This window comes from Canis lupus, chromosome 7 (genome assembly GCF_003254725.2).
Source record: "Canis lupus dingo isolate Sandy chromosome 7, ASM325472v2, whole genome shotgun sequence".
NCBI classification, from domain to species: Eukaryota; Metazoa; Chordata; class Mammalia; order Carnivora; family Canidae; genus Canis; species Canis lupus.
Window position 1 is genome coordinate 57,194,554 of NC_064249.1, and position 144,179 is coordinate 57,338,732.

The 144,179-nt window shown below is 38.5% G+C and overlaps 2 protein-coding genes and 1 non-coding gene across 8 annotated transcripts; 1 reads left to right on the forward strand and 2 right to left on the reverse strand.

Moving 5' to 3' along the window:
- Positions 1–19,601: 19,601 nt before the first annotated feature.
- Positions 19,602–54,581, reverse strand: RNF138 (ring finger protein 138). 5 transcript variants are annotated; one of them, XM_025429218.3, is made up of 9 exons: positions 54,415–54,581; positions 53,800–54,001; positions 38,171–38,336; positions 36,875–36,990; positions 33,563–33,625; positions 26,325–26,381; positions 25,419–25,527; positions 23,802–23,909; positions 19,602–21,966 (listed from the first exon to the last, which is right to left on the reverse strand). In XM_025429218.3, the coding sequence occupies exons 2-9, from the start codon at positions 53,907–53,909 to the stop codon at positions 21,898–21,900; spliced, it is 798 nt and encodes a 265-aa protein (XP_025285003.1). In that variant the 5' UTR covers positions 53,910–54,001; positions 54,415–54,581; the 3' UTR covers positions 19,602–21,897. The 5 variants fall into 5 exon arrangements, with proteins under 5 accessions (XP_025285003.1, XP_025285005.1, XP_025285007.1 ...); XM_025429220.3 differs by lacking the exon at positions 33,563–33,625 and having other exon boundaries at positions 54,415–54,573; XM_025429222.3 differs by lacking the exons at positions 53,800–54,001; positions 54,415–54,581 and adding an exon at positions 53,070–53,206.
- A 7,128-nt stretch (positions 54,582–61,709) lies between these two features.
- Positions 61,710–61,816, forward strand: LOC112649031 (U6 spliceosomal RNA). Its single transcript, XR_003129450.1, has one exon. It is a non-coding gene; the product is annotated as a U6 spliceosomal RNA (small nuclear RNA).
- Positions 61,817–69,177: 7,361 nt separating this feature from the next.
- RNF125 (ring finger protein 125) lies at positions 69,178–105,935 on the reverse strand. Of its 2 annotated transcripts, XM_025429224.3 has the most exons (6): positions 105,627–105,927; positions 89,096–89,249; positions 86,578–86,672; positions 84,327–84,417; positions 76,389–76,496; positions 69,178–73,219 (listed from the first exon to the last, which is right to left on the reverse strand). In XM_025429224.3, exons 1-6 carry the CDS (start codon positions 105,788–105,790, stop codon positions 73,133–73,135), a joined length of 699 nt encoding a protein of 232 aa, XP_025285009.1. In that variant the 5' UTR covers positions 105,791–105,927; the 3' UTR covers positions 69,178–73,132. The 2 variants fall into 2 exon arrangements, with proteins under 2 accessions (XP_025285009.1, XP_025285010.1); XM_025429225.3 differs by lacking the exon at positions 76,389–76,496 and having other exon boundaries at positions 105,627–105,935.
- Between the last annotated feature and the right edge of the window lie 38,244 nt (positions 105,936–144,179).

Consider the following 144,179-nt stretch of genomic DNA (forward strand, 5'->3'; position numbering starts at 1 on the left):
CCATGAACTTCTGTTCTGTCCACCCTGCTTTTTTTACCATCTTCCGAGCACACCTTCCTGAGCCTGTTTCTTGGTCCTCTGCTCCAAGAATGCCCCTTCCCCCACCCCCCTCCATCCTAGAATTATCTAGATGTGATTCATGTACCAAAGTCGAGGACAGTGGCAGTCTCCTCCATGAATGCTTCAACGTCAGAAAAGGGATCTCTCCCTCCTCTGGGCTTCTACAGCATTTATTTTGCCTTCATTATTCAATATGTTTGTATAGACATGTCACTTTTTCCCACCATTACAAGTTCCTCGAAGGCAGAATGAAATAGTGACCTTTGCCCTACCTATAGGCATTGTTTTGAGCCTAGTGTGTGTGTCTGGGGAAAGATGATTTTACTAAAATGTAATTTCGATTTGGTAGATACTTAACAAGAGTTATGTTTTAAGTAATACACAAATGGTTTAGTAGAAATAGCATTTCCTTTTAATGACTCCAGTCATTCCCTATATTCATGTGTTTCGGTGCTTACCTTTTGAACTTCTTTTTGGGCAGGTTGGGTTTGTAATCGAGCTTTATCCAGTACTTACTCTGAGCACAGTACTGGGAATAGTTCAGACTGCATGTGCCCTCAAAACTTTGCCCTCTAGTAATCAGGTTTGTTTGTTTTTTTTTTACTAAAGTCTTATTTTTACTAAAGTTTCATTCTCATCTTAGAAAAACTGGTGTTCAAATCACTAGAAGGAACATGTGAACATGGTGTCAGCTTGGATCAAAACTGAGGAAGATATCGTGGGTCTCAAGGACCCCTGGAAGTGGTAGGTTTGCTCAGAGAAGAGGCAGAGAAGTGGGCATTCTCTTTTTCACTTGTTTTCTTATCCCTCTACACTATGTTGAATAGTGTATGACCCTCTACGCTATGACCCTCGACACTATGACCCTCTATGACCCTCTACACTGTGACTCTTTACGACCTCTACACCGTGTTGAATTTTTGCTCTGCTGCCAAGTCTGCACCTTCCTTTTCTGGACACTTTATCTCTGTTTCCCTTCAGTAAACATACATTGAGTACCTACTGCATGCAAGGAATGATGGAAAGCACTGGTTCCCTGATGTATCAGCATATGTCATATATTTTTATAACACATACAGTGTGTTTATGTATAATCTATACACACATTTATAAAAGTATATTTTCATAAGCAGGGTAGAGGAACATATTGTATGAGGATGAAGTTCAAAAGTAAGCATGTTAGGTGAAAATCAAATAAAAGCACAATTACCCTCAGGAAGTCCTTAAAGAGTCTATGAAAGCATGCAGTAAGTGGTACAGAGGAAGTGAGGGCCACCTGAGGACAGCCAGGTCAGGCATGGAACATCTCAGACTCACGGTGGGGCTTCTTGAGAGTGAGGCAGGTTCGGGGTGCATTCGATGAGACTTTCTGGGGTCTGGGTGTGGACATGTGTGCTGGACTTTTATTCTAGGGGAAACAAAAGTATGAAGATGTATGCAGCAAGCACTACCATCTCTTTCTCCATTTATTTATTTATTTATTTATTTATTTATTTATTTATTTATTTATTTATTTATTTATTTATTTATTCTCCTTTTAAATTGTCCCACTGTACCTGTCGTCCCTTCTCCACTCTGGAGAGTGTTGCAAGGTACTCCGGCTGCGGACATTTGATCCAGAATGTCCTAGTTCTAAGCTGCCACCTTGTGGCTGTTCCATGTACCTGCGTCAGCCGGCCCTCACCAGCACTCGTAATTTGATGCCAGGCCTCCTCAACCTTCTGCATTTTCATCACTACAGCGAACTCCACTGGCATGTAAGAGCAATGCATTACCTACATGACAGATTTAAAAAAAAAAAAAAAAAAAGTCAAAATACGTGCTTCCTTCCTCTGGAGCTGCCAGTTTTCCTACCACAGAATCATGAAAATGGATTAACACTATATCCTTCAGGATAACAACTGGCCCAAGAGCTTAAAATCATGGCAGGGTTGAGCATCACTTTGCAGTCTACGCATAATTATAGTTTACTCCTGTCCCCAATTGCCATGTAATCTTTATTTTAAAATAGCGGTATCCCACAAGCAATGGCAAATTTCCTTCGTGGGCGTTTACTGAGCTCCTGGGAGCCGCAGCCTTGAGAAGAGACATGAGGGTCTGCGGGACAATCGCTGGAGGCAATCTGCTTGCTCTGGGGATCCCCCTACACTGAGGGCTGGGGCTGGGGAAGAGCACTGGAATCTCTCCAAAGGGGTCAGTGATGTCTTCACAGAAGAACCTAGACTGAGGGAAAAGCCAGGAGGTCAAGGGGCCAAGGTTGGGAGGGGTCCAGGCCAAGAGAAGGAAAAGCTGGTGTTTTGCTGAAGGAGCTCACACAGCACCACTCTGGGACTTCATTTCCAGAGTTCTGGCAGCCCAAGTAGCACTCCAGAATCTTGCTTTTTTAACAGGCTGGTTTAAATATTCTTAGGAGAACTCTTTCCCTTCTGACACCTTTTTTTTCTAACAAAATCTTACACTGACCCATGGTGGATTCCTGATACATGTACAATTTGACCAACCACTGTGTTACCCAATGTGTATTTTCTCTTTCCTTAATATAATTTCCCCATTTCAAAATTATTGAGTCTAAAGCAAAAACCATCCATCCCCTAAAACTGGATTGGAAACTGGCTGAGATCGGTGTCTGCAAGAAGCCACTGGAAAATACACTTCTGGTATGTGGTAGTGGAGGGTAAAAGAGAGAAGAAAAAGGTCTTGCTCTCTTTTTTTCCAGTAGCAGATGCCCACAGATTTGCTCAGGGAAGGACAACCCACGGGTACCAATCCTGAAAGCCTTGGAGAAGATAAGGAGGCCACAGGTTGTAGCAAGTGTTGTCTATATGGTCAGTAGTTAATGTTCCACAAAAATAAGAAATGTGGTTCAAACTTATGTAAATGTTTGAATCATAAATTCATTTAGTGTCCTGGCTGCATTAATCACACTGAATATTTTGTCAACCATAAAAATCAGCCACTCATCATGTGGGGAGGTCTGAGAAACTTTTTGAAGTTTGAAAGGAGTTTGTAATGCTGGAAGAGACTGGAAGAACTAGTTTAGTTCTCGACCCTGTTTTTATCTAGTTCACACCTACTTCTTCAGAACTGGTTTTCAGTAGGGATCTTTCCTAGGACCTCTCAGACATAATAAAATCCTGTGAGTCTGAGCCCTCATAGCATCATGTGCTTCTTCTCTGTAGAACTTATCACAGTTGCAGTTGGGGACTTGTGTGTACAAATATTTAATGTTTGTGTCTCACCCACTGCTATAAAATGTCATAAGGGCAGGGACTGTGTCTTTCTGTTCCATATTGTCTGCTAGCGTGCAGCACAGTTCCTGGCATACACTAATCACTCATGAAATAAAAATCATTCACTAAACAAGTAAGTAGAACAAGTTTTAAAGTCCTGAGTCTCGGTTCTGGGAAATAATTATAGGGAAAGCATGTAAAAATATATCATTTGGGGCCTTAGTGACTATAAATAACTCCAGAGACCTAGGTCCAGAAGAAGATCTCCTTGGAGGGGAGACCCAGACATGTAGAAGAAAGGGAATGTGGATTCATGAATGTCTTCTGCTAGACAATCAAACTCAAGGACGATTCATCCTTGGTGGGTAGCCAGTGTGTGGAAAGAGCATTGGATTAAAACCAGGGACTAGGTTCTTGTCCTAGCTCTACCTACTATCAAGCTGGAATATAACCCTGGACCATCACCTAACCTCATCTACCACGACTCGGAGTCCCCATCTGTAAAATGGGAATGATATTTGCCCTGTACACCATCATAGTGAAACTCAAGCAAAACAAGGGGCCCCAAAGTACATTAAAATTATAGAGTATTTAATAAACAGAGGGATGCCAAGATTGCTAGAACTCATACAGCAATTTGGCAGTGTGGCAGGATACAAAATCAATACCCAGAAATCAGTGGTATTTCTACACCCTAACAATGAGACTGAAGAAAGAGAAATTAAGGAGTCAATCCCATTTACAATTGCACCGAAAAGCATAAGATACCTAGGAATAAACCTAAAAGAGGTAAAGGATCTATACCCAAAAAACTACAGAACACTTCTGAAAGAAACTGAGGAAGACACAAAGAGATGGAAAAATATTCCATGCTCATGGATTGGAAGAATTAATACTGTGAAAATGTCAATGTTACCCAGGGCAATTTACACATTCAATGCAATCGCTAACAAAATATCATGGACTTTCTTCAGAGAGTTGGAACAAATCATCTTAAGATTTGTGTGGAATCAGAAAAGACCCCAAATAGCCAGGGGAATATTAAAAAAGAAAACCATATCTGGGGGCATCAAAATGCCAGATTTCAGGTTGTACTACAAAGCTGTGGTCATCAAGACAGTGTGGTACTGGCACAAAAACAGACACATAGATCAATGGAACAGAACAGAGAACCCAGAAATGGGCCCTCAACTCTATGGTCAACTAATATTCGACAAAGCAGTAAAGACTATCCACTGGAAAAAGGACAGTCTCTTCAATAAATGGTGCTGGGAAAATTGGACAGCCACATGCAGAAGAATGAAACTAGACCATTCTCTTACACCAGACACAAAGATAAACTCAAAATGGATGAAAGATCTAAATGTGAGACAAGATTCCATCAAAATCCTAGAGGAGAACACAGGCAACACCTTTTTAGAACTTGGCCACTGAAACTTCTCGCAAGAAACATCCATGAAGGCAAGGGAAACAAACACAAAAATGAATTATTGGGACTTAAGATAAAAAGCTTCTGCACAGCAAAAGAAACAGTCAACAAAACTAAAAGACAACCTACAGAATGGGAGAAGATATTTGCAAATGACATATCAGATAAAGGGCTAGTTTCCAAGACCTATAAAGAACTTATTAAACTCAGCAGCAAAGAAACAATCCAATCATGAAATGGGCAAAAGACATGAAGAGAAATCTCACAGAGGAAGACATAGACATGGCCAACACGCACATGAGAAAATGCTCTGCATCACTTGCCATCAGGGAAATACAAATCAAAACCACAATGAGATACCACCTCACACCAGTGAGAATGGGGAAAATTAACAAGGCAGGAAACCACAAATGTTGGAGAGGATGCGGAGAAAAGGGAACCCTCTTACACTGTTGGTGGGAATGTGAACTGGTGCAGCCACTCTGGAAAACTGTGTGGAGGTTCCTCAAAGTGTTAAAAATAGACCTGCCCTACGACCCAGCAATTGCACTGTTGGGGATTTACCCCAAAGATACAGATGCAATGAAACGCCGGGACACCTGCACCCCAATGTTCATAGCAGCAATGTCCACAATAGCCAAACTGTGGAAGGAGCCTCGGTGCCCATCGAAAGATGAATGGATAAAGAAGATGTGGTCTATGTATACAATGGAATATTACTCAGCCATTAGAAACGACAAATACCCACCATTTGCTTCGACGTGGATGGAACTGGAGGGTATTATGCTGAGTGAAGTAAGTCAATCGGAAAAGGTCAAACAGTGTATGGTCTCATTCATTTGGGGAATATAAAAAATAGTGAAAGGGAATAAAGAGGAAAGGAGAGAAAATGAGTGGGAAATATCAGAGAGGGTGACAGCGTATGAGAGACTCCTAACTCTGGGAAACAAACAAGGGGTAGTGGAAGGGGAGGTGGGTGGGGAGCTGGGGTGACTCGGTGACGGGCACTTGAGGGGGGCACTTGATGGGATGAGCACTGGGTGATATGCTATATGTTGGCAAATTGAACTCCAATAAAAAAAATTAAAAAAAAAAAAAGTCTGGGGATGCCTGGCTAGCTCAGTGGTTGAGTGTCTGCCTTCAGCCCCGGGGGTGATCCCGGGGTCCTAGGATCGAGTCCCACATTGGACTCCCTGCGGGGAGCCTACTTCTCCCTCTGCCTATCACTCTGCCTCTTACTCTGTGTCTCTCATGAATAAATATATAATCTTAAAAAAATCAAAAAGTAAAAAAGTAAACAGAGGGATGGTATTTTCAAACTATTTTTCTTTCATGATTCTCCTCCTTAGTGTCTCCTAATACATAATTTATTCCTTATCTTTCCTTTTTTAAACCCTCAGGGTCTTTCTCAAGTTTCTCTATGAAATGCTTTCTATTGTTTTTCTGGATATTATCTGGTTTTTAAAAAAAATTTATTTGCATTTATTTTATGCAAAATTTACTTCCAGGTCGTAAATTTTTGTTTCTTCCGTTTCTTCTGGATATCTTTTTCTTCTGTGCAACCTCCTCCTCTGGTTTAGGAACAATCTGCCCTTTTTCATTCAGTAAGGATCATGTCAATGTGGCAGGGAGAGCTCACGTAGGGGTTAATCTACAAGCCCTGTAAATTCAATACTGCATTTGGGGGGCTTTGTTTACCTGGATGTGCTCAATAACCAGAGAATCTACATCTAAACCCTTCGGTTCAGCATTACTCTCTGCATTTTTAACCATGTACTGTCAAAATTCTGCACTCTTTTTGGGCCACCAGCCCTGTGTCCAGCCCCAATGTTTGGCCCTGGGCACACCTACGAGCTCTACCACAGTAGCAAACCATGGCACACATTGTTTCTGCAAAGTGACAGCTGTCAGATACTTGGTGGCTTTTCAGATATGCATATTCTTGATGGCCTGAGCAGCTTAACGTGGGTTCTTACAGCTCACATGAAAATTTGAACCTCTTGTTTGCAAGATTTCATAGGATTTTCTGGGGCAAATGAAAAGCAAACCATTTTCGGAGATCACCTCAGGCCACTTATGGGAAAAGCTGGTTATTGTCTGTTAATTTTTATTGATTATGCATCTTAATAATTATTTAAATTAATCCAATTTCTTAAAGTGCCCATCCATCTCAACATCTTAGTCCGGCAGTAAAAGGAGAACCCAAACCATTTTTCCTTACTGCCAAAACAGTTCAACAAACACGTATTGATTGCTCACTCAGTGCTAGGTGTTGGGTAGTACCAAATGAGCGCCATAATCACACCCTCAAAAATTTCATAGTCTGGTCTGTTTTGTTTTTAAGATTTATTTATTTATTTGAAAGATAGAGAGAGAGAGAGCACATATACACATGCAAGAGTTGAGCAGGGGGTGGAGGGGAGCAAAGAGTTTTAAGCCACCTCACTCAGAGCCTGGGGCTGGGCTCAGTCTTACTACCTGAGATCAGGGCCTGAGCCAAAACCAAGAGCCAGGTGCTTAGCTGACTGCCCCACCCAGGTGCCCCTGGTGCAGTGATTCTTAACCCTTGGCTGTACACTAGAATCATGTGGGCCTTCCCCCAAACCAAAAAAAAAGTCAAAATCCCTAGAGATGGAACCTGAATATGAGTGCTTTTCCAAAGTTTCCCAAGTGATCCTATGGAGCAGGCACTGTTGAAAACTGGTCTAGTTAGGAAAAAGACTTAAAACAAATTAATTGTAATGTTCTGTTAGGGGTATAAACAAATTGCTATCAAAGTTCTAAATTCTGCCTGAAGATCAAGGAGAATATAAGCTTCAGGAAGACAGAGATCTTTGTTTTGTTTACTGATGTATCTTAAGTACTAAAACATATCTAAGCTAGCCATTTATATTGTCGAGCTGTAGCTTTGAGAGTGAATAAATCAAATTTCAGCAAGATGAGGTATGGGAAAAGCATTCAAAGCAGAGATACTATAAAGAAAAAAATGAAATGAGAGTAAGTGAAGAGTGTTTGAGAAGAATTTCAAATAGTTAACTAAAACCAGATTATAGATTGTGTAATGGAAACTAGTGGAAAACTACACTGATTTTCATGCTAGAGGATTTGTTCTATAGTGTGCAGAAATTAGTAAAGATCAAAGAACAAAACAGTACACAACTGATAGTTTTCAAAAATAACACTCAAGTGCTAAGGTCATCAAATATTTCTCTTTCTGGATATGTGTTCGTATGAACAAGACCACTGACTGCCTCCACTTTTAGAATGGAAAAAAGTTGATGAAGTTAATCTTCCTGTGTTCAAAACTCCAGTAATAGTTGGACCAAAGAAGCTAAACTGGCAAGCGCCTGGCTTCATTACAGAAGCACAAGACAGGAACAGAGATTCAGTTAAAGATTCAATACTGGAAGACAGTGAAAATCTATAATATTGTTGGGACTAAATATCACCTAAAATAAAGCAGATTATCAAAGTACAACCGAAAATAATTCTGAATGGAATATTTTAGTAGGGGATCCCTGGGTGGTGCAGCGGTTTGGCGCCTGCCTTTGGCCCAGGGCGCGATCCTGGAGACCCGGGATCGAATCCCACGTCAGGCTCCCGGTGCATGGAGCCTGCTTCTCCCTCTGCCTGTGTCTCTGCCTCTCTCTCTCTCTCTCTCTCTCTCTCTCTCTCTCTGTGACTATCCTAAATAAATAAAATATTAAAAAAATGGAATATTTTAGTAGATTGTAAAAAAAATTCTTTAAGGGAAAATTTTCTGGAGGAAGACTCATGAATCAGTGGAGGGAAAAAAACCTCAGATTTCAATGGTTTAGACAAAGGTACCTTGATCCCCAGAGACATTCATTAAAAAAGACTTTTTTAAAAAGAAAAAAGTATTAGAAAAAGTATTCTAATAATGTTATGATAAATTGATGTCAGTGAGGAAGTAAAGGGAGAAATAGTTAAGGAAATCAAAGTAACAGCATGTCTGATTAACATCAATTTTTTTAATGGGATCAGTCTGGTAAATGGGTATATACAGGAATAAGTATATACAAGAATAAGTAGCTGTGATGGTCTAAAACTCTTAAATTGTTTTAAGAAGCTTAGTCCCCAAATAGCTAAGATTTTTTTTTTAAGATTTTATTTATTTAGTCATGAGAGGCAGAGAGGCAGAGACACAGGCAGAGGAAGAAGCAGGCTGCATGCAAGGAGCCTGATGTGGGACTCGAACCCGGAATCCAGGATCACTCCCTGAGCCAAAGGCAGACGCTCAACCACTGAGCCACTCAGGCATCCCAATAGCTAAGATTCTTATAAAATTTTGAAGATTGAAAAAAAATTCTGAAGATTTTATTTTTTAACTTTTTAGAGATATATTTGGAACAAGGGGGAAAAGAGCTAGGTTTTCTGTTTGAGGAAGCAGGTATGACTTATTCCAATGCTTCTCACATTTTGGGATGCATAGGAATCATCTCAAGACCTTGTTTTTGGTTTTCTTTTGAAAATTTTATTTAGTTGAGAGAGAGAGCACAAGCCAGGGAGGGGGGCAGCGAGAGGGGCAGAGGGAAGAGAGAGAAGCAGACTTTCCCCTGAGCAGGGAGCCCGAGATCATGACCTGAGCTGAAGGCAGATGCTTCACTGATTGAGCCACCCAGGCGCCCTGTGAGGCCTTGTGAAAACACAGATTGCTGACTCCCAACTTCAAAGTTACTGTATGAGAGGTCTGGATTAAGACTTTGCATTTTGGTAGTTCCTGGGTGGTTTAGTCAATTAAGCATCTGACTCTCGATCTCAGCTCAGGTCTTGATCTCAAGGTAATCCATTCAAGTGCCACGTTGGGCTCCACACTGGGCATAGAGCCTACTTTAAAAAAAACAACAAAAAACAACAAAAAAAAACTTTTGTTCCAGAAACCAATTTCTGAGTAATGTTGATGCTGCTCTAGTCCAGGTACCATACTCAGATTTATGGCATAGCTTGGTTTGGGTTCCACAAGAAGTAGACACTAAGACAAGGATTCAAGTGTAAGTGGTTTATTTGGGGAGCTCAGTAAACACCCGTAGTGGAGGTGGGAAGCAAGTGCTCTGGAAGCCTATGGCCAGTATATGGCCATCACATGAGGTAAGAAGTGTTTTCAGATGAATAGATCATATACAGCTAGCTAGATGAGGAAGGGCATACGGGTGGAGGTATCCTCCGCTGAGGAAACAGCACGTGTGAAGTCTGTGGGAGGAATGCATTTGACCACGCTGGGGGGATGGGAACCTGGCCAACCTGCTCTGGTCTCTAGTCGGGAGAGCAGTGATAGATGTGACTGTGAAGGTGTAACAAGAAGCAAACCAGGGAGGTTTGTAGCTGCCCTATGAACTTCTGTTTTGTTTCTTTTTCTCATGAGAACATTGGATGATTTCATCTAGAAAATGAGAAAATTGAGGATGATATCTACTAAAGGGAGCAAAGTAGATTCAGGAAGACTGGTAGCAATCTACGAGTAGGAATGATCTCTCTGAGTGATGGAATGTTAGTCAATAGGAAGAAAAGCAGAGATATTTAAGAGATAGGAGATAAACTAAACAGGATTTGAATTTGATATGTGAGGTAAGGGAAAATACAAGTTCCAAGGATGACTCTCAGGTTTTTTTGACTTAAGTAAGTGCTGGGAGGTACCATGATTCTGAGTTCTGGAATACAGAGGCCTGGGCATGAGAAGATAGCTAGCATGAGCTTGAGGTACTTGCAAAAAAAAACCAGAGATACTGAGCAGATATCGGATGTACCTATCTAGTGCTCAGAGGACGGGTGTGGAAGAAAATTTGAGATTGGTTAACATAGATGGTACCTGAAACCTGTACAAATATGATCACTGATGTGCAAAAATGAGATGCTTGAAGAGGGATTAAGTGTGCAGTGAGAAAAAGAGGGATAGGACTGAGCCTTGAAGAACTCTTAACTTTTTTTTAAAGATTTATTTATTTGAGAGAGAGCAAGGAGGCAGAGGGAGAAGCAGACTCCCCACTGAGCAAGGAGCCCCATGCGGGGCTTGATCCCAGGACCGTGGGATCACGACTTGAGCAGAAAGCAGATGCTCAACCAACTGAGCCAACAGATGCCCCAGAATTCTAGCATTTAAGGTGAGCCAGCAGAGAGGGAGCAAGAGAGGGATCTAAGGAGAACCAAGGAGAGTAGAGTGCTACCTATGCCAAGAGAAAGCAGTATTTCAGCACAGTAAAATAAAACCAGTACTAACTAGCCCTGAGACTGCCATCCAGGAAATAAGGGACTTTTCAATATTAAGGTTCTCAGAATACAAACCCTGCCTCCCATCTTTTCTACTAAGGAAAATAATATATACCATAAACATAGTTAACAGAGAATCGAAGCTGGAGATACCTGAATACAAGTAAATAGCTACCTCGTGTGAGTTCATATCTCTAGTTCCAGATAAACTGTGTCTCACTGTAAGAGTGACAATCTCATGATAATGGTGACAATGATAGCTGTTTGCTGAGAGCCTCCCACATGAAAGCTTCACATCCAATCTCCAGAGAGCATGTAAAGAGTGGAAGGAGTGCCTCTGTTCAGAGGATCTCCTTCTGCTAAGGTTCACCTGAATCTAACCCACACCACAGCATACTCATGCTTCATTCCTTCTTTCCTTGCTCTGGGTCTGCTTCTGTGACTAGAAGCATCTCCTTTCCCCAACCAGTTCATTGTAGTTTACCTCTTCCTTCTTGACTCAGTGCTTTTCATCTGGACATGCATGAATAGACCTCTGGCTTCATCTCAAGATTTTGATTTTTGGACCTGGGTCCACAGATAACCTAAGACATACAGCCCAGGGCAGGCAGTCCTGTCATATTCTCAAGGTGGGTTGAATACCAATCTATAGTGGTTATGATGTTAATTGCTTTTAAACTTGTGATATCATAGAACTATCACAAATAATCCTTGAGCAATGATAAAGGCAAGACAAAAGACAAGTAAACTCATAATCCCTAGCCTTATTTTATTTTTCATAGTAATCTCTATGCCCAACATGGGGTTCGAACTCACAACCCCAAGATCAAGAGCAGCATGCTCCACTGACTGAGCCAACCAGGTGCCCCCAGTAAATCCCAGGTTAACAAAGACACAGACTTCATTGATTTCATGTGTACATTTCTACCCCTGTATTAAATGACCTGATGTCATAAACCCAACTCAAAGTGCTATAAAGTAAATATAACCTTTGCTGTATTATAGCTTTCACAAACTTCAAATCAACTTGCCTCCTTAACATCATATTTGGCCACATCACATAATAAGCAGTAGGGTCATTTATCAGGAATATGAAGGGAATATGCCTGCACATAGAACCTTCTCTTCTATTTAGACGTGTTTGCATGGAAAAGTGTTATACTCATGATATTGTAGGCCTTTAATAAGCACCACTCAGTACCTAAGAAACTCTATCAGAAAAAAAGAAAAAGAAAGAAAGAAAGAAAGAAAGAAAGAAAGAAAGAAAGAAAGAAAGAAAGAAAGAAAGAAAGAAAGAAAGAAAGAAAGACTATCTGGATCAAACTGCTCCCAAACTTTGTGCAAGAAATAATTCTTCAGAATCATAATGTCCTCCCTAATATTCAAGACCTAAATAACAAATTGAAGAAACGTAGATTTCCAGCTCTATTGAAATAATACACCCATCACTACTGAAGACCATACAATGGCCTACATATAGTCTCCTTTAAGCATTCCTGAAAGAGCTAATTTTCCAAAGAGAAATTACCAGTGAGAATTATGTTGCTTGGCAAAATTCTAGAGTAGTTGGCTTGTAAGCAATTAGAAAAGAAAATAGTAATTAAATAACCCACTGTATATTCACTAAGTCAAACTGAACTAAATATATTTTATATTTTAACACATTTAATGGACGACTAGATGAAGAATTGTTAGTCTTGTGAACATTATTAAAGAGCTGGAGACTAGAATATTTAAGCATATTCATAAGTGGGGCTTGATAACTATACTCAAATATTAATAGATGAAACCTGACTAAAGCAGGCTTTAAAGATTTGCTCCTGGGCTGGTTTGGTCATGTGCAACAAGGTCAAGGCCTCATTTACCCAATGTGCAAATGAATCTTGGAGTGATAGCTAATGTGTTGAATGCCAAAATTAAAAATCAAAATATGTATGTAGGGCAGCCCCGGTGGCTCAGTGGTTTAGCACCTCCTTCAGCCCGGGGTGTGATCCTGGAGACCTGGGATCGAGTCCCACATCGGGCTCCCTGCATGGAGCCTGCTTCTCATTCTGCCTGTGTCTCTGCCTCTCTCTTTTTGTGTCTCTCATGAATAAATAAATAAAAATTTAAAAAATATGTATGTAGCAACAATGAGCCAAAACTAAAAAAGAAAATTCACTAGTCACAAATGGAAGGTCCTAAATTATGAAAAACATTTTAGAGGCTGTAACTGATATAAATTGCTATTAATGCCCATATATTCTTGAACAATTTTGATGAAAATATGGTTTCTAATACAATGCACAAAATGGGGGTGCCCCTGGGTGGCTCAGTCAGTTAAGTGTCTGCCTTTGGCTCAGGTCACGATCTCAGGATCAAGGAATAGAGCCTGCGTTGGGCTCCCTGCTCAGTGGGGAATCTGCCTCTCCCTCCCCCGACCACTCATGCTCTCTCTCAAATTAAAAAAAAAAAAAATCTTAAAAAAAATTTTAATGCACGTAATAGTACCAAAGCATTCTACATCAATCAGAAAAAAAAAAAAAAAAAAAAAAGTAAAGCACTGTATTGCAGTCAAGGAGCCAACAATTCAGACCATTAAAAACTGAACTGGGACCAGCTAATGAAGATCAAAAAGGTAAGTGATACTAAAACCAGGCCATGAGGAATGACTGAAGAAAATGAAAAAGTCTAGTCTGAAATGGAGTAAATATATTCCTGATATTGCAAGAGTTTCTTACTTTATGCATTCAAAAGAAGAAGCACCTACAGATTCAATACAATCCTTATTAAAATTCCAACGGTATTCTTTCACAAAAACAGAAATAATGCTAAAGTCCATATGGAATCACAAAAGACCCTGAACAGCCAAAACGATCTTGAGAAAGAACAAAGCTGGAGTCATCACACTCCAATTTCAAACTATATTACAAAGCAACAATAATCAAAATAATATAGTATTGGCATAAAAATAGACACATTGAACAATGAAACAGAATAGAACCAGAAATAAACCCAGACATATGGTCAATTAATTTACAACAAAGGAGCCAAGAATATACAGTGGGGAAAGGACAGCCTTTTCAATAGGTGTTGGGGGAACTGGACACCACTATCCTACACCATACACAAACATTAACTCAAAACTTAAAGCACTTGAACATAAGACCTGAAACCATAAAACTCCTAGAAAAAATAATAAATGGAAAGCTCTTTGGTGATAATTTTTTGACTTGACACCAAAGCAAAGGCAAAAATAAGTGGGATTGCAAGAAACAAAAAGCTTTCATACAGCAAATCAAATGATCAATAAAATGAAAAGCTAACCTACTAGGAAAAAGTATTTGCAAACCATTTATCTGATAAGAGTTTAATATCCAAAATATATGAAGAACTCTGACAGCTCAATAGCAAAAAAAAAAATCCAGTTAAAGAATTGGCAGATCTGAATGGATGTTTTTTTCAAAGAAGACATAAAAATGGCCAATGGTACATGAAAAGATGCTCAACATCTCCAATCACCAGGAAGATGCAAACCACAGCCACAATGAGATGTCACCTCTTATCTGTTAGGATGGCTATTATCAAAAAGACAAATAACAAGTGTATGGTGACTGATGGTAACTAAACTTACAGTGAGCATTTCATAATGTATATAATTATCAAATCCTTATGTTGTATACCTGAAACTAATATTGTATGCCAACTATATTTCAATTAAAAAAAATCAAAGACAAGAAAGTGTTGGCAAGGATGTGGAGAAAAGGGAACCCTTGTGCACTGTTGGTGGGAATGCAGGTTGGTAAAGCCACTATGAAAAACATCATGGAGTTTTCTCAAAAAATTAAAAATAGAACTGTCATATGATCCAGCAATTCCACCTGAGTATATATCCAAAGGAAACAAAATCAAGCTCGCAAAGATATATTTGCACTCTCATGTTTATTGCATTTATAATAGCCAAGACACAGAAAAACCTGTCTACACACACACACATACACATTCAGCCACAAATAAGGAAATTTTGCCATTTGTAATATGATAGAATTTGAGGGCATTAAGCTAAGTGAAATAGGTCAGAGAAAGACAAATTATGCATGATCTCATTTCTTTGTGGAATCTACAAAACAAAAACCACACACTCATAAATTGAGAACAGAGTGGTGGTTGCCAGGAGAGGAGGCAGATGGGAAAAATGGGTGAAGGTGATCAAACAGTACAAACTTCCAGTTATAAAATGAGTTAAGACATGGGGATATAATGTACAGCATGGTGACTATTGTTAATGACACTGTATTGTGTATTTGAAAGTTGCTAAGACAGTAAACCTTAAAAGTTCTCATCAAAAGAAAAAAATTTGCAGCTCTGTGTGATGGATGTTAACCAGACTTATTGTGGTGATCTGCTGCACACCAGAAACTTAAGTCAATCTTATCTCAATTAAAAACAAACACAAAATCAGAGGTGGTAATACTGTTAATCAGACTAAAATATAGAATGATGATGGTGCATCTGCATGGCTCAGTGGTTGAGCGTCTGCCTTCAGCTCAGGTCATGATCCCAGGGTCCCAAGATTGAGTCCTGCATCGGCCTCCCCACAGGAAGCCTGCTTCTCCCTCTGCCTATGCCTCTGCCTCTCTGTTTCTCATGAATAAATAAATAAAATCTTTAAAATGGATAAAATATAGAATTATGAAGTTGTTTTGTGGAGATTGCTTAGATGGGATGTCATCAGGCTACAGCCTGAAAATATTCTGGAAAATCTCAGTAGCTCAGCAAGTGCTCCTCTCAGCAATACAGCACTAACTTCACAGACTTGATTACTATTTTTGTTTGCTAGGCCATCACCTCTGTTCAACTCAGTCTTCCCCATAAACTGCCGGAGTTCTGCAGCTTACCAACTAAAGACATAGCTTAAATTTCAAAAGGCAGAATGCAAAAAAAGCCAAAAACAAAAAAAAAAAAAAAATGTTTTTTTCTTGGTAATTAACATCTGCCTAATCTGGTATAAAATACTTGTTTTTCTGTGGAATCCCTAAAATACCTTCTTAAAGTACCCAAATTACAAAAAGCATCAGCTAGTACACAAAAATGAAGTTTCCCACAACACATAGGTAGAGTATGGAAGCATGCTTGGATTGGTAATTAAAAAACTTCTACTTGAACTGCAAAGTTTTAAAAAGAAACTGCATACAATGTTAAGGATGTTGCCATAATAAGATGTTTGTTAGGACATTTTCTTGGTTCTTTTTTGTTTTTAAGGAATAAATTTATGTTAGGAAACATCTTGCTTGATTAAATCCTAAGTGGAGGAACAGACAACCATCAGTTGGGAGTGTGTCAATTCTAAAAGAGCATTTTCTAGGAACTTTTTGTTAATACACCCCAACTAAAAAATAATAATAATAATACACCCCAACTATGTAAATGTTTAGAAAATTACCTTTTTTTTACACTTAGATCATATGCTACAGCAGAATTTTTTTTACATCAATCATTTGAGTGTCATGGTGTCTTGAGACCAAGACGGTTAAGAATTGTTGGTCTAATGAGCCTAAAATGACTTTTTAACCATGAAATAAAATGCTTTTAAGATGCAATGCATCAATTCTATCTAGAAATGGAAAAACAAAGTTAACATAAAGCAATATTCTCAACACTCAGGAATATTTCAAAAAGTTCAGAAAAACTATGTAAACCCTTTAAGAGGGACACATGGGTGGCTCAGTGGTTGAGTGGTTTGCCTTTGGCTCAGCGTGTGATCCTGGAGTCCCAGGATCGAGTCCCACATCAGGCTCCTTGCATGGAGCCTGCTTCTCCTGCCTCTGCCTGTGTCTCTGCCTCTCTTTCTGTGTCTCTCATGAATAAATAAAATCTTTTAAAAAATAAACCCTTTAAGACTACTGAATAACCTAGATAAACCTATCTATATAAGCTATTCAAGTGATGATATATAAACTATTCAAGTGATTTGTTAATATTGCAAAGTAAGTTTTTTCCTAGACAGCAAGTTTCTTCATGTTAGTTATTGGCTAAGAACTAGGCATGTTTAAAATAAAGTCGGTCATAATGCACAACATGAGGACTATAGTTAACATTGCTGTATGGTCTTTGAAAGAGTAAATCACAAGAGTTTTCATTACAAGGAAAAAAACCCTCTTTTTTTTTTTTTGTATGTATAGATAGGTGTTAACTAAACTTACTGTGGTAATCATTTCACAATTGGCCAATCAGCCATTATGTTATACACTTTAAACTTCTACAGTGCTGTATATCAATTAAATCTCAATAAAACCGGGCCAGGGAGAGAACAGGCTAAATAAATTTCTCATCAATAAATCCTGGGCCTACATTTGATTACTTAGTATGAGTATCAACTGATTATTCTTTATAAGGATTATTCTAAAAGATATATTATTTTATTTAGAATTCCTCCTTATCTGGAGCATTTGTACTTCTTGGAGACAAAAAAAAAATGTATCAGATTTTCGTGCAAAAGTTTAGGATAATAAAAACTAATAACCCATTAGGATCTATATTCTGAAAGGAAAAATACATTACCCCAGGCTTTCCTGGCAGGACTTATCGAGAGACTTGCCAGATATAAACAACTGGTATATATGGACTGAACACATGGGAAGAGTAAAGGTAACAAGCACTTTGTATGTTAGCTTACTCAATCTTCACAACTCATAGAGGTGAGAGGCTGAGTAATTTGTCTAAAACTATGTTAAGTATCAACCCACAGAATCATCAAAACCATTCTAACCCAAGAAACTAGGCTTGGTTGTTTTAAACATTTTCGGTTTCCCTTCTTTTGTATTCAGTGTAACTCCTCTTTAAGTTTCTACTGGTGACATTAGACTCAATTTCCAGGAAATAGAGTCCTTACTTTTAGTAAAATCTGCTGCCTGCAAAATGTCCTGGAAAGAACCTCCTCCATGCAGCTGAGGAGAAAGGTCAGGGGCTACTCTCTTCATCCATCTTTCCCAGTTACTGAGGAGGGAAGGCCAGCCAGTTCTTAGTTTTCACCTATATCTGGTACCTGTGAGTGCCAACAACATACATCAGTCACTTGGAATAGATCTAACATTCATAAAGGCTTTTTATTTTAGCTTTTCTGTTCTGCACAAAAGACAAGTCACATATTAAAACCTATATATTAAATTAAACCTACATATAAATTAAAACCTGCATATAAATACCTTAAAATAATGTTGAGCAGGGGGATCCCTGAGTGCCTCAGTGGTTTAACGCCTGCCTTCGGCCCAGGGTGTGATCCTGGAGTCTCGGGATCGAGTCCCACATCGAGTTCCCTGCATGGAGCCTGCTTCTCCCTCTGCCTGTGTCTCTGCCTCTTTCTCTGTGTCTCTCATGAATAGATAAAATCTTAAAAAATAATAATGTTGAGCAAAAACAGCCAGATAGAATTTTTATTGTGTGCTTCCTTTTCTATCAAGTATAAAAGTAGGCAAAACTACCTGTGGTATTAAAAATTAGTGGTGGTGACGAGTTTGACTGCAAGCCAAAATAAGGGTATTTATGGGATTCTAGTAATGTTTTGTCTTGATCTAAGGGCTATCATTCACTTTGTGCACATGATCATGCATTATTTTGCCACATTGACAAGTATGAAATTTCTTCATTCACATTTTATGTGTTCCTTCTCTCTCTATATATAGAATGGCTGTAATTCAGATGACTAGTCTCCTCCACATTCAGTTTCGTGCCCTGCTCATTTTGAATTCTGTAATGGTATATCCTTCACCATTACACTCTCAAGAACTTCTATTAAATACAGTAAACTAAAAATAAATAAATAAACACAATAAACTGTGGTCTAGTTTAATGCAAGTTTGTCAGTTAAGTACATAATGGAATACACACATTATCTTTCTTATTTTGGGATGTGTGTATGTGTGTGTGGTGACTGTCACCTCAATCCCAGATTTGGACAATTGCTGTCATATTTGGGGGGAATGGAAGTGGTAATACTCATTTTCTTGAGGCTCCTATATTCTTTTAATTTCTTAATGTAACTCCTTTCTATTCCAGAATTTTTTTTCAAAATTGTATTGCATAATCAGAAAATTATATTGACACTAAGTCGAATCATGGAATGATTACTTTATTCATATTTCTATCATGAATTTTATTCTACATGTATTTACATGTTTTCTGGGTCACAAAGGCTAAAATGTCATCACCTCCTCAAAAGGTTTATTCTTTTGAGTAGCAGCCTTAATGGATTTCTATAAAAGTTAGGATTCAATGAAGGTCATAATTAGTACTTATTAAGTAGCCCAAAAGGTATATGACATTGTATTTAGCAATATGTTCTTACAACTCTGATATCTTACTTAAGGGTAACTTCTCCATATAAAAGTGTTTATTAACCACTTAACTACTTTTCTGCCTCGTTGCTAATAGGACTTGAAAATCTTGTTGCATAAACACTTGACAAAATAGCCTTATGAGTTGATTAACACTTAAAATAAAGATAAAATAGGTTTATAAAGTTAAATCCAACATATAGCATCAGCATGTGGTAGCTTTCCCCTATCTACTTTTTGAAGTGCAAAATAACGGGTTATCTCCTACATGTCTTCCAGGGTGAGTTATGAGAATTAAATGTTATCATGTTTGCCTCTAGACAAAATTTTAATTAGACACACAAGTAGGAGAAAACCACTTTTAATTGAAAAATAAAGCAATACATCTCAAATAAGACTCTGTTTAACAACATAAACTGTAATTTGCTGAGGGAAATAGCTTTCCTATAAGTGGTACTGTGAAATTTAGGTTATCAGAAATCAATAGTTTCCCTCCTTTATTCTGACTCAGCTATAAGCATATTAAAAATAAGAATAAATTCACTTTTCATGAATTTAAACTGTAAATCTGTAAAGCCTGTCCCTATTCCTAATCCACTGACAAAAGGTGAGATTTTAAACAAACATTTCCATACTGAGTAATTCCCAGATAATAGCAAATAGTCAATATTTTCCTTATGAAAACGTTTATAGGAAAGACACACAAGACTATTATTGATATTTAACTAATCCACAAACTTCAAAACACAATTTCATCAAGATGATCTCTACTACAATTTTGCTTTAAAGAAACTCTCAAATCTCAGAATGGTTTAAAACTTGATATACTCGAAGTATTAACTTTGAAAGAAAGTAGTAAAGTTATTGCTTTAAACTGGAAAAACCTATGGTCAAAAATCTTTTAAAAAAGAGTTCATTAAACAGCTATTCTTACAATTACACTCATGTAACTGCAGAGAAAATGTTCAAGCACATAGTAAACATCACTCTTTCGAATGACAGAACAAAGGCATATGTTCATCAAGATGTATGGCTTTTTTGGTGATTGTTATTTCTACCCATAGTTATTACTGTTTGACTGAAAAACATTTTTACAAAACTCCACTTCCAAAATTAACATTTTTATTAAATCAAGTTAAAAAAAATGTTCACTGTAGAAAAGTCAACAAGGGCTTTAACAAAACCAAAATATACCCTTTCGTACAATATATGTATATATTAGCAGCAAACTACTTTTGAGATTTTCTTTTATGTTCTTTTAGTTATTTTAAAGAAAGCGTAAACAATGAATATTAGTATGGAATGTCAGCTAATATACTCTTCCTCTTTTCTGTGATTTAAGCCTTCTAGTACAAGTTATTTTGTGATTTTCATTAATAAATACTAAGAACAAACCCAGTTTTGACTAAGGAGTAGTGAAAAAGAGTGGCTGATAGCACCCATTCTCATTACTTCATAGTCATGCATTACCTTTGAGAGTAACAAATGAGCACCATATAAACAAGGTAATTATGTGTGTGTGTAAATTCAACTTTTAAGGTGTAATAGTAGCCAACTAGACCACTTAGCATTTTATTATTACTTTCTAAAAATTTGGTGATATATAAAATTTTAATCAAATCAGATAAATACTTCAATTCCATATTGCTTGTCCATTTTTAAAATTTTAATAGAAATTCTGTATATATATAACCTGACAAATTGCATGCATACATGTGTGTGTATATACACATACAAAAGTGTATGCATATATACATATACATCTTTAGCTTTGGATGAATTTCTAAACTGAGATGAAGCCAAACCTCTCATTTAAATATACATGTAGACTATGATATCACCAACTGAAAGTTTCTAATAAAAGTTTCATCTTAGCTAAAGAGAAATACTGGCTATTGAAAATTCTGAGGCCAAAGAGCTGTAATTCAGCTTAATATACTTTAGGCTTACAAATTAGCCAAACAGAATTTGAAATTACCAACAGTCCACTTAAGAAATAAATTTTTTTCTTAGTATTTCCTTCTAAAGCAAAAAGGGAGTGTCTTTACAATGAACTTTCATTTTTTTAAAGTTATAATTATTAAAGAAATCTCACAAGTCTTCAAAAATACTAAACATTATATAAATACAATTTTCTTATAGTTGAATTCTTCAGCTAGAATCTGTATTAAAAAATTTCCTTTGGATTGTTTCATTTAGCACTTCAAGTCTCCATTCTGCAACTCTGATAACTGGCTCAGATTTGGTAGGTTTGTATCAATCACATCTACTGTGTGTTACCTGTGTACAAGAACATCAATGGGAAGAACTGCACCAAATTTCAAAAGCAACATAAGGAAAAATTCAAGAATGTGTAATATAAAAAAGCTAAGTACAACAGGGAATCCCTTTTTTTCATTACATTAATGAAATATAATCCTTTCGGTATTTTTAAAGATATGTCCTAACTTTCAATTTTTAACTTATCAATAAGATGAAGCTTTTAGACAGCCCATCTTTATTTTTTAATTAAAAACCTAAACCAATAGACTGAATTACTTTTATTAATATACACATCAAGTTACTGAAACGGTGACTTCATGTAGTTTTCCCCTTAAAGATGGCACTTGCAGGTACAAAGATGCAGAGATGTCTATAGCCTTCAGATGTTTACTTGAAAAGATTCTTCAACAGCAGTTTGATACTGGGTTTCCTCATCTAGCTGAAGATTCTAAAAACAACAACGTCAACATGTCAATATGAAAAAAACATACTCAACTACTCAATACTTTGCCCAATACATTACACACACTTGAAATGGTTTATATTTACGTTACAATATATACACTATCCTTTAAAATATGACTTAAATACTTGAACTTTAGTAATTAAGTTCAGTTGTAATTAATCAAGAATAATTTTTATTAATTATTCTCAAATGGGATCAGCAGAGAATGAAATTTGAGAGTTACAGTACCTTATGATGAGGTTATTAATTAAAAGTATAGGTAAAGGTAACCTACAATTATAAATGATAATAAATTCTGTCATCGCTAGAAAAGAGTGTCAAGTGTCTAAAAACAAATTCATTTTATTTTTTTTAAAGATTTTATTTATTTATTCATGAGAGACACACACACAGAGAGAGAGAGAGAGAGAGAGAGAGAGAGAGAGGCAGAGACACAGGGAGAAGCTTCCCTCTGGAGAAGCAGGCTCCATGCAGGGAGCCCGATGCAGGACTCGATCCTGGGTCTCCAGGATCATGCCCTGGGCTGAAGGCGGCGCTAAGCCACTGGGCCACCCAGGGATCCCAACAAATTCATTTTAAAGAAAATAAGCATTTGTTGAATGAAGAGAACTGAATAGCAGCTTATTCATAACATGAAGCTAAAAACTATAGCTCATCAATCTTAGTTATACTCCCATTCTTCACTTAATTCTACTTGCTATCAGTTATGTCCTATGGGTTTGCTTTAAAATAGGCTTCCACTTGACAATCTCAAATAATTAAAATTACAAACTCTTTTGTGGCATAATATAACTGGACAATTAGGTCAAAAGTGGTTCATAAAATATATTTTTGTTTTTCCAAATCATAGTTCTCCACAGTAAACTTTCTTAAAGTGAGAGTTTAAGAATCTACAAGTATTTCATAAAAATGCTAAAATTATAAAAGTACACTTGAATTTTACGTTTGTTATTTTAAAACAGTATGACTAATAAACATGTAAATTCCACAAAATAGAAAAGCATTTATCAAGCCTGATATAATTTTAACAATGGAAAATTAGAAAAGAGAAAAATGTAAATTCTGTCCATGCCACTGTCAGAATTGCACATTGCCCGTGCTTACTTAAACTGGAAAACAAGTGTCAGCCATTCTTTGTCAGGATTAATACTGAATTGGTATGGTTTTAATTCATTCAAGTTGAATAAAATGTAATTTCAAAAAAAAAAAAGTCATCTAATTTTTTTTAAAAAATCATGACACATTTGGGAGGTATAAAGTAACCCCATGTTTTGATTTAGGGATTTGTTTTTATATTATATAACTTCCCTCATGCCCTGTGTTAAAGCCATCATCTAAGACCAGACTCTACTCAACTTGGCTTTATTTAATAATTAAGTTTCCTCATTTTTAAAAAGAATGTGTCTCACATGTAGATATGAGAACTCTGTTATAATAAGCAACTTATACTACATGAGAAATACACTCTCCTTCATCTGTTGTACCAATTTTACTTCTATAAGCACTTGGTACAACTATCCCTTAAATCTAGACAGTTTTCATATAAATCATCATTTTGTCAATCTAGGGGTTTGCTCTTCTTATGTTAATTATCCCTCTAGTATAGGAGGTGAACAGTAAATTCAATTTTCACCACTTCTCACAAGCCAAATTATTATTATAAAAACACCTATATTATTGTAAAAACAACAGAACTTGCTCTATAACCATCCAGTATGATACAGCAACTTGTCTCAAAACTCAAGTCTAGATCAAAAAAGTTAATTTAACTTGAATATTTATAGGGTACTTTCTTAAGCTTAAAGAATTTCACTTACCACAAATTCTCCATAATCAAACTGATGTCTTTGATTTAGATGACTAACGAAATTTCTAGTAATCTGGCTAGGATCTCCCCAAGGAAGAGACACACAAATAGGACATGTCTATGAGAAACAGAATGTTTAAGTAAAAAATAATGAAAAATAATCAAACATACTAATTATTTAAAGTATTAAAACAACACAGGCTTATGTTACTGAAAATATTTACATGAAAACCATTTCTGAGATCCAAATTTCAGGATAAAATCATTTCCTAATCAAATTACCTCAGATAAATTATATTAACACAACACAATAAAAATACAGATCTTATATATTGTTACTTAAATTGCCAACTACACAACTGTTTGAACAGAAACATCACACCCAAGCTTAATAATACCAATCATAGCTGCTATCATTAACCAGTATGTAATCTCATCTGAGCTACAAAACTATAATTATTAGCTTAATTTTATTTATAAGTAAAATGAAAGTGAAGTAAACTTTAAATTATATCCTTAAGGTTTCCAACGAAGGACACACTAAAAAGTAAATGGATGGTACGTTCAAATGAAATTAGAAGAAACTTTTGGGAACTTTTACAACTTTCTAGCCAAAGTTCATGCTGTGCTGAAAATAATGCAGAAACAAAAATTTGCCAATGTAATATAAAACAAATGAAATATCTTAAACGTGAGATTTTTTTCCTGGAGACATCTTTGGCAATTGTATTTGTTTACTGAACAGTAACTGACCCTCCCCTAATGAGCAAAGTAGGTGGTGTGTTTCCCTTAGTGCTATGTAAGAGTTTAAGGCAGCCTCAATAGATACTGAAGCATATTCTTTCAAAACTTTTTCTAGTATAAGCAAATAAAACCACTTAGAAATACCTATAATCCTTTTTATTTATAAAATTTTCCTACTACTCATGTCTGAAGAAAATACTTATATATCAAAATGTACAGCTAAAAAGAAATCTCTCTTCCAGCTCAGTTTCTCCTGTTCCATTCACAGTTGAAATCACTTACCTGTGTGACTCATGTTCCAAAAGAGGACTTGTAGGACCATTAACACAATGCTGGAATCCTGCACTCCACTCTGTCTCCCTCATTCATCAAAAAGATCTCACCCCTTTCTTACACAGCCTCAAAATGGCATCAAAAAGATATGTATGCATCAAAAAGTATGTTTCTTTTCCTTCCGTGCTTTATGCATTCATATACTAGATTCTGTAAGTGTATTTGTAAGTGTATTTACCTGCAGCAGAGCCATCAGACCAGATCCAGTTGCCTGCATCCTATAGACTAAGAAATCAAGAAGCTCCAACAGAGTCTGGTTCTGCCACTCCTCAAATGAAAATCCCCAGTTCACCTTTCACGATTTTACTTTCCTCCAGGCTGTTCTCCTATATTACCCATACAGTAAGCATCTCCCTTTTTATAAGTGAGTTACTGGAATTTTAAATATCTCATTCTGCTTCACAGGCATTAATGTTTTTGTTGACAAAAACCTACCTTAATGATAATGCCCCATTGAAATTTAAATCAACTACTTTCCCTTGTACACATGAAGTGAAATAAATGCAACAACATATTTAAGCAGAAGACTGTCTTAAATATGGGTACTTACCACAGGAACTATTTGAAATAGGTGATTACTGTTACAGTGATCCAGTAAACGTTGTCTGGTAAAATTTGATTCTTGACACAAGGGACACTTAAAGGTAGGATGCCCAGAACTATAAAATAATTTTAAATGAAATGTACTTACTTTGAAATCAAAACATAAAAATGATGCTTTCCCATTCTTTGGACAATTATTGTCTTTTTTTTAAGTTATACTTATTAGATTATTCAAAGATTCCCTCATTTTGAAAAAACTATTTTCAGTAAATGATCTACAACAGATGTTTCCAAACAATCTCAGTTTACAGTACCCTTAAAATATCTCAGTACATTTTTTTTGTGCTGAGGTGCTTTTGGCCTAAACAAAAACAAACCTAGCTGTTACGTCCTAAAAAAGTTTAGTCATTCAGATAAGGCCAACAGATGTCACTGTAACTCCCTTGAAAGTTGTAAATATCCTGTGGTGTCCCAGTTTGGAAAACCCATATCTAAGAACTCAAAACTTTTAAAAAGACTCCCATCAAAGTCAGATCTTTAGTCTATCCCAGTGTCTAGGAATCTAACGTACAAAATTCATAGGAAAAGTGAAAAACAAAAGCATCAATCATCAGAATGATCAACATTTCAAAACATTTTGAGGATCATGCATCACTGAAGTTTAATACCTCAGAATTTCAGCAAACGACAACTCTACCTAAATTATTCATGGAAGAAACCAGACCACAGTGAAAAAGGAGAGCTAGACTATTCTAATTTAACGTGATCTGTAAAAGCATCTGTGGCATTTATTTCTAAACTGCTAACCTAGCATTATGTCTGATGATTTCATTGAATAAAAAAATTGTATTTAAAAAAATCTATTATAAAGTAACAGATATTTACTAAAGTAGCAGAATTTTCAAAAGCTTACCTTGTATTCTCTTGATAAGTTTCTGTGTTATCAGATGTAGATGTTTCACTCCTATTACTAAGAAACACAGAGGGGGGGAAAAGTTAATACCTCAAGTAATAAAGTACATTACAGACTCATTAAGTTCAATCACTAATGAAAATTACTAGTCTGAATTTGTTTTAAAAGCCTGAACTTCAGGATGCCTGGGTGGCTCAGTCAGTTAAGTGTCCGACTCTTGATTTCGGCTCAGGTCATCATCTCAGGTTTGTGAGATACAGAAACATGTAGGCTCCATGCTGGGTGTGGACCCTGCTTGAGGTACTCTCTCTCCCTCTCCCTCTGCTCCTCCCCTGCACATACATGCCCTCTCTCTAAAAAAAAGAAAAAGGCAACTTCAAATAGTTCTAAACTATGAAATAATTGTGGCCTTAATTAGTTTTTAAATAAATTCTGGTTAGAAAATTGCTTATTAAATCCTTATTCACATCCTTTAAAATTAATTGATGTAGTTACAAATAGGTAGAGAATATAGAATTTTGCAGAATTATCTTAAATCCCTAGCATGGTATTTCCCCAGGTTCTTCAGACTTTCAAAGAGACTCTTCTACCTAGCCTACTAGGTTTTTGAAGGGTGGGACAGAAGCAAGAATTTGTGAACTTTTTGACTTGTCACAGAATATGGTTTAAAGCTGCGGCCTCCAAAGTAGAGTAGGTCTAAGAAAACATTTAAATGTTCATTATGTTCATATTTCTCAAAAAGGAAATAGGCTTTCCAACATTTATTATACAGAACAATATGACATCCTCAATGGGACCTTATGCCAGAGCCATATGTTATATGCAGTCTCAGAGAAATTCAGAGGGAAGGGTGCATATATCCCAGATGGAGACTGTCACTTATGCCTTACAGAATTTCATCAAAGTGGTCAATTTTATAGAAATAAGATCTTTCAACAGCAGACACATTAACAGAAATTAGACAGGCAGTGGGCAAAAAACTATCATATAGATATCTGTTCTTATATCTCAATGGCAGAGTTAAAAGAGTTTTTAAACCTAGAAAACTGCTTATTCATTTTTCTTTTATAAAAAAAACAAGCAGTACTATATCAGCTGCCTAACATATCCTTTTCTTTTTGAACTTTCTTTTTTTGATTTTTCATAATAAAACTACATGCAACAAGGCTGTATTTGATGTAGGCACTCTCCCAATGACAGTCCCTTCTAAGAAGATAACCATGTTATCTCCCCACATGCATCTATCCTATGCTGAGCCAGCAAGCAAGCCTCCTAGTTTTCACTTCCAAAGAGAAGACTAGTAAGTAAACCACTATTTTCTGTATCTTTCCAGCAGATACTAATCTGCCTCTTCAGGTAAAGGTGGCATTTTAACAATGTGAAGAATAAACACCTTTTTAAAATAAACTCAAACTATGGAGACCTTTCCCTCTCCCTCTAGCTCCCCAACTCATACACCTGTGCAAGCGCTCTCTAAAATAAGTAAATCTTAAAAAAAAAAAAAAAAAATCTAGAAAGTATAGTCAACAATACTGGTTTTAGTAAAAGTATTTCTGCGACTTTAACAAAAATTTCTTATAACATTAGGTAAAGTAAAATTTTTAAAGTAATGATTTCATCTTTATCTCACTTAAATTTTACATGTATAATGTAGGTAAAGCACCAGTACTGTAAAATACATGAACAGTTTTTAATATTTCATATTTTAAAGATTTATTTATTTTAGAGAAAGAGAGGGAGCAGAGGGAGAGACAGAGGGAGAGAAGCAGACTCCGTGCTGAGTGCAGAACCTGACGCAGGGCTCAATCTCACAACGCTGAGACCATGACCTAAGCCAAAACCAAGAGTCAGACACTTAACCAACTGAGACACCTTGGTGCCCCACATACAGTTTTTAAATAAACATATGCATACTTGATTTTTTTTCACTGATGGGGTATACAATCACAAAAGTGATTTAAAACATTTTAAGGGCAGGCCAGGTGGCCCAGTGGTTTAGTGCCACCTTCAGCCCAGGGCCTGATTCTGGAGACCTGGGATCGAGTCCCACGTCAGGGCTCCCTGCATGGAGCCTGCTTCTCCCTCTGCCTGTGTTTCTGCCTCTCTCTCTCTCTCTGTGTCTCTCATGAATAAATAAAATTAAAAAAAAAAACATTTTAATATCAAATTTAATGCCCTTTTCAAATGCTTTCTCCCTTCCCTCTCTCATTACAGTCCTCTATTTTCCAATAGAACTAATGATAATTCAATAGAACTGATGATAATTCATCACTCCGGCCCATTCTAATCATCCTATACCACATCTGGGCTACTGGTAGCCTACTCATTTATTCCAAAAAAGCATGAATGAGTTCAACAACTGGCACCCTATTATCAAGTAAAATTTTTAAAAGATAATTTCATTTGATGCAGAAAAAGCATTCAATAAAATTCAACCTCCGTAATGGAAACAAAACCAAAAACCCTGATCACAATGCTTTTAAAAATACAAATGCCTAGACTCTATCAGAATACCTGGGAATGGTGCCTAATATACATAATTTTTTAATTTCATAAAATATTCTGATTGGAACAGACTCATTTAATGGGGAAATCTTAAATTCAGAGTGATAGCATCATTACACAGATAAAGAATACCTATGTTAGAAAATTACAGTAAACATAATACTTAATAGTAAAATTTTAGATGCATTCTCACTTAAAATTAAAAACAAGAAAAAGGTGCTTGTTATATAATATTGAATAGAGATCCTAGTTAGGCAATAAATTGACATGAAGCACTAAGAGATAAAATCATATTAAAAAAAAAACAAAATAAACTAGGGGTGGTAGAAGGGGAGGAGGGTGGGGGGTGGGAGTGAATGGGTGACGGGCACTGGGGGTTATTCTGTATGTTAGTAAATTGAACACCAATAAAAAATAAATTAAAAAAAAATAATAATTTTCCATATAATAAATCTAAAAGAATCTACAGGTAAATTATTTGGTGCTATCAGAACTAGTAAGTCAACAGTTGCTAAATACAACCTTAATGTAAAAATCTGTACTATTCCTACTCACTAGTAATAACCACTTAGATTATGAAACAGGAAAAAAGATCTATTTGTATAGCAACAAAAACTATAAAGTTTTACTAGGAAAAGATATAACAAAACATACATGCTCTAAATGGAATTCTTTTAGTACATTTTTAAAAAATACTCTTTTAAAAAAGAGATGGGTCACCTTGGTGGCTCAGTCAGTTAAGTCTCTGCCTTTGGCTCAGGTCATGATCCCAGGGTCCTGAAATGGAGCCCCATGGTGGGCTCTCCCCACTCCCTCTTCCCCTCCCTACTTGTGCTCTCTCTCTCTCAAATGAATAAATGAAGTCTTTAGGAAAAAAAGGTAGAGATAGGCTGTATTTCTAGGAGGGAATAATCAGTATCATAGGATGTCAATTCCCTCCAAATACATGATTTCAATATTCAGCCTCTATAATGCTTCTGATCAAAATCTCTTCAGAGATTTTCAGGAGACTCAAAAGTCTGATCCTAAAATTCATATGAAATTATCAAAGGGCCAAGAACAGCAGAGACAAGTTTATAAGTAAACCAAGAAAGGAAACTTTCCTTACCTGACATTAAGATTTATTGTTAAAGCCATGGTAATTAAGATAGCCTGATATCAGAGAAATAAACAAGTGAACCAACAGAACAGAATAAAGAGATGTATAGGACTGAAATGGCATTGTAAATCAGTGAGAAAAAACTGACCCAACAAATAGTACTGGGACAAATGACTAATGATATGGGTAAAATTTTTCCTACCACACATTACACATCCAAAATAAATGTGAAAAGCAAAGATTTAAAACGTTAAAGAAGAAAAGATCTTATAACCTTGATAGAGGAAAAAATTTCTCAAGCATGACACAAAAAGCAAAAATCATAAATAATTATACACACACACACACACACACACACACACACACACACACATACTTTTGTACATCAAAAGACACCACAACAAAACTAGACAAAAACTGAGCAAAGACATTTGTCATCAGGAAACAAAAGCCAGAACAGACAAGATAGGACTACCTTAATTAAAAAGCTTCTGCATAGCTAAGGAAACAATCAATAGAGTGAAAAGATGACCTATGGAATGGAAGAAAATATTTGTAAACTATGTCTCCGATAAAGGGTTAATCTCCAAAATATCTAAGGAACTCCTACAACTTAACAGCAAAGAAACTACCAACCCAATTATAAAATAGGCTAAAAGCTTGAATAAATAATTCTCAGATGATATACAAATGGCCAAGAGATATATGGAAAGATGCTCAAGGTCATTAAACAATTGAGAAATGCAAATCAAAACCACAACGAGTTATATTCACCTCATACCTGTTATGATAGCTACTATCAAAAGAACATAAAACAAGTGTGAGTGAGGGTATAGAGAAATTAAAACCTTTGTACACTGTGGTGGAAATGCAAAAATGGTGCAGCCACTGTGGAAAACAGTAGGGAGGATTCCCCTCCCCCCCCAAAAAAAACCAAAACTATCATATGATCCAGCAATGTTACCTGTGGGTATTTATCCAAAACAACTGAAATCAGGATTGTGAAGAAATATTAGCATTCCCATGTTCACTGTGGTGCTATTCATAAAAGCCAAGAGGCAGAAACAATCTTGTGAATGCATAAATATACAAAGATATGAATGGATAAAGAAAATGTGGTATATATTTACCATTCAGCCTTAAAAGGAAATCCTACAAATGAATGAATCCTGCAAATGACAACATGAATGAACCTTGAGAATGTTCTAAGTTAAATAAGCCAGTCACAAGCACAAATACTGCATGATTTCACTTATATGAAGTATGCAAAATAGTCAAACTCAGAGAAGCAAAGAATAGAATGGTAGCTGCCAGAGCCTAGGAGAGGGTGAAATGGGGAGTTACTAACCAACATGTATAAAATATCACTTATGCAAGGTAGGTTCTAGAGATTTGCTGTACAACACTGTGCCTATACTATAAGTAAGAATACTATATGACACACTTAAAAATCTATTAAATAAGTTAGCTAGCCAGCTCATGTTAAGTATCCTTCCCAAAATTAAAAAAAAAAAAAAAAAAAAGAAAAAAAAGAAAAGAAAAGAGGCCTTTGGCTGGCTCAGTTCGAAGAGTGCAATTCTTGATCTCTGGGTTGTGAGTTTCAGCCCCAGGTTGTGCGTAAAGATTACTTAAATAAATAAAACTTAAAAAAAAAAAAAAAAAGGAAGAGGGGGGCCTGGGTGGCTCAGTAGTTAAGCATCTATCTGCCTTTGGCTTAGGTTGTGATCCTGGGGTCCTGGGATCAAGTCCCACATCAGGCTCCTTGCAGGGGAGCCTGCTTCTCACTCTATGTTTCTGCCTCTCTCTGTCTCTTATGAATAAATAAAATCTTTAAACAAAGAAAGAAAAAAGAATTAAAATTATGTAGGACTATGCCAAATTAAACACTATAAATCGCAATAGTTCTTAAAGCAAAGCTTTCAAACTACTAAAGTATTTCTAGTTTTTTAAAAATATGTAAAAATATGAAGAAAAATCTCAAAGTCTGTTTTTTTTCAAAGTCTATGTTTATGTGTTTTACAAAATGGCCAAAAAAACACATTTAATTCTGAATTATATATATATATATATATATATATATATATATATATATATATATATATATATACAGACACAAGCACACCACACACACACACACAAATACGTGGAATAAAGGATTAGCATCCACAATATATAATGAATGCTTATAAATAAGAAAAATTTTATCTAATACTTGTACCAGATTCCTTAACAGTTATTTAGCAGGGCATCTAGGTGGCTCAACGGTTAAGCATCTGACTCTTGATTTCAGCTCAGGTCATGATCTCAGGGTCATGAGATCAAGCCCCATATGGGCTCCTCACTGGATGTGGATATGGCGCCTGCTTAAGATTCTCTCTCTCCCTCTCTCACTCTGTACCCCCCACACCCATGCCCTGTACCTGCGTGCTCTCTCCTGCACTTGCTCAAAAAAAAAAAAAGGTTTTTTAGCCACTTAAAATGTTCAACATCTTGGAGAGAAATTTGTTAGGAACAACATAAGACTGCTTGCAACTTTCATTCTCTTAGTCTTTGTGAAGAGCTATATTTGGACTAAATATGTAAACCTACTGATACCTACTTATTAATGTTTACAAAGAGTTAAAATTAGTAGGAAAAGCCTACAAACAGACCAAACAATTTGGTCTGGAAGATAAATAAAATATGTCTGGTATCTTAATGATTATATGCATCTTCCCTCCCTCTCCTCCTCTTCCTCACTTCTATAGAGGCTAAAGAAATCAGGAAGCATAGTCTTATAGATTAAAACCAGAATTTTATTGTTATGAACTAGAAATGGCCTTAAACAACTAGCCCTGCTATATAATTACGACAAGCTACCCCTTACTAATGCAATAATTTTGTTAAATATCCTCTAACATTTATTACTTTATAGTAAACAGTTCTACCTTGAATGATTTGACTGAAACTAGTGGGCTAGTTTATCTTGAACTGCTCAACTGGTAGTTAAACTGTTTATATATACAGAAAAGGGGACTGCATCTGTTTTACTCATCCCTGTATATTCTAGAACATGTAGAGTGTGCCCAGTATTTAAAAGTATGATAAATCTACATTGAATTAATCAAATGATCTAATGGATTTATTTTGAAATATTTTTTACTGCTGAGATAGGTACATGCAAATACCACTTTAAGAATTTCTACAGCCATGGAGTTCAGAGTTTAAATCATCCATTTGTACATATGAGGGAATACTATAAACCATATTCTGAGAAAACACATGCTCTACTCTTAGGTAGTCTTTTGACTTTGCCACAGAGAGGTCTTTTTTAAAGCAATGAATATTCATAAAATGCCACTAAATCCTGCTCAGCTATTAATTATATGGCTCTGTTCTTAATCAGCAATATAAAATGTATCTGTTCTCTAGTTACTTGACAAAGAGTAAGACCTTAAATTTTCCAAATTGAGCTGTTTATCAAAAGCTTAGCTTCTGGCAATAATCTTCAAGGAAAACTACATGAATATACAGATTCTCTCCATCCTACCACCACACCTAGATTAAGCCAGAAATATCAGAGAAAAGTCTCTAGAAGAAAAGTTTTTATCATATGCTACAGTGAAGGAGGCCTTTAAATTACAGCCCTATGTACCTTGTTTTGTATTTACCACAGGAAAGATGACGTTTAACTGTATGGTTTCTCCTTTTCAGGATGCTATGGGCAAAATCATTTCAGTATCATTTCTTTTAGTATCAGAAATACCTATGTTTCTCATTAGAAACTATTTTGTTTACAATATCACAGACTGTTAATAACTTAATGGATATTTTATTCTTTGTACTAGCTACTTGGAAGCTGTGAAACATAGTTTATAAGATATTACAATATATTTGGCTACTAACTGAAATCCTTATATATTTGGTATCTTTTGCCTCCCCCGATCTTCTCTCCTCCATTTTTCACCATGCTTTGTGTACTGACAGACTAACCTGCATCAACAGGCTCCCCTCTCTGCTTCCCAGTTGGGTTCAGCCCAGCTGGCAATTGGAAGGGTAAAACAAGAGGAGAGTTAGGATATTTATTTCCCAGACTCTTTCCCAGCAAAAGTGCCTTAGCTGGCTGCATACCTCCCAACTGCTCTCTTTATACAGCTTACTTTCTTCCAAGAAAGTATCTACTTCTTCCCCTCCTCTGCTTTCAGCAGACCCAGTACATCACTCACTACTTGTGATTTCTAGCTGCTCACATAGTATATCCAACACTCTACTCTTTGAAAATAGTCCCTTTAAAGGCTACATTCTCCTCAAACTACTTAATTTGAGCATACTATCTCTTTCCTCCCAAGACCTTTACTATATATTCTGGCTTCACATCTTCTATTTCCTACCATTAAAAAAACAAAAACAAAAGCAAAAACAGACAAAAAAAACCCTTATTTTCCTTCCTTCACCAATTTCCTTACTAATTATTCATAAATAAACCCAATTTTTCCATTACAATTAGAATTTTGTATAGGACTTAAAATTAAGACCAAGAAGCCCTTTCTAGATTTCTAGATTTTAAAAAGACAGACAGTAAACAAATAAATATAATAAAGTGATAGAGGGTCTAGTTGGAGAATAAAGAACAGTTCTACCAAAAGGAAGAAATTCTAGAGGTCAGGAAAGATTTTACTGAGTAATACTTGGTCTAAATCTTCAAGAGAAAAAAAAGTCCACTGACTGGCTAAGTATGGGTTGGGTGGTGGGAAAAGGTACTACTACCGGTAAAAGTATGGAGGTGAGGGAATGATGAAGGTGATAATTAAAAACTAACATTTCCAAGAAAGGGACTCTTCAATATGCTTTATCTTTATTAACCTATTTATTGTCTCCCAACCCAATGAGGTACTAATAGTATCACTACTATCCTCCTTTTTAAAACAGATTTAAAAAAAAATAAACTGAGGTGCTGTTTCTTGTCAAAATCATACAATTAGTAAGTGACAGAGCCTGGGACCCAGGCAGTCTGACTCCAAGAGTTCATTTTTTAAAAATCACTAACTTATACTGCTTCTCAAGGAAATAGTACAAATAATTCAATATGGTTAAGGCATATGATGCAATGATGGTTAGCCAAGAAAAAGAAAGACTAAAAAAGGCATGGGAAAGTGCCAGATCAGAAAGCACCTTAGAATAGAGAATTTTGTTGGATAAAACAGTAGCTGGATTTTAGATCATGGAATCTCTTAAGAATCTCAGCATTCTTTCCCCAGAAAAATTTGGCAGTTCAGGTAGTTCACAGAGTCTTTACTGGCCCATGGAGTCCAGGATAAGAAACACTGGTATGGGGCCATGTTAATTCACTGACAATGTACAAGGAGAAAGGAATAAGGACAGGATGAAAGAGATCAGAATAGCACTTGTGAAATATCACTTTGGCAACAGTGAACAGGACGGGTTAGAGGAGGACCACCAAAAGACTATTGTAATAGTTCAAGTGAGAGATGATGAAGGCTCGAACTAGAGAAGTGACAACAGTATTAGAAGAAAAGCATAGATGAGAAATACTGCTATCAGAAATCAAACTGGATCTGAGAAGTAAGAGAGAAGGCAGCAAGACTCCTGAGAAGAAACTCCAGTCCTTTAACAAGCAGTGATTACACAAATCATACATACACTAGGAACTTTGCTAAGAACCAGAGGTACAATGTTAAACAAGACAAACACCACCTAACACTTAAGAATAATCTACGAGGCCAATAACAAATTGCTGAGTAATTTCAGTACAGTAGAAGCACAATAATAAAGCACAGGGATGAAGAAATCTGAGGAGATTTTTTTTTTTTTTTAATTACAAAATAGGAGTGACCCATTTCATCCAATGACACTAAGCCAAGTAAAATGAGAATCTAAAAGAATTTTGCAGACTAGGCAATCAGAAAATTACTCAAGACTAGAACAGTTTCAAATGAGGAATAGAGTATGAACCTATAGTATGAGTGCTTAAAAGTGGTTCATTACTGAAAATTAGCAGCACATGAAATGCCACTGAAACAAAATCTTAAAAGACTCTGCTTAACACACTCTCTCCTGAAAGCCTTTCTATAATACTGCCAATACTGCCTTTCCTTACACAACTATGTGTGTGCTTGCTATTGTTTAAAATCTAAGCACTTTATCATCTAGAATACCTGCATAGGTGGTAATATTACAAAGAAAAGCAAGGGAATGGATAACCTAAAAGAGAAGAGTGGTTACCTCTGGGAGTATGTGGTTCAAAAGGACATGGGCTCACAAGGAGATTCTAATACCCTGAAGAATGTCCTATTTCTCAATCTGGTTTATAGTGGGTAACTGGATATTCATTTTATCACTACTTAAAAAAATCATACATGTGTATTTTGGTCATTACTCTGTGTAAAGTATACATTCCATAAAAATGTTTAATATACAAACATCAGAGACAATAAGATATATCAAACCAAAATCTAGCTTAAAAAAAGGGGGAACTAAAATAGAACTAAGAATTCAATATACTAAGTCTCATTTTTATATGACATTTTTTTCATGAATTAAAATTTCAAACAACTCTTTCTCAGATAGCAAATAAAGATTTTAGTTGAAAGGAATTTTCTTTAGTTTTCAAGTTAATTTCAGTTGCAAAAGAAAACAGCCTTCAATTCTCACGTTTGTTTTTTATTCAAAATGTAGATTGTTTTTTTTTTAGAATTATTTTCAAATAACATAAGCTTAAGTATATCATGAAGAAGAAAAAAAGAAAAGTATATCATGAAGATACTCTCCCAGATGCAATCTTACAGGAGTTAAACAAACTTGAAGACAAATCTTACAGATCTGTTACTTGGCAATTTACTTTAAACACACACACATACTCAAAATAAAAAACACCTTATTATATAATTCCCCAAACAATTCCATTTCAACTACAAAAATTCTCTTTTTAAGAATAAATATTGCTTACCTGTTCCCTACTGAATCTTGAGAGATCTGAAAGTTTGGAATGATAGAGGAAACACCATATTCATCTTGATACTTCTTACAAGATTTGTAATGATGTCTCATGCGATAGAATTTAATCTGTAAATTATTGATCAAAATATAATGTGATTTTTAATTTCAAATAGAATTCATAAGATTTGAGATATTGTCAACAGGAGAAAAACAAGATAAACGTAACTAAATATTCCATTTAAACAAGAGTTTTTTCATGTAAATGATTTAATTCTTAAGTGGAAGCTGAAAATAAGTATTAAGTATTTGTCCTTTAGATACAGATATAAACTCACTGCAAAAAATATTAACAAATAAATTTACATTTGAAACTACACTACCGATAATAGACTTTAAATAAGCAGTAATAGATTGCCTTATGTTATTGGGCATTTCTTTATTCTTTATTGCGTCCAGGTAGAGTTAGAAAGTGCTTTAAAAAAAATTAGGTTCCCAGGTTAACATCTGGAACATTTTTCAGTTTCTCACTGAGGAGCAGGGCCTGAATCTCTCAAGTGTATTTTCCAGTTTCACTTCATTGCCCTGTCAGTTAACACTTCCTTCAAAGAGATGGAAAAGCAGATCTGACTTGTGTGAATGCATGAAATAGCAACTGGTTTTGCTCACTGACTTTATTAGCTGTTTGAAAAAGTGGCTGCAATAAATCCATAAACATATGGATATACTCAAAGCCTAATCACCCCTCACTATTTCACTCCCTCTTCAACTGATAGAATAAAATCCAGACTAGAGAGTTAATGCCAGTTATTTGCCAACACCTGGTTTTCTTACCCGTTCCTTAAAAATTAGCCTTCTGCAAAATATTTTGTGATTTCTTAAACACATGAATACAAGGTAAAGCAGGCAGCTAAAGAGTTCCTTGACTACATAAATCCATTTGGCCCATTTCTATATACAAAATTACAATAATGATGCTGCTACCATCACAATTTGTACCAGAATAAGGTTTAAATGAGTTAAATGCCAGTTTGCTCAATTAATAGGTAATCTGTGAACAATTACTTTGAGAAAAATGCCCTGTTAAAAATTATGACAAATTCACAAGTTATATCTTTCAGTCTCTGTTCTCAACAAGTTTATAATCTATTAAGATCTACCATCAGTTTGTTTGGCCTTTCTACCCAATTTAAGTTAATTTCTTTCTCATCAAACCAGCACCTACCAAGAAAATTCCAACAGGAATTTGACTTTCGAAGCAGAACAGAACCTTCATTTTCAAAGAAGAGCTATGTCAAATTTACTCTACCTGTTTTGCACAGCATCTGCAGCTACCAGAAAACTTCCTCATGATATTTTCAAGGTCTAAGGCCCGTTCAGGACATGCTCTCTCTCTTCTAGTCACATTTCCACGACAGAGAGGACAATGTATTCCGCTTTCTCTCATTGCAGTCAGGAAACATTTTCTACAGAAACTAAACCAAACATTATGACATGTCAACTACAGAAAAAAAAGACTCTTTTCATTTCTATGATTAAACACAATCATGTGGTTATGGATATGTATTCATGTTAAATGAGTTAGGCTATGCAAATGTACTCATAGAATTTTAAAAATTGTACACATATTTCTCAGAGTCTAAGACTAATAATTAAACTAAATGGGAATATAAAAGATATTGCACTCAATTATGCTTTAAACTTTTTAACATAATATATGAAAAATAAGTATTAACACTACATAACATTATCAGAGGAAGGATGGTACAAAGCAATGACTGATTGGCTTCTCCTGTATCATTTAGTAACTGTTACCTTATGCAACACATTCAGTGATACTAGATCTCCATTTCTTCCCCTTATAAAATGAAAGAATAGACCACATCAGCTTTTGTCTCAAACTGATAAACTTCAAGATATTCCACAAGATATTAATAGGTCTACCACCAAATGGTGCATAAATTGATTTGGGAAATTCTAGGATAACATTCAAGTTTCTCTGCTAGGAAAAATGTTAAGTATTACTCAAACTTATATTGCCAGGAAATATGAAAATTTCCCACAACAATGTGCAATGGAACACAATTTGAGAAATATTTAAAGACCCTTCCAGCTCTAAACATCTCTAAATGTTCTAATTAGAACCAAACTCACTAAAAATCTTTATTTCTTCTCTCCTAACACAAATAACAAACTTGATCATTTAGCTTTAAAAATAAATAAATAAATAAATAGGGGATCCCTGGGTGGCTCAGCGGTCTGGTGCCTTTGGCCCAGGGCGCGATCCTGGAGTACTGGGATGGAGTCCCACGTCGGGCTCCCAGCGTGGAGTCTCCTTCTCCCTCTGCCTGTGTCTCTGTCTCTCTCTCTCTTTGCTCTCTCTCTATATCTATCATGAATAAATAAATAAAATCTTTAAAAAAAATAGATAAATGACAGCCATCTGCATCTGGAGTCCAGAAGTACATATAAATTTAATCCAATCACCTATACATGCAAATATTCAATCTTTCTCCTCTAATAAAAGTTGAGAACAAACAGGTAATAAGTGATCATAGAAAATGAGTTTCCTAACTATGTAGCATTGAACAAGTCACTTTTTCCTCTGCAGTTTCCTCACCCATAAAATACTTACAGTTGAAACAACTGTTCAGAGGATTAGAAGAGGTAATACAGTAAAATGCTTATCACAGTATTTTTGACAGTTATAAAGTCCTCATAGTAACTAATATCACTAACATAGAATTTGATATGAGTACTAAGGCCACAAATTAAAATATTAAAAATATTTATCATAAGAAAAAAATTCATCATAACCTAGAGTCAAAAAAATGCAAAGTAAACATGACTGAGATACCATCTTTCAGCTGTCAAACTAAAAACTGGCTTTAAAAATAATAACCAGTGTTAGAAGAGATATAAAAGAAAGGAGTAATCTATATTTCTGGGTAACAATTTGTCAGTACTTATCAAAGTCTTTATTAAAGAGGGCATCCTAAAAGTCTTAGTGCCATTCTGAGCTTTAATAATTTTGGAAAGTATGAAAACTAGAAAGCTACAAAATCATCATTTGTAAGTTCAACTGTTAAAAACTGAAATTTAACTGTCTATATATCTTGTAGATTTTGAATAATAAATTTTTAACTTAAATTCTTTGTTTCAGTCACTGTTTGCATTCTGTAATCAAAGAGGGGAAAAAAAGAAGGGAGGATGAGTCAGAAAAAAAAAGGAAGACTAACCGGAGCAATGGTCTAGACCATGGAAAGGTCTACATTAAGGCAGGGATAGGAGAAACAGAGGATCTCTACTTCAGAGACACATTTCTCAGTTTCTGATTGTGTATATAGGGAGCTTCCTATGTTAACAAATAAAATCAACAGAATTGTTTGACAATTACTTGTGGGAGGATGAGAAAGATAAGCATTTCTAACCTAGAAGAGTAAGTAAAAGGCAATTGTATTAACCAAATTAAGAAATAGTGGAAGAGCTGGTTTGACAGAGGAAAGATAGATGCAAGTTCAAAGTACCTACAAAAACCTCAATGCATGATATTCAGTTAACAACTAGAAATACGGATCTTGGAGTTATGGAGAAAAATATGGAGGGCTGATAAAGTGCAAAGAGCACTAAAAAATCTAGAGAAATATAAACATTTATAGGAGAGTTCAGAGAGAAGACTCAGAGAAAAAGAAGACTAAGTAATATTAGAGAAGCCAAGTTTAATAAGCTGTCAAAGAGAAATAATAAAAAGATGAAAGTAAAACTGTCACCAGATAATTAAGTTAAACTTTCCTCTTTAAATAAGGACTTGAAAACTGTCCACAAAGTTCATACCAGCGAAATTCATTACAAAGAGATAATCATGCATAAAAATGATGATGCTTGAGTGAAAGAAATGAAGTAGAACAGTAACTATTAGAAGGTAAATTAGTTAATATGCTGGCTAATTTAACAATTACTTATAAATAAAACATAAACATAGACTATTAAAAGATCTTGAAAAACCAAGATAAACAAATGCTGTAGTTAAAGGAAGCGGCTAAAATAAAGCAAAATTTCAAAACTCACTCACTGATTAAATAACTAAAATAGTAAAAATGTGGTAACACCACATACCAACCAGAATGACTAAAATGAAAAAGGTAGAAAATACAAAGTGTTGAGGGGGATGTGAGCCAACTTAAACTCCCATTTGATCTAGGAGAATGCAAACTAATACAATCATTTGGAAAATTAATACAATCATTTAGAAAACTGACAGTATCCACTATAACCCAGTAATTCCATCCCAAAGTTTATACACAACAGAACAGTATATACAATTAGAAGAAATTTCTAGAAAGTTCACAGCCACACTACCAGTAATAGCCAACTGAAAATTATATAAATGTTCATTACAGAAAAATGAATAAATTGTAGCATATTCATAAAATGAAAACTATAAGATAGTGTAATGAGAATATGGATATTATGTTGAGCTGAAGAAAGCCAGATGTAAAAGAGTACGACTATATGATTCTTTTATAAAGTACAAAACATGCTTAAATGTTGAATGAATTTTTACTAAAAAAGTAAAATAAATACATTAATTTCTATTTACCACTAGCCAAAATATTGGCAATGGTTTTGAAAACAAGATTTAAAGGCATAAGATACAGAAAAGCAAGAAATAAAAATCACTTTAGAAGACAAAACTGTTTTTGTTAGAAAATCTTCAATTAACCCCCAATATTACAATACGTAGCAACTGTACAATACAAACTCTCCAATAGTAATTGCATTATTAAAGATCATTAACAGAATCAAAAACAATGAAAAATATTCACATAAAAAACTAAAAAAAAAAGGTAATCAGGTTTAAAATTAATTTAGGGTTTTATTCAAAATGTAGACATAAATGAAGAAACAAAGATTTCTAATGGAAATACACATAATAAAGTAATAAAGACAAAACAGGGCTTTATTAATAGATATTGAAACATCTTAAAGAATGACAAAAATATATCTTAAAAAGCAAAAATGATAGGGGGGCCTGCTGATCAGTCAGTAGAGCACGTGACTTTAGATCTCAGGTTGTGAGTTCAAATCCTATGTGTGGCAAAGAATTTACTTAAATTTTTAAATCATTTTAAAGGCAAAAATGACTAACAAAGATGCAAAAAGTGACTTAATGGAGGAGAGTTAGACTTCAATAAATGATGCTAGAGCAGTTAGATGTCCATAGGCACAAAAATGTACCTCAATCTAAGTCTACCAACTTTACAAAAATTAACTTGAAACAGGTCACAGACTGTAGTAAACTGGGAAATTGCCATACAAAGATATATTCACTTTCTAATGCCCAGAACAAGTGAATATTACGTTATATTGCAATAGCCTAGACTAAAGCTAAGGATTTGGGGGTGGAGAAACTAGCTAGGATTATCTAGAAGTGCCATCACAAGTGTCTTTGTAAGACAGGCAAAAGGAGATATGACACAGACACACAGGAGAAAGCCATGTTCAGATGAAGGCAGAGATTGGGAATGGTGTGCCCCCAGGACTTCAGGCCTCTGCCAACACCTTGATTTGGGCCCAATAAATTAGTTTCAGATTTCTACCCTCCAGAACTATGAGAAAATAAATTTGTTATTATAATCCATCAAGATAATTTGTTACAATAGCCCTCAGAACCAATACAGAGTTAAATGTAAAACATTAAACTACAAAAAGAAAATATTCACAATACAGAGCTACACAGTTAGATTTAGTGTTAAAAGCACATTCCAAATAGAAAAAATTAAAATGGATTTCATAAAAATTAAAAAACATCTGCTATTAAAAAGATAAAAAGACAAACTACAGACTGGAAGGAAACATTTGTAAATCACATATCTAACAAAGGTCCAGTATCCAGAATACATAAAGAAGTCTTGGGGATCCCTGGGTGGCTCAGCGGTTTAGCGCCTGCCTTCAGCCCAGGGTGTGATCCTGGAGACCCAAAATCGAGTCCCACGTCAGGCTCCCTGCATGGAGCCTGCTTCTCCCTCTGCCTGTGTCTCTGCCTCTCTCTCTCTCTCTCTCTCTCTCTCATTAATAAATAAAATCTAGTTTAAAAAACTAGGATATCTACACCAATGGAATAACGTTAAGAGAATATTTCCATCACCACAAAGATCCTTCATAAAGCCCTTTTATAGCCATGCCCGCTTTTCTCTCCATCTGCCCCTCTTTAACCTTTGGAAAGCACTAACATTCTTGAGTTCTCTATTTCTATAATTTTGTCACTTCAAGATTCTTATATATTGAACTCTGTAAATAGAGTAAAAACAATTTAATTATACACTTCAAATGGGTGAAGTATATGGTATGTGAATTATATCTCAATAGAGTCATCATCAAAAAAAGAATGTTAGGTGCTGTACAATGCCATGTAAGTAGAATCAAACACTATGTAACCTTTGGGGATTTCTCTTTCCACTCAGCATAATTCTCTGGAGATTCAGGTTGCTATATGTATCAGTTGTTCCTTTATTGCTGAGTACAATCCATGCATGGTAGGATGTCACCTTCTGATTAACCATTTACCCACCAAAGGACATCTAGAATAGCCAGTATCTCTCCCATGCAGAGAGCCCAAGGTGGGACTCGATCCCAGGTCTCCAGATCAGGCCCTGGGCTGAAGGCAGCCCTAGACCGCTAAGCCACCGGGGCTGCCCAGATATCCTAGTTTTATTTAGAAGATGTTACCATTGGGAGAAACTGGGTCACAGTACATAGGATTTCTGTATTATTTCTTACAACTAAATGTGAATCTACAATGATCTCAAATAAATTTAACTTAAAAGCTATATAAAAAAAAGCAAAAATAATAAATCTAGTTTACCAGACTTCTAAAAATTATGTCCACATACTATAATACATACTAACTTGATAAAAATCTATATAAATTTACTACACAACAGACACTAGGTTTACAATAGACAACAGAAATGACAAAATCCCTATCCTGATGGGACTTACCGCATTATATGCATGTAGGTACTTGTGGCAGGTTTTTGTGTATACACTATATCCCCAAAAAACATTTAATAAGTAATATTAAAAACAGGAAGATTATTGAAAGGGAAGGATCTCCAAAGAATCAAATTATTCTAAGAATTCAAATACACTAAAGACAAGTACCATATGACTTCAGTCACATGAGGAACTTAAGAAACAAATGAGCATAGGGAAAAAGGTGGGGGCAAACCAAGAAACAGACTCTTAACTATAGAGAACTGACAATTAATAGAGGGGAAGTTGGTGGGGGGATGGGTTAAATAGGTGATGGGAATTAAGGAGTGCACTGGTTGTGGTGAGTGCCGGATACTGTATGGAAGTGTTGAATCACTTACTGTACACCCGAAACTAATATTATACTGTTTGTTACCTAATTTAAATAATTTAAATAAAAACTTAAAAAATACATAAATAAAATTTTAAAAAAGAATTCAAATATACTAAAAAGGTTTTTAAAACAATGGAAAAAGAATGCCCTCGAAGAAATAGTGAGATCAAATGAATAAGAATGGCAAATTAAGATTCAAAGGCACACATTATATATTTCAGTAGATTTCCAATGTGTCCAAAAACTTGAAAAAGTTTTCAAGAGACTCAACAAATAAAATTGAGTATCATCATAACTTTAGATAAAGAGAATCAAATATCTCAAATCTGACTGTGGAAGATGTAATAATACACAAAAGGAAAGCATTAAATAGAAAAAAATGTAAGCTTAAGTAATAAATTATAGTAATCATTAAAATATAGCCATAGAAATGATCACAATATACCTATAGCACTCTGTGAGCAGTAAAAATATAAAAATTTAATATGGAAAAACACACACAACCTAACTAAAAAAACATTTTAAAGTGACTTCTAGGGCACCTGAGTGGCTCAGTCGGTTAAGCATCTGCCTTCAGCTCAGGTCATGATCCCAGAGTCCTGGGGTTGAGCCCTGCATGGGGCTCCCTGCTCAGTGGGGAGCCTGCTTCTCTCTCTCCTTCTGCCTGTTGCTCCCCCTGCTTGTGCTCTATCAAATAAATAAAAGAAAGAAAGAGAGAGAGAGAGAGAGAGAGAGAGAAGGAAAGGAAAGGAAAGGAAAGGAAAGGAAAGGAAAGGAAAGGAAAGGAAAGGAAAGGAAAGGAAAGGAAAGGAAAGGAAGATCATTTTCTAGAAGGCATTTTGAACTTTATTTTTTCTTAAGATTTTATTTCTTTATTTGGGGGAGAGAGAAAGCATGTGCACAAGTGGGAAGAAGGAGCAGAGGGAGAGGGAGAAGCAGACTCCCTGCTGAGCAGGGAGCCTGAAAACCTGGGGCCTGGGGCTCAATCCCAGGACCCTGAAATCACAACCTGAGCTAAAGCAGATACTTAACCAACTGAGCCATCCTAGAGCCCCCATTTTGAACTTTATTAAACTAGGAAAAAAATGCTAAAAAAAAACAAAAACAAAAACAAAAACAAAACCATGGTTGGCAAAGATGTTGGAATACAGATATACTTTTATAGTACTATTTTGTAAGCTACCCAAATTTTGTGTCAAGGATCAGAACATTTATACAAATAGTAGTAACTATTTGTTGAGTATTTAAAATGTGGTAGGCAAAGTTCCGGACATCTCATATTCATTATCTTGAATCCTTTAAAAATAATACTGTAAATATTTTAAATGGTCCTTTATTTTAGTCAAGGAAATGAAGACTTAAAAAATGAAAAGTTAAGAAACCTGTAAGAGGCTGAAGGCTAAAAGATGCTTCTTCATTAAAATACAAGGCCCTGCATGTTCCCTCTACCTCAGGGTCTTTGCCTAGAATGTTCCCTCTCCCCAGAATATTCTATACACAAACAGCCCTCCACAGATTAACATCTACACACCATTTAGATCTCTGAAAGGATCTTTGATTACCTACCCACCTACCCATCAACCACCCTAGATCTGGTTTCCTTCTTATGCTCTCTATCTCAGAACCTGTGAGTTAGTAACTACAAGTTTATCTGAGTGTTTATTTGAATTAAAATATCTTACCAATGCCAGCTTCAAGGGCAGGTATCACATTTACCTGCTCACTACCCTATGCCCGGCACTGTAACACAGAGCTGAGCACTTAGGAGGCATTCATTCATATTTGTTAAAGCAATGAATGTTAATTTACCTTAATCTCCAAACTGTTAAATTGTTTAACTCAAAGAAAGAATCTAGTTTTCATGTTAAAACCATAAGCATCTTCCATGTGTAAACACTCCCCTAGAGCTGCAATTGTCCTTGTGTGACAGAGCTGACAAATTCCCTTGTATTCACCCTTTGACCCAGCAATTTCACTTGAGAATTTACCTTACAGGAAAAACTCTCACACGTGAAATGGCATTCATACAAGTTTAATCATTGCAGCATTACTTGTAACTGCAAAAGACTAGACATAACCTAAATGTTCATCAATATGAAACTGTATAAATAAATCATCAAACAATGGATGATGATTTGTTTGATGATACATCAAACAATGGAATATTAGAACACTAAATATGTTCCATGAAGTCAGGGATTTTTATCTGGTTTGTTGAATATTCTAGCCCTAGTATCTACAATACTACTAGCACATAATGGCTACTCAGTGTTGGTTGAATAAATGGAGAAAACTACAACCAAAACATGTATATATGTACTGATACAGAATGATCTCCAAAGTAACATGAAAATAGTATGGTACAAAATAATGTATATAGAATGCTGTTCCTTTTGTGAAAAACAAAAAAAAATAATATTTATAACCTTTTTTATATACACATCTCTGGAAAGATATGTAAGGTTAACAGTGATCGTGGGAAACAGACATATTACCTTTTGTAACTTTAAAATTGTAAATTACAATATTCTCCATTCACAACAATTCCTTTGGTATTAAATATCTGGACCAAGAAACTTGAAATAGATTCCTTTCCATTTTGATAATAATCTAGCTTTTTGTGTTAGATGCTACAGTTATCAAACTAACAATAATTTAATACTTGTATAGCTTTTGAAAACTGTGAAACAAATAATATTATTATTATTCACAAACATTACTTAATTTGGTCCTTACACCCACCCTGGTAGAAGAATGTGTTTCTACCCATTTTATAGACAAGAAACAGGGTGAAAAGAAGTTAAATGACTTGAGAAAGTTATATACCCAATAAGCTATAGCCGCCAACACAAACCCATTCAGTCCTTTATTCAATACTGAATGTGTATAGTAGACTCCAGTAGGTAAAAGGAGACTTAGGTTGCTGCCTTTATAGAGCTTATAGTGAGAAGGATATTAGTCAAATCATCTGAATCCAAAAACATTAAGATTATAAACTGTGAAAAGTGCAAAGAAAATTATTAAGGTCTTTTATCTCCAATTCTACTGTTCCTTCCTCTATACCACCAAACACCAAGTTTCCTCAGATATAAAACTGGCTTATTCCTCATCTCCCTTTGGCTGAACTATTTGAATTTGCTAAACAGAACCTATTTCAAAACAAAGTAGGGGGGTAAGGAAAATATGCAGATCAAAATTACTAAAACTGTTTTGATGTGTCAAAGGAGCTTACATCTTTAAGGACAGTTCATTACCCAAAAGCACTTTAAAAGGTTATTTTTAAGTTTCCCACAATTTTAAACTAGCACATGCCAGATGCATTTCTGTTCTTACCCATTCTCCTACCAAAAGTCTGATCAATAGACACTGGGAGAGGAAAACTGTCCCACTCATCATGCTCCTGATTTTAGTATTAATTAATTAAAAATCTAGCATTTTTTTAATAGTTAAAATTATAAAGATAAATGTCCAAAACAAACTACCAAAAGAAAAAGGTCACAGGCGCATAGGTGGCTCAGTCAGTTAAGTGTTCAATTCTTGATTTCCACTCAGGTCATGATATCAAGATTGTGAGACTGCACCCAGTGAACTTGCACTAAGCAGGGAGCCTGCTTAGGGTTCTTTCTCTCCCTCTGTGCACCTACCCCCCACCCCGACTCTCTCATGCACATGCTCTCTCTCTAAAGAAGAAAAGAAAGAAAAGAAAAGAAAAGAAAGAAGAGAAGAGAAGAGAAGAGAAGAGAAGAGAAGAGAAGAGAAGAGAAGAGAAGAGAAAGAAGAGAAGAGAAGAGAAGAGAGGAGAAGAGAAAAGAGGGATCCCTGGGTGGCGCAGCAGTTTGGCGCCTGCCTTTGGCCCAGGGCGCGATCCTGGAGACCCGGGATCGAATCCCACATCGGGCTCCCGGTGCATGGAGCCTGCTTCTCCCTCTGCCTGTGTCTCTGCCTCTCTCTCTCTCTCTCTGTGAGACTATCATAAATAAATTTAAAAAAAAATAAAAAAGAGAAGAGAAGAGAAGAGAAGAGAAGAGAAGAGAAGAGAAAGAAAGAAAAGAAAAGAAAAGAAAAGAAAAGAAAAGAAAAGAAAAGAAAAGAAAAAGGTTATAAAACAGCACATGTAATATCACTCCACCTAACTGATCAAATATTAATAGATAGATGACAGAAAGGTAAAGATATATAAATCAGTTAAACCCATCAGTCAGCCAGCCAGTCTTTGGAAAGAATACTTCATACTGCTTACAACTACAATCAGGTACTATGTGAGTTTCATTTCATTCCTTACATCTTTTTGCACTCTACATTATATCACTTTTATAAATAGAAAAATAAAACTATTTTAATTTTGGAAAGAAAAAAGTTGCAATTGTCAAGTAAGTTTGCAGTATTTCTGAGAATGGGTTTTTTAGTTTCTTATACTTCTGAAGCATAGTTGACATAAAATGTTATATTAGTTTCAGGTGTACAACATAGTGATTGGATATATTATTCAATGCCTACCACAATAAGTATAGTCACCATCTGTCCCCACACAATATTATTACAGTACTACTGACTCTATTCCCTATGCTGTACTTTTCATTCCCATGTCTCATTTTATAACTGAAAGTTTGTACCTCTTAATCTCCCCTTCACTTATACATGTCATCCCCCAATGGCAACCATGAGTTTGTTCTCTTATTTATGGGTCTATTTGTTCATTTGTTTTTTAGATTCTACATGTAACTGAAATCATATGGTATTTGTCTTTCTTTGCCTGACTTATTTCACTTAACATAATACCCTCCATGTTGTTCATCCCTGTTGTCACAAATGAAAGATCTCATCCTTTATTATGGCCAAGTAATATTTCATGTGTGTGTATTTTTTATGTTCATACACACATGCCTTCACATACATATATACACACATCTTTTTTTTTTTAGCTAACATTTATTTTTTTTAATTTTTATTTATTATTTATGATAGTCACAGAGAGAGAAAGAGAGAGAGGCAGAGACATAGGCAGAGGGAGAAGCAGGCTCCATGCACCGGGAGCCCGATGTGGGATTCGATCCCGGGTCTCCAGGATCGCGCCCTGGGCCAAAGGCAGGCGCCAAACCGCTGCGCCACCCAGGGATCCCATATACACACATCTTACTTTAAAATCTAGCACTCTTTATCTTCTAGTCTATAGTCAAAATCATACTCCAAAACAACAAACTTAAAAAAAAAAATCAGAGATTTTAAATAGTCTTCAGGACTTAAAACTAAGTCGACCTTCTGTTATATAAGTAAATAGCATAATTGCTTTCTAATCGTGTCATTTAATATTTGTCAAGAGAATTTGGTAGTCTTAACATCCTTAAGAAAAAAAAATGGTCTAGAAAAGCATTTATTAAATCAGCAAGAACCTATTTGTCTGGCTTTAAGGATTGTAACAAGTCTATAGGAAAGTAGAAATTTTAAAAGTATATATTTAAAGCATGACTGCTCAAAGGATAAGGTACCCATAAAGTTGTTAAAATGATAAGAAATGTGAGGCGCCTGGGTGGCTCAGTTGGTTAAGCGTCTGCCATCAGCTCAGGTTGTGATCTCAGGGTCCTGGAGTAGAGACCTGTGTCAGCCTCCCTGCTCAGTGGAGAGTCGGCTTCTCCCTCCCCTTCCCCCTCCCCACTTTTGTGTGCATGTGTGCTCAAATAAATAAGTAAAATCTTTAAAAATAAATATAATAAAATAAGAAATATAAACTGAAAATTCAGGAACTAGAGAACCTAAAGCAGGTCGAGAGAGAATCATATTAGTATGTGCCTAATAAGAAATGAAAACTGATTTAGATTAGCTCATTTTTAAAGATGACTCCTTACAGAGATGCCCCAAAACAAACAAATTAGATTCCATCTTTAAGTGGTACTCAAGTGGCTTAGCTGGTTAAGCATCCGCCTTTGGCTCAAGTCATGATCCCAGGGTCTTGGGCTCCCTGTTCAGCTGGGAACATGCTTCCCCGCCCCTCCTCCCCTCATGCTCTCTCTCTCTCTCTCTCTTACTCTCTCAAGCAAATGAATTGTTTGTTTTTTTTTTTTTTAAAAGATTCCGTCTTTAAGAGTTTGGCAAGGTATCTTGCTACATGTAATTTTCATTGTGATGGAGTTTTCTTTTAACCATGTACAAAAGTTATTCCCCTAACCACTCAAAACAGGGAAGAGGAGGTTTGGTTCAAAGAGCCTTTGAAGATTACAACTGAAAACACCAAAAGAAATACCTTAAAACTATGCCAGTCTGTGCATTCTTCTGAAACCCTACTTTGAATACCTTGTCAACTTTAATATTCTTAATTCATACTTACTTGCTTTTTAAAATACTACATCTGACCACTGCAAGGCAGCTAGCTACCTAACACTGCTAACTACTGTTTCCTTAAAATTCTTCTCAGTTTCCCCTGTCACACTCTATCCTGGATTTCTTCCTATCCTGTCCATTCCTTCTCGGGCTGCACTTTTCTTCATTTCAGATTTAAGTATATATTCTCCAGCACTTTGTCTTATCTAGCCCCTCTGCTATCTTCCAACTTACAGACCTCCCTCAGCCGCTACACTCAAACTCACAGCTTTAGTATTCCAGATCCACATAGATACTCTTTAACTACTGGGCATCATCAAATCTTACATGCATCTCCTTAAAATGTCAGGAATCTCTTCTCTCCATTCCCACTATCATTACCTTGATTCAGGTTCTAACCATTTCTCTCTCTGACACAGCAATGAATGACCTCTTCACTAGTCTCACCACTACACCAAGAAGTTGAATCCTGTTACTAAAGTAAACTTTCTAAAATTGAAATGTGATCATGCTTCTCCTCTGCCAAAAATTATTGAGTAGGTCTCCATGGCTTTCAGGAAAAAGTTCAAATTGGCTTACACAGAAAGTTCCTGCCAACATCTCTAAACTCTATCTCTACTATATTCATCCTTTGGCTTCGGCCTGGAAACTGTCATCCTCTTAACCCCTCCTTGCCTCTACATAAGCCGTAAATCTAATCAGGGTATTCCCCAACAAACCCTGAATAACCAATTCTGATCTAAAGTATTACTTCATCCAGGAAATCTCTCCTTTAGTCATAGGCTGATTTAGATGCTGCTCTTAATGCTCACATAAAATTTTCCTCCTAAATCACTTCCATATCAATCACATCCATACTTAGGTCTTCTCCATTAGACTATTAACACAGTCTTAACTTTTCCCCAAGGAAAGAGCACCTTGTATTCTTTCTACCTGACATAAGAAGACATTCAACAATTACTGTTTGAAAAAATAAATAAGAATTATATAGAAATTTATATTATGATGAAGTTATTCTAATGATAATGAACTTGTTCCTTTCATTTGAATAGTCAGTGGGCAAATCCTTTGCAGTCATTGAAATGGAGATGAAATTTTTTTTTATTTTCTAACATATTCATAGTGACCCAAAGCCCTTACCACCTCATTTCCTACTACCTATGAGTCAAAAACTGATTCTGTAGCTAAATGGAAGTATTTTTAAAGGCACAGGTTTGTCCTTTGTGAAAAAGGAGGAGCAAATGACATGGTAAACGAGATTAACAATTCTTCTATTTCCCCACAAACTCTTTCCAGTCAGTCAAGACCCTGTTCCACCATTACCATCCTTTCCAAATAAAACTTTTCCCTCCCTCTGCCTTCTTTTAATTCATTGAACCTCAGAGCAACTGTGTGTTTGTGGAGGTGGAAAGAAAAATGGGTTGAGGAGGACAGTGATAAAGCAGTTAAGTGTCCATTCTTCCTATCAACAATATCTACTCTACATTTCATTTCCACATCTAGTCTTGTCATATCCAAGTCCAATGAGATGATTAGAAAAAGGTCCTCAAAAATCATCTCCACTCTCTTTTCCATACCGTTGATGTCAGGCCAAATTAGTCTGATTTAAAATGTCCCACATGGGAAATGAACTAGAGCAAACTGCATGGAACTTTGAGGAGAGCTGAAGATTACAATGAGTTCTATGAGGTCAATGACCCAAAGGGTAACTGAAACGATTCTGTCCAGAAACACCTACTTCCTCTCAATCTGACTTCCTACCTTCCCCTTTGTCCACTCACTGCCAGCACAAGCACAGGAAAGGCATCAAGTTATAATAACGAATAGAGACAAGTTAAAGGCCAAAAAGTTATACATTGTGCTGTGAACATCTCAAAATATTTCCCTTAGCAATCTGCATTTCTTGAACCAAATCACAAAGCAATTTTGGACTGTCATTCATCTCCCATAACAGCAAAACATAACTGGCACAACTCCTATAATGAAAAGTTACATACTCCTGGCTTACATGACTGCAGAATAGGAAGAAGGTGGGGATCAGAGTCAGAAAAATGGGTATCAAACAATAATAAAACATCTGATTAAGAACCCCAAAATTCAATCCATTCTTTACAAAATTATAGAATACACTCAAAAAGAAAAAAAAAAAGGTGGAGAAAGAAATATAAACTTGTGCCACTCTTTTCAGCTACTTGCAAGCACACAGAACTTTCAAATTTGAGTGTATTTTTTCAAATAAAGATTTCCAGGCTTCACCTGCCAGAAATTCTTCTGTAAATCTGGAATGGAGCCTGGGTATTGGTATGTTTACTTAAAAAGTTCCCCAAGGACTCTGATCAGCAGCCAGGTTTGTCAGATGTGCTATGTATCTTTACAAGAAGGGCTCCTTCCAACCCTGACTGACACTCAAGCCGTCTGTAAAATTATCGAAGTTCTTCCTAGAAATATGCCAAATCAGAGCACTGTGCCATCTCACCCAATCCCTTTGTGTCCCACCCACCCACCCCTGGAGTCACTGCCTTGCCTTCGGTTCATTCCATGGAACAGCAATCTTCCTTTTCTATCTCTACCTTGGTAGCAACCAAGTAATAAGCAGAAGGGTAAAACAAAGGGAAACTATCACTTCAATACCCGGAAATCCTGTCAGTTCTAACACAGGAGAGAAGACACCCCATTCTAGATCATTCCAACATGTACCGAATTTTAAAGGAAAGGGAACATTTTCCAGGGTGGCCTGGGAAGCAGGGCTGAAAAGGTAAGTTAGAGAAGACTTCCCGAAGGATCTGGAAAGAAGGGCCCCAGGTTCTGAAAGAAAAGTTGAAAGCAGGGCAGGTCACAGACAGAGGGTGGTGGGGGGAGCGGGCCCGTGCCGGCACCTTCGGCCGGTTTTGACACTCGACACCCCAGCCTTCACTCAGGTTGCTAGGAAACAAAAAGGCTCCACGTTCCCTGCCATTCCTCCCGGGCCCGGAGGAGAGGGGGGCCTCCGGGGGCCGAAGCCACGACCGGGAGGAGCCCGGCCACAGCCCCGGGGGCGCGCAAGCAAGGGATGGATACCCGAGGGCCGGGGGGTGGGGGGGGTGAGGGCGCAGGAAGCCGGCCGCGAGCTCGGGAGGAGGGCGGGCCGCGCCCAGGGGCGCCGGGGCAAGTCGCGGTGGGCCCTGCTCCCGCCAGGCCGCGGCCGAGGGTCCGGGGCTGGACGCCCGGCCTCAGCGCCCACCCGGCTCCGCGCGGGGGAGGACGCGTCTACTCACACGTGCTGACAGGCCGCGGTCCTCACGGGCGTTTTGAGCACCTCCTGACAGACAGGGCAGTAGAAATCATCTTCGGTGTAGGACGTGGCCGCGGAGAGCTCCTCGGCCATGGCGGGGGATGGGGGATCGAGGCGATGGCGGCGGCGGCAGCAGCGGCGGCGACAGCGGCCAAGCTGGCGGTGGCGGCCCGGGGCCCGACTCCCTGCGCGAACCCGGCGGGGGGGAGGGGAATCGCGTCAGGAAGCGGCTCGCGCCAGGAAGGGGGCGGGGCGGGGGCGGGGCCGAACGCCGGGACGCGGGGGCCGCACGCGCCGGGCGGGGGCCGGCCCCGGGGCTGCTCCTCCCCCGGGGGCGGGGCCTGGCGGGAGGCCGGCCGGGAGCGGCGCCTTCGCTTTCGCTTCCACGCGGGCCCGCGCGCACGCGGGACGCCGCGCCCCTCCGCCCGGGAAGGAAGGCGACCCGGGCCCTGGCCGCCGCCACCGGCCGACGGCCTCCGGCGCCGGGCCGCCCCCTCGCCCCCGCCCGCGCCGCAACCCCGCCGCCGGCGGCTGCCCTCCCAGGTCGGCGGCTGCCTGCCCCGCCCCGCCCCTCCCCTCCGCGGGCCTAGCGGCTCACCTAGGAGCCCCCGAGCGCGCCGCTGAGGGAGCGGCTCTCCCGGCGCGCGGGGGTGAAGCGGCGCTGCGCCTCCTCGGGTTCAGCGGCCCGAAGGGGGCCGGGCCCGAGGCTCCTGGTGCGCCGGGATCCCACCGCCCCCTGCAGCCGCTCTCCGGGGCATTGCGCCGCCCGCACCGCCCGGGGTCGGGGAGGGGCGGGGGCACCGAGGAGTGGGGCGAGGGCGGGGCGGGGCGGGGCGGGGAGGGCGGCCTCCATAGCAACCGGCGCGTGGCTCGCGCCGCAGGTTGTGACCTCAGAAGCCGGGCGTCCTCCCGAAGCCCCGCCCCGCAGCCTCCCTCCAGCGGCGACCCCCCCCCCCCCCCCCCCCCCCGTCTCACCGCGGCTGTCGAGGATACTGGGTTTTTCAGGAATTTGTTTTCCTCATAAAATACTGTCTAACGTTAAAGGCATGGTCCTTGCCATTTGCCTTTGACAGCATGTATGTCAAGGCGTGTTAGGAAGCAAGTAATACGCCTTTGCGGGGTTTTGATCCTTTGGGGAGGGAGAATTAAAAATAAGCTCCCTGGAGAGGGTTTGAACTTTCGCCCTCGACACGAGTCTGACGAGTTACAGTCGCAGATGGCAGTCTTCCGCCATCAATACTTTTTTTTGCTAGCTTTGAAGAAAAGTGAGGTAGAAGCATGGATCTAAGCATTTCATCAACGTTATTCACTATTTAAATGTTTTGCTTTTTTTTTTTTTTTTTAATGAGCCCTTAGTTCCCAGATATAGCCACACAATTGATGAATCAGAAGATGGGGTCACAACCACATGAAAGGAGCTAAGGAAAATCGGGAACCTCATAAAGCATCCTCAATTAGCTTCAGAAAGGAAAAAAAAAAAAAAAAAAAGATTTCATTACCGTGCTTGCTTAAAGCTCTCCACCACAGTCTCAGTGAATCCTACGCAGGAGCCATTGAATAGTCAATGCAGGCCTGTCATTCATTGTCTACATTGCCCTTGAAACTGTTAGATGTTACACTGGTGTCATGAACTTTGTTCTCAACTAGTTTACACTCTTGGGTGTCTAACAAAAGGCCAAAAAAAAAAAAAAAAGGATATCTGCCAAAGTATCATTTTTCATAAACAGAGGCTCTAATGAGGATAGGAAGTGGAATGATTGGATTCGTATAGGTTTAGAGAAAAATCTGATTGAGGAGATGGGTCTTAATGTACATCTTAAAATAACAATTCCTAGAAAAATACTGAATTGTTTGTTCAATGAACAGGTTAATTCCCTTTACCAAAATACATTTTGTATTTTTGTGCCCTTTCTTCCCTAGGAAGAATAGTGGAAGCAGAGCAGGAAAGCTAATTTTAGCTTCAGATTTCCTGGGACGAGAAAGAGCACTTGACAAGAGGGACACCAAATAGCATAGTACAGGTACTTTTCAAATTTATTTATAAAATGGTTCTTGGATTTCAAACTTCACCTTTTTGCTAATATATTTCCAATCATATCCCACTCTTTTTGACCGCTTTAAGAAGTAAAGTGTATTTTCTGTTGAATAAAGTATTTCCCTTTACTCACTGGGAATCTTTAACCAGAACATTAATTTTGTGACTTTAATTTTATTTGCTTCATTTTCCTCTGGCAGCTTTACTGATGCTGTAATGGAAACATGTTTGCATTACTTCATCATATATGCTAAGAAGTCATTTGTGGGGTAAATGTAAGCATATAGTTGTTACTATGTGGAAATCCATAAAAAATGTGGTTACTCTCTGAGTGTTAACTAAGACAAATAAACCATAATGGCCAGAAGACAATCTGCTGTCTTGGCAGCATTTCATGTGAAAAATTAGTTGATATTTTTATGGCAATGTCACAGATTTACTCAAAATATCCTCATCCTTTGGGCAATAGGGGGAAAACCCTAAATATTACACCAACTTGATAAACTTAGTCTGTTGCAATAATTTAATCAGTTCCTTTACATTTAGGCTAAAGCATTAAGCTTTTAATATTCCATCTCTCTCATTCTGCTCCTCTCAAAATAACATCTGGAAGGAAAAGAGGGAAGACCAGGGGTAGCTGACATGAACTTGAGAATGTCAGTCTTGGTACCTACAAGGTCTCCTTTGAATTCTTGCTGGACTATGCTGCAGGGAGGCTAATTTTGGCTCCTTTCTGAAATGCAATGAGTGCTGGACATTCTGCTGCTCATACCTGCTGGTAAAGACTACTCCTGCCTGTCTCAGCTGAGTCAAGGCCCTGTGTTGAGTCAGCCTCACTAGCACTATAGAACCCTCTCAGTCTCTGCCACAATCATCTTCCAGTGCCTTGATCCTCAACATGGAAGGCCCTTCTTGCTCTGGTCTCAACACAGCTACCTTCCATGGCATCCCTTGGAGCCCTCTCCTCTCTCACTCTGGGATGGAGAGTCATTCCTTCTAAACATTCTGCATCACTGAATTTGCATGAAGTGCTGACCCCCCCAGCTTCGTTCTGTACAACCCAGAAGGCAATGTGCTCTCAGCTCCCTAGCCCTCACCACTTTCCTCATCCTATCTAATCACCTTTCCTCTATTCTGCCTTTCTTTTCCAACCACAATCCCTTGGACTGGAAAGAATGGACCTTTTCACCTTGCCTCCTACTCCCAACTGCCCACGCCTCCCACCACCACATTCAAAACTTTTCAGCCAAGTCCACTTGGCCAGGTAATTAACACACTAAAAGAGGAGATTGGTGAATCTAGAAAATTAACTTCTTTCTTCACAGAGCCTGGCTTTGTCTTACTACAGAGCCTCAAAAGTCTGTTTTGCCAGTAAAAGTAGTTGCTTGACTCTGAAGAAGTGAACTGGGAAACTGGGGAATGGAATGAGAGGGAGGCTCATATTTCACTGTCTACCTTTTGGTATCTCTTTAAATTGGTACCATGTGCAGTGTTGACATTCAGCTGGTTTGCACCAGTACATCTCTGCTAGTGCTTTTCACCTTGCCCACTATGATTGGGCAATAGTCTGTCCTGAATGGCCAGTGCCCATTTGGTTCCAGTTGTTAAATATTTTTTCACGTTAGTCCTGACCATGGACATAAACAACCTGTTAGCTGAAGGCATATAATTTCATTGTTTATGCCTGTTTTGGAAATGTTCTTTAAAAAAAAAAAAAAAAGCAACATTCTTTACATTCCTGATAAATTAATCCTAATTTCTTCTTTTCCCTACCTCACCCCTATACACATACAGGCAGATGGATCCCTCAGGCTGAGTAGGAAGGAGGTCAAGTGAATAAAAATGTGAAAGGGAAGCCATACAGGGCATTATGTTCCCATCAACAAACATTTATAAATCCTGTTTCCATCCGCCACTCTAAAAAATCATGATTTTTGTTTAGGTATCTTCTCTTTTTTTCCTGGATGTGTCCTTTAAGAGGACATTCCCAGCTCAAGGGGAAATACCAGAATTGAGATGAACCAATCTGAATGGGTCATTTCTTCTTGCCAGCAGTTTAAGCCTGGGCATGTGATTCAGTTATGACCACAGATGTGTGAGGGAAGTTCCATTGAGGGGCAAGTGCCTCTCTTTGCTGATTTAAAAAACAAATAGGAATAAATACTTCCATGCTATATCTGAATGTTTTCTTGTCCATCTGTGCCCCCTGGGACTCTGCAACCATCATGAAACCATGAAAAGAATAAGCCAATATGCTGACCATGGCGAGCTGAAAGATGGAAGGGAATGCAGGTCCTTAATGTAGTTAAGCCATTCTAAAAATCTAATTAACTTTGAAACTGTCTGACCTCCTGTTAAGCCCTTCTAGTTTAAACCATTCTCAGTTGGCTCTTTTGTTACTTGTAGCTCGCAGTATCTGAGCCAGACATTTGCTGGTTGATTATCAGTTCTGTTTCCCTACCTGTCACCTGTTCTGGTTTGTATTGCTGGAGCTGACCCTTACAGACCGTTTCCTATTTTCCCTTGCCCACTGACATCTGTCTATATTCAGTCAATGGCAGCCACTGATGGGAGACTAGAAAGAAGCAGCCAAGCGCTTCTCCCTCTCTCTGCTTCTGGCTGTGGCTTCATTTTTTTCCATGTTTTCAACTTCTGGAAGACCACCTTTCCCTCTAGGGTCCCAGAGCCTGCTGGGCAGTCCCTGACTTTTCTCAGCGTCTTTGGGGGTTTGCTTCACTCTCCCATAATGTCTTTCTGCGTTTCTGACATATTTGCAATTGTTTTCCATATTAAACATCCTCTTTTGAACTACTTATTGAACGTTCTCTGTCCTGATTGGACCTTGATGGATTTTCCTAACAGAATCAACACTTTAGGAGGAGATAGGAAGGCAAAGGAGGATGGAATCCTGCAAAAGTGGTTCCTCTTCCCCAAAGAGAAGGAACCAAGTTACTTGTCATTGTGAGTTTAAATCCTCTCCTCATAACTCTGCAAATTAACACAAATGAAAACTCAAAAGTGAGGTTATTAGTATTAAGTATGGAAAATAAGGGAATTTACCCTTTTATAGTCCATCCCGGTTTGGGACGGTTACATTGCAGCTCTTTCATAAATGTCATTATGAATATGCATTTCTCATGCTATTTAATGACATTTAATTTCCTATCATCAGTATTTTATAATCTATTGGACAGCTGTCATTTTTACTAATATTCCTATTTGAAGCCCAAGTGGCCCTAGTTATCCCATAGAATCCAGCTTCCGTGCTACAACTGATTAAAATAGAGGAGATATAGCACCACTATGTGCCAGTTACACTCTCTCCCCAGAAGGTAGAACTGAGATCCCCATATTCTAGTCAGTCTCTATTAGTGCCTTAACTTCGAAGTTATATTAACATGATCTGAGGAATAAGCACCCTGTTCCTTTGCCCAAGCAGAGAAAGCCAATCAGTAGATAGACCAAACCAAAAATGAAACAGACATTTTGAATGCAGGTGATATCGTTTCATGGACTACACTATGTTGTCCTAAGAAGCAGGGCCACAGATTAGACCAGAAATAACAATACAGTCCAACCAATTAACTCACATTTTAACTTTGCTTTGATGCTGCGTTTTTTTTTTTCATCTTTGAGAGAAATATATAAATTTAAAGCTAAAACATCTCTCCTCTCTTTCTCCTCCCACCCTTCCCCCCACCCCCCGCCCTTTTTTTCCTTTCCCCTCCACCCTTTCACTTCACATATTTATCGACATCCTCTGGGCACATACCTTGAATAAAGGCAACTACAGTAAGATTAGTTCCAGCATAACAGTGGAGGCAGAAGCCTGACACCAGTTTTAAAAAGCAAACAAAGCCTAATTTTTAAAGAAATAGAAGAACTATCCAGCAGAAATATACACCCTTCTTTCTATACAGAAAGTTCAATTATTCCAGCCATTCCCCCTCAAAACATACACATAACTACTTATTCAGAAGAACACAATCCAAAGAACCTTCCAGCTATGCTTCTAGAGGCAATGTCATGAAACCACTATTTTTCCAGTCCAGTGTCTCTAAATTATTTATTTATTCCTTTAGTTGAGTCTTAATCTGATCCAGTTGTAGTATCTCGTAATCCTACAGCCTAGACTAAATCATATATGTAATCCCTATCAACCACCTCTTATGTACCACAATGCAGAGCAAATACAACTACAATGAAAACTTCCATTTAGAACAACACAGAGAGAGGGGAAGAAATCATGCAATATGTATCATTTGCTGCTGGACAGAGGTAATGAAGCAAAGTAGTGAATGAATCACTGAGTCTCATGAGCATCATTTGGTTGACTTGGCAGTGGTGAGAATTCTATTGTCGACTAATGTGGCTCTCTGATATTGCCTGCTGAAATCATTCCTATTGCCAAGGGAATACATATAAGGACATTAGAGTAGACAACCCATTTGGGAAGGAAGGGTATATTTCATTTGCAATTCACTTGTTAACTGTATGGGGGTATAAAAATGGCCTGAAGCCATCTAAGGAATTGGGTTCTTCTGTCCCATTGATTTCCATGCATCACAGGCCTGTTACATAGTTTGGTTTTTGCTGGTGCTACAATTCGAATAACACCATAGTCACCTATGAGTTTCACTTTATGGCAACATCCTAAAATCAAACAACAAAAACTTTATCAGGTCAGCATGGTTCTTGAGTTGAAGAGCCAAGGCTGGGCTATACTGATAAATTTTCTGTTCATTAGCCGCAACTTTGAGGACCACACATACCTAGTGCTCTCTGTTTGACAAACTTTGTTTCAGGACAGTATGGGTGAAGAAACTGTCTGAGCTGGCTGAGAACTCTTCTTTCTCTTCTAGAATAGCACCCTACCCACAAACTGAATTCCAGGCCAGTGTAGTTTGCAATGGCAGTGTCATCCTGTTTGTCAGGAGAGTGAGTGTGAGGCCCAGTGGTGTGGCTCAGGGTATCAGGTATCCCACATCCTCCATTAATTCCTCCCTGTTGTAGTTGACAGGATCTCCCATTTTCTCAGTCAGTACTTCAATGTTACACAGAGAAAGTGAAGCAAGTCTGAGAACTTGACTTCTCTGCACTTTGGTCTATCTTGATTTGGACCTCAGCATTATTAGTTCCCAACTCCTCTTTTTTTCCTGCTCACATTCAGGAAAATCTTTTATTTTTTATTTTTTAATTTTTTTTACGGGGTTGCTTAAAGATAAAAGCAACCACTTTTTTTTTTTTTAAGATTTATTTATTCATGAGAGAAACAGAAAGAGAGGCAGAGACAGGCAGAGGGAGGAGAAGCAGGCTCCATGCAAAGAGCCTGATGTGGGACTCGATCCCGGGAATCAGGGATCAGGCCCTGAGCCAAAAGCAGGCAGACATTCAACCGCTGAGCTACCCAGGCATTCCATATGCAGGAAAATCTTGATGGGTGCATGCAAATTTTTTGTTGTACCTTATTGAAGTTACTCAGGAAAAATCAGCATAATCTGATTTATCAGTCTGAGTATAATCAGGAGAAAAAAAATCACATAGTAATTTGACTAGAGAAAGTTAAAAAAAAAGATTTTATTTATTAATTTGACAGAGAGAGAGAAAGCACAAGCACACAAGAAAGGGAAGGGGCGGAGGGAGAGGGATCAGCAGACTCTCTCTGCTGAGTGGAGAGCCACATTCCATGTGGGGCTTGATCTCAGGACCCTAAGATCATGACCTGAGCTGAAGGCAGATGCTTAACCAGCTCAGCCACCCAGATGCCCCATCCAGAGCAAGTTTAATATAAAGTTTTTAAAACTCTAATAAGGGATTGGTATAATAAGTAAAGAGGAGGCTAAAGAATATAGGCTTCAATGCTTACTTTAGCAGCACATGTACTAAAATTAGAACCATACAGAGAAGATTGGCGTGGCCCCTGAACAAGGATGACCCGCAAATTCACGAAGCATTCCATATTAAAAAAAAAAAATTAAAAGAGACTTGAGTACCCAGAGAAGGGCCCTTCCACCAGTAGGATGGAGATCCTGACCTTGCTGGAGAGGACCCAGCCGTGGTTCACTGGATGGCAGAGAAGTCTCTATGGTATCATGCTGGGGGAACTTGCTGGAAATACATCCTCTAGGATGCAAGGGAAAGCTGTTTACAGAGATGTGTCTCATGGAGGCATTTTGTTATAAAACCAACCAGGGGGACTTTGGAGCAAGCTGCTATCTGCTGGGTGCTGCTGGCCACTGCGCACTGCAGAAGCTGGGGTTGACCCTGTGCGCTATGGCGAAGCAAGCACATCAGAAATGGGAAACAATACCCCTTTCCTCCTGCAATTTCTCTCTAGTGCCGTCTGTTGGAAAAATCTAGTATAGTGCCAGCTGGCAAAGGAAAAGTACTTAAGGGCCCAGATCTATTTTCACACAACAAGCAAAAAGAATACATTTGGAACTTAAGAATTAATAGACTGATAACTGGCAGACTGACCCATTGACATTTTGCTACTAAGTTTTCTAAAGCTTTACCCTTCACAACCACATGCCTTAAGCCCAAGAAACTTAAGGATATAGCATTGGCCATTGCTTTATAACTTAAACAATCTTAAATTTCTAACTCTACCTGCAGGAATCTACTGCCTCAACTCCCACTGAGCCACAGCTCAGCTAGTTCTGCATTTTCTCTGATGATCTGAAACAATGATCCCACTTCTGGTATTGATGTCTATTATCACTTGGAACTCTATGGTGGTCACATTACAGAACCCAACTTGAACTAGGTGATGGGGGAAATGCATTTTAAGGGTGCAGAAATATTGAATCCATATTAATCCATATTAATCAAGTTTCTTTGCATTCCAAGTGATAGAAATCCAAATATTAAAATGTCTTAAGCAATAAATAAAATTTTCTAGTTCACATAATTCCAGTGGTAAAGCTGAGGTGAGGCGTGTTTGAAACCAGAGACTCAAAAGATATCATTAGGATTGAGTTTTTCACTTCCTCTTGGCTCTGCTTTTCTTGAATTCACTTTAGCCTCAGGCATACTTCCCTCATAGTGGTCTCCAAGTATGAAATTATTTGAGTTTAGGATTCTCAGTTTAAAAAACAACATTAACAGCATAACCAACAACAAAAACAAAAACTGCCTTCTTGTCTTAAGCGTTCCATCAAAAAACCTATAAGTGATACAAACCCAGATTGCTGACTCAAAACAATAAATATCTAAGAGAATGTACAACCACTGCAAATAGGGGAAAAAAGAATCAAACAAAGCTGTGTGCCTTAAACTTTATCCCAAGTCTGGAGAGAGACCTGTGGGTGGAAAAAATAGCAACAGGGAGGAGAGTTGTTTGGTCTCTATATTTAAATACTTTATTTTTGAAATCTCAAGAATTTTACCAGTGAGATGATACTTCTTTCCTAAATTTCACTGACAATTATAATTTTCCAAACTGGGTGGTGTAGAATTATATATACACCATGGTATTTGGTTTAGCCACATACTAATTTTGTTTGTTTGTTTGTTTGTTGTGGTAAAAAATTATATAACATAAAATTTACCATTTTGACGATTTTAAGTGCATAGCTTACTAGTGTTAACCATAAGCACCTTGTTATGCAATGGGTCTCCAGAACTTTTTCATCTTTTAAAACTGAAGCTCTATATCCACTGACCAATAACACCCCCTTTCTCTTGCACCTGACAACCACCATTCCATTTTGTTTCTAATAGTTTTACTAGATGATTAAAATTTTTTATAACAAAATTATTATTTCTCTAAGATAGTTTTCAAACCAACATGCCTCAAAACTGAATATTTGGAGAACATACTTTTGAAATACTATCAAAGGACAGTGTGAGTTTACTTATAAGATTTTGACCTTCTGGGGATCCCTGGGTGGCTCAGCGGTTTGGCACCTGCCTTTGGCCCAGGGTGGGATCCTGGAGTCCTGGGATCAAGTCCCGCGTCGGGCTCCCAGCATGGATCCTGCTTCTCCCTCTGCCTGTGTCTCTGCCTCTCTCTTTCTCTATGTCTATCATGAATGAATGAATGAATGAATGAATAAATAAATAAATAAATCTAAAAAAAATTTTGACCTTCTTAAGGCACTTGGGTGGCTCAGTCAGTTGAGCAGCTGCCTTCGAATTGGGTCATGATCTCAGGGTCCTGGATTTGAGCCTCACATCGGGCTCCCCACTCACAGGGTGTCTGCTTCTCCCTCTCCCTCTGCCTCCGCTCCCTTTCTCATACTCTCTCTCTCTCTCTCGAATAAATAAGTAAATTCTTAAAAAAATATTTTGACCTTCTTGCATACATTATTAAGAATGTATCAAAGGGACAATGTGAAATACACTTAGAGGTATATTAAAAAATATGTAGTATATCAAATTCCTCAGGATGGGATTAGTGCCTCATAAGAGTGTTCTAGCTCATGTAAGGACACAGCAAGAAGGTGGCTATCAGCAAGCCAGGAGCAGAGCTCTCACTAGAAACCAAACGCTGGTGGAACGTGATGTTGGACTTTCCAGCCTCCAAAACTATGAATAAATTTCTGTTAAGCCACCCAGTATAAGGTATTCTATTATGACAGCTCTAGCAGACTAAGACACTTGTATTGAGTTTATAGTGGGGCTTTGTGAAGATAAAGTCAGTATCATTCTCTGCCCTTAAGGAAATTCCAGTCTCCTGAGCATTAGGCATATAAACAAAGAAATAGAATAGCTGTAGCAACGAAGGTGTGGTGGAGGGATAGTAATGATATAAAGGATAGTGTCATTGACTCTACTTGGATCGCTCAAAAAAGTCTTTTCAGAGAAATCATGGAATTTATTTTAGGCTAAGGAAAAAGTATACAAAATCACAGAGGCAGGAAACAATATAATGTATTGGGGGTAAAAGGTCAATGATAAAATATTTCTTAAGAGCTTGAAAATAAAAAAAAACCAAAAAGCTTGAAAATAGTGAATAGGATTGCTCTCTGGGAGTTAAGCTAAAACTAACCATAGATGACAGAGTTTAAGTGTGATAATTTATATATAATCTTCTTCCCAGGCTGACCTGACAGTAAACTGAATGATGTATTAACATATTGAATGACAGTGTCAATCAAAAGGCTACGTTTTAAAAATTACTGGACTTGGGGCACCTGGCTGGCTCAGTCAATAGATCATGTGACTCTTGATCTCTGGGTTGTGAGTTTGAGCCCCATGTCAGGCATAGAGATTACTTAAAAAAACAAAAACAAAAACAAACAACAAAAAAGGAGGCCTTTGAAAAAGCAAAAATAAAAAATAGTGACCTCTTTTTCTGTTAGTATGGATGGCAGTGCAATAATTACAATCCTGCATAGAGGTTCCATTCTGGATTAGAGTGCCAGGAAATATTTCCAGAAGTACAATTATTAGGTCAAGAGGTAAGATACCATTACCAAACTGATTTGGAATGTATAAATTATACCACTATCATCACCACAGTGTGCCAGTTCTACATCTTTCTTGTGTGAAAAACTATCAGTTGAGAAATTTTGCCGATACTTATTCAAAAATTTATCGAGAGATCACACAATGCCAGATATTGTGTCAAGACAGAAAAAAATGGTATCATTATGGTGTTCAAGTTAATATCTCAGATAACTGGTAACATTTGCATGTTTTTTATATATGTGCTTTCCAATATTTCTTCATTTTTAACTATATATTTACCTTCATTGCATATTTATCGTTATGGTTGAATGTTATCTCCCAGAATTCAGGTCAAAGTCCTAACTCCCAATGTGATACTATTTGGAGTTATTACTTTGAGAAGTAAAGAGGTTTAGATGAATGTATAAGAGTGGATCTCCCCATGATGGGATTACTACTCATAAAACAAGAAAAAAAGAAAGGAGGGGCACCTAGTTGGCTCATTCATGCCTTTGGCTCAAGTCATGATCTCAGGGTCCTGGGGTGGATATATGCATCCGGCTCCCTGCTCAGCAGAGAGTCTGCTTCTCCTTCTCCCTTCAGCCACCGTCCCCGCCAGGTTGTGTGCTCTCTGTCAAATAAATAAATAAAATCTTTAAAAAAATAAAAAAGGAGGGGATCCCAGCATTGCTCAGTGATTTAGCATCTGCCTTTGGCCCAGGGCTTGATCCTGGGGTCCCAAGATCGAGTCCCACATTGGGCTCCCAGCATGGAGCCTGCTTCTCCCTCTGCCTGTGTCTCTGCCTGCCTCTCTCTCTCTCTCTCTCCCTGTGTCTTTCATGAATGAATAAAAAAAAAAAAAATCTTTTAAAACAAAATAAATAAATAAATAAATAAATAAATAAATAAATAAATAAATAAATAAAAAAGGAAAGAACAGAGCTTGCTCTGTCTCTGCTATACAGAGCTGGCCGTCTACAGCACAGGAATAGGGGCCTCACCAAGAACTAAATCCACTGACAGCTTGATCTTGGACCTCCCAGCCTCCAGAGCTGTGAGAAATAAATGTCTGTTGTGTAAGTAACCCAGTCCATAGTATTTTGTTATAACAGCCTGAGCTGAGTCACTCACCTATTGAGATATTTTTACTAATTATACTGCTTTGTTACATAAAGACTTTCAGCAGATTACTAGTTTTAATACTTTTTTTATCATTCTTATGATCTTTATATAATCAAAACATGTTTTTACATATCTTTATATCATCAATAACTATAATGGTTGATAAGAGAGCAGAAATATTTACTAAGTAGCTACCATGTGCCATTGTTTTAGATGTTGTTTTAAAATGGACATTAAGATGTTGGTTAACTTAGTGGTGTCTACCCACACTCAAAGAATTTACATTCTAGAGAGGAGAGACACTCAATAAAAATGAAAATAAATATGCAGGCTAATTGCAAATTCTAGTAACAGTTAAGAAGAAACTACAATAGGCTAATGGCAAAATGGGGAAGAGTCTTTGGCTAGAATTATGAGGAAAGATTATGACATGGAACTGAGTGTTGAATGACTTAAGAGGACAGACATGCCAAACTCTGGGGGAAGAGCTTTCAAACAGAAAAAATAAAAAGTACCAAAGCACAGGGACCATTACAACCTTGGTGTGTTTAGTAAAACTACAGACCAGTGTGGCTGAAATGTATGGATCAAAGGCAAGAGTGGGATGAGATGAAATTGGAGAGATAGGCAGGGGCCAGATCATGAAAGTCTTTTGAAGAGAATGGGAAGGCATTTGGATTTTATTCTGGTAACAAGAGGAAGCCTTAGGAGCATTTTAGTAGTGAGGAAGGAAAGAGGCATATTCAGATTTATGCTTTTGAAGATCCCTCTGACTGCTATATGGACCTAATGTCAAGTAGAGACAGGGAGGCCTGTCTACTGCAGAAATCCAAGCAAACGAGGATGGGTTTGATTAAAACTGTAATCACAGAGATGGTGAGAAATGGATGGATCTGATTACATTTTGACAACTTGCTGACATATTCATTAGAATTCAGATATTCTAATTCTGTCCATCTGGGGAGGGCCCAGAAAAACACAGTAACAAGTAACCCAAGTGGTTCTGATGAAAGTACACAGTAAGTTATGGAGAAAATACATGTGTAAGGGACTGAGAACACACTTGGCTTTTTTTTTTTTTTTTTTTTAATGAAAGGGAAAAAGTGACTACTCAAAAGACAAAATTATTGTTTTATGTTTGAGAAACTCAAAGATCTTTCATTTGGTAAAATGATCCCAAACTTTGAGTAAAATTAAGCAAAATATTACAATGGCAAAATGAATATGAGTTCCTGTCTCTAATAAGCTAGTCTCTTTTTGACGTTTTGCCTCTCCTGGCTTGAACTCATGACCCCCAAGATCATGCTTTACCAACTGAAACAGCCAGGTGTCCCTCCACACGTGTTTTTAATCCCTTTTTCCTGTGGACCTCCTGGTCTCTGCCAGCCCTTCCTGGCTTTCTACTTCCATGGTTGGCATTACTATTTTATTCCACCATCCAGTTCTCTTCTACCCAGAAGGTTGCATTTCCCTCTATGCCTTGAAATTACATATGGCCATGACTTGCCTTGGCAAATGAAATGTGAATGGAAATGCCCTGTGTAACCAAATCTCCAGCCCACTGTGGTATGGCGTGACTGGGGAAGCACATGGTAATATACAAATGCCCCGAGACCAAAACAATCTGGGATTCTGAGGCTGGAGAACAGGGGGGAGAATAGCCAGGATCCACAGTTGACTTTGCGTGAGCACTGGGGTTTGGGGTTGTTTGTAATCGCAGCATGACCTAATCTATCTTGACCAATCTCTCCCCGTGGTTCACCTTCACTGGGCTCTCATATGGCTGCTTTGCAGCAATGATTAGCCTTAATCAAGACCCATGTGTAGCCTTCTCTGAAACCTCCATGATTAAAATACCAGATGGTTTTCTAGTTATAAGGTAGAAATTTAAATATTTCTTAGGGGATCCCTGGGTGGCTCAGGGGTTTAGTGCCTGCCTTTGGCCTGGGGCGTGATCCTGGAGTCCCGGGATCAAGTCCCACATCGGGCTCCCTACATGGAGCCTGCTTCTCCCTCTGCCCATGTCTCTGCCTCTCCCTCTCTCTCTGTGTCTCTCATTAATAAATAAAATCTTTAAAAATAAATAAATATTTCTTAGCCTCAAGGATTTCAAACATGCATGTCCTTCTGCAATATTTTGTCTTATCTTCACTAAAGATAATCTAGGGGATAGAGGTAAGTCTTCTTAACCCATTCTGGGTTGCCTCTTTTACTTTCAGTAAACAGTCATCAGAGGTCATGTCCATAACACCGGAGTTCTGGCCTGTACCTCTTCTTGTGAAAAATCCAAAAAGCTTTCATATGTTTGAACACATTCTGATCTGGGGTACATATGATAGCTATTGCCACCCAAAATTTCATATGCACTTAACCAGGAGTTGGATTTATAGAGTCCATTTACATCTTATCTTTTAAATTTCAATGAAGCCCCTTGGAAACAGAACAAGTACTAACTCGATGATGCTTAGCACTACCCTGGCCTAAATCTGGGTTTCTAAACCTTAGCATTATTGACATTTGGGCAGGGTAATTCTTTGCTGTGGAGAGTTATCCTATGCATTATAGATGTTGAACAGCATCCATGGCCTCTACCCACATCCCTGCCAATAGCACACCCCAGTTATGACAACCAAAAATGTATCTAGACATTGCCAATGTCCTCTGGGAGGCAAAATTGAGAACTACTGGCCTAAAATGAAGGTATATGTTTGTGATAGATATTGCCAAATGATAACAATTTAAAAAGCTAATCAAATTTGTAAAAAATTATCAAGATTCATATTTAAGAACAGACACAGTAGACAGTAGACATTTTAATGAAAGCAATGGTCCTGCCATTCTTTATTTCTAACAATAATACATATTTACAGAAGGAAAAGAATTGTACATTTAAAATTCTAATCATCATACAGATTTGTTGTTGCAATTGAATAATAAAAGAACAAATCTCTTAGTGACTTTTTAAAACAACTTCAGTGTTTAAAGATACAAATGATAATATCATAAACTTGCAATAACTGGAGTAAGCTCACTTCAAAATGAAAGATACCTAGCACCAGTAAAAGAAATGAAGCAACATCACTGGAGACAGGATCTCTTAGGAGTTCTGATCTGAAGCTCTGTTCATCACAGATTCATAATCCAATTTTTCAACCTACGTTTTAGAAACTTGGGTGAAAAAGTATATGAAGGAAAATCTCCATAGCTTTTTGCTGGGTTAGAAGATGTTAGTTGTTTAAAGAATAACGTGTCGATCAGTTTTTTTTCCTTATAAGGCCTTGGAAAAAATGCCTCTGGAGGCGCTATAAAGAAAGTGAATGAAACTTTTTTGTTAGTAGTCAACAGCTTCAAATATTGGTTTTCATCCTTCTCCCCCTCCCCCCATTTTATTAAGAAATAATTGACATAGATCAGTATATAAGGTTTAAGGTGTACAGTATGATGGTTTGATTAATTATTTTCATTTTTTAAAACAATTAATTATAAATTCCTTTTTATAAAAGGTTAAAGGCACAGTGAAACAACGAATATTTGCACTTCAGCATTTAAGAACTCAAAATAATTCAGAAAGCCAACTAATTCAGGTGGCCAGCACCTCATTTGTCCTGTAGGTGGCAAAATTATCCTAAGAGGAACCCAGGAACAGGCTGTATAATTGCTGCACTGAAGTTAATGGTGGTAGATGACTTTTTAAAGCCTTTCTTAAAATCTAGGTTTTAAGATTTTGAAGTTTTTTCAGGTTCAAGTTTTACAGATTTAAAGATGCTTTTTATGTTGCTCTGAACTAACAAAGATTTATTTTCTGGACAGAAAGATTGATTTTTTGGACCGTCGGTACTAATGCTCAGAAATATATTGTTTTATTTTTTAGGGACTAGATTTTCAGCCTGATTATCTCTGAAAAATTCCTCTCTTTTTACATTTGTTGTCCAGCGGGTTTTGCTTTATCGGATGATCTATCCAAATTGCAGGACAAGAGCTTGTGAAACTAAAAATCTGTTCTTACTTGTCTGCAGCCATGAAAAGCAAGCTTGAAGCCTATATCTAAAAGGGAGGGAATAGGCCCTCTAGATTTTGGCTGGTTTTTACATTTTTCTAATTACCTCACAGTAGATAGCAGAATAGTAAGCAAGCCTTTAAAGAAGGAATGGACAATTTATTATAAAAAAAAATTGGGGGCACCATGATTATGACTATGTTTATGTGTAAGGAACAAAGTTTATAAATGATGACAATTAGAAAGCTACCTACAGCCAAATAGTTTATCCTCAATTGTTATCACTACTCTTCATAGCTTCCTTTGCTTGCTTTACAATACAGAGACGTCATTCTACATCCTGGATTCGTCATTGAAGAGCCAGATATGAAAAATAGGACCATCAGATAACTACTAGTGGCAAGCACTGAATACAGTTATTTGAAGAAATAAGACTAAATGGAGAATAGAAGGGAGAGAGTATAATATGTTACACCAATATGTTCTGCAAATGCTGCCAAAGTATGACTTTTAAAAATAGAAAATGGGAAGAGCAACTGAAAAGGTTTTAATTGTTTCAGTTATCATACTGGTGGTGGTTGTATTAGCATTGTTATTCTGAGGCTGCTGCATGTGTAAGGTAAATAAAGGAAATGAATAACTGTGGGATATTCTAACTCTATCATGCCCCCATGTCCTTGAAAACCAGGATTTTCAGTATAGAAAAAGGAAATAGTAGTAGTAGTAGAAAGGATTAAGTAGTAGAAAGGATTAAGTAAAAGCTAGTACTCAATTTAATTTGGAAGTTTCACAATAAACTCACAAAGTGTTTTATCTTAGAAAAAATAGGGATTTCCTAGCTTTCTCCTAGAATCAATGGCCAATCCAATAGCAATGAGCATTCTTTGAACCTTAATTATGGTTTTGAAATACCATTTCTCACTGAAAGTAACCAGGCTTCCTAGAGAAATGGCTCATTCTAGGTCTGGGGCATGAAGCTTCTAAGTTGAGCCTGGAATATCTTGTCTTCCAAGATAGCAAGGAAGCTAATAAAGACAGCTCATGTAGTGTCAAAATGATTCAGAGAAAACTTGATGAGGCTCCCAATGGCCAAAGATGGGACAATTTGAACTCCAATAAGGTAATATTTGAATTGGTTGAAGCCTATCAAATACGTTTGAGTCCATGAGTTCGTAACACTGAAAAAAGAAGTGATCTCTGGCAGGTAACAGGAATCAAGTTTATTATCTTGAAAATCAGTAAATGAAGGGAAAATACAAATAATTACTTTCCCTTTCCTATACAAACTTTTTTTTCCTATACAAACTTAACCACTGGTTAACCAAGTAGTAGATGTGAGGAAACATTTCTTTATAAAAATGTTCCAGCTAGTAAATGAAAGAGAAATGATAGAATATCCTCCAACTCACAATAAATCAATGGATCCAGACAATAAGTATCAATTTCAGCTGACATCACAAAAAGAGAGAACCAGACACAGTGTACCCTCTGATGAAAGAACACACCATGACCTATAGTCTTGCCAAACAGGATTGAACCTGAGTGTATTCAAACATCTGGATCCATGTGTCAATATCCAGAGGAAAGAGGAACATGCTGAGTTGTACCATGAGTATGCAATCAGCAAAATACAGATTGTGGGAAACTCTATAGGTCATAAGATCAAGTTCTTCAGGAAACTCCAAGGAAAAGAAAAGGAGAACTTATGGATTAAAAAGATGTAAAAGATATAGCCAATAAAACAATTTTAAATGGATAAGATTGAAATATAGTGTGTAGAGATACACACTTGGGTAATAATAAAGAAATGCAAGGAAGTGACAATGGCTATCACTGTAGTGGTTACTTCTGTGGAGTTTGAGAAGATGGTTGATAACTGCAACTGGACACACAAGACAGAATGGCTGGCAGAATTCTAAAACAGTGTTTCCTTAGAATGATGTAAAAAGCTACATTTTGTTTGGTTTAAAGTATTTATATTTTACGTTTTTTCTAAAGAATAAAAGTAAAAAAAAAAAAATCAAAGCCCTTAGGGTTTTCCACTAAAAATTATAGATGTGAACACTTCTACTATAAATATCAGCTGAAGGTTCTTAAGAAATTGCCTATATTATAGAAATATTTCTAAATGATAAGCTACAAATATTTGAAAAATATAATATTAAATTCTTATTGTGCATAGTTACAAAAAGTCAAAGAATTAAGTATACATTCCTAACACAAAATTTATTTTGTTACAGTATTATGTTTTATAATTTGGTTAAGTGGACTTTGTTGACCTGCAAAATTTTCCTCTCCTACTCCAATACAAGGCTACTCATATTATTTTATTAGAGATTAGATAAGCACTAGAACCGAATATCTGTACTTTGTTTCACTCTCCATCTTTTTATATAGAACAAAGATTAGTTATCTTGCCCAATCATGACAGTAGTTACTAATATATAGCATTACACACAGTATCATCCAATTTGCAAAAAAAGATCCTTCACCCACATATCCTGCCTTATGTTCTCTTCCACATATTAATGGCTGATAGAGGCTATTTTTTGTTGTTAAGTGTCTAAAAAACTCAAGAATGTAAAACAGATTTAAGCCATCAAAATGAAAGCAGTCTTAAAATGCAATATAATGATAAACATGGACAAACATATAACTGTGTTGTACATTTTTGCCCACTGAACATTGACGATTTCCCTCCAATTGTTCAAGCAGCATCTGAACACATGGTGCAACTGTACGGTCTCCTTCCCTTTCCTTTTAATAAAATTATGTGGTGTTTGAGTGATTCACATATTCCAGAAGTGACCGGTCTAAGACCCTTCGGATAAGAGCTTCCTCAATTATATTAAAATCCTACAACAAAGAAAAACAATTAGAAACATACAATCAGAGATGATAGTTTTCAGCACCTGGAGGATAAGAGTCAAGGCAATGCCTCATTTTGCAGGAAAATAGAGCCCTGAATTTAGTGACCTGTCCAAGTTTCCACAAAAACTGTCATAAACCCCAGGACTTTTGTTTGGGGCTAGTGCATTTTCTACTTCATTTTACTACCTGGTAATTAACTAGTTATTGTCACAGTCTTGATTTGGAATTTAAATTAGTAATTTTTAGTCAACATTATAAATCATGGTCAGGGTGCCATGTTCCAAATAAACATGTAATATGGAGTAAAGTTAAGACATTCTCCTAGAATTCACCAATCCCAGTAGTAATACTAAATCTCTATTTCTGAAAAATATGTTGAGTGCAAAACTCTTCTTTTTCCTTGCCTCCCTATGGTCAAAATGGCTTTCAAAACATTAGGTCAGCACATGCTGTAAATAAAACAAAAACTATTAAGAGCCCTATTCTCTGCAATCCATCTCTTCTTCTGCAATAAATCAAAAAAAAAAAAAAAAGAAAAAGAAAAATCTATTGGAAATCCATTCTAAAACATAAGAGCATAAAGGCAAATCAACAACATCCAAAGAAAAGCCATATAGTCTAGAGGAACACAAGATCTGGACTGAATCCTGGCTTTTTCCTAGGCAATTTATTAATCTTTGAGCTTCAGATGTTTCACAGCTCAGCGAGGATAGTAACACAATATTTACTTCACCAAAGTTGCTGTAAGGAATAACATGAGATAATACACTTAAAGTGCGTAGTATAGTAGCTGGTAGCTTGGGAAACCAAAAAATCAAAACAAATAATACTGCTTCCACCTCACTTCCACATCCAAAAATACTGTTTTGAGTGGGTTGAAAGTGCTCTCATCAAAATAGCTTCCTCCTGACCAGCCCTGGATCATACTTTGGAGAATCTTGAGAAGGATGGGCTGAATGTGAATAGCCAGAGGAGACACGAAATCAATTTGGTTTTAGAACATCTCATGGAGCTAAGGTAAAGAGGAAGCCCTATGTGTTGTAAGAAATGAGAACATGTAGACCAGAACTAGCCTCTGTCAAAGGCCCTGGGTGCTTCAGAGGGCCAGGAAAGACATAATTTGAGCACTGGAGCCTCTGTTTCAGTTCAATTCTTCAAGTGGTCCTAGCACTTCCGTTTACCCTCTTCCCCATATCCAGCTGGCCGAACAGCCTTGCCCAAACTGGGCAAATCACTTTACATGCACTATCACCTTTAATCCTCACAAGAGCTTTCGAGAAGAAGTGTTTTTACTCTCCTCACTTAACAAATGAACAGACAGGCTCAGTGGTGAAATACCTTGCCCCTTGCCCGTGGTCACAGAACTGTGACAGAGACAGAGCTGTTACTCAAACCCAGGTCAGAACCCAAGCTCCTTGTGTTGCATCTGGATAACCACAGTGGGCAGATCAGAAAGCAGGGATGATCTTCAACAATTACTACATTTTATCTTGAAATTGCATGAAAAGACAGCGATCAAAATCATGTGAAAATTATATGCAAAGTAAAATTTAGCCCTTAACATTTCATGTAGTAATAATAAAATACACTATTTCACAACATGGGTTTGAGGGATTTTCCTTCCATAACAGGCAACACCCCTTTGCTGAGACGGACTCAGAAGATAACACATTACCCTCACATGGCAACACAGAGCAAAGTAGAACAAAGGCGACATTAACTTTTTGCTTGTTATTCTCATTCCTGATCATGGGAAATACAGTCATAAGTTAGAACTATTCATACTACATCTAACGTTTCTTCTAAAAAAAATTCTCAGGATGGGGAAGGGGGATTTGGAGGAAGGGAGGGTCAGAAGATACACACTTCCACTTATAAATAAATACTGGGAATGTAATATACAACATGAAGACTATAGTTAACACTAATGTACGGTATTTTGAAAGCTGATAAGAGGGAGCAGCTGGGTGGCTCAGTGGTTGAGCGTCTGCCTTTGGTTCAGGTCGTGATCCTGGGGTCCTGGGGTTGAGTCCCACATCGAGGTCCCTGCAGGGAGCCTGCTTCTCCCTCTGCCTATGTCTCTGCCTCTCTCTCTGTGTCTCTCATGAATAAATAAAAATTTTTTAAAGCTGATGAGTAATTAAAATTTTAAAAAAGGGGGGCGGCAGCCCGGGTGGCTCAGTGGTTTAGCGCCACCTTCAGCCCAGGGCCTGATCCTGGAGACCCGGGATCGAGTCCCATGTTGGGCTCCCAGCATGGAGCCTGCTTCTCCCTCTGCCTGTGTCTCTGCCTCTCTCTCTCTCTCTCTCTGTGTCTCTCATGAATAAATAAATACATTTTTTTTAAAAAGGTGATACGAGAATAAATCCTAAAAGTTCTCATCACAAGGAAAAAAAAATTTTGGTATTTATTTGAGATGATGGATGTTAACTAAAATTATTGTGGTGATCATGTCACACTATGTAAGTCAAGTCACTAGACTGTATACCTTAAACCTACATAGTGCTACATTTCAATTATTTCTCAATAAAATGGAAAGAAAAAATTCTTAATTTTTTACATTGGCCATTAGTGGGTAGTTATTGATGGGTAGTTACTGATATATGGGGATTCATGGTACTATTTTGTCTGCTTTTGTATATGTTTATAACTTTTCATAATAAATTTTTTTCGGTTTACAAAAGTTCATAAACATGAGTTTTGTGTTTAATGGAATTTAATAAAAAATGAGGCCTGTTTGTCTTACTACACTGATGATGCCATATCTGTTATTAGCAACCAGATGCAGAACAAATTCTGAGCCATTTCCTTACTGATGTGATTCTCATCTCATCTCAGCTACATAAATTTTCAACTTCATAAAAATTAAGACGATATCTACAGGGGGGACTAGAGTAGAAATTAAAATAATTTGAAAGTGAAATATAGTACCTTATACAATGACTAATTATCTAGATGAAAAAGAAAATAATTTTGTCTAAGGCAGATATAGTTTATGAACACTGTATTTTATAATTTTCTACATAATGCTAATACTTAACTTCAGGGTTGTACACATTTTTTTCTGCTATAATTTTATTTGTTTGGATTTAAAAAGATAAGCTTAACACACACCACACAGAAACATAATGTAAAAGTAAAAAAATATACTTACTATGAAATCATCATAAAACAAAGTGTGGTTGACTTGCAAATGTCTTATTAAACTGCCACTAAAGCTGCCTGGATTCTCATTAGGTAGTAAACGGCAAAGTGGACAGAACTGGAAGTAAAGAAAATCAAGAGTTCAAGAAAGAATTTAAAATAACCAGTCTCACAATTTAAAAATTAACTAACCATTCAACAAAGTGAATTTTAACTTTATGAATCTATTGGCCATTCTTCAGCATAATGTTTTAAAACTGCATAAATATTAACAATACTAACCAAATAAAATTGCATTTCTTTCTTCATATGCATTTCCTGTACTTAACAGTATAGCTATTTATTTCATATTTATCAATCTATTATTGCAGTTAGTAGGTGTATTATAATATACTAATTAGTTGCCTCCCTCTTGAAATACTTAATGGCTTTAAAAAATACCCTTTTTCATTTTCAAGTATTCTTAAACTCATGAGAAATTACAAAGATAATGCAAGAGGTCCTACAATTCTATCATCCAACTTCCCCAATAGTAATATCTTATAAACTGCAGTACATTATCAAAATCAGGAAACTGGCAATTAACTAGACTACAAACCTTACTTGGATTTCACCAGTTTTTCCATGAACTCAGTTTTTGGGGTATATGTACCTAGTTCTGTGAAATTTTATTACGTGTATAGATTTAAAGATTTTATTTATTATTTTAGAAAGAGAGCATGTATGAGCAGAGGGCAGAGGGAGAGAAAGACTCTTAAGCAGACTCCACGCTGAGGGAAGAGCCTGATGCAGAGCTCCATCTCACAACCCTGAGATCATGACCTAAGCTGAAATCACAAGTTGGATGCTTAACCTACTGAGCCACTCAGGTCCCCCCACATGATAGATTTATGTAACCACAAACACAATCAAGGTACAGAACTGCTGTGTTGCTATAAAAGAACCCCTTTATGCTACCTCTTTGTCTTCTCTCCCTAAACCCTGGTATCCACTGATCTGTTCTCCACCTCTAAAATTTCAACATTTTGAAAATGTTATATAAATAGAACTATACAATATTTGATCTTTTGAGATTGGCTTTTTTCACTGAGCATAATGGCCCTGAGATTCATCCAGGTTGTTTTTTTTAAGATTTTATTTATTTATTCATGAGAGACACAAAGAGAGAGGCAGAGACAGAGGCAGAGGGAGAAGATAAGATTTATTTATTTTAGAAAGAGAGAGAGAGTATGCTTGCAAGTGAGCAGGGAAGGGGCAAAGGGAGAGAGAGAATCCTGAAGCAGGAGGTAGGGTTCTATCCCAGGACCCTGAGATCAAGACCTGAACCAAAGTCAGAAGCTTAATGGACTGAGCCACCCATGCGCCCTCTTTCTTTACCATATACTATTTTATTACTGCTTTATTACATTTTAACCTAGGGGTTTTTTTTTTTTAAGTTCTATTTCTTCACCATTCTCATTTTTTAAAATATGGTACTGAATGCCAGGTACATATTAGGCATTAAATTAGGTGGTATTCTTATTTGATCCTCACAAGAACCTCATGAATTAATTACTGTCCTATTTCTTTCATGAACTCAATTTCAGAAAGAAAAACAAAATTACCTTAAATTTATACCATTATAAGTATCAGAACTGAGATGAGGCCTCCTGATAAACCATTCAACATTTTTTTCATATTATAACAGTGCTTAATTTATCTGTTTGATTGATAACATCTTCTTTTAAATTTAAATGAGGTCTTAATGTAATTCTTATTGTTTTATGGGGTTCTCAGTTTCAGTATGTTCAATATCTATACATAGTGCTACTTCTGAATTTTGCTCTAATCCATCAATATATTTTGTAATAAAATGACATCATTTAAGTTATTACTGCTTTATGGTCATTCATGATTTTCTAATGCTGTAGCTATTTTGGTTATTTGGCAACACTGGCTATCCCAAGATAGCACTTAATCTACCCTGAGACCCCTATGTAGTAATGAGAACACAGCTGAGACCAAGAAATTTTAACAAAAAAGCAACATTAGTTTTTTTGTGATGTGAAAGAAGGGAAACAAATTATGGAAATTTGCTCACTCAGTACTCTTTATTGTGCCTCTACTATGAACTAGGCACCTGGAATACGGAAACCAGTAAAGATACCGTTGTGGGGCAGCCCGGGTGGCTCAGTGGTTTAGCACCGCTTTCACCCCGGGGTATGATCCTGGAGATCTGGGATCAAGTCCCACATCAGGCTCCCTGCATGGAGCCTGCTTCTCCCTCTGCCTATGTCTCTGCCTCTGCCTCTCTCTCTCTGTGTCTCTCATGAATAAATAAATAAATTAAATAAATAAATAAATAAATAAATAAATAAATAAATAAATAAAATCTTAAAAAAAAAAAAGATACCGTTGTGTTGTGTGGCCTGTGAAGTCAGAGAGCCCTCAAATCCCAGCACCAGCTCTTATTAGCTGTGTGACTGACCTTCAGCACATGAATATCCCTCTTCTGTGAAGTGCAAATACCACCACCTAACTTGTAGAGTAGGTATGGTGTTTAGAGATAATGTGCTCAATGTGCCAGGTACATACAAGGCATTTAAGAAACACCATATATTTCCTACTATTTGATCCTTGTTCTTGAAGAGTTGGAGTTTTGTGAGGGAAGAAACTCCATGTATCCTATTCACTCCAGCATTCCCAGTACCTGGAAAATAGTTTCCAACTTCATCTCTGCCTCTCATGGACTTAACCTTGGAAGTAATTAATCTTATCCTGCAAAATGAGAATTATTTCCGCTTTGCAGAGCTGTTTGTATATTTAAAAGATGTCACTTAACATTAGGAAGCTCAGTCATTATATTAGCTTGGTCCCTGGCACAAATACTAAATGGTTGCTATTGTTGTCTCATGAGCAGATACTTCTCAATACTGCACAGCAAGTGCTATACCCAAGATATGACATTATTATATATTCAAGTGTTATACTCAGAAAGACAGTTCGAGACCTAAAAAAGATATCATTAATTTTGCCCCGGTAATCAGGAAAGGCTTTAGCCAAGCTGCTGGTAACTGAAATTTGTCTGGAAGAATGAGCCAGCGATGCCAGAGTGAGGAGCATCACAGGCAGAGAAATCAATTTGGGAAAAGTCAAGAGACCCTTAAAGGACAGGCCTGCTTAGGGAATGGGAAAAGCTTTGGAAAGGTGAAAGTAAGGCATGTTGGGGGAAGCAGTAGAAGATGAGTTTGGAAGGCTAAGTTAGAACCAGTTTTGCTCAATAGATATTTGAGCACCTATTGTGGTTTCTGTATGCCCCGTGTCAAGAGTCAGAGGTACAGAGATGCTAGGCGCTGGCCTAACATTAAGGACCTTCAACATCTAGTGAAGGAGAAAGATACAAAAAACCTGGAACTTTAAGCAAAGTAGTTTTGGTTTTTAGTCTGATGTTAATAGGAGCTAGTGGAGACTTTGGTCTTCTGCCATACATAAAATTTAGTTGTGTAACTCAAGAGATTTCTTCCAGAAGGACAATGAAAAAGAACAGGTGAACATCTATACTATTCTCAAGATTTGTGTCTTAAATTGAGGAATCTAACCTGAGGGAAGAGATGGTAAGCACAGGAAGGAGAAAGAAGTGGTAAGAGACTGACTAATCATCACCAAGTACCTAGGTGTTCACCTAAACTCTCCCAAACGTTGTCAATTTGCTAACATCAGCTTATCCTTTATTATGCGCCTCAACTCAATGCTCCGAGGCCATGATACTCATATTAGGAATCAATCAATGCACAGTATACATTCAAAAGATGCTGGCCTCATCTCAGTATTGACTTTATCTGATGGTGAACTCTGCGGGTGAAAAACAGCCACCATATCAGAAGCTACCACCGACTTTAATCCTTCAGAGCATCTATTACAAGGGACACCCAGCTCTATCTGTGGTTTAGATTAACTTCCACAGCAACTATCTGATGCAAAGTGCCATTTGGGGAAGAAATTTAAAATTCCTGAATCCAAAAAAAGAGAAAAGAGACGTACACTGAAAATAATTGCAGGCAAATATGTAACCAAGATTAAGGTACCAGATTGCACATCTAATTTAGCAAGTCTATAAGCAAATTTAATAGAAATTTTTCTTTCTTCCAAAACATTTATGCACACATACTCCCACTGCCCCGTCGAGTCACAGATATTCTAAATACCCACAGATATAAACCACTGTTGGGGCATGTGGCTCAGGCTTTAGTCACCATAGTTTATATTCCAAACCAATAAAAATCTTATCTCTTCCCTTAAGAAATAAATCTCAGGAGCAAGGCAGAAAATAAGAGACTACTGGCACCTTTGAAATTGGGTGAATGGAATTATGTTTTCCTTTAACATCTTATTTTTCATAATCACTATATCCTCCTATGCGCAAGGCTCTCTGCCAACAGGTGGGCAGGCAACAAAGAAGTCAAGTTCCATGACTTCGTGAACCTGATAACTTACAGGGAAAGACAGATGTGAAACAAAAACACAATTACAAATTGTAATAAATAAGAAAGAAAGAAAGAAAGAAAGAAGAGGAGAGAAGCAGGAGCCGAAAGTAATTTGGATGTCAGGGAGGGCTTCCCTGAGGAAGTGAGATGCAAGCAGAGTTCTAAAGGATACTTTTATGAGCCAACCACTGAAAGAAAGGGCACTTTGGGCAGAGAGAAGAGCCAGAAAGTATGGCTCCTGCTGAAACATCTATCCTTCACAGGACAAAATACCAAATTTTCCTCAAAAGTGGTCTCACAATTCAATCTGAAGCATGCTGCTTACATAATCGGCCTCCTCTCAGTTTGATATTCCATAGATTTTTCAAATTTTCAAAAAATAAAGCATGGCAGGCATGCCTAGGTGGCTTAGTTGGTTAAGCCTCAGATGCCTGGTTTCAGCTCAGGTCATGACCCTGAGATCCTGGGGTAGAGCTGGTGTTGGCTCTGAGCTCAGGGACGACGTCTGCTTCTCTGTCTCTCCGTCTGCCCCTCCCTCCTGCTTACACACACACACACACACACTCTCTCTCTCTCTCTCTCTCTCTCTCTCTCCCCCCCATCTCTTTTTTCAAATAAATAAATAAATCTTAAAAAAAACAAAACATGGTAGAATTATAATTACTATGTGACAAAAGGGAGCTGTTGGTTCTTAAAACTGCACGTAAGTCAAAATTCCTTGATGTCCTTAACCTACTACCCAAGTGTTGAGCAACTCAGAGAGAAAAGATTAGTTGCTCCTGATTTGATGTCTGAATTATCTAATTTTATCTCAAAGGCAGAATCATTTGCTCAAATCTCTAACTGCCATGAAACTTCTTACATCAGATTAAGTCAGATGATGTCAATGATCTTATCTGTAAGCAAACTCAACAACCCAGCCCATCAAAGATCTAATTCCTTGCTGACTTCCACACCAATCCAGAACCAGTCTTGGACTTAGGACTTCTCCCAGGGTGTTTTCACCTATGTCCCCCCATTAGGGATCCCCAGGCATGTGAATGCAAACCCCAGTTATGCCACAGTATCTACTTCCAGCCTTTTCATAACCAAAGTGTATATCGTGAATTCTAGGGGCTCTAGATCCTTCAGAGTGACATGTAGCTTGAGTTTCTACTCAAGCACAAAACATTAACAGGAACCCTAAACATCTTCTGTTCTAGTGACCACTTCTAGACAGCCCTCGTATATTACAGAACCACAGATTTCGTGAACAATGTGCTCCTGCCTCAAGGTCACAATAGCATCCTGGTCTTTTGAAATTTACTAACACTTCCCCCACTCTTCCAGCTTGGGTTCCCCAACTGTGAGAGTACATGGCTTCTTCGAAATCGCCACTAGCCTTGGTTTCATGTAGTTGCGCAAGTGGTAGTAGCCCACCATTATCACCTGACTCCTTTACTGCTACCCTGTGAAAAGGGCATCATTATCACCCCCATTTTACAAATGATGAAACAGAGGCAAAGACATTAGTGGAATTTGCTGAGATTGGCACCAAAGTCTATCTCCTCCAAAGCCTAGGCTTTTAACTATAAAATTCTACGGGCGATCTGATTCCACCATTCCTGGTTTATTTCTGCCCAACTTTCCTCAATGACTTCTATCACCTCTGAATCAAGGAAGACCTAGCTTCCACGAGCCACCTTCAATCTGATGGCCAAACTGAGCAGCACAGGGGCTAGATTTCTGCTGGAGCACGCACACAGTACCAATGGATAGACCTGCCCCAGATTGCTGCTGTAATAGAGCAAGACCATGGTCCAAAGCACCTGGTGTTCCTCCAGCCAGAGCAGCAGCCAGAGCAGCACCTGGATTGTAGTGGTTAGGGCTCAGGTTGCGTGGATAATGCCACCTTAGGGTTGCTAGAAGACAAAGAAGCACTTAGAAATCAGTATATGGTTGCTATTATTATGCCATCCTAACACTTTCTTCTAACATCCTCTAGCTCCCGGGGACCTATCATAAAACAGCTCCATAGTCGGGTTCCTTCCACAGAGCAACTTGAGCAGTAAAAGCCCAGGATAATCTCCCCTGCTCTCCCAACACATACCAAGCCATTCCAAGAGCTAAAACCTCTAAACTATTAGGATCAATAACAAATATCTTTGACTGTACTGTGTGGCTTTTCTTGTGAACTTGCTAGTAGAGCAAGTAGGGGTTCACTATGTTCTGGAACTAGACTATCATGTTCAGATTGTGGCTCAGCTACTTATCAGCTATGTGACCTTCAGGACATAGTTAACCCCCCTGAGCCTCAACTTATCATTTGTAAAATGGAGGTAAGCACACCTATCTTCTAGGATTGTTGTGAGAACTATCCTTGTTTGTAAATTATCTCTTTCTAATATAACTATGGTTTAATCTCATCACTTTTCAAGAGGATTTCACAGAAAAATAAGCCCCTTAAAACTAAAAAAAAAAACCACAAAGCAAAACTCATATCTATATAAATGACACACATACACTTATATGCCTGTGTATGTAGATACACACATGCACATACATATATACAGATATACACATATATATTTATAAAATTAAACTAAAACAAAATTCAAAATAATCTTCAAGGTATCATTTTATTTCAGCAAAGCCTTTTATTTTAATTTTAAACTAAATGTACCCAATATTAACCAGGTTAAGGTGAAAGTGGTTTACCTCTAAATTGCTAACACAAATATAAATTGACTCAACCTTTTTGGAATGCATTTAGAAGTCTATTTCAAGAGCTATTAAAAAGTTTGTACTTTCTTGGTCCCAGAAAGATAAACCTAAGGAATTTCCTCTTAGGAAAAAATCCAATAAAGGGAAAAGTTCAAATGTACCGTATGAATTAAAATCTTAAAATTGGTTAACAAGTGTACAAAAATAGTAAAATGGCTAAGTAAATGAGGACGTACCCAGTACTGCCCTGCTTTCCCTCACAACTATATAAAAATGAAAATTATCAAAGCCACAGGACAAAAATGCCAGGCTGAAAAGAAAAAAAAAAAGGAAGCATCACAATGAACCCGGGAAATGATGAGCAATATATATATTTAATGTGCAAGCATATGGATAAATAGTCAAGACTATGAAACAAAAGACTGGATAAGACGAATAACTTCCATGATGACCCTCTCTGCATTATTAAAAAATGTTTTTTACTTAGGACATGACCACAGTATACTAAAGTTGGATCTTAGGTGTGTATTTTTTATCTTCTCAGTTGATTATGCCCATAATTATCTGTGAGATATGTCAAATTTCATAAATGAGAGAATGACTGTGCATTAGTAATTCTTACCACTTTCAAATTAACACTTTCACATATTAAGTCACAGGATTAGCACAACCTTGACATAAACTATCTTTTATAATATATCTATAAATAGAAGCCTATTAAATGGATTTCTAGTGTATATTGAATTCAGACATTGCAGAAATATAGTAACGAAATTCCTTACCACAGATCTCCTTTCTGATCTGTGATGAGTGATACAGTGATCCAGCAAACTGTCTTCATCCAATTCCCTCTGACAAAACGGACATACACACCTGGAAATTGCATACAATACAGAAATTACTAAAATTGTTGGCATTTAACTAGAGATAAAAAATAGAATGTAGGTGGATCTAGTTTCCAGCCCTTATTCTTCCTGATTTAACATTATTTTTCCATCCTGATAATGGTCAGATATCTACGTTTTTTTCCTCATAAAAAAAGTAAGTATCCTCACAAGGGCACAGTAGAGAAACAGTTATAGTGAACATGAAGCCCTTTCTTCTCTTTGGGAGAGAAGTGCTGTCAGAGCGCCCATTAACTGAAAAACTGGGATCACATCACCCAGATGTCCCTGGGTTACTTTTTGTTTCTTTTTCTTCCTCCCGTTCCTAATTCAGGTAACATAACTGGGTGTTATTTGTTCTCCAGCTCTACCAGCATATGTGACTACAGGTGTATATAAGGAATATTTGTCCCTTACATGTATGCTGTCCACTACAGGAACTATTAGTCATATATGTCTACTGGCACTTTAAACCTGGCTATTGAAATTGAGTTATGCTGGAAGTACAAAATGAATACTGAGTTTCAAAGACTTTATATTAAAAAAAAAAAGTAAAATATCTCAATAATGTTTATATTGATTACATGTTAAAATGATAATATTTAAGCTATCTTCAGTTAAATAAAATACACTAAAAATTAATTTCACTGTTTCTTTTTACTTTTTTAAATGTGGCTACCAGAAAATATAAAATTACCTATGTGTTCTAGTGGACATTGCTGCCTTCAACTCACAGGGACAATATGGAGGCTTGGAATTTTTTGCTCACTTTCTATCATAGATACAACTTCCTGTTCCCTAACACTTGTACTCTGCAAAAGCACCTTGTATAAGAATTTTTATAATTTGAATTATGTAGTAGTAAGTTCTTTTATAAAGCAAAGATTTCTATCTTAAATGCAAATATTAATGTATCCCGTAAGATTGATTAATCAACAACCCTCCTCATTTTGTTATTTTAATTCTTTATTATTTAATTCTAACCAGCAGAAGAAATTAGGATTTAAGTTAGCTTGCATGTATTTTTAAATTTTCATAAAGCCTAAAAACCTTGCAATCAAATCCATGCATTTTCTTAATCCACTTATCTTCCTTCCTTTTGGTCCTTGCAGCCAATCTAACAGAATTCATACTCTGCTTTGAGCCAAAATGCTCATTTCAAATTTGTAACATCATGGTTTAGGACTAATCCTACAATACTGGATACATTTGCAAAGCAATATCTAGTAAAACAAAAAGAAGGGGGGTAATCATTTAGACTTTCGGGTTAGGAGATCTAAGCTTTGAGTATATTTTCTTAAAATAAGAGTAACATTTTCCTCAGGAAAAAGAAAAAAAAATCACACTCTTACTGAATACCACTATTGGTAACTGAACTTGTAAGTAGACTTAATGGCTTCCAAGTTATCAGCCTAGACAGGGAAACATAAATCATTTCCTCATTTTGTTGGTAGAGAGAGACTCCAACCTTTGTAATTACTCTCGCCATCAGGGTAGTAATGGCCCAGATTTATATCTTTTCTTTCTCTTTAAAGGAAAAACAAATAATGATCAATATTTGTCATTGAGCCTACTAACCCCCTCCATCCTTCCTCTGGCCCCATAAAAGATTACCCACCAAAAAGGTCTCAGTTCAGGATGCCTGCCCTAGGCCTGTTCTTCCTTGTTAGACTATATACTGAGATGCCACTTCCTACCTTCTAAAGCCAAACCAGCAAAACTGAGAGGAAATGAGCTGGGGCACTGAGCAGTGGCAGTGGAAGAGTGAAAACGAATAGGCTCTGAACCAGGATCTACTTGAACCCATTAGTTAGAAAACAGAGCCTTGCAGAACCTCAGCAGTTCCACATTCTATTTTTGGATCTTCCTGAATACACAATCGTCTGAGGAAGTTCTCCCAATCTCTCCAGTACTCGGTTGGCTCCCTTCATGCAAAGTTTTTCGAGTAAAGAAAGCAAAACTCTTTCATAATTCACTCTTTCATAATTATTGCCATTAACAAATGATTACCAATAGTAGGTGTTAGGGTTCAGAGCCTAAACACAACTCCATACATATTTTCACCATAAGAAGGTTAACCTTTCCAGCCTATGAACTTCTTTATAGGCATATCAAATTTAACATTCAACTACATTGTGTTGAAACAAACCTGGTTGCCGTCTCCCCAAGTTCCTGCAGCGGTCCGTATTTATCTATATACTTCTGACAAGATCTTATGTGTGCCCTCATTTCGCTGAGGCAAACCTATATAAAAGCAAATTCAAAATAAAATCCCTGTTGAAAAGAGGCTCAGTAAAGTCTTCTGTGATCCAGCTTTATTACTTTCATTATTGCAAATAAGTTCATGGTGTGGGTCAGTGGATTCAAAGGATGCATTCATGACAAGAGTACAACAAAGTTAAGGCATTACCAAGAATAACACTTTAAAAATACCTCTAATACTCAGAAGATCCAAATGTTGAGTTCTTGAGTTTGGTTCTCCTAGAAGGCACGTGTTTTTTTATTCTTATTTTTAAAATATTTATTTATTTATTTGAGAGAGAGAGCGAGCACCTGTGCACACATGTGTATTTGTAGAAGTGAGGGGGAGGGGTGAAGGGAGAGGGAGAGAGAATCCTTAAGCAGACTCCACACTAAGCACAGAGTCTGATGCAGGGCTTGATCCCAGGACCCTGAGACCATGACCTGAGCCAAAATCAAGAGTCAGATGCTTAACCAACTGAGCCACCCAGGCATCCCTAGAAAGCATATGTTTTTTAAAGTGGAAAGACATAACAACTCAAATTTCCTTTTTTGGATACCATTACCTAACCTGATGATAATAAGAAGTGAGAAAGAAAAAGGAGAGAGGGGAAAGACAGCAAGCAAGATGGAGGGAAGAAAAAAAATGAGAAGAGACAGAGGGAAAAGAAAACAAAGAGAGATAAAAAGAACCAATAGATGGATTTTAATTTTAAAGATGCCCATAGTAAGTAAAAGGAAATCCTGTGCCTCAGAGAAAGATATAAATACCATGGTTTTATAATATATCCAGCAGTATTACATGAATTCACAATACACAGTATAGTTAATGGCCCCATTAAGAGCAAACATAAAAGACAGCTCTTACAAGTCCATTTTTACCAAGACAGAATAAAGAGCCCTTGTTCCTCCAGATATACATTCAGAGATCCTAACCATGAGGGATCTGTGGCTAAAAAACACATCTTCTACTAAATGTTTCATTAGAAACTCTGATAAGATCTTGTGCTAAAGGAAGCTTTGTAGAGCTGTGGTAAGGTGGTCGACCCATCTTGCTTCATTTTGCTCAAGCGCCGGAAGTTAAACCTCAAGCATGAAATCTACCCTGTCAAGGAAACTGTTATAATTGCTTCACTAAAGACAAATTGCTTCACAAAAGACAAAAATAAAAGCGAGTGGAAAAGTGAGAACAAATCCTTGTTTCACAAATATCCACCTGGGACTCGTTGAGGTAGAGGTCTTAAAAACACACTATTTTCCAAGTTTTCACATTCCAATTTTGTTTTTTTTGTTTTTTTTTTAAATTTTTTATTTATTTATGATAGTCACAGAGAGAGAGAGAGAGAGAGAGAGAGAGGCAGAGACACAGGCAGAGGGAGAAGCAGGCTCCATGCACCGGGAGCCCGACGTGGGATTCAATCCTGAGTCTCCAGGATCGCGCCCTGGGCCAAAGGCAGGCGCTAAACCGCTGCGCCACCCAGGGATCCCCACATTCCAATTCTGACCATCAAATCTCTCACATCTCTTTATTACTTTTCTTAAAAGATTTCTCATTTGTATCAAAAATGCTTATCTTTGTTGTTTAAGAATACAAAGGAAGAAGGAAGATACTTCTGCGCATGTTGATTGTCGTGTGACGACAAAAAAAATCAAAGTAAAAATAAGTAATTATTATTATGAATGGAAAAAGCTAATGATTTTGAGCATTGTACTATGTTCCAGACAGTGCTGAAAGCCATATATATTTTATCATTTTCCTTTGCAACTATGCATCATTCCATGACATGAATGCTATCTTTTTCCTCATTTTACAAAAAGATGAAAACTTAAATAATAATGTCCCCAAATCACAATTAATGAGTGAGAGAATTCACATTTGATCCCAGGAAGTCTGACTCCAAAGACCATATATAAGTTCTATAGTCAGACAGCCATGAATAAGTTATTGAGTCTCAGATAAATATTCAAAACAATATATGAAGCACTAACTATGTGCCAGTCACTTTTCAAAGTGCTGGGTACACACACAGTCACCAATAAAACAGACATGGTCCTTACCCTCACAGAGCTTAAGTCTGGTCGGGATAACTGACATAAATTTTAAAAAATCACAAAAGCATAATTCTAAATGGTGGTAAATAGTACAGAGAGAAAGCACAAGGTACTCAGAAAGTAGAACAGGCGACAATGTCGATGAACAATCAAGAAAGGTGCTCTAAAAAAATTCAGGCCCTTAGCATATGATTTCTCTTTTGATCTCAAAATTCCCTATGATAGTATCTTCCCCTTGGCAGTTCAAACATGACATATTTAAGACTTCGTGGATTTTTCTCCAAATCTGCTCCTCCTATCAGCACCTTCACCTACACCTATGCATGTCAGAAACCTGGGAGGTACATCTGATACTTTACGCTCTTGTCACGTACCAGTGTGTCACACTCAGTGCAGTTCTGGTACTCTGACTTCATTCTCTTGGCTACATCAGTGGCTGGAACTCCTTCTGAGGGAAGATACGCCCGGCAATAAGGACAGGTCCACCTATTGTTCTTCAGACTGGTAGCGATACAGGAACGACAGAATCTGAAAGAAACAAAGCACACATCATCCATCATTTCCCTTAAAAGGTGTAAGGGACAGCAGCCCGGGTGGCTCAGCGGTTTAGCGCCGCCTTCAGGCCAGGGCATGATCCTGGAGACCTGGGATCGAGCAGGTCCCTGCGGGGAGCCTGCTTTTGCCTCTGCCTGTGTCTCTGCCTCTCTCTCTCTCTGTGTCTCTCATGAATAAATAAATAAATAAAATCTTTAAAAAAAAAAAAAGTGTAAGGGAGCCACCACTATGTGTTCATTTGTGTAAAGTGTGTTTTCACGACCCCTTACATACCAGGAGCTGTATTGCCAAGCTAAAGGTGTGCTTGCAGCCTATACCTTGGCACAGAGTCCCTTACCTTCCTGGCAGACCGCCTGGGGGTCGCACATTCTCACCACATTTGCTGCTTGCATTTGGACAGAAGAGCACAAAGCGGTGAAAACAGCATTCCTATAAACGGAATTAAAACTATAACCCAAAGGGTAGCCAATGTGTTCTTTCTTTTCTTTAATCCTATTTTACTCCAAATTGGGGTTGGGGTGGGAGAGGGCAGGAAGAGGTCTTGGCTCTGTGGGCTTTTGTATGTTAGAAAAGAACACAGCAAGAAGTCAAGGAGGAGAAATACCATGTGCATTATCAGGCTTATAAAATGATTTTAATGTTATTCCCAGGTACAGAAAATGATCTAATTAAAGTTACCACTACTAGGAAATGTTCTCCAAGTCAAGACATTTATTCCCTGGCTTACTTAAAGATAATCGTAATAAAATCTTAACATAATCAGCAGAACTCACAGAAAATCTTGCCCTATTTATAGGAGCTGTTGAAGGCCACGTGCACACCAAAGTTAAAATGACCTTTAGATAAATTACATACATTAGCGTGACCTGAGAAGCACCGCTAAAGTACTTGCCATATACCATCTATCTGGGAGTATTAATATTATGGCAAAGTTAAGCTTTTTTAAAATTTAGATATACTATATATATATTGAAAGGTTCACATATCATAGGTATATAGTTCACTGAAATTTCCCAGACTGAACCCCCAATTGTATTAGCCATGACTGATGCCTAAAAGAACTCTCTTCTGCATCTGTTATAAAATTCTTATACACACACAGAGGATGCTGACATTTGCATTGTTCTTTTTTTTTAAGATTATTTATTTATTTATTCATGAAAGACACACAGAGAGAAAAGCAGAGATGTAGGCAGAGGGAGAAGCAGTCTCCAGGCAGGGAGCCTGATGTGGGACTTGGTCCTGAGACCGCAGATCACACCCTGAGCCAGGGGCAGGTGCTCAACCGCTGAGTCACCCAGGCATCCCCATTTGCATTGTTCTTGAGGCATCTGCTTGATGTCTATGCTTGTTCAGCATCCATTTCCTCTTTTTCTTGCAACAGCACCCTGATTTTGCTCTGCAGGAACCATATGTCTTACGTGAGATACAATCTGCTGGGCCCTCACCAAGGTGCCCACATTCAATTGCTGAAGACAAGAGTCCCGCAGTGGGCCAGACCAAGTAAACCCTCTCTCTGGATGATGAGTGCAAAACAGACTGACATAAGGACTGATTCAGCAACAACATGATGGGATGTGCTGCTCTTTATTTAGAATCCCAGATCTACCTGTATTCCTACCATTTTTTTTCTAGGTGTTTTTATTTTTACCGTTGTCTTAGTAACTTTTTATTTGATATGATTTCAAACTTGGTATGCTGTGGTTTTTTGTTTTTTATTTTTAACAAGTATTAAAACATACCCTAATTCATTTGATTTTAACAAACCCCTATGAGGGGTGCCTGGGTGGCACAGTTGGTTAGGCATCTGATTCTTGGTTTCGGCTCAGGTCGTGATCTCGGGTCTTGTGATTGAGCCCCACGTCAGGATCCTCACAACTTACTTGAGTTTTATACCCATACAAACAGAAGACTAATATTGGTGTCAAGCCCTGCAGTGGGCACCCATAGACACAATCTCATTTAGCTCTCAGAGTAATCCTACAATGCTGCTTTGCTTTCTCATCACTTGACTGGTGGCAAACAGAGATTCTGAGAGGTGTAACAACAGGGCCACATGGGTGGCTCAGTCAGTGAAGTGGCTGCCTTTGGCTCAGGGCTTGATCCCAGAGTCCTGGACCCAGCCCCAAATCGGGTTCTCTGCTCAACAAGGAACCTGCTTCTCCCTCTTCCTCTTCTGCTTCCCCCTGCTTGAGCTCTTTCACTCTCTCTCTGTCAAATAAATACATAAAAATCTCTAAACAAAACAAAACAAAAAAACCACAGAGGTGTAACTACTTGCCAAGTTTATACAGCCTGAAGACGGGAGTACTTTGAACTTCAGTTTTGAAAGGGGCTTGAAAGTATGTGTGGAAGGTCCCCAAATTAACTGGTTCCACTAGGATTTTTTGACTTTACAGTGACACAAAAGCGATACTCATTCAGTAGAAACTGTACTTCAAATTTTGAATTTTGGTCTACTCCTGGTATTCAGCAAATATTCTTCTTGCAATGCTGAGCAGCTCCCAGTCCGCCATGCAGATAAACAACTGATACACTTACAACCATTCTACACCCAGACAAGCACTGTTTTGCACTTTCAGTACACTATTCAATGAATTACACAAAATATTCAACACTTTTATTATGAAATAGGCTTGTGTTAGATGATTTTGCCCAGTTGTGGGCTAATGTAAGTGTTCTAAGCATATTTAGGGTAGATTAGGCTAAGCTATGATGTTTGGCAGGTTAGGTGATTAAATGCATTTTCAACTTACTTTAACTTAGGATGGGTTTATCGGGACAGAACCCCACTGTGAGTCGAGAAAGGTCTGTAGTTCTTTTTAAGTCACCTCGATTCCTCCCAGTGACAAGCAGAAGCAGCAAAACTGTTAGACTGTGGAGGTACCCGTATAAACCAGCGGGCTTGTTAGAGTACGTTTCTACTGTCATTGTGTAAGTGCTTTTGCACATATTTTTGTAACTAAAACTGATCACTACTGGGAAAAAAAAAAACTGATCACTACAACTACAGAAATATCTAGTAGTCATGAAAAGTAGTATACTTAAGGAATTTTTAAAAATCAAGGCTCTAAGCCTTTATGACTACACAGTGGTGTTACATGTGGCGTAAAACTCTCAAATGAGATTAGATAGACACTATTGCATTCTATGAGATTATTAGTTGCAAATCCCATAGGTCAGTCAACTAGCAGTACCCCTTTTAACAAAAGTGATTATTAAATGGAGAAAACACAAGACCAAGGTGTTTTGGGACAGACCGAACGTGCTGGTTATCAATTCATAAAAACCATGACTTTTTAAAGTGTTACCAATAAGGAGAGGAATGGATGCCATCACACCTCAAGTCTTGTTTTTGGGGGTGCAGAAATAAGATTGCAGAACCGCTTAGTTCAAAAAAAATCTGAAGTTAAAAGTCTCCCCTTATAGGTACAGTTATCAAATTCAAGTATTGTGAACCGGAGAATTTAACATCTTTACTCTAGTATATTAGCATAAAAAGTATGTAAGTGATCAAGCATTAAACGAGTTGTGTAATTAGAATCCAGATTTAAGTAATTATGTAATTGTATGTGTGTGTATGTAAGCTATATAACAAGGCACAAAAACAAGATAACTCAAAAATAAAACCTCTTAGAAAGCAAAGTGTAGTTGGTGAGAATGCAAACTGGCTCAGCTACTCTGGAAAACTGTATGGAGGTTTCTCAAAAAGTTAAAAACTGAGTTACCCTATGAGCCAATAATTGAACTACTAGGTATTTGTCCAAAGGATACAAAAACAGTGATTGGAAGGGGCACCTGCACCCCAATGTTTATAGAAGCAATGTCCACAATAGCCAAACTATGGAAAGAGCCCAGACGTCCATCGACAGATGAATGGATAAAGATGTGGAAGATGTGGTGTGTATGCATGTGTGTGTATACATATACCTATATATATAAACATACACACATACACATATATATGTATATATATATATGGGTGTGTGTGTATACCACATATATACACAATGGAATATTACTCAGCCATCAAAAGAATGAAATCTTGCCATTTGCAATGACGTGGATGGAGCTAGAGGAACTAGCAAAATCATTCAGTCAGAGAAAGACAAATACCATATGATTTCACTATATGTGTAATTTAAGAAACAAAATTGATGAACATAGGAGAAAAGAAGAAAAAAATAGGATAAGACAGAGAAGGAGACAAACCATAAGAGACTCTTAACTATAGGAAATAAACTGAGGGTTGCTGGAGGGTTTGGTGGGTGGGGAGATGGGGTAATTGGGTGATAGGTGTTAAGGAGGGCTTGTGATATGATGAGCACCGGGTGTTATACGCAACTGATGAATCACTAAATTCTACCCCAAAATTAATAATATACTATATGTTAACTAACTTGAATTTAAAACCAAAAAAAAAGGAAACCAAAGTGTAGGCTATGTATATAATATGGGCTATTCATAGCCTTGTAGATGTATAAAAACATCTAAAAGGATAAAAAAAAGAACACTTACCTATCTTTTGGAGAAATGGGAACTAAGAAGAAGAGGTGAGTATTTTCATTGTCAAATTTCAAGTTTGAATCTTATGATAGTATCTACACAATAAATGATTCTTTAAAAAAGTTAATCACCTATAACTGTTTGAAATAAATGGCCTGGTCATTTTTATAAAACAAAATATATAGGTACCTTTGGTCCTGCAATAACAAGCCCATGTATTTATTAAAGAGAAATGAAAATTTATACCTATTGGTACAAGAATATTAATAAGAAATGTATTCATAGCAGCCCCAAATTGGAAGTTACCCAGATGTCCTTCAACAAGAAAATGAATAGTAGCACCCGTGTGGCTCAGTGGTTGAGTGTATGCCTTTGGCTCAGGTCATGATCCTGGGGTTCCTGGGACCGAGTCTCTCATCAGGCTCCCGCAGGGAGTCTGCTTCTCCTTCTGCCTGTGTCTCTGTCTCTGTCTCATGTCTCATGAATTAATAAATATACTCTTAAAAAAAAAAAAAAACCAAGACAATGAATAAACCAACTGTGGCATATTCCTACAATGGAATACCACACAGCAATAAAAAATAACAAATTACTAACATACACATCAACATTGATGAACCTCAATGACATACTGAGTTAAAGAAGCCAGACAGGGATCCCTGGGTGGCGCAGCGGTTTGGCGCCTGCCTTTGGCCCAGGGCGCGATCCTGGAGACCCGGGATCGAATCCCACATCGGGCCCCCGGTGCATGGAGCCTGCTTCTCCCTCTGCCTGTGTCTCTGCCTCTCTCTCTCTCTCTCTGTGACTATCATGAATAAATAAATAAAAATCTTTAAAAAAAAAAATAAAGAAGCCAGACATAATAGAGCACATCCTGTATAATTTTGCTTATATGAAGTCCTGGAACAGGCAAACCTGATCTATGGTAGAGAAAAAAAAATCACAATAATGGTTTCCTGTAGGGGTACATGGACAAGCATTGGCTGGCAAAGGACACCAGGAAACTAACTGAAAGTATTCTGTATCTCAATAGGGGTTATGCCTAGAATGTACTCATTTCACTACATGTGTAATTTACCTTTAAAAAAAACATAAATACTAAAGTCTGGTTAATACTATGCCTCTTGATATAAGAAGGAACAGAGTGTGCTGATCATTGTAACCTACTCTGAAATGCATCCAAAAAGAAGACAGATGGATGATGGATAGGTATATGATAAAATGAGAGATAAAAAGCAATATAGTAAAATTAATCATTGTAAAATCTAGGTAGTGGATATACAGGTATTCACTATACATTTCTTTCAACTTAGCTCTATGGTTGAAATTTTTCAAAATAGTATGTGCGGGAGGGGCACCTGGGTGGCTCAGTCGGTTAAGGGTCTGCCTTGGCTCAGGTCATGATCTGAGGGCTTCTCCCTCTCCTGCTGCCTCTCCTCCTGCTTGTGCCTGCACATCTTCTCTCTGTCTCTCTCTGTCAAATAAACAAAAATCTTTAAAAAAAAAATACGATGGGAAAAAAATGTTAGAGAAAATTAACCACCTTACTATGACTTAAGTTTTCTTTATTCCTGAGAAAAATTTTAACCATAAAATTAGGAAAGGAAGTGTTTGGAGGATGAAGAGACCTGATATTTTTAATGGAACATGAAGAGAAAAACATTTTTATTTTATTTATTTTTTAAAGATTTATTTATTTATTCATGAGAGACACTGACTGAGACAGAGACACAGGCAGAGAGAGTAGCAGGCTCTATGCAGGGAGCCCGATGCGAGACTCGATCCCAGATTCCGGGATCATGACCTGAGCCGAAGGCAGGCGCCCAAACGTTGAGCCACCCAGGCGTCCTGAGAAAAATATTTTTTAAATATTTTATTTTATTTTTTATTAATAAATTTATTTTTTATTGGTGTTCAATTTGCCAACATACAGAATAGAATAACACCCAGTGCTCATCCCGTCAAGTGCCCCCCTCAGTGCCCATCACCCATTCACCCCCACCCCCCTCCCTCCTCCCCTTCCACCACCCCTAGTTCGTTTCCCAGAGTTAGGAGTCTTTATGTTCTGTCTCCCTCCGAGAAAAATATTTTTAAAAATGTATTTTTAAGGGCACCCAAATTCAGTATGAGGAAAAGATTACATTGCATTTATGATTATTTAAAGAAACTTAAAGAACACAGAACAATTTGGGATATAATAAAGGGCTGAATAGAGAAAATACAAACCTTCTAAAACTGATTATGTGAAGCTATTAGCAAGAATAGTTGGTTACAGAGAAGACTTTATTAGAGAATGCGTAAATCTGCACAAACCTCCCTAGACCCATCCATATAAGCATTCATGCACTGGTGAAATTTTTAGCAATAGCTAATTATTGCCAGCTAGTGTTTGACATGCCAGGGATGAAATTGTGGCAGTGTCTAAAGTCCCTGCTCTCAGAGTTCTGGAAAAGGGAGGGGGGGGAGCAATAAGCAGGTAAACAAATAGGCTGGTCAGATGATAAATGCTTTGAGAGGAAACAAACAGTTGACGATAAAAACAGAGTGAGTGGGGCAGAGGGAGTATTTAAATGGGTGGTCCCTGAGATATTTGAAGTCACCACTCTAAGGAAGATCTGGGAATGGTTTTCCAAACTGAAAACAAAGGGGACAAAAGATAGGGAGCATCTTGCTGAGGTATAGAAAGCCAACCTGCTTGAAAGGCAGGGCATCCCAGGGAGAGTAACTGGAGATGTGAGACGGGGGAGTAGAGAGGTCAGGAGACAGATCATCAAGCCGTAACTCAGGGTGGTGGGAAGGTGCTGGAGGGTTTTAAGCAGGAGGGTAACACAATTTGATTTATATTACATAGATCACTCTGGTTCATGTGTGAAGGATAGATTACAGAGGTACAAGAGCCACGGCAGCGAGAAGCTCAGGTTTAAGCCACTGCAAGAGTCAGTTCAAGAGAGAATGATGGCTCAGACAAGCAAAGTAACAGGAGGCAGTGTTAGGATTTATTTTGGAAGTGAGGCAAAGGGACTTACAACATACCAAATGACAACAAATATACGCCCTGTTATACTAAGTGAGAGAGGTCAAACACAAAAGACTACTTTCTGTATGATTCCAAAACTTAGTGACAGAAAGCAGATGGGGTTGTTGGAGCCAGGGGCTTGGGGGAGGGAACGGACCTTTTTAGGGTAATGGAATTAGTTGTTCTAGATCTCGTTCGTGGAGGTAGTTCTATAATCACCAAAATTCATCAACTTGTACACTCTGTGTGAATTGCACTGTACCACCTCAACAAAGCTGAAAAACAACACAACAAAACAAAAATGCCCCAGTGACAACAGGCCAGAAACAACAACATTGCATGAAGAAGATCACAGAAATACATAAAACATTCCGAATCTTGCAGGCCTCCTGCCTACACCACCCCAGTAACTACTGAGTAGTAGTTACTCAGTAAACTGAAATAACAAAATTAGTTACGAGGAACCGAACAAAGAATTTTCTGGGCCAGGCCCAACATTCCCATTAATAAGGCAGAGTGTTAGATCCTTCTGAAAGAACCCAAGGGATAGAAATGAACACAAACCAGGGCACCTGAGTGGCTCAGTCAGTTGAGCAGCTGCCTTCAGCTTAGGTGGTGATCCTGGGGCCCTGGGATCAAGCCCTGCATTAGGCTCTCTGCTCACTGGGGAGCCTGCTTCTCTCTCTCTGCCCTTTCCTCCATTTGTGCTCTCTCTCGATGTCTCTTTGTGTCTCTCTCTCAAATAAATAAATTAAAAAAAAATAAATAAGTGAACACAAACCCTGAGATAAAGGATTCTTATTTGTCTGCCCCATCCCCACTTCATAAGGTGGTTAAGAATGATGAATCAATAAAGATACAATCAGAATGAGAAATTAGATGAAAGGCAGAAGCTAAGTATAGAAGTCAATTACATTTTTTTTAGACCAGTTCAATGTTTTCAAAAATTCGGAGCGAGTTGCCCTTGCTTTAACATCCAATTTTATAGGAGGTGCCCGGTGGTTCAGTCAGGCTCTGTGCTGGCCCTTGGAGCCTGCTTAAGATTCTCTCTCTCCTTCTCCCTCTGCCCCTCCCCCTAATTTTTCTTTTTTTAAATCATATTTTACAACTAAACCCAAATTTCTGGCTTCTCTTGAAAAACTGGTCTCCTCCAACTCTGGACTCAATTCCCATATGGTCACATGGGCTGGCACCCCTACCCTGTGGAGTGAGTACTCACCCTCCCCATTCATTGATATCACTTGCAGTCTGCAGCTCCTAAAGACATCGATTAGGAACTGGATGGCTCTAAGAGCCTTGAAACCAGATGGAAACTTAAATACCTTGCTCCCATTGATAATTTTATTAACCCCTTTCTGTTTCCCTAAATTAAGTGATTATCAATTAAACCCTTGTAATGAAGAGATCAGCAAAGCATTTGTAGAAAAATGAGGAAAGGCTTGCTGAGGACACTGGGTAAAATTAGGTACCCAATCTTAAAGAGGTAAAACTGAACACTAAGCATCATAGATTTAAGGAGGGAAGGGATGCATTAGGGACTCCATGGGGTCCAAGGCTAGACAGGCAAAATAAGTATTCACACATGGTCCCCAAATAGGACTCTGTAAGACCCATTGGCAACATGAGGCCGATCTAACATTCTATTTGTTCTCAACACTAGGCTGCCTCACTGTGGGGATGTGAAACGAAGCTGAATGAAAATCTTGAGCTGGCTTGGTGAGCTTGAAAATGGAAATGGAAAAAAGGGAGTTGTTATTGTTATTCAAAATCATGATAAGAGTCTCAGGCTAAAATATTTCAATGTAATAAACACACGCACACACACACACACACACACCCTACTCCCTCCTCACCTACACAGATGAGCCAGACAGGCCGGAGTACAGCTATTCTTAGAGCAAAGCCCTCCAGCCACTCACTACCCCTGAGATTTCCTTTGATGTTATTTCTGTATTCAATTAGGTCCCACTCCAAGTTCATCCTGGGAATCATTCAGCCTCCAAAATCTGATTCTGAATACCTCTATACCAGGTTATTTGCTGATTCAAAATTTAACCCCCAAAGAAAATGTTATTTCCTTTAACTTAAAATCTTAGCAGGGTGCCTTTCTAAAACCTACAAAACTGTCCTCAACTTGCTGTATTTTATTGTCAGTTAAATAGGTTTTAGTAAAGCTGTGCTTCACACTTTAAAGTGAATATAAATCACCTCAACATCCTATTAAAATGCAGATCCTGATTCAGTGGCTATGAGATGGGGCCCAAGATCCTGCAGTGCTGCTAGTCCACAGGCCAGTAGCCAAATCCTAAGGAAAATCTGGGCATAAAACTCAGTCTGCTACATTATTTAGGTTCTGTTTGTTAGAGAATACATAATTTACTAGATCACTAATATTTAATTTGCTTGTGACAATACTAATGTTACTAAGTAAACACAGAGCAGTCCAAACACCAGAGGAGGCAAATTTCAGGCCAGCTTAATTACATCTTTCCGAAATTCTCAGTAATACAGGGACAGATGAGTAACCCCATAAAAATAATGGAGTTCAGAAACTATCATGAGACTCCTGTTACTTGACTACATAGCAGCCGTTGGCTGGCACTACAGGGTAGTTGTCCCCACTTGAGGGGCATTCACCAAAGTATTCAAACTGCATTGTATTTTAGAATCATCCATTAACTCAACTCATATTGAACACCAACTAAGCACCAGATCCTTAAGGGGTGGCAGTGTAGCATTTCTTTACTAGAGCAAAGACTCTCCAGAGTTTTTGGATCTTGATGGTACCAAAGGCTCTAACCATCCTATTTTAAGTGATGCTTACCCAAGCACACTGGAAGGAGGAAGCATTCTAAATACATTTCTTTTAGCATCAGGGGCCTGTATGTTCATATTTAAATTTCAAAGTTTGTCTTAAAGTCAAATCACAGGTCAAAAAATATGTCAATGATAACTGGTAATCAGATGGGAACTTCCACAATATTCCACTTCGACTCCCATCATCTGTGCCCATCTAACGCCCAATATCCTATGAAATGGATGAACCATTCAGTCTCCTGCCATGGCCACGCCTCCCCTGGGCCCCAAGACTCACTGTAAATCCCAGCTCCTCTCCTACTCAAGGCCATTGCTCTTAAAATTCTCTTTCCTCCTGTGTATCAGTTCCCCCCTCACTACAGGTTCATTTCCATAACCATACAGAATATTCCACTTTTCCTCTCTTAAAAGAAAAAAATATTTAAAAAATTTTTTATTCTATTTTATTTTTTTAAGATGTTATTTATTTATTCATGAGAGACATGCAGAGAGAGGCAGAGAGACACAGGCAGAGGGAGAAGCAGGCTCTCCGTGGAGAGCCCCATGCGAGACTCGATCCCAGGACCCCAGGGATCAAGACATGAGCTGAAGGCAGATGCTCAACCACTGAGCCACCCAGGCATCACAAAAATATTTTTTTAAAAGAAAACTCTCTTGATCCCACTTCTCCTTCCAGCTATTGTCCCAATTTCTCTCCTTTGCTTTGCCTCCCCACTCCATGACAGGGCCTCTCTGTCTCTGACTCCTGTGATCACTCAGGAACCCACTCCAGGTAGGCTTTGGTGCCCAGCATTCCACTGACACTGCTCTTCTGGAGGTCACCAATAGCCTCCATATTAATAAAACCAGTGGTCATCTCTCAGTCTTGTATAGATATCTGCCAGAATAATTTTATGTCTGTTGAATGTAATTATTACTTTTTAAAATGAAGGCTTGTATTTTATAGATCTTTGGTATTTTTAAATTCAATTTTTTTCAATAATTCATTTTTTAATTTTATCAGATTATTGATCAGTGATGGGCTAAAAGCACAACAAAACAAAACCTCACTGCTTCTTTACAGCAGGTAATTTGAGAAGCATTGCTCTAAATATCTTAAAATTGCAACTCCCCCACATACTTCCTATCCTATTTCCTGGCTTATTTTTTTTTTCTCTTTAACACCCATCACTATATAAACAAGTGACATATTTAATGCCGGTATTTTGTTTATTGTGCACCTGCCAGATAAGAATGCAAGCTCCAGGAGGATAGATATCTGTGTCTATGTGCTCAGCACAGGACAGGGGATATTTGCTTGATCAATAAATGAAAGCATTCCATGCAAAAGCAGATCTAACCAAACAACTCATAATAAACCAAAATAAAAATGATGAAGAAAATGAACAATGATTTTATTTTAAAGAAAACTGTGTGGATTCCTACTGTCTGCTTGAGCAGCATGTAGGTGTGTACATGGTTGCCTGACAGCCAGATTTTTTAGTAGAATGCTGAACGGTCTATAGTAAAGCCTGACAATGATCTAATTTTTGTTTTTGATACCAGATTTTAATAACCCTTAAAAACTCAGTTGATAGGTGTGATGGTTAGTTTTATGTGTCAACTTGGATAGGCTATAGTACTCAGTTATCTAATCAAACACTTACCTAGGTGTTGCTGTGCAGGTATTTTGCAGAAGTAGTTAACATCTATAATCAGTTGACTTTAAGGAAGCGATTATCCTCAATGATGTGAAGAAATTCCTTAAAATCAGTCTTTTTACACACACACACACACACACTATTGGTTGTTTCTCAGAAGAACCCTCACTAGTAGATAATATACAAGGAGATAATAAATATCTGTAATAATCAATAAGGCAAATAGCTTTAATCTTATGTTAAAGAAGAATTCTTTGGGATTGCACAACTCCTGTAGGAATGAAATGGGCAGCAAAATGGCTGAAAGGGGGTCAAAAGGTATGAACTTCCAGTTAAAAATAAATAAATCACAAGGCTCTAATGTACAACATGGTGGCTACAGTTAACACTATATGTATAGTACTGTAGTATATATTTAAAAGTTGCTAAGACAATAGATCTTTTTGTTTTTCCAAGATTTTATTTCTTTTTGATAAAAAGAGAGCACAAGCAGGGGGAGTGGCAGGCAGAGGGAGAGGGAGAAGTAGGCACTGTTGAGCAAGGAGCCAGATGCAGGCCTTGATCCCAGGATCCCAGGACCATGACCTGAACCAAAGGCAGATGCTTAACCAACTGAGCCACCCAGGTGCCCCAAAACAATAGATCTTAAAAAGTTGTAAGAAAAAACTGTGTAACTATGTACGCTGACAGATGTTAACTAGACTCTTCATGGTGTTTGTTTTCCAATTTATATAAAGATTGAATCATTATGTTGAACACCTGAAACTAACATATGTCAATTACACCTTAATAAAAAATTTAAAATATATTTAAATATTTAAATAATTTTTAAAATGTAAATATAATAAAATATATTAAATGTTAAAAAAAAAGTGAAAGCACTGATGTATATTTCTGGGTCAGTTTAAAACTCATCAGGAAACTCTCAGAGAACCACTAATTTGATGCAGGCTGTACCATTCATACTTGACCACAAATGGAAAGTTTTAATCCACTTACCTGAAAGCACTTCAGAATTATCCTCAACAGTTCCATTTTCAAAATTAGGCAAATTCTGTGATTTGGAACTATTTAACCCAACTCAGTTCGATGAAGATGTAGCTCTTTGTGCCTTCTAGCATGCTCCAGTCTGTACCTCCTAGTTCTGTTAGATCTATTCTCCACTTCTTGATTCTTTTAGATAACTCCCTTAGCTCTGGCTCTGACCTTTCCCCAAACCCGTTCTCCCAGTACCTTTGGGATATTTCCCTTTGGATATCTCCCTATCAGACTACTGTATACTTGACAAGCCCCATTACAAGTTCACTACATTACCTCTGGAGCTGAACTCTGCCCCCCTTTATCTCTGTCACCTGTTAGGGAGTTGCCTTCCACCCTTTCTCCCCCCTTTATCTGTCATACGCAACTGGTCAACAAATTTCTTTAAAAATACTTATTTTAAATATAAATCAGATTCTGATTCCCTTTCAGTTTCATTCACACAGCTTCAACTTATCTACTCCTCACCCCCATAACAGAAGATAAGGCAGAGGTGGGAAGCCTTTCCCCCAAAAGCTGTTTTAACAACTGATACAGACGTATGAGCAATGTCGATTTGAAATGACAGCACATTAAAATAGAATATCTTAAATTAAAGGCCACCAAAGGAAAAAGAACTCAGCTAAAAGGAAGATAATCTGCGACATCTTAGAAATGTCATAGATCTATCTTTTGTGGCCCAGTTTTATTCCAAAAGAAATACAGATAAGAAATAATACCCATTCCTGGGTTTTTGCTTTGTGGAATGTCTTTAAGGGAGATAGAAATTAAGTGTTGAGGCTTTATGATGGGCCACTTTTACATTTTTAAAATACTCATAAAAATTCCATTATTCACCCTATTGTACAAATGAAGAAGCAGTCAAAGAGATAGCCCCATGGTGGTCACACAACCAGTCAGTGGCAGGGCTGAATTTCAAATACTGCTCTCTCTCAGTCCCACTGTTTCTACAATTTATAGAGTGCTATATACATACTCATTCAATGTATTTTTGTCATTATTAAGTACTTGATTGACTCGAAATAGGTTTATGAGCAGAAATCAGCATAAACCAACGAGTTCAACAAGTTTGGAAATTAGCTTCAATAGGAGATAACATACAGAGATTTCATTTGCATTTCTCCATTTTCCAATTTAGGGTCAATGGAGGAGAGTAAATTTATTTAGGAAGTACACAAATGGTGTTAACAGCACTCACCATTCCCAGTGGAGAAGGAACTCTAGTTAACATTTATAAAGTGGAAGGGGCCCAAGTAAATTTGCCAAAAGGAGGAATATGGAAATTCTGCCCACAGCCAGAACAATGGACATAGATTTGTCAAAACAAAGAACAGTAAAGTGAGGGAAGGCAATTCATCCAGCCCTTGTGCTACTTCATGACGATTTTTTCCAGTTGCTGGTTTCCTATTCAAACTCTAACAAAGAAAAAGATTAAACAAAAGATTTAACTTTTTACACATTTACATTATCCTTTAGCAGAAGCAAAAACACTACAAACAGTAAGTTATGGCATTCAAAATCCAAACCAGGTGGGATCCCTGGGTGGCTCAGTGATTTAGCGCCTCCCTTGGGCCCCGGGCGTGATCCTGGAGTCTGGGATCCAGTTCCACTTGGAGTCCCACACTGGGCTCCTTGCATGGAGCCTGCTTCTCCCTCTGCCTGTGTCTCTGCCTCTCTCTGTGTCTCTCGTGAATAAATAAGTAAAATATTTTTAAAAAATCCAAACCAGGGAAAACAATCCTCAATCAGATAACAACCTCCAATATCAAAGTCATCCAATTCAGTTCTACAGAAGGAACTTTCAAGACTCGATGCCCGCTGCGCATTCCTGGTGCAACTTTAAAGTTTCAATGCACAGCCTAAATTTACCCATAGCTACCCGGGGATGATTACTGTCCCAACTAATCAATATATTATACTGTTACACGATGCTATCTCGGCTTCCATCTTGGCCTTGGGATCTCATATCATGAGCTACATCTGGACAGCTGGGAAACAACATCAGTAATCAGTCTGGAGGCCAATTAGGCTTGAGTTTAAAGTACAACGCTGAAACAACAGGCCTTGAAAACACAGCCACAAAATAATGCCCAGGGCACTCTTTATTTAAACACTATGTGGGCTGCATTTTTCCTTCTTGGCTCACCACCGAGGTTTTCATGGTGCTTCTCAGTCACTAGTCTATAGGTGTCAAGAACCATCTAAGTCTTTTTGAAAACATTTTGTGCACTTGCATTTATAATATGGGTTTTTCCCCCCTTGCTAAGCCAGAAGCACTTACTAGCCATTGCGGTATTGCCCTGGCGCTTCATCAAACTCTAGTCAGCCAAAGAAGACATTAAGTGGGCTTCCGTTCTCACTCTGTGCAACTCCCCGCACCCCACCCACCCCCAACAGGCACACACTCACTCACACACCCAGGCAGCCACGGAAAGCAAGCTTCTGCGGAAACAGAACACGAAACCACAGGTCCAACTCCCATCACTAGTGGCCCCAGCACACATTAAGGACGGGCCAATTTTATATAGGGATTTTGTTTTCAAACTCTTTTTAGAAACGACTAATTTTTATCTCTGCTTTCCATCGATTTTAGGGAAGCGCCGCGTGAGGCAGGGAGTCTGCAAACTCCTGTCACTCTGTGGTTAGATTTTAAAGGGCTACACTCAAGGGCCTGGCGCTAAGGTTCTCAGGTCCCGGCCCCACCCCGACAGGCACTTAAAAGTCTAAGGGCTACGAGGTCACTCCGCCTGTTGAGCTGATCTTTGAAGGGCCTGAGTGTGTGCATTAGGATGGGGAGGGGGAGGTGGAGGTGGAAGGACAGTTTGCACGGATCTTTGTTTGCTCAAGAGGCTGCCCCAGTGGGCGTCCTGGAACACGTGCAGGGCCAGCAAAACAAAACCGACCTGCGGGGCGGCGGGGGGTGGGGAGGGGGCAGCACCTCCCGATTGATTGAGCTCGGCGGGGTGATTGCTCTGCAGAAGCCCACTGCCCTGTGTCCAAGCGGGTGCCGGCCGTCCAGCCAAGGGCACCCTCCCCAGCTGACGGCCCCGGCCCCCGGCGGCTCCTGCGCCTGGGCACCCGGTCTGGGGCTCCGCACCTGGGCTTGGGGCAAGCAGCGCCTCGGGGCCTGGCGGGGAGGCGCCGCGGCGCCCGCCTGTTTCTGTTTTCGCCTCCTGCATGCCTGTGTCACCTTCCGACAGGTCGCCTTCCCCGCGGCCCGGGCTCGCCGGGTCCGGGTGTGTCCCCCGCAGGAGCTCTGTTCCCACGCGCGGGCTCCCCCGGCCTCGCCCTCCCCAGAAGCGGGCGCGCAAGCCGAGCTCCCCCCGCACTCACACGTGGCCGCAGCGGGTCCGGACGGGCTGGTGCAGCACCTCGAGGCACACGGAGCAGTCGAAGGACGTGACGGGCAGCTCGGGGTCCCCGCTGCGCTCCAGGGCCCGGGGGGCGGCCGAGGCGGGGGCGGCTTTGGCGCTGTCGCTGCTCAGCACGGAGCCCATCGCGGCGCCTCTCGCCCAGACAGCGGCCGGCAGCTCCGCGCCCGCGGCCGGGTTGTTTTGCTGTCCTGCGGCAGAGGAAGGAAGTCCCGGCCCAGCGGCGACCGCCGCCTCCCCGCGCGCCCGGCGACAGCAGCCCGGCGGCGGCCGCGGCCCGGCGCCCCACCTCCGTCCAGGGCCGACGAGCGCGCGGCCGCGGCCGACACAAGGAGGCGGGGGCGGCCGCACGGTGCGCGCTGCCACGGCCCGGCTCCTGCGAGGGCTGAAACCTGAAACCTCCCCCGCAGGGCCCGGAGCGGCGGGGCGGCCGGCGGGCTGTCGCGCGCGTCCGTACCGCGTTCTGGCGAGCTCCGGAGAGGGTGGAGCCGGCCCCGCCGGCCGCGACGCAGGGGCCCCGCGGGAGGTGATGCTCGCGTCCGCCCTGCGCGGCTGCGACCCCAGCGCGCCCCGGCCGCGGGCTGGCACCGAGCGGCTCCCGAGACCGCGCCCCCCTGCGCTCGGGCCGCAGTCGGCGCCCCACGGGGGGAGGGCTAGCACGCGGCGTGCAAAAGGTTCTGAGACCCGGGTTCGGATCCCAACTCACGACGATAAGGGTTCTAGTGCTATAAATTCTACTGCCTCAGTTTCCTGGGCGCAGGGTGTCCCGCTGTTGCCCCTACTCCCTGCCCCTCCCTCTTTTAGCCATGACCAAATACATCATTTAATGAGCCATACCTGGGCGCCTGGGAGGCCCAGTCGGTTAAGCATCTGCCTTCTGCTTGGCCATGATCTCCGGGTCCTCGGATCAAGCCCCACCGCGGACTCCCTGCTGCTTCTCTCTCTGCCTCCTCTGCCCTTTCCCCTCTGCTTGTGCACTCTCTCTCTCTCTCTCTCTCTCTCTCTCTCAAATAATAAATAAAATATTATTTTTAAAAAAGCCACACATTTAATAAGACTTCTTTAGTGCCCACTGCATAGCAGACTTTGTTCTGGTGATGGGAACACAATTCTGACCAGGAGACAAAATCCCCGTTCCCACAGAACTTATTTTAAAAAAACAAAACCAAAAATGTTGACTTTGGTTGAGATAATTACAGATTCACATGCTTATCATTTTCTTAATATCTTTTTTTTTAAGATTTCATTCATTTATTCATAAGACACACACAGAGAGAGAGAGGCAGAGACACAGGCAGAGGGAGAAGCAGGCTCCAGGCAGGGAGCCCGACGTGGGACTCGATCCCCGGTCTCTCCAGGATCAGGCCCTGGGCTGAAGGCGGCGCAAAACCGCTGAGCAACCAGGGCTGCCCCAACATGCTTATCATTTATTTATAAATAACACCTAGTAATATATGATCCACACAACCCATCACACAACAATACATGTAATACATAGTAATCCCATAAACTTAACCCAGTTTCCCCCCGACTTTGCTTTTAATAAGAAGATGTAAGTAATCAACGAGTAAATGAGCAAGATCATTTCAGATGATAAGAACCATGGAAAAGGCAAGACAGGGACTGACCATAGGAGTGGGGAGGGTAAGAGGGTCCGAGAAGACTTTTGGGATGAGGCAACATCTGAGCAGTCATAAATAATGAAAGGGAGTCAGCCATTCAAAGATGCAGGAAAAAGCTTGCTAAGCACTGGGACCAGTGAGTGTGCAAGGAACAAAGAACAGAAAGAGACTCTCTTTGGAGACAGAACAAGGGGAACCAGCAGGGTAGCACAGGGTGCCTTAAATAGGAGAAGGGCCTGATTCTATTTGATCTCATAGGCCAGTTTGGATTTTACTTCAAAACCATGATTTCATGTATTATGACTGTTCACTGTTTTCAAAAAGACAAGAACAAAAGAGGAATGGAAGCAGAGAAACCACTTGGAGAGGACTGAGCCCAAGTGAGGATGACGGCTCAAACCAAGGAGTTATCTGGGTCGAAGGTGAGATGGACAGATTTGGGATACATTTAAGAGAAAGACCCAAAGGGGCTTTTGCAAATGAATTGGATATAGAGGTGAAGGAAAGATAGCCATCTCTATCTTTAAAGATTTTATTTACTTATTTGAGAGAGAAGGAAAGTGCATGTGTGAGTGGGGGACGGCGGTGCCCCTGTTTTTCTTTTAAAGATAGGGATGGTGGGAGCCTAGGTGGCTCAGTCGGTCAAGCGTCCAACTCTTGGTGTTGGCTCAGGTCATGATCTCAGGCTCATGAGTCCAAGCCCTGCATTGGGCTTCATGCTGGGCATGGAGCCTGCTTAAGATTCTCTTCCCTCTGCCCCTCCCCCCACACTCACATGTGCACATGTTCACATGCGGTCTCTTGCTCTATAAAATAAATAAATAAAATCCTTAAAAAAAGAAAACAAAAAACAAACTCAGCTCCTGCCCATGTCCTCTTAAAGGCCAGATTTCTTGACCTGCTTCTCTGCCATCTATGTCTCCGTTTCTTAATTATGCTCTCTTTATCCAGTCCAACCTGGGTTCTGAATTGACCAATCCACTTCCATCTGACTAAAAGTTGCTTCATCACCCCTGTTTATCAGTGACCTTCATGTGGCTAAATCCGATAGAATCTTTTTAAGTCTTTTTCTTCCTTGACCTCTCAACTGCATTTGTTGGTATTGAGCACTCCCTCCTTGTAAAAATTCTTTGGCATTCCCTCTTTCTTTCTGGCAATTCTTCTCTGTCTCCTTCACTGGCCTCTTCTTCGTTATGGAGAAGCTAAGTTCTGGAGGTCCTAGGATTCTGTCTTAGGACATTTTCTCATCCCTTGTTCCCTCCCTAAAAATCTGAAAACTTATATAGATTCTGTTACCATCTTGATTCCAAAGACTTCTAAGTCTTTATCTCTACTCTGGGCCACTCAAATGCCCAACTGCTTACTTGACATAACCACCTGGTTGCTTCAGGCACCTTCATTTCAACATTATAGTTGAATGTTATAGTAATCTCCCACCTGTTCTACTTCCTCCAGGTGTTTATCCTACTCTTAGTAAATGGCGCTACAGTCTAGCTGGTAGCTCAATCCAGATGCCTGGAAGCCATCTTGATTTCTTCCCCTTCCTTATTCACATTGAATTGAAAACAATCATAATCACAATTCTGCCTCCAGTGTATTTTCAGTAATTCTTGGATAGATTCATTTTTCTCTATTCCAATGGTCACCACATATTTTAAACCATTACATTCTTTCTGTGACTTGTAATAGTTTCTATCTGCTATACTTGCTTCCACTCTTGCTATTGTCCAATCTATTATCAACACTGTAAATCTTTTGAAAAGCAAAATTCACCCCATGCTTAAAGCTTTTAATGGATCCCCATAACCCTTAGAATTAAATTCCAGATCTTTGATATGATCTACAATGTCTTGTGTGATCCTTCTCTTTCAATACATATAATCAGTTAGGATGCCTTCGGTCATAGGGAAGTTCAATTAAATCTGCCTTAATCATAAGGATATTTATTATCGGGGCACCTGGGTGGCTCAGTTGGTTCAGCTCAACTGGCGACACAGCTGACAGGACCAGTCATGCCCATACGGAATATCTATAAGAAAGAGACGGCCAGAGTCATCACAGAGGAGAAGAACTTCAAGGCGTGTTCACTAGCCTCCACATGACCCGTGCCAATGTCTGGCTCTCTGGCATCCGGGGAAAAAAGGGCCAAGGAAGCTGCAGAACAGGAAAAATAAAGTGCCATTGGAAAAAAAAAAAAAAAGTCATGATCCTGAGGTCTTGGGATTGAATCCCACTTTGGGGTCCCTGCTTCTCCTGTTTGCTCTGCTGCTCCCCCGCTCTCTGGCTTGCTCTCTGTCAAATAAATAAACAAAATTAAAAAAAAGTATATTTATTATCTAATAAGCGAATTAGTCCAATTTTAGTATATGTGCTGCCGAAGCGAGCACGCGAATTAGTCCAGAAGTGAGCACGTCCAGAGTTGATTCAGTAGTTCAGTGATATCCTCAAGTGTCCAGCCTCTTGCCATCCCATGTGTCAGCACTGTCTTCCTTTGTGGCAAGAACAGCTGCAACAATCACATCTATATAAAACAATCTCCAAGACCAGAAAGGAAAGATGGGGCTTCTCCTTCTATCTTTTTATGGGAGGCAAATGTTTCCTAGAGATCTTCCCTTCTTAAAAAATATTTTATTTATTTATTTGACAGAGAGAGATAGAGCACAAGCAGGTAGAGCAGCAGGCAGAGGGAGAGGGAGAAGCTGGTTCCCCACTGAGCAGGGAGCACGATGGCAGGAATCCATCTCAGGACCCTGGGATCAGGACCTGAGTAGAAGGCAGATGCTTAATGGAATGAGCCCTGACATGGAGACCTTTTTTTGCAGATTTCCCCTTATATCTCATTGGTCCATATTGGGTCCCATGACCATCCTTAAACCAATCACTAGCAAAAGATGAAGTGCTATCTGAACAAGACACCTGGGGGTTCTTTTACCAAGAAAGATGAGGACAAGGCGATTGGCTAGGCTGACAACAGGGCCTTCCAAAATAACCATTTTTTCCTCACCTGCTATCACTCTCTCCTTTATTCTCCATGATCCTATATTTCTCTACTTCTTTCAATTCCTTGAGTAACTAAGTTCTCTCCGAACTCAGGGCCTTTGCACAGGCTTTTCTGCTTTGCTTGAACACTTCCTGTCAATACCCTCCACTCTCAACTTCCTCCAACTCAAAGTTCAGGTCTTTGGTGATTATCTACACCACATCCATTTCATATTATTTCCTTGATTTTCTCATCACCTGCTGCGTTTGCCTTCCACTTTATCTTGCTGGTGACTACTTCAAGAGTTAGAGATAATAGATGTAAAGTACCTGATGTGTAGGAGGTGGCACATATATTTATATATGTAACTCAATACTAATCTCGCAAGGTATATGTTATTGTTCCCATTTTAAAGGCTCAGGAAATTGAACTTAGCAAAGGTCACATAGCAAGTAAGTAGCACAATATTTTAATTCTAGATCTTCTTTTATTGTAAAATCCATGTATTTGGAATGCCTGGGTCGGTCAGTCAGTTAAGAATCTCACTCCTGCTTTTGGCTCAGGTTGTGGCTCAGGGTGGTGGGACGGGGCTCCCCACCCAGCAGGAAGTCTACTCTGTCTCATTCTGCTCCCTTGCTTGCAACAGTGTGCGCATGCATGTGCATGTTCATGCTCTCTCTCTCTAAAATAAATAAGTAAATCTTTTCAAAAGAGTAAGTAAATAAAACCTATGTGCTTTTCACTAAGGAGCTTGTGTAGAGATAGGAAGTACTAAGAATCATGGAAAAGAATAAGACAAAATTAAATAAAATAAAACAGGATAATGGAATAAGGGAAGCTAGGTAAAAATTAAGCATCTGATATTATATATAAGACTCTTAACTTATGAAGGTGACAATAATGATGATGGTGATGATGGTATCAGCCAGAAATAAATTCACAATCCAGATTCTAGGTACTAGAAAGCATTAGAAGTATAGATTAGTGTAAAGGAAATTTCAAAACCTTATGATCAACATCTCTGATATCACATGGAGTGGGAGGAAAGACTTTTATTATACAATCTTTAGCGCATTTTGACATTTGTACTGTGTATAGCCATTTGCAATGGATACAAATTTGTAATTTTTATGTACCTATGTCCTTTAACTCAACAATTCTACTCCTCAAACCATTGAGTGGACAAAGTGCACAAGGAGGCATAATCAAGAATGTTCTTTGTAGCAATGTCTATAAACATCATAAATTTGCAACCAACAAAATTTCCTTTCACAGAGGAATAATCGATTAAATATATTGTAGTACATACATGCTGTGGAAGGCAATGTAATAGTCAAAAAGAACAAGTAAAAAATTTTTAGCACTTAACTGTATATTAGATATTAGTCTAAGGGCTTTATATGTGTTAACTAATTTAATCCTCATAATATCCCTAGGACATACATAACTAAAATCCTGATTTTAGCTGGAAGTCCAACCCAGGAAATTGGATTCTTAATGTCTTTGAACTTCGTGCAGTACTGGCCTTCCTCTATTGTGGATAACATGGAGGTATCTCTAAGACACTGTCACTAAAAAAAGGATGCTGATGAAGAAAGGGATGTTATTAAACAAAACAAAAATTAATATAAGGTGTATTTCTCATGGAGAAAAACCATGATATATTTCTCACTGAAGGAAGGCAGTACAGTATATTTTCAGGATCCTAACTTTTTCTAGGATCACTGAGTGACCTTGGCATGTTACTGCTTTGGTTTTAGTTTCTTCAGTTGAAAAACACAGGTAATGTTTACTTGTAGATTGGTGAGAGTTTGACTGCAATAACACCTAAACCCTTTGCTCATTGCCTGGCAGGTAGTATTAGTTCTCTCTCTGATGTCATTTATTCTCCAGATTCAGTGAGAGCCTGCTATGTGGCAAGCTCTGCCCGAGACACTGGGGGCATAATCAGGCGCAAGACTCAGTGAGGTGGACAGCTGTTCTTTTTTGTCTGCCAAGCCTCTCCTCTTCTTCTGTGACAGCACCACACACTCTTTCTTTGGAGAAATTTTCCTTTCATCCTGCCACATGACCCTGATGGGGCTGCCCATCACAGGGCCTGCTTTTTACCCCTCATGGGCACCCCCTGGCACGGGTGAGAGTCCCTGTTGCTGTCATCTGCAGCTTCCCTGGTGTCTGTCCTTCCTAAATGTAGTTGACACATGTCCTTTTTCTTCAAGCTATGCAGCATCTTACCAATACCTCCTTTTTTCTTGATTAACTTATTCAAAATTTATAATTTTTTCTTGAGGACATATTTGTCCTGTGTCCTCAAGGACTTCCGTAGTCTAGTAGATAAGATGGACAGAAAAGTGGCATCACATTTATTTATAATTTGATAAAACACATGTGTAGACAGAGAAAGAGCAATGGTGCTGACTTATCCCAGGGGAGATATAACAAAGGAAGAGGGGAAACAAAGAACATTACAGATTAGGGAATGAAGGAGAGAAAGGCAGAGCATTCTAGAAAGAGGGGACTTAGTGAACACAGACAAGAAGGAAAGAAGCAGTATGCTCTGTTTGGAGAGCCTACAAACATTTCCTTGTTGCTGGAGTTTTAAGCACATAGCAGGCGATGGGGAGAAAAAGAACCAGAGTCCTGAGCAGAGGCGAAAGTTGTATACAGGTTACAATTTTTTATGAAAGCTGTATGCAGGTTAAGCTTTTTCAGCTTGCTTTGTGATGTGATGGTGCCAATTAGGGGCTAGCTAGAAGAATGATGTGGCAGTGTCTGCAATTCTGACAAGTCACTCTGTTTATGTCGAGTTCTCTAACTTAATCTAGCATCAGAATCACCAGAGTACCTTGTTAAAATGACCCCATTCCAATATTTTAATTCAGTGGGCTGGGATAAGCTACAGAACCTGCATTTTTTTTTTCAAAAGTAGGCTCCATGCCCCATGTGGGACTCATATTCACAACCCTGAGATCAAGAATCATATGCTCTACGGACTGATCCAGCCCAGGAGCTGCCTTTTTTTTTTTTTTTTTTTTTTTTTTAGGAGCTGCATTTTTAACAGTCTCTCAGTTGATTCTGATTCCGGAGTCAATGAGCCATTCTTTGAGAAATGTGATTTTACACAATGGGCAAGCAGCAGATGCTTCGGGTTACTCTGACAAGAGCAGAGATATCAGGTAGGAGGAGAGAGTTACTCACATTCATTCCTAATGTCATCTGTTCACCATCATGACCATGCCTCCTCAATACTGGAGACATTATTACCCTGGTTAATACCCTGGCACGGAAACACATATGCTTCTGAATTTACCAAGACCATTAAAAACTTCCTATTCATTAACCTATGGAGAGTAACAAAGATTCATAGTGTTCTACAGAAATATAAATATCCAAGAAGTGATCTCTAATAGTGCTTACTTAGCACATGTCCACCATCTGCTGTTTGATAATAAAATGAGGCACTAGTCTCTTCTTAAGGGGAGAGGGACATCATCATAAATGAAACCCTATTGAATATAAGACCCAGGAGTTCAATCAGAGGAACCAGTCAAGTGCCTGGATCTTCTGCCTTGGTTTCAGTATAATTGGTTTTGCAAATCTGAATATTGTCCTCAGTTTTTCTCTAGCTGGTCTCACTCCTAGTCATTGCAGGTTTCCCAGATAGCATTTGGGGGTCTGCTACCCCCATTTCATTCTTCGCATTGCAGTTTCCTGGAGTCATGAACAGTCCCACCGCAGCATATCCTCCAAGCATCTGGATTACTCCAGGAATGACTCAGGGAATACTTCTGTGACCTTTAGTGGGCAGCATGACTGTGTGATGATTGAACCAAATCCGCATTTAGAGTGATTTACTGCAATGACGGCAAAGTCATGGCATGCTTACAACAGGAAAGGGTCACAGTAGGCATCTGACCTAGTCCTCTCATCTTGCAGATAAGTAAACATTCCCAACGAGGTGAAAGCATTCAAATTGCATCCTTCAGCATTTCAAATGGACACATTTGAAAGAAAAATTACATCACTAAGTACTTGGAAAGATGTAAGCTATTTAGGGAGATGAGATCACAAAGGGTGAAAAGAAAAATAACAGTAAATGATTTAAACGATAGTTTATATTTTTATTAAAAATTTAAAAAGTAATCTCTACACCCATTGTGGGGCTTGAACTCATGATCTGGAGATCAAGAGTCATCTGCTCTATGGACTGAGCCAGCCAGGTGCCCCTATTCAAATAGCAGGGTTTTTTTGTTTTTTTTTTTTAAGATTTTATTTATTTGACGGAGAAAGCAGGTGAGAGCACAAGCAGGGAGAGCAGCAGAGAGAAAGGGAGAAGCAGACTCCCCACTGACTCCCCCCGCATGGAGCCCTATGCGGGGGTCCATGCCAGGATCCTGGGATCATGACCCAAGCTGAAGGCAGACGCTTAACTGATTGAGCCACCCAGGTGTCCCTAACTAGCAGTTTAAAACAAAATTAGAGGGATGCCTGGGTGGCACAGTCAGTTAAGCCTGCCTTTGACTCAAGTCATGATCCCGGGGTCCCAGGATGGAGCCCTATGTCAGGCTCGGCAAGGAGTCTGCTTCTCCCCCTGCCTCTCACACTTGCGCTTTTTCTCTCTCTCAAAAAAATATAGAAGTAAAATCTTTTAAAAAATAAAAATAAAACAAAATTAGAAGCAATATAACAAAATAGTTTGTGATTAATCGCATACAAATATAAGATCTTTTTTGTGATTTTGCACAACACCAATAATTATATAAATAGTTTGCCATTGGACATCCTTCTATTACCTATACAACTAGCCATCTTTTATCACAGGAGAAAGTTTATGCTTCAGTGTTATTCCAAAAAACGTGATTGCTTCCCATGCTACCACTATAAGCAAATAATATAGATAAAAGATGTTTTTTCACTTAGGGAGGTGGTGAAAATATATTTTATCAGTATATAGGAGTGTATGTAGGATATGATTCTATCATGGAAGATTTCTTTAAGCTTACAGATAATAAATAAAAGAATAACAGATACTATTTTGATTGATTACTATGGGTCGTGCACAATGTTTAATGCTAGAATATGTGTATGTCGAGTACATGTGTGTTGATATTGTAACAATTGAACCACATATATATATATGTATAAATACATGCGTATTTATACATATGTGTGCATATAGTTTAATGTTTATGACATTTTTTTCTTATCCTCTTTTCAAAATTTAAGCTCAGAGAGAAACTTGCCCAAAGCCAAACACTCTTTACACAGGAGAAACAGAGTTTGAAACCATGTTGTTTCAGCCTCCTAAAAGTCTTTGCTTCTGACCACTATACAAACATGGTACCAAGTTTTTCCATCCTACGATCAGATATATAGGTAGGACTGAGTCTGTTCTGTTTATGCTGCTTGTTTTTTAAAATGTGTTAAAAGTTTAACATTCTGAATTCCCAAATCCCAGAAAATAACATAGGATATGGTGAAAATTGGCAGACTTGATTTTTTTAAGGCACAATATAGGTAACTTAAAGTATCTTATAATATTGAAGATATCCCTGGAATAAAGCAGCTGCAAATCTTATGATACTGATTTTACAAATAGAAAACTCAAGCATATAAAGAGGCCTAACATACCGTTTAGTTCTAGCCAATGCCCTCAAAATTGGAAACATAGGTCATTTGAAAAATAAACATACAGAAATTATAGTAGAGGTTTAACTCCAATGATCTGGAGTGGACTATTAGTGTATAGACTTTATGCAGAGATTTCTGGGAAGCTTAGTGGTAAGAGCTATTCTTCTGTGACTTAAACTAAAAGATCAACTTCTCTTTAAAAATAGCATAGTGGTAAGAGTTATGGGCATCATTTTTTGACATTATATCAAAATCCACGGGCGCCTGGGTGACTCAGTGGTTGAGCCTCTGCCTTTGACTCAGGTCATGATTCCAGGGTCCTGGGATTGAGTCCCATATCAGGCTCCCAGGAGGGAGCCTGCTTCTCCTTCTGCCTAGGTCTCTGCCTCTCTCTCTGTGTCTCTCATGAATAAATAAATAAAAACTTAAAAAAGAAAACCCACATCAGTTGTACCATGCGAAAGAATTACGGTGTCCTCAGATGTTGACGTCAACCACAAATTGCCTATAAGAAAGTGTTAAAGCAAATTCATTATGTGTGTTGTTTGTGTTCCTTCCCCCCCCCCAGCCCCGCTCCCTGTTTATATTTGGTCTTTTGTTTAAACAGTTGGAAAAGTGGGGCAGGGTGGAGAGACATTGTCCACGTGGGAATATGGGGCCACAGGTGAAAGTAGGTGCAAACCCATGGACCAGACGGGATGGTGACATGCAGTGAGGGAACCCTCCAGAGGTGCATAAACCTTTCTCAGAGCTGGTGCTCCCTGGGTCAGGTGGGGTGATGGCTGGATGGAGACACTCTGTCTCTTTACAATGAGCAAAAGCTGTTGAAGGAACAGATGTTGTGAATTAATGGACATTGGATTAAGTTTATTAATTTTACGACTTTAACTGGGATTACTAAAAGAGTAGAATTTCTCCAATCTCCGTACAATATACCAAAACAACATGTCATCACTGGTAATAAGAGTTTATTAAAAGCACAATATCCAAGATTATAGAAAAGGTCATACAAAGAGAATTAACTTAAATCCATAAATCCTTCTTCATGGCACTGGGCAATTGGATACAGCATGTTAAGAATTTGCCATGATTATTTTTTAATATATGTATATAGCTCTAATGAATTATATTGGCCTATTTTCTTTTTCTATTGATTCCATCATAAAACTGGCTGCCTACCATTCAACATATGAAACTGGCTGCTATTAAAATGTCAACATGTGTATGGTGAACAATTTCATGATCAGAAACACATCATTACGGTCTGTCAAATTTGAAGTTATTAAGTTATATAATTTACATATGAGTCTAATCACAGACATTCCACTTACAGAAAAATAAGCAGCTCTAAGTTTGCCTTATATTTAACCTTTATGTACAATTGCTAACCATAATACATAAACTAACAAAGTCAGAAGACTTAATGACAATATTGCTTTATTAGATTTATTTTAGAGAATTATCTGGAGCTCCACTGCCGAATGAGAATGAATATCCAAAAGGTTGGCCAAAACCTGAAGTTATTAATAGTGATCTGTAGAGAAGCAGTAGTGCAAAGGACAAGAGGACTTTAAATGGAATGATGTTTCTGTTAGAGTAACATAAAATTAACATTAATCCAAGATTAACTCTACCCTAAACACAAAATTGTTGGAATAAAAACTAAACAAAACATTTATAATGAACCACCATGCCCCTGGCCCATATAAGGCTTAATAACTCAGTAATAATCCCCTTTTATACCGCAGAGCAGTACCCTGTACCTAGCTGTTCTCTGTGTTATCAAAGTGAATCCAGAAAAATCAGATAACTGTAGGTCAGCAATTGCAGAGGTAAGGGGAAAAAATCATTATTTTCTTTACTTTAAGGCTCTGGAGAATCCTCTTTCAGGAGACAGTGGAAAAATCAATACCAGATGGCTTTCAAGGAGACGCTGCTAATGGTTTTGCTACTGTCAAGTCCTCTGTGAAAAAAATTCCTTCACAGTTAATCAATACAGCAATGCAGCACTGTGAGCCTCAAGTCTTGTGAACCACGACTTCCACAGTAAAGAAAAGCATCCTACTTGATCTCACCCCTACAGGCCTAGCAAAGACCGTTTCTCACAGTGCCCATGATTTATGACTTGGTTCAGAAAAAGCACAGAAAATTTCCCCCTTTCACTTCTTAGTTTTTGGAATAGTATTTTAACCACTTAAATAAAATTTATAAATAACCTTAGGTACTACTTCTGAGGCACTTATTCTGTGCCAGTAAAATGCGAAGTGCATTACTTTTTTTTTATTGAAGTATAATTGACATACAACAACTTATTAGTTTCAGATGTATGATATAATGATCTGACATTTGTATACATTCTGGAATAATCACCACAATAGACATTTTCTGTCACCATACACAGTCTCAAAAAATTTTTTTCTTGAGACAGAACTTTTAGGATTTGTTTTCTTAGCATTTTCCTCCCTCCCTCCCTCCTTTCCTTCCTTCCTTTCCTTTTTCTTTCTTTCTTTCTTTCTTTCTTTCTTTCTTTCTTTCTTTCTTTCTTTCTTTCTTTCTTTCTTTCTTTCTTCCTTCCTTCCTTCCTTCCTTCCTTCCTTCCTTCCTTCCTTTCTTTCTTTCTTTCTTCTTTCTTTCTTTCTTTCTTCTTTCTTTCTTCTTTTCTGTCAATGCCCACATGGGGTTGAATTCACAACCCTGAGATCACAAGTCACATGTTTTACTGACTGAGCCAGCCAGATGCCCCTCTTAGCAACTTTCAAATTTGCAATACTTTATCGTTGACTATAGTCCCCATGCTATACATGACTTATTTATTTTATGACTGGAAGTTTATACCTCTTGATCTCCTTCACCCATTTCATGCCCCCTCTCCCACAACAACCGATCTATTCTCTGTATCTATGGGTTTTGTTTGTTCATTTGTTTTGTTTATTTTAGATTGCCACACATAAATGAAATCATGCAGTTGTTGTCTTCTCTGACTTATTTCACTTAGCAAATTACCATCTAAGTCCATTTATGTTGTTGCAGATGGCAAGATTTCTTTTTTTTTTCCCAATGGGTAACTAGTTATACCAGTGTGTGTGTGAGACATTTTTTTTAAGTAGGCTCCACCCCGAGTGTGGAGCCCAATGCAGGGCTTGAACTCCCAACCCTGAGATCAAGACTGGGCTGAAGAGCCAGACACTTAACTGACTGAGCCACCCAGGTGCCCCAATGACACCTTCTTTATCCATTCATCTATCCATGGACAGACACTGAGGTTGTTTCCATATCTTGGCCACTGTGAATAATACCAATGAACATAGAGGTGCATGTATCTTTTCAAATAGGTGTTTTAATTTTCTTTGGATACATACCCAGAAGTGGAATTGCTAGATCTTATAGTAGTTCTATTTTTAATTTTTTCAGGAACTTCCATCCTGTTCCATTGTGGCTGCATCAGTTTGCATTCCCACTAGCAGGGCACAAAGGTTCCTTTTCCTCTACATCCTCACCAACACTTGTTACTTCTTGTCTCTTTGATAATAGCTATTCTGACAGGTCTGAGATGATATCTCATTGTGGTTTTCATTTGCAGTCCTCCAATGACTGATGTTGAGCATTTTTCATGTGTCTGTTCGCCATCTGGATATCTCCTCTGGAAAAATGTCTATTTAAATCTTCTACCCATTTTTAAAATTGGATTGTTTATTCTCTTGTTATTGTAACTCATTCATCCTTCGCCCTTGGACAGGTATTATTTTCTCCATTTTAAGTTAAGTAACTGGTACGAGGTCAAGCAGCCTGTAAGTGGTGGAGGTGGAGTGCAGACATGTGCTTGTAGGGCACCGGTTTCTAACTGCTACACTATACATTCTGTCCTAAAATGCAAAATTGAGAAGAATAATTTTGTAAATCATCCCATAGCCCTGGTAAAGCTGTTTTCATTTTCTCATATTCCCTTCCTTTGTGGTTCCTGTGAATATCGCTGCAAAATTCTTTTCCATTTATTATTGCCCCACCCACCCTCTCCTTTCAGTTCAGCAAGAGTAACTACTTTCCTAAGAGGTGACCTTGTACCCAACACACCTCCCTCCAGCCACCAGCCACTGTTTATTAGTTCAAGGGTGGCCACCTGACCCAAGCTGGGCTCAGAAGCTTGTCCCTCGAGGAATTTTGAAATTTGGGCAGAGAGATTTCAAAAGCTCGAGATGGAGGGAGAAACAGAGGGAGGAGAGGAAATGAATGCACTTCTCTCTGCTTCAGCTAGAACATGTGAGACTCAGGAGCCATGTGCACTCCTGTTCCTCATTGTGGCTGCAGGACAGAGAGGAAAGCCTCAGGGTGGTGAGAAAAAGGCAGAAGCATGGGAGAGAAATGGAGATTGAGGCCCCTTGGACTCTCCCCAGCTTTATTTTATTCCTGAGGCCCAGCTGTGACTCTCTGTCCCTGGGTTCTGTGAACTGTGTCGACTTTCCCAAAAGGTCTCTCTTCTGCTTAAGGGAGCTACGGTTGGCTCTTGTCGCTTGCCACAAGTGTCTGAACTAATATTTTATATATATTATATATATATATAAATGCTCCAAGCATCTCCCCAGCTGTCTGTCTCATGAACACGTCAATAGGTCTGGAGGGGAGCGGGTGGGTGTGCAGTGTGCAGATGCCCCTGTGATCTGCTGTGAGCAAGGACAATCTGACTCACACCCACTGAACCTGAACCGGGAAGGAGACATGCCGGCTCCTGTAGCTACAAGCCCAGAGCAAGTGTGGGCTGCTGGGGTGAGTTAATCCAGAGGCAGCAGCACCCTTTCCTTTTTGCCTGGCTCCCATCATGCCCATCTTCTTCTTAGGCAAATAGCAAGATAACTGCCACCTATGACTTCAAGGAGGCTTTCCTACTGTCTCCCGTGCTTTTTCAGGGTCCTCAGGTCATGCTACTGATGCCTATGGCCAGGGCAGAGGCATGTGCTCAGGTGAAGACGGAGTTCCTGAACCAACATCTGGAATGTTGGATGCAGGAAGGAGACTATGAAGACTATGTCTGCTACTGTAGGGCAGGGGTGGGACAGATGATAGTTTCTTCCCCATTGTCTGTTCAAGGTCCCTTGGGCTCACTAGCATCCTTAAGCAGGCGCCTTCCTCTTCCCTGCTAAGAAGCGATGGATGTGAACAGCACTGGCTATAGAGCCAGACTGCCCGAGAGTTTTCAGATTTCTGGCTTCCCTTTGAGTCTTCTTCCTGTCTTCAGCAGCAGCTGCCCCTGTCACATTCTTTGCTTAAAGAAAGCCTTGGAGTCTTCGGTCTGCACTGAGTGACCTTGATATAGCTGATGACCGCCTCTTCTGAGACAGCCAGGGAGGCCAAGGAGGAGCCAGGGAGCTCCCAGAGTGGGTAATCCTTTTAGCCATGTGCAAGCTGAGCCTGCTGCCAAGCTTTATCGGGCGTGATCTGCTTCTTGTAGCAACTTGATATTTTTTCTTGGCCCTGAATTTCTCAGCAGTGGTACTGGGTAGGAAATGGTTGGCATGTAATAAGTACTACCCGAGTGGTTGAGAGGCAAAACAGAACACTCAAAACAGAATGCCTTGCCTTGGATCCCGGCTTGGACACTTACCAGCTGTATGACCTTTGACAGCCTGCTTAACCTCTCTGTGCCCCATTCTCTTCATCCATAAGACAGGGTTAACGATGGGTTGTGAGAATTAAGTGAGCTAATATATGTGAATCTTTTTGAAGAGTGACTGGTACAAGTAAGCCCTAAGTATTTCCTAACATTATTGTCATTATCATTTATTATCTGAGGTTGAATTCCCAGGAACTGGACTCTGAGACAGGAATTTAGGTACAGTAAAGTTATCAGGCAGTACTTTGGGATCAACCAAAGCAAGTGAGAACGGGATTGGGCAGAGGGAGAAGTTGAATTGTGATGCAGTGGTAACAGAGTCCAAAGGGAGAGGGGGGCGGGGAATTGTCCTTCTTTGAAGCCTTTATACTGTCCCTCACTCCACCTCCCTACCACCCACCCTGCCCACCCCTGGGGCATAAGTAATGTTGGTTGCAGGCTTCCCTTGAGGACAGATGTAATATGGAGGCAGGACAATTTCTAGAGTGAGACCTGGCTGTGAATCCATAGCAGACATCACACCTGGAATGAGCGCTTGGGTCGCAGAGGGGGAGATCTGAGTGGCACTGCAGCACCCACTGCATGCATCTTTTCTATGCAACCCACTTAAGAGAGGAGTCAACTCAAAGACATTCAGTTATGGTATCAGCACCAGCTTCAGCAATCTGGGCATTGTGCTGTCATCTTTATCAATTCCAGCTATAGCTCCCCGGGGGGCTACATCTGAATGATAAATCATCCCCACACTCCAGTATACAAGGAACAAGATAACTGATTAAAAAGTGGATGTGAGCGACGCCTGGGTGGCTCAGCGGTTGAGCGTCTGCTTTCAGCTCAGGGCGTGATCCTGGAGTTCTGAGGATTGAGTCCCACATCGCAGGGAGCCTGCTTCTCCCTCTGCCTATGTCTCTGCCTCTCTCAATGTGTCTTTCATGAATAATAATAAAATCTTTAAAAATAAAAAATAAAAAGTGGGATTGAGTCCAGCATTGGGCTTCCCGCAGGGAGCCCACTTCTCCCTCTACCTGTCTCTGCTTTTGTGTCTCTCATGAATAAATAAATAAAAGCTTTAAAAAGAAAAGTTGTAAAAAGAAAGAAAGAAAGAAAGAAGAAAGAAAGAAAGAAAGAAAGAAAGAAAGAAAGAAAGAAAGAAAGAAAGAAAGAAAGAAAGAAAGAAAGAAAGAAAGAAAGAAAGAAAGAAAGAAAGAAAGAAAGAAAGAAAGAAAGAAAGAAAAGTTGTAAAATCAAAGCCTGGGCAGCAACACACAGTTCTAAACATATATCCTATCCTGTTGGGCAGGAAGAGCAAAAGCTCCCTGCCGTGTGTGTGTGTGTGGGGGGGGGGGGGGGGGGGTGACATCGTTGGTGAACCACACTGGCAGCCTGTGGCTGTGCCCCCAAGAGCATTGCCCTTTCTATTGCTTCTTCCAGCCCTAGTTCTGTCCTCTGGGAGGATCTCTTCTATCCAATGTCCTCCTTGGCCATATCTGGGGTGAACATCAGCATAGATATCCTTACCTAAGGGCTACATCTATTAAGCCACTTATTTCCTGATGGTAGGCTTTCCAAGTCACAGAATTACTTGGAGATTGAATGGTCATAAGATATTAAAAAACACTTCCCCAAAAGTCCTACAACAAACTTCCCTTATTGGTTTAAATTAAGTCACATCCAGACTTAGAGTAAGAATGGTCTAAATAACTTAGGCCTCGATCTTGAATTAATAATTGAGGAAGGGGAAGAGTTTATGAGGTTGGGCATACCCTTATGTAGGTCGTCAGTTTCTCAAGCATGTGACTGCCATCCAATGGGAAGCTGAAGTAACTGAATTTGGAGAGTTGCCAACTTATTGCCCCTTAGCAATTTAACTGGATCAACTGGTTGAAGAGGCAAAATATATACAGCACTAATGAATTTTGAAAAATTTGCAAGCTAATCTCCTCCAGTTACACTCAAGAATCCACAGTTATACTTTTAGCCTAAAAAGATTGTTTAAGGGAAATGATCTATTCTTGAGTAAGGTTGAAGTAAGGCTCAACAGGGATTATGTCAACAGCAGAGAGGAATAATTAGCAAATTAATTCTTTGGCCTTACTTATATGACTATTATATGACAGCTCATTGTTCATTTCAGAAATTCTGATTTTGAAATCATTAATGTCAAGGGTTAGCTAAAACACAATTATCAAGTGCCTTGTCTGTCTCTCAGTTAGGGACCCAATCTCATTCAACCTTACAGACCTAAAATCTAGCAGGTCTTAAACATGGTAAGAACATGATGAAAGTTTGTTAAATAGCAAGTGGAAATTCCTTGTATCTAGGCACTTACAGGTACTCCATATTTACTGATATTTTTATTTTTTTAAAGATTAGAATCTTGAAAATTTATTTGAGAGAGGGAGAGAGAGCACAAAGCAGGAGGAGTGGGAGAGGAAGAAGCAGGCTCCTGCTGAGTAGGGAGCCCAATGTGGGGTTCGATGCAGAGCTTGATCCCAGGACCCTGAGATCAAGACCTGAGCCGGAGGTAGTTACTTAACCATCTGAACCACCCAGGTGCCCCTATAATATTTTTAAAATGGGCTCTGCTTGAAATGCAACTTTTTCTTCTCTCATCTATCTATATACTTAGCACAAAATGCAGGAATACAGTAAGTTTTTGAGAAATGGAATCATAATATTAACATCAATATACTCTATAAGCAAATGAAGACTTCTAAATTATTTGAAAGTGATTGAAAATAGTTTGCTTTTTAAGGTATATAAATATGTCAGCTGTGTTGTGTAGTGAAAACTATTCCTTATGGGAAAAGTAAAAAGGTGTCAAGTTTTCCAAAGTCTTATCTGTTTATAAGCACATGGAAATATATTAACAATTTCACTGATTCTCAGCCGTGCAATCAGTGCTCTTCCACCCCTTCCTCTAGGATCATCAGTACTTCTGGAGGTTATCATGATGTTTCCACATATGCTTGCAACAGATCTGTCCCCACTGGGCACTATCATTGCTTCACAGTACCTTGTTCATCAGATTGCACCAGCCTTTGCTGGCTGCTGCTTCATACCCTTGCAGGGCTACTCCAATTCTCTAACACAGAGTTGTTTGTCTGGTATCCTTATCTACACATGCATTAATTAATTAATTAATTAATTAATTAATTAATTTGAGAGAGCAAGAGAGAGCATGTGCTAGTATGTGGGTAGGGGGCAGAGGGAGAGAGAGAGAGAGAGAGACAATCCCAAGCAGGCTCCATGCTCAGTGCTAGGCCCGATGCTGAGCTCAGTCTCATGACCCTGAGATTATGACCTAAGTCGAAATCAAGAGTCAGATGCATAACTGACTAGTCACTCTGGTGCCCTTTACTTACGTTTTTTATTAAAAACCTTGTCTCTGTTGTTTACATCACGGATTCTATATTAATGCATATCATTATATAGAATATTTTCATTTGCTCATCTTGTTATTCATGGACACATGATATTTTGTATAGTTTTACTGCATATTTTAATGGTATTTTATGCATATACCATAATTGATTTAACTAATCCCCTATTACTGGATATGTGGTTACTTCCTTTTTTGCTATTATAAATAATGCTGCAATGAATATCCTTGCAGTCAAACCTGTACATTTCCTTAATTTTTGTTTTAGGATTATAATAGCTAATTTAATCTGTTTTACATGCTTCTTAAAAACAAGGAAATGGTTTCATAAGTAGTTCAAGGACTGAACAATTTTCAGAACTTAGAAGAGCAACTGATAAAAATAGAAAACACTAACAATCGTATCATGTATACCAGCTTAATTACCAGCTACAACAATTCAAGGAAGAGCTGTCCAGTGGCCTAGAGCAACTATCTTCCTGGCTACTTTGGTTTTGGGTAGAAACTGCTTACCATTGAGTAAACAATGTGGTTTTGAAATAATTTTCAGATGTTTTATTGTTTTTGCTTTAAATCTGTAATTAAGCCATTTGAATCTAAAGGAAAGTACAAATGAAGAAGAATTAAATGAACTCCTTTACTTATACCATTTTTACCTGTGTAAGTTGTATAAACATTTAAACAGCAGAGCAGAGTTTATAGAAACTAATAAAGGGAAATCCAGTGACGGCAAAGAAAGGCTTCAGGAAATTTCTAAAGCAGAGCTGGCTGTTTGATTTGCCAGGGTAATAGGAAAACTAGCTGAAAAATGAAAATTAGGAAAGAGACTGCGGGTCTCACCATTTATGTTAGTTCTATTTTGTTCCTTTTGCTGATTTCCTCACTGTCAACCAGAATCTAAATATGCTTTGCCAGAGGCAAATCCCAGGTCAGTTAACTGTCTCTTATTCCAGTGTTCTTTCCTTTTCCATAGTGGTTCTGTGCACCATAACCCTTCTGTAGCAATTTCTCTATATCCAGATAGATCTCCCAGGCATGACCACTATACTGGGGGACTTACAAACCAGTTGCCTGCCTAAAATAATAATAGCTATTATTTATATGTACCATATGCTGGAGTAAGGTCTTTACTTTTGGTGTGTGATTTTACCCTCAAAATAAACCTGCTGAAACAATAAGAAATTGTATTGGTTCATATTTTAAAAAGTGCAAAAGTACTACTGGCTTCAGGTAAGGTTTGTTCAGGGTTCTGTTTCCATTCCTCTGCAATTCTGTGCAATTTTATATGTCTGCTGTGTTCTGAAGCTAAATTCCCTGGTTACATGGAATGAGTGCTGGTGGTAGTGGGGGCTACCTAGATGCTGTTTGAAATATTGTAGGGCAGGGCTTCAACATATGAATTTTGTTCCCACAAAATTTCAGTCCACAGTCTTTCATATCTCCTTCACCATCATCCCTGGCTTATCATTAGCAAGGAGAATGGGATTCTTATGATTGTCTCAGATAGATCAGCTGAGGTAAAAAGAATTTGGGGGAAGTCAACCACAAAGCATATGGTAAAGTAGGTACATTTAACAAATAGGAAACTGAGTCTGAGATGTTAAGTGAACAGCCAAGGTCATCTATATAATGAGTGGGAGAGTCAAGATTTTAAACTCTAAAGCCCTTGTTCTTTAAACTCTATGACACTAGTGTCTCTTCTTTGCTCTTCTAGTTTGCAGTTTATCTGTTCCTTCTAATTTTGGACTGTTTCCTCTTTCAATAGCAGATACCTTTCCCTGGACTTGCAACCTGCGTGGACAACCCAAGACCCTGAGCTCCATGCCCCACCATCAGCTGCAGGCATGGAGGGGCAGGCTCAAATGTGAAGGTTCTTCAGTGTTCTTTGACTGCTACTTGAAAACTTTTATAAATTCTGGGACTCTTGTGTGGCTCAGCAGTTGAGTATCTGCCTTCGGCTCAGAGCTTGATCCCGGAGTCCCGGGATCAAGTCCTGCATCAGGCTCCCTCCATGAAGCCTACTTCTCCCTCTGCCTGTGTCTCTCCCTCTCTCTGTGTGTCTCTCATGAATAAATAAATAAAATCTTTAAGAAAAAAAAAACCTTTAAAAAATTCCTTACTTTCTAAAGGCCTTTTAAGTGCTCCTTACTTAACTTCTTTGTTGGGATGCCACCCTTCTACTTTCCTGAAATCTCCACGCATGTCAAATCTAGCTGCTTGTAACTCCAAACACACCTTACACTATTAGGTCTCCTAGCACTTGTTCACACTGTTCAACCTGACTGGAGGCCTCTGATTGGATTTTGTGACTCTCTTGATGGACAAAAATAGAAATGTTGAAGTAAGATAGCCATGATGCTGTGATTTATAATGGGAGATATAGATTTGGTCTTCATCCTTGCTTCCAATTCACAGACCTTCCAAAAGTCTTTGCATTTCCTAAATGACACGAGCACTGGGAGCATCTTTTGTCATAGCACTTGGTCTTTCACTCTTGGTTCCTGAAATAGGTCCAGAGCCATAAAACTGAAAGGAGTATCTTGTTATTCATAACAAGACCCTTTCAACCACACACGAGTTTATGTTACTGAGGTGACATAAACACAGACATGTTACTCTAAGGATGGTTGCCAAGGGAACCAATCATGGTTATGGGATGGAACTTTTAATCTCACCCTCCAATCTCCAGGAAGGGGAGAGGGGCTGTATGTTGAATCAGTTGCCAGTGGCCAACCATTTAATCAATCATGCCTATGTCATGAAGTCTCCACCCAAAAGGACAGGGTTTGGAGAGCTTTCAGGTTGGTAAACATGTGGAAGATTGGAGACAGTGGTGTGTTCAGAGAGGGCAGGGAAGCTCTGCATCCCTTCCCACATACCTTGCCTTATGCATCTCCACCATCCGGCTCTTTGTGAGTTCTATCTTTTTGAAATAAACTAGTAATTTAATACACACATTGTTTTCCTGAGTTCTCGGAGCTGCTCTGGCAAATGAATCAAGCCCAAGGAGGGGTTGTGGGAAACTCTGATTTATAGTTGGTCAGATAGAAGCAACCTGGACTTGTGATTGGCAAGTGAAGTGGGAGTCAGGGCCAGTCTTGTGGAACTGAGACCTGTTGAAATAAATCTCTAGGCCCAAGATGGAGCTGCTTCTGCCTAGGGTGCCACACCAGCAAACTAAAACTTAGATAGTTTTCATGTCCCTGATGATTGCTCTTCTAGAATGGTGATTATAGATAAATCCACCTAGGCAATCCCCAATTGCCAAGAAACTAATTATTGCCTTGTTCTAGATAAGGTCAGATATGCAACCTCAGCCAAGCAACTTAAGCCAAATACTTTTTCCTTATTCTGATTGGCCTGTTAGCCTTATAAGGAAATCCCCAACCTCCTAGCCAATCATGCCCTCTTTCCATGTTGCCTGTTCTAACATCTTATAAAAATCACTCTTTCCCAAACAGCCCTTGGGAAGTGTCCACTGTTTGGGAGGCACTGGACTTCAAATTGCGACTAAATTGTTTTTTGTTATTTGACAGCCCCTAACCTTTGGGATCTGACACTTCCCAGGTCGATACTGTCAGAATTCAGTAAAATTGTGGGACACCAGCTGATGTCCCAGAATTGCTTAGTATATGGAAAACCCATGCATCTGGTGTCATAAGTGAGGTTACACTGTCATTGAAAATTGAGAGTAGGGGAGACATAGAAGGAATATGTTTTATTTTGTTTTTTTCCTTTACAGACACATGGGTTCCAGCCCTCTCTTCAGTTTCCTGGCCAAGTGACTCATGACAAGTTGCTTAAACCTTCTAATCCTAGGTTTCCTCCTCTATAGATTATGGGTACTAACACCCATTTCATAAGGTTGTTCTGAGATATTAGATTCCATATGTGAAAATGCCTGACAAGTACTTAATAAATGGGAAGTCCTACTTCCTTCATAAGTTTTCTTTCATCTCAGCCTGAAGTGGTTGCTCTCTTTCTGAACTGTCATAAAAACCACAGTTAGCACAACTGGTTTGACTATTAATCAGGCACTGTGTTGTGATAACTCTTCTGTTCCTGTCTTAGACTCCTATTTAAAACTCATAACTTCTTAACTTTCCAATTAGATTATAAGCAACTTGAGATATCCATATTATGAAGTTCATACAGTGTCTTGCCCATAGATGTGGAAAAAATACTCAAGGCAAAACTTTCTCTTCTTTAGGCATAGTTAGCATTACTTTAATATGCTAAGTAAATACCAGTCATTCTCAGCTATGAGGCTGACAGATAAACACAACATGGGAAGACTATGCATTTTGAAGGATTGCAGGCATGTTGTGTTCAGAGAGGGCAGAGAAGCTCCTTCTGTGTAAATAAGACCCTATTGGTCTTCTGATGTGATGTGATTAGTACTGACTCTGAGATTCCCAGTAATCTCAAGCGCCACAGGTGATCCTGGGCCACAGTTCCCATTTCAGGCCCCCCCCCCTTTTTTTTTAATTTTTATTTATTTATGATAGTCACAGAGAGAGAGAGAGAGAGAGAGAGAGAGAGGCAGAGACATAGGCAGAGGGAGAAGCAGGCTCCATGCACCGGGAGCCTGACGTGGGATTTGATCCCTGGTCTCCAGGATCGCGCCCTGGGCCAAAGGCAGGTGCTAAACCGCTGCGCCACCCAGGGTTCCCTCAGGCCCCCTTTATCCCAATTTTTAAAGATAGCTTCTGCCTTGGTTCTTGTTGCAAAAGTTGTTTTCTTGGTATCCTCCCAAGCATTCCAAGCCAAGAATGACATGATTTATTGTCCTAAGTAGGAACCTATTGAGGATGCTATTTATACTTAAAACAACAGGCATCACACAGTACTATTCTAGGCTAACTATCCATCCTTCTTCTGGTACTGGAACTTTGTTTTATGTTTGTTTGTTTGTTCTTTCCTTGAGGACCAAGAGTCTGTCACTGAAATCCAGGCTGGATGGTGAGTAGAGGTCACCATCGAAAGACAGATATCCCAGACATTGATTGCCTTACCTGAGGATGCTGTCCTTTGTCCTTCCGGCTGGACTCTTGTTTGATAACAAGAGTTATCAGAAGTCAGAATCTCCCACCCCCTTCCCAGAGAAGTGGGTTTGGCCACAACCCAAGATTAGTACCTGTTTTAGTCTGAGAAAATAGCCATGTTTCCATGTGATAGGGCAAGTGCAGCTGTTAACTAATTATCAAGTCAAAGTACAAACAGTCCTCAAATAAAAGCACATAGACGCAGGTGCTTTGCACTTAGAGAACTCTACCATTTCCACGTATGCTGTTATCTACAGCACTCCCACCCTTGCACGAAGTAGGTCATTGGGTCAGAATGCTTTTGGGAGGTCCAGCAAACCAGTGTTGCCTTGGCTGGGATTCCTAAGCAAATTCCCACCTACCCCAACTCTTCTCCTGGGGGTCTCCTCATCTCTCTGCCAAGTTAAGAACTTGGGTTTTTCTGACTTCTACTTCTAGGTACCACTTGACCCCAAAACTTCCCAAGAGATCTTTGCCTGTCACTGTAATTCCTCCCTGAGTTAAAAGCACTTTCCCTAAAAAGCCATATTAAAAACACACATTAACTTGAAGGGGAAGAATGTCAATTATGATACACAGGAGGTCATTGCTTTTGGGTTATCAGAATACTGATACTTCAAAAGGTAGAGTTTTTAAGGTGGGGGTGGGGGTGGTCCCTAGACATGCTTGCCAAAGGGCTTATCAGTTTAGTTTCATCTCCTTGAGGGTATTTCTGCTAAATAGGAGGATAAGATCAGAAGAGTCCAGTTAAAAGATCTTCCTTGAAGTAAGTTCAGTCCCCTTTTTCCTGGTCTGTATTACTCTTTGGTGATCTCTCCACTGCTAGAAATTCAAATAAAGTCAATTCAATAAGCATTTATTGAAGATAACTTTGTGCATGGTATTATAATAGGTATATAGTAGCATATCCCAAGAGGAATAAGACATAGTCCTCGCCTTCAAGAAACTCAAAACCTGGTGGACCATTTGTGAGAATTACATATCCCATAAAACTTATTATCTGCCTCATTCAGCCAAAACTTCAGCCCCTACATGTTTTTTTTTTTTTTTAAATGATTTATTTATTTTAGAAAGAGGGAACGTGAGGAAAGGGCAGAAAGAATCTTAAGCAGATTCCACACTTAGTGTGGAGGCTGACATGGGGCTCCATCTCACAACCCTGAGATCAAAAGAATGGAAACCAAGAGTTGGGTGCTCAACCAATAGCCATCTCCAGGTGCCACACCACATGTTGTTTTTATTTCATTAAAAAATTACAGGCACATAAAAAAAAATTACGGGCACATGCTCCTATATACACATATTATTAGAAAACAAAAGAATCCCACTAAAAATGATCCACCCAAGGGTACCTGCTGAAAATGGACAGATTATATAAGCTTCTTTTTTTTTTTTTTTAGGATTTTATTTATTTGACAGAGAGAGAGAGAGAGAGAGCACAAGTATAAGCAGGGAGAGCAGCAGAAAGATAGGGAGAAGCAGGCTCCCCACTGGGCAGGGAGGCCCATTGGGGGCCCATCCCAGGACCCTGGGATCATGAACGGAGCCGAAGGCTGATGCTTTACTGACTGAGCCACCCAGGTGCCGTATACATGCCTCCTTTAAGGTAAAATTCCCATTAGATGGCAAATGCATTCTAATTCTCTGTGTCTTCTAGAGATTTTTTTGGTTGTTGAGTCTCTGTATAGAGTAAGTACAACTAGATTCACATTTATAGTAAATGCCAATGCATAATTCCTTCTCACCTACAGGAACCAGCGAAAAGACAAAGATGGTGGAAAGGAATATCACAGCTGTCTCCATAAAGCTGAAAAGCTGCAACCTGAAAGGAGATGTGCTTACTCCAGTTTTCTTCAAAAGACATATGGACCTGGGTAAGCACCCTTGGGCACATTTAAAAGGAATGCTAGCGAAGTTCTTCTAATTACTAAGTTTCCTAAAAACAGAGAGGTTCTGTGAGGTAGTAAATTCCTTTTCACTAGCTTTAAACAAAGTTTAAACTAGACAACCTGTTGAAAGGGGTGCTATAAAGGTGAAGATGCCTATATATTTTTTGAAGTCATCTGTGAGCAGGGCTCAAGGGAAGGAAGGACTCCTAAAGGATGCTGGGCCAGTTTGAACCGTTCTGAACATTTTTGAAGGCCGACTTTTTCCCCATCCTCTAAAATATGAGTATGGCATATTTACTGAATGAACCTCTTCTCTTGGGAGTGGAAAGAATTTGATAAAAGTCAATATTATCTACGCAGGTTTGGAAACTCTCAAGGAAACTAGAATCGCTGATTGAGTCTCCAGCTCAATTTGTCAATTCAGAAGCTACTGGTGGCTCTATTCCAGGTTTTGTCAACTTAGAAATTCACATCTGTTGGAGGAGTGACTCTGGGCAGAAAGGCTGTTGTTTTAAAAAAGAGACAGAATCTGGGACATTATTCAAGCATTTAGGACAAAGTTTAAACCCAAACTGGGATCAGTGCCTGGGTATTCATCAACTTTGCAAATGAAAACAAAATAAAATTGAAAACAATCTGTTGAGATTAAGGAAAAGAATCATAGAGGTACATTTGCCTGTTTGTGAAGATGTACTTTTAATAATGTTGTTGCTTGTAATGTGCCATTGGTGACAATTTGTTTTTATTTTGTTTTTAAGATTTTATTTATTTATTTGACAGGGAGAGAGAGAGCACACAAGCAGAGGGAGAGGCACAAGCGTATTTCCCACCGAGCAGAAGCCTGATGCGAGGCCCTGGATCCCAGGACCCTGGGATCATAGCCTAAGCCCAAGGCAGATGCTTAACCAAAGGCAGATGCTTAACACTTAACCCAGGCACCTCCATTGATGACAATTTAGATGCAAGTTTTAAACTAATTGCACATTTTCTTTACAACTGTTTTAAATAGGACTGTATCATTAATTTAAAAAAAACTGGTCACTCTAATACTGTGATTTATAATAAGAAATATATATTTGGTCTTTATCTCCCTTGCTTGCACAGAGCTCCTGAAATGCTTGAGATTTTCTAAGTGATGAGGGCAATTAAAGTGTCTTTTGTTATGTTAATGAAGTGACTTGGAAAAGTCCCTAAGGAAGCTAGCCGGTTGCCACTCCCAACCTTGGAGAAGGGGAGAAAAGCTGGAGGTCGAATCAATCATCACTGGCCATTGGGTTCATCGGTAATGTCTATGTTGGACTAAACCTTTAACCTGTGGGGTCTGATGCAATCTCCTTGTAGATAGGTCAGAACCAAGTTGACATCCCGCTGGTATCCCAAGACTTGCTTGTTGGTGTAGGGAACCACTCCCTGCCCCAACATGGAATTAGTATCAGAAGTTTGTTTGTTTGTTTGTTTACGAGAGATAGAGAAAGAGAGAGAGAGCAAGCACAAGAAAGGGTAGGAGCGGTGGAGAGGGACAAAAGGAGAGGGAGAAGTAGACTTCCCCTGAGCAGGGAGCCTGTTGTGGGGCTCCATCCCAGGATTCTGGGATCATGATCAGAGCCCAAGGCAGCTGCTTAACCAACAGAGCCACCCAGGTGCCCTCAGAAGCTATTCAGACACCGTATAGCTTGGTTCATTGTCTGGAAAATTAGCATTCTTAGGTCTAGAAATCTAAGTTATGAAAATATGCTCCTCATAATATGAGATCTTGTAGTCCATCCGTGCATCATTTATAGAGTTGATTCATCTACATAACAACTGTTGTTTTATTTTTCCTAAAAAAAAAAAATCATAATAATACCTTTTACTTACTCATATTCTGTGCCAGGCATTGTTCTTTACATGTATTAACTCAATTAAGAAAATCTACTTTCCCAGGTTAACAATCTTCAGGAGAAGAATAGACCTTTTTCTTTTATAAGCAGTCCATGTGTCAGTAATATATATAGCAGAAATGATCTTTTTGTTTTTTTGTTTTTGTTTTGTCTTGGTTGTGTGTGTGTGTGTGGGGGGGGGGGGTTTCTCAAAGGGATTGTCATGCTTCCCTTTTCTTGAGCCTTATTTCAGAGTCTTCAGAAACGGGAATTGATTCCAAGACTCCTAAGACTCACTATATCAATCTCTGCATGCAGGTTTTTTTTTAGCAATTTAAAAATTTTAGGGGTGCCTGGGTGGCTCAGTCAATTAAGTATGTGCCTTCAGCTCAGGTCATGATCCTGAGGTCCTGGGATTGAGCCCCGTTCAGTGGGGAGTCTGCTTCTTCTCCCTCTACTGTCTGCTCCTGCTTTCTCGCTCTCTAATAATAAATAAATAAAATCTTTTAAAAAAAGTTTTTTAAAGACTTCCCCTGATTATTCGCATGGATATTAAAGTTTGAAAACCCACTGCTGTTACCCCTCTTGCATTTCCCAAAACATGGGTAGCCCCCTCTCCTCTTGGAGGCCTGCTCTCTCAGGGTAGTCCTCTTCTTCAGCTTCTTGGTTTTTCTCTGTCACTGGTGCTTCTACTCTGTTGTAGGCAAAACAGAAAACTTGCATTGTCCTGAAGAAATATATTTAAAGCCCTCTTCCTATATATATATTTTTAATGCCATATGTTTTTGGAAGAAGTAGAATAGAGAACACATACCCTAGGCACAGATGGTTTTTGTTAATAAAGTCCATCACTACAGCACATACATATGCCTTTAAGATCTGAACCTAGAGCTATCGTTTTATTTCCCATAGATGCCATTGCTAGCAGTGCCGTACAAAAGCAACACTGGAAGTTTCTTGGTCTTTCAGATTTTCTCATCTCTCATAAAATATACTTATTTATCCAACTAGTAGTATATTATTAGTTTTGAAAAAGTAATACATGTTTATGGTAAAAAAAATTAAAACAATACAAAAGAACACACGGTGAAAAAAGAGGCCCCCCATACACACACATTAACACCCACCAATGACATACCACTGTGGCCACTTTATGGGGTGTTCTTCAACGTACTCTATGCACTTCAGGCATATAGATGTATGTATAAAGCCCTTTCTGTATAGATGCGAGCATACTATATACAAAATTCTATGTCTTCTTTTATTCATTGTAAAGATCCTCTTTTTTCACTTCATATGTCAAAAGATGATATTGAGGTCTCTTGGATACTATGATCATTCTGTTTCCAGGCTTTCTGAATTATGCTTCCTTCAAGGTATGCTTCCTTATAGCCATGATGAAATGGCTGAGGATTATCTAACCCCATTTGGATCAATCCTTTGGATCCTAGGTGGATCTTGGTTAGATTCAGTACTTCACAGCTTACAGGTAAGAGGAAGCTGAAAAGGATACAGGGGAGGAGAAATGACTAAATCACACACCAGTACCTGTTAGGGCAGGAGTTTTTGACTGCAAGTTGTGACCCACAGGTAGGTTGTGACACCCATTTATTTTCAAGCTCATGAAAATCCAGGATACATCAGAATGCAAGAAAAGTAGAATAGAAAATAGGCACCGTACAATCATAGAAGAGGTAAATATTGTTTTCTAAAACATTTGTTTCAGTTTTGCATTCACAAGTGTATGTGTACTGGGTTCTGACATGAAATATATCCCTCATTGAAGTCACAGGAAAAAAAATTGAAAACCATTTCCCCAAGTGTACTCCTTCGGACAATAAGTCCATTAAATTTTAAGAAAAAGAGATTTGTGGCCAAATACATTTGAAAAGTCTGAGAACCAATTTGCTTTTTGGAGATTCAAAACTCACATTAGTATATGAAGTCTTGCAGTGAAGCTTGTAAACATCTCCCAAAGATTGGTTGCAGAAATTTTTCTCTGTATTCCAGAGGTAGAATTCACATCCTCCAGTACTGGTTGGGGGAGAAGCACAGTTTCATCTGTGTTGTCGTGGCCTCTAGTTTCTGCGGGGAGGTTATCTTCTTTAAGAGTGCTAAGTCCTGTCCCTGAATTTGATCTACTTCTGTCTAGCCCTGAATATTACAAAGGGAGCTAAGACCTCTCCTCAAGATTCCTCGAATCCAGACATGGTAAGTAACTAGTCTGGGGCCAGAATGCAAGAACCCAGGACCTTCCCTTAATAATTTCTTTTGCAGCTTTGCTGGTATTACATAAGGAGCACTAGCTTAAGAGCCAAGTCCTAGCATCTAGGAATGATGTAGTAACTAACTAGATTGAGACACTGTAACCCTGTAACCTTGGATGAGTGATTTAACTCCTCTATGTCTGCAGTTATGATATCCAAAATAAGGAGGCTAGACACTGATTTTGGAGGTCCCATTTTGCATCAGTATTTGGGTCTTCATCTGGTGTTCTTAATCTTCACAGTAATCCTGAAACTTCTCTCCAACCTTTCCCCCCATCCTACTTTCTTGCTTTAGTTTCCAATTTTTTTGAGTCTGCTCTTTGCCAAGCATCATATCGGCTGCTAGAGATATGATTGTGAACAAATAATTTTTACATCTCCTTCCCAGCAATCACCTGCTTGGATAAAATGGTGATTCTGAACTCTGTCCAATCTTGGCCCAAGTGAATTTTGAGAAGGATATTTCTTGCACCTGAGGATATATTTGCACTATTATTACTACAGAAAACTTTCCATTTTACTGAAACATCTGCTCTGCTCAAAAATAAATAAATAAATCTGTGACTCATATTTACATCAGAAAATGGATCATGCTAGTTTTCTATTTGGAAAGCTTCCCCAATAATATCCCCCTTGCTCTCTTGGAGAAGGCCCATAATATCTATAAGTGCTGCCACCATACAACAGCTGGTCTCAGTTTTTATTATATTCATGCTCTGAATAAGTCCTGCCCAGTGGAATTCTGCGCAGGCAAGAATCACTTCTGAGCAGTGATAGACTGACTCAAAATTAAGTGAAAGTGGTTACCGATGCTAATGCAGCCATTCCTTAAAAAGGGTGTAATACCATGTTAAAAGTGAATATCAAATATACTGAGAAAGTGGACACAAAATTAAGTGTCCCATAAACTTTAACCATATATTCTGCAGGTTTTCTTTAAAACACATATGTGCGTGCACACACATACACACACAAACAAAAAAAAACAAAATAAGCAAAATATACTCTCTATTCTTTTAACAACATTCAGAAATACTTTTGGAGTGCTTGCACATACATGACAGTCATTGTAAAATTTTAATTTTAGAAAAATTCCTACTTGTTAAATGACATTTAAAAAGTATACTCTAAAAAAATTAAAAATATAAAAAAAATAAATAAAAATAAATAAAAAGTATACTCTCCAGGGATGTGAGGCTGACTCAGTCAGAGGAGCACATGACTCTTGTTCTCTGGGTTGTGAGTTTGAAAACCATGTTGATGGTAGAGATTACTAAAGAAAAATAAACTTTAAAAATAAATATGTAAAAAATAAAGTAAACCCTCCAAATGATGGAAGATGATAATTGCGTTGTACTTTGTACTGACCAGACCACATCTGGAGCACTAGTCAATTCTAACAGTGCATTTTTAGAGCAACCCAGACAAATGAGAGTATTTTCAGAGACGTGAGGGGAAAATCGAAAAGAAACTTTTCCTAAATGGAACTGTTAAAGAGATGTACATTTTTAGTTTAGAGAAGAGCAGATTATAAGGGCACATAGTAGCTAGCTCTCTTTGCATATGTAAAAGGAGATAGTATTTTTGGTATATTGCTCTAGAAAACAAGGGGTAGAAGTCATGAGGAGGCATATTTCAGCTCAAGCTAAGATGTGGATTAGATCTTCGCTTTGGTACTCGATCATTAGAGGCAACCAAGCAGAGGCTAAACTATCACCTAGCTGGAATATTGTAGCTTTTAATTCCATTTCAACTATTAGATTTTATGTCCCTTCTTGCCCTTTGATCAGTGCATGTGAAATCCAGAATCTGATGAAGGAATTAGGACACATTGCACAATTCTACAACACATTTGAAAAGCTTTACCTGGTACCAGTTGATAGAGAACCTAGGTCTTCTTTTGGAACCGTGTTACTCACAGCTCTAAACTGACTGCAATGTTGCGCATGATCTCATTCATATTTCTGATGTGTATTTCCAAGCAGAAATGGTATAAAATATCTCATATTGTGACCTCAGGGACATAATTTCAAGATATGTATAACTTGGAGAGCCAGAAATGTAGTCTTTTGGCTTTTTAAGAATCAAAACTTTTAAGGGAATTTTCTTAAAATAGATTGAGTTCAACTCGCCCTGCAATTTTCTGGAGGAAAACCTGTTACCAATTTTCGGAGAATCACCCTGGAAAGTGCTCTCTGACTTTCAGAAGTAGGATGAAAATCGCATTCCATGTGTATCACATCCTGTGCGTGGGCACAGTGGCTCTACAAAGTGTCACTCATGGATGTGTGCCCTGAGTGAGGGGTGGGGGAGTGGGTGACAGGACAAAGCCAATCAGTGCATGTGACCTGAGGGGAGAGAGGGGGGAGGCCAAGATGGGAGGGGTGGAGCTCTGCAGAAGGAGACAGGAAGAACTGGCAGGGCGTTTGTTTGCAAGCAGGGGTTTCAGTATTCAGCAGAGTAGAGATTAAGCACAGATCAATGCAAGGAGACTGAAAAGAGTAAGAGTCCTTTCCTTTGCAGAAGGCACTTAGATAGATGAAAGGAGAATTGTATACTCCCAGATTTCAAGCCATTGGTATTGAAGAATGTAGAAGCCTGGAGATTCTTCTCTCTCTGCCTATGTCTCTGCCTCTCTCTGTGTGTCTCTCATGAATAAAATAAAATAAAGTAAAATTAAAAAAAATAAAATAAAATAAGCCTGGAGATTCTGATGGTTAAAAACACTACTGTATGTCTGAATATTACCTTTGAAATACTATTTTGAATAGTGTAGTATTTTGAATAGTATTTAAAATACTATTTTTTCAAAGTTCTTTGTCATTTAATGGGACCAGACATAACACAGTAGAAACTTTAAAAATTTAAAAAAATTTTGGAATCCCAAATCTGATTAATGCAGGGTATCAAATGTCTTAGTAAGGCCAGTGAATTTAGTGGGTATCAGTAATATCCTCTGCATTTTATTTTTTGTAGTAACTAGTACAAAAATTATGTCCCCAACTTCATATTCTGGTCCATTGGGTATTTTGGAAGACTAGAGCTAGTTTTGTTGTGCAAAACATTGTCTGGAGGGAAATTGGGCCAGGACATTAACTCAGTTGCTTTAAAAGCATAACAGCTGGTCCAAGTTTTACAAGTTTTTTCTCATTTATTCTAATATACCTTTTGTTCATATGGTTTTAAGGTTTGTGCCAGGGATTCCTCAGACTAAAGGAGAAATGCTGAGTATTATTCTTCATACCTTATAGCTTTACTTAGAAAATGTGCCAACTCTATTATTTTTCAAATATATAAGAATTCTAGAGGCATCTGAGGGGCTCAGATGGTTAAGCATCTGACTCTTGATTTCAGATCAAGTCATGATCTCAGGGTGGTGAGATTAACCCTGCGTGGGGGTCTGTGCTGAGTGTGGAGCCTGCTTGAGATTCTCTCTCTCCCTCTGCCATGGTCCTTCCCCCCCACTTGGACTCTCTCACTCAAAAGTGAGTGATATTCAGATCCAATTATTGAGTATTTACTGAGGAGAAACTTAAAATACAAGTTATGACATTATAAGGAGTCAGGGCAGCAGAAGGGATATAGCACAAAAAAAAAAAAAGGGATATAGCACATAATAGATAAGAGTGTGGAGTCAGAGTCTGTCAGAGTTTAGATTCTAACTCTGCCATTTACTACGTTGGATTCTTTGGATGAGTCAGTTTCTCTGTGACTTGGTTTCCTCAGTTGTGAAGTGTAAGTTTTCTTAATCTTACATATTTTGATGTATTGGGTAAGAATTTTATACCTTGGGACCTTTGGGAATGCCCTACAGGCTCACTCAGTAGAGCATATGACTCATTCTCAGGATTGTAAGTTTGAGCCCCATGTTGGATATAGAGATTATTAAAAAAAAAAAAAAAACTTAAAAAAAATATTAATTTAATTTAATTAATAGTGTATTATTTATTTCAGAGGTAGAATTTAGTGATTTGTCAGTTGTATATAACATCCAGTGTTCTTTACATCAAGTGCCCTGCTTAATGCCCATCACCCAGTTACCCTGTTCCCCACCCATCGCTCCTCCAGTAACCCTCAGTCTGTTTACTGTAAAGAGTCTCTTATAGTTTGCTTCCCTGTTTTCATCTTATTTTTCCTTCCCTTCCCCTATGTTAATCTGTTTTGTTTCTTTTCTTTTTTTTTTTTAAGATTTTATTATTTATTCATGAGAGAGACACAGAGAGAGAGAGAGAGGCAGAGACACAGGCAGAGGGAGAAGCAGGCTCCATTCAGGAGCCCAACATGGGACTCGATCCCAGGTCTCCAGGATCATGCCCTGGGCTGAAGGCGGCCCTCAACTGCTGAGCCACCCAGGCACCCATGTTTTGTTTCTTAAATTCCACCTGTGAGTGAAATCATATGGTATTTGTCTTTCTCTGACTTATTTCGCTTAGCATAATACCCTGTAGTTCCATCCCCATCATTGCAAATGGCAAGATTCCATTCTTTCTGATGGCTGAGAAATATTCCATTATATATGTATATATCACATCTTCTTTACCCATTCATCTGTTGATAGGCATCTGGCCTCTTTCCATATTTTGACTGTTGTGGACATTGCTGCTACAAACATTGGGGTGCATGTGCCCCTTTAAATCACTATGTTTGTATCCTTTGGATAAATGCCCAGTAGTGCAATTGCTGGGTCATAGGGTAGCTCTAAAAAATAAAATATTGTTAAAAAAAGGATCTTAGACATTTGAAGAAATTATGCATCTTACTGTTTCAGAATTTCAAATAAGTGAACGCAAGTAAACATAATATTGCTTAGATATTTAAAATGCAAGAATTCCATTTTAAAAAATGAGAGAATTTATGGGACACCTGGGTGGCTCAGTGGTTGAGCATCTGCCTTTGGCCCAGGGCATGATCCTGGAGTCCTGGGATCGAGTCCCACATAGGGCTTCCTGCATGGAGCCTGCTTCTCCCTCTGCCTTTGTCTCTCCCTCTCTCTCTCTCTGTGTCACTCATGAATAAATAAATAAAATCTTTTTAAAAAGTAAAATAAAATAAAAAATGAGAGAATTTAGGTATATGTAGATTAAGGGACTTGGCTAAAATGTGAAAGACAAAGGCTATATCAGGGATTCATTCTTCTTGTAACCTTTAGAGCATTACTTAAACATGCAAGCAAAAATAAATAAATATTCAGAGCCAACTTTATTTTTTTTTAAGTTTTATTTATTTATTCATGAGAGACACTCAGAGAGAGGCAGAGACGCAGGCAGAGGGAGAAGCAGACTCCCTGCGGGGAGCTGATGTGGGACTTGATCTCTGGACTGGGATCACGCCCTGAGCCAAAGGCAGATGCTCAACCACTGAGCCACCCAGGCGTCCCCAGAGCCAACTTTGGATCACAGATATCATTAGCACTTGTACCCTTTGGTGTTTTTACATACACAGCTTTTATTTATTATTTTTAAAATTACTATAATTTTTTTTTTTGAGAGAGAGATTGATAATGCAAGCATGGGGTAGAAGGGCAAAGGGAGAGAGAAAATCTTAAGCAGACTCCATGCCTGATGCGAGGCTCAATCTCACGACCCTGAGATCACGACCTAAGCTAAAATCAAGAGTTGGACTTAACCAACTGAGCCACCCAGGTGCCCCTGTACATAGCATTAAATGCAAGATGAGTTATTTCAAGGTGAGTTTAAATGAGTGAGTTGAGTCATCTTACCTTCTGGAAAATACACTTATTTATTTTTCCATGTTAGCAACCTTAAGACAATTATCTATACATAGGCAAGGAGGAAGGATTAACTGGGGAAAGCAAACCGTATAATTCAAACCAAATGACCCCTTTGGTCTGAACTGTCCAAATAACTGTGACTAATTTGGTTGTTTTTCTGTTTTGTTTTGTTTTGTTTGCTTCATTTTGGAAACTGGAGGATCAGCAAGAAAGTTGGATGAAGAAAGAACTGAATTTTCCAAACAACTGCCTCAATTTTCTACTCAGGGACAATCAGTGTTGACCCTTAAAATAGATAATAGGAAGTGCTATGAAACCCCAAAATAAGGACCCTAGATCCTGTCATTTCACTATTATGAATAATTTCTATTTAAATTTTATGTTTAAAATGTATGGCTATAATTAAGATGTTTGCTTTAAGCTGCTATCAGCGAAAACTTGATAGTGCAGCGTCACTATTGCCCATCAGCAGAAAGCAAGGCTAGCACATTGATTTCTAAATATCTGTCTCAGAGGAGAATAGGTCTTAGACATGAGCAACCAATTTTCCAAGATGCATGACTTGGATTTAGTCCAAAATGTAAACCCTAGAATTACCTATCAAGATAAAAGTAGCTGAGCTATAACACATAGAAACAAAAAAGCTAGAGCAAAATCAATTATAAGTCGCCACTATCTAAGAATATGAGAAATCTCTTAAAATATTTGTCACCATGGTTTATGTGAACTAAACTATCAACTACATTAACTGATATTGGCAGAACTTTCCACCTAACAACTGTAGAGTTCTTCTCTTCCATTGAACCTTTGAAATTTTCAAACTTCTTTTCAAATTCATGTTTAGTCATGAATATTGACTCATTGAAAAATATCTAATGAAAAAAACAACAATCCCCTAGGATATGCTGACTACAACAGTATTTTTTTTTTTTTACAACAGTATTAAATTAGAAATCACAAACAAGAAATCTTGGTGTATTAGGTTGCTCAGGCTGCTACAACAAACTACCACAGAGTAGGTGGCTTAAAGATTAAGGTGCCAGCAAATCTGGTTTCTGTTGAGTCCTCTATTCTTGGCTTGTGCATAGCCAACTTCTTGCTATGTTCTTACATGGGTGCATGAGGAGAGAGAGGGACAGGTGAGAGGGCTTTCTGATGTCTCTTCTTAAAAGGACACACTAATCCTATTGGATCAGTGCCCCACCCTTATGACCTAATTTAACTTTTTTTTTAAACCTTATTTAACCTTAATTACTTCCTTAGAGTCCCATCTTAAAAGAAAGCTATACTGGGGGTCAAGGCTTCAATGTATAAATTTTGGGAGGGCACAAACATTCAATCCATAATATTTGGAAAACCTCAAATATTTAGAAGTTAAGCAACAAACTTCTAAGTAATCCATAGATCAAATAAGAGATGACAGGAGAAATTGGAAAATATTTCAAACTGAATAACAATGAAAATATAAGAAATTCATTCTGGGGAGGATACAACTAAAGCAGTGCTCATCAAAACATTTACAGCTTTACGTTCTTTATTTTTTATAAGGTTTATTTACTTTTTGAGAAAGAGAGAGAGTGTGAGCACACAAACAGGGGAGATGCAGAGGGCAAAAGAGAGAATCTCTAGCAGACTCACCACTGAGTAGCCCTGATTCCAGGCTGGATATGTGGCTTAATCTCACAATCTTGAGATCATGACTCCATTTGAAATCAAGAGTCAGATGCCCTAACAACTGAGCCACTCAGGCGCCTCAATAGCTTTAAATTCCTAGATTAAAAGAAGAAAGGTCTGGGTACCTCGTTGGCTCAGTCGGTAGAGCATATGACTCTTGATCTCCAGTTGGTAAGTTCAAGGCCCACGTTGGGTTTAGAGTTTACTTAAAAAAAGTAAATAGAAGAAAGGTCTAAGATCAATGATCTAAGATTCCATCTTAATAAACTTAAAAACAGAAGACCAAAGCAAACCCTAAACGTGTAGAAGGCAGGAAAGACAGTAAAGAGCAGAAATCAATGTAAATAGGAGACCTCACACAATAGAGAAAGTTAATAAATGTGACAGCTGGTTTTACATTATTCACTAGTAATGCTAAAAATATTAGCATAATTAGTCAAGCTTTAAAAAAGTAATCAAAAATAAAAATAAAAAAGTAACTAAGAGAAAAAAGAAATAACATATACCACCAATAATAAGAATGATACAGAAATTATTACCATAGAGTCCACAGACTCTAAAGTAACAATAAAAAGATATTATTAAAACATTTTACCAATAAATTTGATACATTATAAAAATGGAAAAGTTCCAGGAAAATATAACTTACCAAAATTGACAAAGATGAAATACTATTTGAATAGCCTCCCTCTTATTGGTAGGGGATATGTTCCAAAACACTCAGTGGATGCCTGAAACTGAAGATAGTACCAAACTCTATATATCCTATGTTTTTTCCTATTTATACACACCTTTGATAAAGTTTAATTCACAAATTAGTCATAGTAAGA

What these genes read in the sequence shown, in the direction of transcription:
- RNF138 (XM_025429218.3), bottom strand. Translation starts at nt 53,909, where the DNA reads ATGGCCGAGGAGCTCTCCGCGGCCACGTCCTACACCGAAGATGATTTC. An exon ending in ACTTATCAAGAGAATACAAG is followed by an intron (nt 25,528 to 26,324) that starts GTAAGCTTTTGA and finishes ATTATTTTATAG; the next exon opens with TTCTGGGCATCCTACCTTTA. An exon ending in TATTTCAAATAGTTCCTGTG is followed by an intron (nt 23,910 to 25,418) that starts GTAAGTACCCAT and finishes TGTTTCTCATAG; the next exon opens with ACATGTCCTATTTGTGTGTC.
- RNF125 (XM_025429224.3), bottom strand. Translation starts at nt 105,790, where the DNA reads ATGGGCTCCGTGCTGAGCAGCGACAGCGCCAAAGCCGCCCCCGCCTCG. An exon ending in CGGACCCGCTGCGGCCACGT is followed by an intron (nt 89,250 to 105,626) that starts GTGAGTGCGGGG and finishes TGTTTCTTTCAG; the next exon opens with ATTCTGTCGTTCCTGTATCG. An exon ending in GCACTGAGTGTGACACACTG is followed by an intron (nt 86,673 to 89,095) that starts GTACGTGACAAG and finishes GCTTTTATATAG; the next exon opens with GTTTGCCTCAGCGAAATGAG.